Genomic DNA, 142055 nt, shown 5'->3' on the forward strand with positions numbered 1-142055 from the left:
TCTTTCCAAAAAGTTTTTTGTTGTTGTTGCATATTTCAAATATATGCATCTTTGGCCAATTTTTGGTATGGGTTATTTAGGAAAAATCACTTAGTATGACATAAAGCACAGTTGATGTTATTGTAATGATTTGTGTAAACAACTATTTCTCCGTTCTCATTGATGTTGCTGACTAATAAATTAAAGCTCTATATTTTATAAAAACAGAAATCATTTTTATATTCATATGGTGCATGGATAACTATACTGAACAAAAATATAAATGCAACGTGCGACAATTTCAAAGATTTTACTGAGTTACCGTTCATTTCAGGAAATCAGTCAATTGAAATAAATTCATTAGGCCCTAATCTATGAATTTCACATGACTGGGAATACAGATATCCATCTGTTGCTCATAGATTTAAAAAAAATTAAAAGCTTCACAATGGGCCTCAAGATCTCGCCACGGCATCTCTGTGCATTCAAATTACCATCGATAAATCCAATTGTGTTCGTTGTCCGTAGTTTATGCCTGCACATAACCCCACCACCACCATGGGGAGCACTCTTCATAATGTTGACATGCGCAAACCACATGCCCACACGATGCCATACACGTAGTCTGCGGTTGTGAGGCCAGTTGGACGTACTGCAAAATTCTCTAAAACGACGTTGGAGGCGGATTTTTGGTAGAGAAATGAACATTAAATTATCTGGCACAGCTCTGCTGGACATTCCTGCAGTCACCATGTCAATTGCACGCTCCCTCAAAATTTGAGACATCTGTGGCACTGTGTTGTGTGACAAAACTGCACATTCTAGAGTGGCCTTTTTTTGTTCCCAGCACAAGGTACACCTGTGTAAGGATCATACTGTTTAATCATCTTCTTGATATGCTACAGCTGCCAGGTGGGTGGATATCTTGGCAAAGGAGAAATGCTCACTAACAGGGATGTCAACAAATTTGTGCACAAAATTTGAGAGAAATAAACTTTTTGTGCATACAGAATATTTCTGGGATCTTTTATTTCAGCTCATGAAACATGGGACCAACACTTTACATGTTGCATTCATATTTGTGTTCAGTGTATATACTGTACAGTAAGGTCACATAGACAGGTTTCGGGTCTCGTGCACTGGCCTCAACCCTTTATTGCATCAACTGATCCTAATTTGTTTAGTGGTTCTTATAATTTATGAAAGCTGAGTGCTGGAGTTGTCCTTCTTCCATCTCTCAGAGGACACACTGTGGATTAGGTTTTGTTACCATCTTCAGATTGAGGTCAATGAGATCTGTCAGGTGAAACTAAAGCCCTGTAAGTACCTTTGAGATCACACCCCTCAGTCTAGCGTTGGGTAGGTTACTTTCTAAATGTAATCCATTACAGTTACTAGTTACCTGTCAAATTGTAATCAGTCATGTAACTTTTGGATTACCCAAACTCAGTAAAGTAATCTGATTACATTCAGTAATTTTTATATCACTTTCCTTTGAAGAGGATTTAGAAGAAGACAAACATCTATTGCAGGATAAATCAATGTTAAAGTTTACATAGCTGGCCATATATGGATGTTACATTTACTTTATGGGTTGGTTATGTAGGTTTCTTCAAACCCATCGCTTTCTATTACATATAATAATACGATTCAATTATATATTTACATTAAAAACCAAAGTCTATCAAAATTCCAGTCATTCTAATAAATGTTATACCCCTTGATCTTCAAGAATAGGACTTGGAAATATGGAAGTATAGATTAGCCAAATTGTTTTACCTAAAAACAACCCCAAAAGTAAGGACTTATTAGCCAGCCCTACTCTGTTGATTCTGATTTTGTTGTCATGGAGAACTGATTGGGCTCATTGATTCGAGTTGGAAAATAAATGCTGCGGTCATGGAATGGCATGCTTTGAGCACTACTGAAAAGGGCTATTTATATGTGAAAAAATAATGCCATATGCTGCATTTGCTACAGGCCTATTGTTAAAAAAAATTTGGTGACACTTTGATATCTTGATAATATGCAGCTGTTTAAAGGGCAAATCCACAGATGAAACAATAACAAAACGGTTGCCCCGCCTCTGTTTTGGTAAAAAGCGGAGGGATGGGCCTGGAGAAATGTAACCACTCTCAGATTAATAGACAGAGCTGTGGATGCAAGGACTGACCTTCATCATATCAAAATGATTGTTTTAACCATGTTATGAGGCTATACAGTCTTTGTTTACATTTGCCATGTTTACAAACATTGGAGAAGAAGAAGATATATATATATATATACATACAGTGGGGCAAAAAAGTATTTAGTCAGCCACCAATTGTGCAAGTTCTCCCACTTAAAAAGATGAGAGAGGCCCCCTATAATTTTCATCATAGGTACACTTCAACTATGACAGACAAAATGAGAAAGAAAAATCCAGAAAATCACATTGTAGGATTTTTAATGAATTTATTTGCAAATTATGGTGGAAAATAAGAATTTGGTCACCTACAAACAAGCAAGATTTCTGGCTCTCACAGACCTGTAACTTCTTCTTTAAGAGGCTCCTCTGTCCTCCACTCGTTACCTGTATTAATGGCACCTGTTTGAACTTGTTATCAGTATAAAAGACACCTGTCCACAACCTCAAACAGTCACACTCCAAACTCCACTATGGCCAAGACCAAAGAGCTGTCAAAGGACACCAGAAACAAAATTGTGGACCTGCACCAGGCTGGGAAGACTGAATCTGCAATAGGTAAGCAGCTTGGTTTGAAGAAATCAACTGTGGGAGCAATTATTAGGAAATGGAAGACATACAAGACCACTGATAATCTCCCTCGATCTGGGGCTCCACGCAAGATCTCACCCCGTGGGATCAAAATGACCACAAGACCGATGAGCAAAAATCCCAGAACCACACAGGGGGACCTAGTGAATGACCTGCAGAGAGCTGGGACCAAAGTAACAAAGCCTACTATCAGTAACACACTACGCCGCCAGGGACTCAAATCCTGCAGTGCCAGACGTGTCCCCCTGCCTAAGCCAGTACATGTCCAGGCCCGTCTGAAGTTTGCTAGAGAGAATTTGGATGATGCAGAAGAAGAATGGGAGAATGTCAGATGAAACCAAAATATAACTTTTTGGTAAAAACTCAACTCGTCGTGTTTGGAGGACAAAGAATGCTGAGTTGCATCCAAAGAACACCATACCTACTATGAAGCATGGGAGTGGAAACATCATGCTTTGGGACTGTTTTTCAGCAAAGGGACCAGGACGACTGGAATGAATGGGGCCATGTATCGTGAAATTTTGAGTGAAAACCTCTTTCCATCAGCAAGGGCATTGAAGATGAAACGTGGCTGGGTCTTTCAGCATGACAATGATCCCAAACACACCGCCCGGGCAATGAAGGAGTGGCTTCGTAAGAAGCATTTCAAGGTCCTGGAGTGGCCTAGCCAGTCTCCAGATCTCAACCCCATAGAAAATCTTTCGAGGGAGTTGAAAGTCCGTGTTGCCCAGCAACAGCCCCAAAACATCACTGCTCTTTCTGAAGGCTAACAGAAAACGTTTGACCTCTGTCATTGCCAACAAAGGGTATATAACAAAGTTTTGAGATAAACTTTTGTTATTGACCAAATACTTATTTGTCCACCATAATTTGCAAATAAATTCATTAAAAATCCTACAATGTGATTTTCTGGATTTTTTTTCTCATTTTGTCTGTCATAGTTGACGTGTACCTATGATGAAGATTACAGGCCTCTCTCATCTTTTTAAGTAGGAGAACTTGCACTATTGGTGGCTGACTAAATACTTTTTTGCCCCACTGTATTTTTTTGAGCAGTGTATATATATAATCAATGGGTATATATATATATATATATATATATATATATATATATACACTGCTCAAAAAAATAAAGGGAACACTAAAATAACACATCCTAGATCTGAATGAATGAAATGTTCTTATTAAATACTTTTTTCTTTACATAGTTGAATGTGCTCACAACAAAATCACACACAAAAATTATCAATGGAAATCAAATGTATCAACCCCATGGAGCTCTGGATTTGGAGTCACACTCAAAATTAAAGTGGAAAACCACACTACAGGCTGATCCAACTTTAATGTAATGTCCTTAAAACAAGTCAAAATGGGGCTCAGTAGTGTGTGTGGCCTCCACGTGCCTGTATGACCTCCCTACAATGCCTGGGCATGCACCTGATGAGGTGGTGGATGGTCTCCTGAGGGATCTCCTCCCAGACCTGGACTAAAGCATCAGCCAACTCCTGGACAGTCTGTGGTGCAATGTGGCGTTGGTGGATGGAGCGAGACATGACATGCTCAATTGGATTCAGGTCTGGGGAACGGGAGGGCCAGTCCATAGCATCAATGCCTTCCTCTTGCAGGAACTGCTGACACACTCCAGCCACATGAGATCTAGCATTGTCTTGCATTAGGAGGAACCCAGGGCCAACCGCACCAGCATATGGTCTCACAAGGGGTCTGAGGATCTCATCTCGGTACCTAATGGCAGTCAGGCTACCTCTTGTGAGCACATGGAGGGCTGTGCGGCCCCCCAATGAAATGCCACCCCACACCATGACTGACCCACCGCCAAACCGGTCATGCTGGAGGATGTTGCAGGCAGAAGAACGTTCTCCACGGTGTCTCCAGACTGTCACTTCTGTCACATGTGCTCAGTGTGAACCTGCTTTCATCTGTGAAGAGCACAGGGCACCAGTGGCGAATTTTCCAATCTTGGTGTCCTCTGACAAATGCCAAACGTCCTGCACGGTGTTGGGCCCTCATAAAACCCTCATGGACTCTGTTTCTGACCGTTTGAGCAGACACATGCACATTTGTGGCCTGCTGGAGGTCATTTTGCAGGGCGCTGGCAGTGCTCCTCCTGCTCCTCCTTGCACAAAGGCGGAGGTAGCGGTCCTGCTGCTCGGTTGTTGCCCTCCTACGGCCTCCTCCACGTCTCCTGATGTACTGGCCTGTCTCCTGGTAGCGCCTCCATGCTCTGGACACTACGCTGACAGACACAGCAAACCTTCTTGCCACAGCTCGCATTGATGTGCCATCCTGGATGAGCTGCACTACCTGAGCCACTTGTGTGGGTTGTAGACTCCGTCTCATGCTACCACTAGAGTGAAAGCACCGCCAGCATTCAAAAGTGACCAAAACATCAGCCAGGAAGCATAGGAACTGAGAAGTCGTCTGTGGTTATCACCTACAGAACCACTCCTTTATTGGGGGTGTCTTGCTAATTGCCTATAATTTCCACCTGTTGTCTATTCCATTTGCACAACAGCATGTGATATTTATTGTCAATCAGTGTTGCTTCCTAAGTGGACAGTTTGATTTCGCAGAAGTGTGATTGACTTGGAGTTACATTGTGTTGTTTAAGTGTTCCCTTTATTTTTTTGAGCATACATACATACAGTGCCAGTCAATACTTTGGACACACCTACTCATTCCAGGGTCTTTCTTTATTTTTTACTATTTGCTACATTGTAGAGTAACAGTGGTAAAATACCACTATTATTCTACATTAAGAAGGAAATCAATTCCACAAATTAACTTTTAACAAGGCACACCTGTTAATTGAAATGCATTCCCAGTGACAACCTCACGAAGCTGGTTGAGAGAATGCCAAGACTGTGCAAAGCTGTTATCAATGCAAAGGGTGGCTACTTGGAAGAATTTCAAGTGTAAAATATATTTTGATTTGTTTAACACTTGGTTACTATATGATTCCATATGCGTTATTTAATAGTTTTGATGTCTTCACTATTATTCTACAATGTAGAAAATAGTCAAAATAAAGAAAAACCCAAACTTCTGACTGGTACTGTATATATAATGTATATATAAGTCCAGAAATGGATGTAGCAACTACAGATTGCCCTTTTAAGTCTATCAAAGGTGTGAGAGTTTGAGCATGTGTCCATTAGGCCAATGGATTTGTATTTTTATCAGCATGAATTAGATTGGAATAAATGTGGGGCTTTTATTGCTCATATGCTGGGATCTGCACTATGCAGCTGTTGCAAGAGCACATTTTTCACTGGCTGTCCACGGGTTTCAAAAACAATGATTGATAGGCAGCTTAAATGTATTGAATTCAACCATTATTGGGTTCAAATACACATTTAGATTTGTGAACAGCCATCCACAACAACCACAATCCGTAAACTACACCACTGCTGTCATCCTTACACCACTGCTGTCATCCTTAGCGTTTATTCAAGTTGGATAATCTTTGAATGCCGACAGCAGTTGCACCATTGGAAGACATAGTATGGACTGTAACCTACAAAAGCCTATTCCTGCGCCTTTCCCGTGATCCATCAAACACATTTGGTGTGTCATCATAGTGGTCTCTGACTTGTGGTCAGACTCACTCAGGTGAACAAACTTAAAACTTGTGTCAAATATTTGTTTGCGCAAACATCCTTTCTGGATTTAAAAGTAGTCCTCAAAGTAATCATCTAGTTTTTCAAAAGTATCTGTAATCTGATTACAATATTTTTGCCGGTAACATAGCGGATTACAGTTACCGTTTTTTAAAAACCCCTTACATGTAACAGATTCCTGGCTGTCCACTGGTTTCAAAAACAACCCTGAGAACTCCACAACCAAATCAAATTAAATGTATTTATATAGCCCTTCTTACATCAGCTGATATCTCAAAGTGCTGTACAGAAACCCAGCCTAAAACCTCAAACAGCAAGCAATGCAGGTGTAGAAGCACAGTGGCTAGGAAAAACTCCCTAGAAAGGCAAAAACCTAGGAAGAATCCTAGAGAGGAACCAGGCTATGAGGGGTGGCCAGTCCTCTTCTGGCTGGGCCGGGTGGAGATTATAACAGAACATGGCCAAGATGTTCAAATGTTAATAAATGACCAGCATGGTCAAATAATATTAATCACAGTAGTTGTCGAGGGTGCAACAGGTCAGCACCTCAGGCGTAAATGTCAGTTGGCTTTTCATAGCCTCATTGAGAGTATCTCTACCGCTCCTGCTGTCTCTAGAGAGTTGAAAACAGCAGGTCTGGGACAGGTAGCACGTTCGGTGAACAGGTCAGTGTTAAATAGCCGCAGGCAAAACAGTTGAAACTGGAGCAGCAGCACGGCCAGGTGGACTCGGGACAGCAAGGAGTCATCATGCCAGGTAGTCCTGAGGCATGGTCCTAGGGCTCAGGTCCTCCGAGAGAGAGAGAGAAAGAAAGAAAGAAAGAAAGAGGGAATTAGAGAGAGCATGCTGAAATTCACACAGGACACCGGATAAGACAGGATAAAAACTCTAGATATAACAGACTGACCCTAGCCCCCTGACACATAATCTACTGCAGCATAAATACTGGAGGCTGAGACAGGAGGGGTCAGGAGACACTGTGGCCCCACACGATGATACCCCCGGACAGGGCCAAACAGGCAGGATATAACCCCACCCACTTTTCCAAAGCACAGCCCCCACACCACTAGAGGAATATCTTTAACCACCAACTTACCATCCTGAGACAAGGCCGAGTATAGCCCACAAAGATCTCCACCACGGCACAACCCAATGGGGGGGCACCAACCCAGACAGAAAGACTACGTCAGTAACTCAACCCACTCAAGTTATGCACCCCTCCTAGAGACAGCAAGGATGGTTCATTGCTCCAGTGCCTTTCCGTTCACCTTCACACTCCTCAATCATAGGACCTACTGAAGAGATGAGTCTTCAATAAAGACTTAAAGGTTGAGACCGAGTCTGCATCTCTCACATGGGTAGGCAGACCATTCCATAAAAATGGAGCTCTATAGGAGAAAGCCCTGCCTCCAGCTGTTTGCTTAGAAATTCTAGGGACAATTAGGAGGCCTGCGTCTTGTGACCGTAGCGTACGTGTAGGTATGTACGGTAGGACCAAATCGGAAAGATAGGTAGGAGCAAGCCCATGTAATGCTTTGTAGGTTAGCAGTAAAAACCTTGAAATCAGCCCTTGCCTTAACAGGAAGCCAGTGTAGGGAGGCTAGCACTGGAGTAATATGATAAATTGTTTTGGTTCTAGTCAGGATTCTAGCAGCCTTATTTAGCACTAACGGAAGTTTATTTAGTGCTTTATCTGGGTAGCCGGAAAGTAGAGTATTGCAGTAGTCTAACCTAGAAGTGAGAAAAGCATGGATTAATTTTTCTGCATCATTTTTGGACAGAAAATTTCAGATTTTTGCAATGTGACGTAGATGGAAAAAGCTGTCTTTGAAACAGTCTTGATATGTTCATCAAAAGAGAGATCAGGGTCCAGAGTAACGCCGAGGTCCTTCACAGTTTTATTTGAGACGACTGTACAACCATCAAGATTAATTGTCAGATTCAACAGAAGATCTCTTTGTTTCTTTGGACCTAGAATATCCTTGAGTATACAGTATCCTCAGTGTGTTCCACAAGTGTGAACTGAGTAATGTACTGTCCCCAACATTTATTCTAAAATTATTTTTTTAAATTATCCTAAGCAATCTACGCATAAAGACTAAGAGAAAAAATATATATATATATATTGAAAATTAAACCAGAAAAACCTTATATACATAAGTATTGAGACCCTTTGCTATTAGACTCGAAATTGAGCTCAGGTGCATTTCCATTAATCATCCTTGAGCTGTTTCTACAACTTGGAGTCCACCTGTGGTAAACTGTATTGATTTGGAAGAACATCTCAGAGCATAAACCACACTGAGAAATCGGGGCAGAAGGGTCTTGGTCAGGGAGGTGACCAAAAACCCAATGGTCACTCTGACAGAGCTCTAGAGTTCCTCTGTGGAGATGGGAGAACCTTCCAGAAGGACAACCATCTCTGCAGCACTCCACCAATCAGGCCTTTATGGTAGAGTGGCCAGAAGGAAGTACATGACATGACAGTACTTAAAGACTCTCAGACCATGAGAAACAAGATTCTCTGGTCTGATGAAATCAAGATTGAACGCTTTGGCCTGAATGCCAAGCATCACGTCTGAAGGAAACCTGGCACCATCCCTACGGTGAAGAATGGTGGTGGCAGCATCATGCCATAGGGATGTTTTTCAGTGGCAGGGACTGGGAGACTAGTGAGGATCGAGGGAAAGATGAACGGAGAAAAGTACGGAGAGATCCTTGATGAAAACCTGCTCCAGAGTGCTCAGGACTTCAGACTGGAGCAATGGTTCACCTTCCAACAGGACAACGAGCATAAGCACACAGCCAAGACAACTCAGGAGTGGCTTCGGGACAAGTCTCTGAATGTCCTTGGGTGGCCCAGCCAGAGTCCAGACATGAACCCGATCGAACATCTCAGGAGAGACCTGAAAATAGCTGTGCAGCAATGCTCCCCATCCAACCTGACAAAGCTTGAGAGGATCTGCAGAGAAGAATGGGAGAAACTCCCCAAATACAGCTGTGCCAAGCTTGTAGCATCATACCCAAGAAGACTCGAGGCTGTAATAGCTGCCAAGGGTTATTCAACAAAGTACTGAGTAGAGGGTCTGAATACTTATGTAAATGTGATATTTCTGTTTTTTTATTATTATTAGCAAACATTTCTAAAACTTTGAATACTTTCCGAAGGCACTGTATGTTGTAGTCTGTGTAATCTTTTTCATTATAAGGTGACATCAGCTTTGCCATGAGAGGCACACTTCAAATAGAGTGAGTCTCTAAGAGTTAGACAATGAAGTCCACAGCAGTAACTACCTTTGCCCTGCTGTAGACCAGTGTTCTTTAGAACAACGGGAACTATAGGTGAGCTTCTCATTAACAAGCATGATTCATTATACACTGATCAACTGTACATCATGTTTCCTCTTTGTGTGAGAGCTCTCACCCTTAACCTCTTTCTACCTCACTTACTTACTAAGGTATTTTACTCCTCATGGAACATAGGCCAGTGGATGAAGATGAAGATGTCTTTCTACCTCCCTCACTCTTATCAAGGCAGCTGAGGCCAGATAAGTACTTGAGCCGATGTGCATCTTCCGCTGAGCACAGCAAAGTCCTCCTAAACCTCAACCTAAAAAAGGTTAGGTCACTCATACACCATGTACCCCTGCATCTCGTTCCCCCTGCCCCAGGAGTCTTCTGTCCTTGTGCCCTATTGGCCATCCCTGATCAGGTGGACAGAGGATGCCTAAAATCTTCTCTAAGACTTGAAAACACTCAATCATTTGCCTCTCCGGTGTTCGTTAAAAGCAGTTGACGTGGCATCTGCGTAGTTGACGACACCAGTCGGCCCTCTAGGTGATCAGCTAGGACGGTTTTCCCCTTTTATTTGGTTTTGAGCTGAAGCCGGGGTGTGAGCATGGGGGCCGGAGCGAGCGCAGAGGACAAGCACTCCAAAGAACTTGAGAAGAAACTCAAGGAGGACGCAGAGAAGGACGCCAGGACAGTCAAGCTGCTGCTTCTGGGTAATGTCTGCCTGTCTGGCCCTCTGGTCCTCTGGTCCTCTGCTCTGGGGAAGGGCCTGTGTGGAGGGTGGTCTATAGGGTGCCTCATCATAACCTGGTATCCAGACTATGCACTAAATGAGTCATAGGGCCTTAGAGCCTATATGACTGTCCAGTGATTGAGTCTTATCTGGTCAAAGGTCTGTTGCTCGGGATGGCTTCCTTAGTATTTAAAAGAACGTGAAAAGGTTTCTTTCTTAAAAGCAACCTTTTGACAGTAAGTGTGGAATCCCATGTTTATATTGCTGAGTAGACTCTACTATACTCTTAGAAAAAAAGGGTTCCAAAAGGGTTCTTCGGTTGTCCCCACAGGATACCCTTTTAGGTTCTAGATCACACCTTTTATCCTAAGAGGGATAGGGATAGAGATAGTTCTGTCCTCTGTCATTTAACCTTGAGAGAGATGTGAAGATCATGTCCATAGTAGTCTCCTGTGGTGTTGAATAATGCAGGTGTGTAGACAGAGACAATGTTATCTTGTCTATTCGTATTATATTGTTAATCATGCAGTTGCCCTAAACCAAATTGGATTGTAATTTAGACTTTACCAGCCTTGCAAACTCATTATTTTGTAATGATTTTGTCTTTATTGGGGATCAATCAAGGTAAATGTCAAAGCTAATAGAATTACTATGCCAAATACATTTACCCTCTTGTCGACATATGCTAAATTGACTGAAAATGCTGATATTCAGAGTCACTACATTTTGCATTAGCAACAACGGTGAAGCTAAGCATACTTGGTCACTCTGCAGGAGCCCGAGGCTGTAGCTTATCCCCCCTGGCTTTCACACTATTGTTCTGAACACTTTGGTAATTACTCAGCTCAAGCCCCTGGTAATCCTCAAACAACAATTGTTGCAGTACAGAAGTCTTAACCCCACACTACTGCACACACACACAAACCGAATTACCCCAATGCAAACCTATTATAGCTCCACTGACCCCAACATCCACGATTAACCAAACACCCTGCACCAATACTTCATGAACTAAGTCTTAGCAAGTATCTAGGGGACGAGCGAGAGAGAGAGTGCGAGAGAGAGAGAGAGAGAGAGAGACAGACAGACAGACAGACAGACAGACAGACAGACAGACAGACAGACAGACAGACAGACAGACAGACAGACAGACAGACAGACAGACAGACAGACAGACAGACAGACAGACAGACAGACAGACAGACAGACAGACAGACAGACAGACAGACAGACAGACAGACAGACAGACAGACAGACAGACAGACAGACAGACAGACAGACAGACAGACAGACAGACAGACAGACAGACAGGAGGGAGAGACAGACAGACAGACAGACAGGGAGGGAGGACAGTGGGAGGGAGGGAGGGAGCACTTTCATGTCATCATAAACTTGATTAGGACCACAACATTGATTGTAGATTCCTGAGTTGTAATAGCCATGTAGTGAACACATGGAACACATGCAGATTGAGGTGGTTCTGTTGACAGAAGAACATTCAGCACAGCACTCTGTTGACACTGTCCCTGAGGGGCCTCAATACCTCATAGACACTCTATTAGAGACTGAGCTAGTGTGTGTCTCTCCCTGACATCGATCAATCAATCAAATTCATTATATAAAGTCCTTTTTACATAAGCAGTTACCCGGGCAACTAATAACCATGATGACTGTAGAGGGGCAGCAGGGTCAACTAATAACCATGATGGCTGTAGAGGGGCAGCAGGGTCAACTAATAACCATGATGGCTGTAGAGGGGCAGCAGGATCAACTAATAACCATGATGGCTGTAGAGGGGCAGCAGGTTCAACTAATAACCATGATGGATATAGAAGGGCAGCAGGGTCAACTAATAACCATGATGGATATAGAGGGGCAGCAGGGTCAACTAATAACCATGATGGCTGTAGAGGGAAGCAGGGTCAATAATAACCATGATGGATGTAGAAGGGCAGCAGGGTCAACAAATAACCATGATGGATATAGAGGGGCAGCAGGGTCAACTAATAACCATGATGGATATAGTTGGGAAGCAGGAGAGAATAATAACCATGATGGCTGTCGAGGGTCAGCAGATTCAACTAATAACCATCATGTCTGTAGAGGGGCAGCAGGGTCAACTAATAACCATGATGGCTATAGAGGGGCAGCAGGGTCAACTAATAACCATGATGGCTGAAGAGGGGCAACAGGGTCAACTAACAACCATCATGTCTGTAGAGGGGCAGCAGGAGAGAATAATAACCATGATGGCTGTCGAGGGTCAGCAGGGTCAACTAATAACCATGATGGCTGAAGAGGGGCAGCAGGGCCAGCTAATAACCATGATGGCTGAAGAGGGGCAGCAGGGCCAACTAATAACCATGATGGCTGAAGAGGGGCAGCAGGGCCAACTAATAACCATGATGGATATAGAGGGCAGCAGGGTCAACTAATAACCATGATGGAGTTGGGAAGGGGCAGATGGCAGGGTCAGCAGATCAACTAATAACCATGATGGATGTAGAGGGGCAGCAGGGTCAACTAATAACCATGATGGATATAGAGGGCAGCAGGGTCAATTAATAACCATGATGGCTGTAGAGGGGCAGCAGGTTCAACTAATAACCATGATGGATATAGAGGGGCAGCAGGGCCAGCTAATAACCATGATGGCTGATGGAGAGGGGCAGCAGGGTCAACTAATAACCATGATGACTGTAGAGGGGCAGCAGGGTCAACTAATAACCATGATGGCTATAGAGGGGCAGCAGGGTCAACTAATAACCATGATGGCTATAGAGGGGCAGCAGGAGAGAATAATAACCATGATGGCTATAGAGGGGCAGCAGGGTCAACTAATAACCATGATGGCTATAGAGGGGCAGCAGGAGAGAATAATAACCATGATGGCTGTAGAGGGGCAGCAGGGTTAACTAATAACCATGATGGTATAGAGGGCTAGCAGGGTCAACTAATAACCATGATGGCTGTAGAGGGGCAGCAGGGTCAACTAATAACCATGATGGCTATAGAGGGGCAGCAGGGTCAACTAATAACCATGATGGCTGAAGAGGGGCAGCAGGGCCAACTAATAACCATGATGGATATAGATGGGAAGCAGGACAGAATAATAACCATGATGGATATAGTTGGGAAGCAGGAGAGAATAATAACCATGATGGATATAGATGGGAAGCAGGAGAGAATAATAACCATGATGGATATAGATGGGAAGCAGGAGAGAATAATAACCATGATGGATATAGATGGGAAGCAGGGTCAACTAATAACCATGATGGATATAGTTGGGAAGCAGGAGAATAATAACCAATGGATATAGATGGGAAGCAGGAGAGAATAATAACCATGATGGATATAGATGGGAAGCAGGAGAGAATAATAACCATGATGGATATAGATGGGAAGCAGTAGAGAATAATAACCATGATGGATATAGATGGGAAGCAAGAGAATAATAACCATGATGGATATAGTTGGGAAGCAGGAGAATAATAACCATGATGGATATAGATGGGAAGCAGGAGAGAATAATAACCATGATGGATATAGATGGGAAGCAGGAGAGAATAATAACCATGATGGATATAGATGGGAAGCAGGAGAGAATAATAACCATGATGGATATAGATGGGAAGCAGGGTCAACTAATAACCATGATGGATATAGATGGGAAGCAGGATCAACTAATAACCATGATGGATATAGATGGGAAGCAGGAGAGAATAATAACCATGATGGATATAGTTGGGAAGCAGGGTCAACTAATAACCATGATGGATATAGATGGGAAGCAGGATCAACTAATAACCATGATGGATATAGATGGGAAGCAGGAGAGAATAATAACCATGATGGATATAGTTGGGAAGCAGGAGAGAATAATAACCATGATGGATATAGTTGGGAAGCAGGAGAGAATAATAACCATGATGGATATAGATGGGAAGCAGGAGAGAATAATAACCATGATGGATATAGATGGGAAGCAGGAGAGAATAATAACCATGATGGATATAGATGGGAAGCAGGAGAGAATAATAACCATGATGGATATAGTTGGGAAGCAGGAGAGAATAATAACCATGATGGATATAGATGGGAAGCAGGATCAACTAATAACCATGATGGATATAGATGGGAAGCAGGAGAGAATAATAACCATGATGGATATAGTTGGGAAGCAGGAGAGAATAATAACATGATGGATATAGATGGGAAGCAGGATCAACTAATAACCATGATGGATATAGATGGGAAGCAGGATCAACTAATAACCATGATGGATATAGATGGGAAGCAGGAGAGAATAATAACCATGATGGATATAGATGGGAAGCAGGAGAGAATAATAACCATGACAGCTGTAGAGGGTGCAGCAGCAAAGTGAGTCATACTGCATCTCTGTGACAATATAGGTCAGGGATAGAGAAAGTTCTTCCTGACATCAGCTTTGAAGGGGCTTAGGACAGGAGTAATGAGCTTGGTGCCCTTGTGTGGCTCCTCTGTGGGCCAATGTACACACCAACTCAACAGGGAGTACCATAACAAGTCAGGAAAGAAAATGGTGGGAATAGTAGCAGAGGAATGTTAAAGAAAAGTGAAATAGAATAAGGGAGTACACTTTGTGACCTTGTTTGCCCCTAGTTTTTGTAATCCAGGTCTAAGATAGTTTAACACTGCAGCCAAGTGGTCATGTTTGGTACTTTAAATGTGATGCCTACTTCTATAGAGACTGATCTACACCCTCCCAAGACCTTGCCATGCCCAGATAATGGTCTCCTACCACTGGCTGTCATTTATATATACAGTACCTGAGATCTAAATAAGTGTACTGTTTTCCTCACTTTTGTGCATATAGGTGCTGGAGAATCAGGAAAGAGCACAATCGTGAAACAGATGAAGTGAGTCTAGTAACTCTATTGTACCAATTTAAATGTCATAAAAGGATCAGTGTCTCAACAATCAAATTAATTTGTGGAATCTTGTTTTCTCACAACAGAATTATCCATCAAGATGGTTACTCTCTTGAGGAGTCTATGGAGTTTGTCACCATCATCTACAGCAATACCCTTCAGTCCATCATGGCTATTGTAAAGGGTATGACTCAACTCAACATTGGCTATGGTGACTCCGCTCAGCAGGTAGTTACTGACTGTCTACTGCAGGGTTCCCAAACTCGATCCTGGAGCACGTTTTGGTTTTTGCCCTAGCACTACACAGCTGACTAAAATATCCAACTCGTTATCATGCTTTGATTATTTGAATCCGCTGTGTAGTGCTAGGGCAAAACCCAAACCGTGCACCCAGAACCAAGTTTGGGAAACGTTGTTCTAGAGAACACTATTCCGACAGATGGTTACATAACATAACCAAGCCAGGCATCATATTATTTGGGATATGATGTTCCTTTGTCAGACTGGGTATAGTACGCAATCTAAGTGTGGAGGTATGATTTTGTACTTGCTTGTGTCTGCGTGTGTTGGTTTGTAGGACGACTCCAGGAAGCTCATGCATCTAGCAGACACCATTGAGGAGGGCTCCATGCCCAAGGAGCTGTCTGACATCATCATCCGGCTGTGGAAGGACACTGGCATCCAGGCATGCTACGACAGGGCCTCTGAGTACCAGCTTAACGACTCTGCTGGATAGTAGGTTTACTCTCCTGGACTGGACCAACCCCATCCCCGTTCCCTTTTCACCATGACAGCACACCATCATATCTACAAAGGGCTTGTTTCCCAGACACATATTAAGTTAAATCCTGGACTAAAATGCTCTTTGAATGTAGGATCTCCATTGTGAATGCTTTTTAGTCCAGGACCAGGGTATGTGTCTGGGAAACTAGCACCCAAGAGCTTTGTTCTCTCTTACTAGTCTGTTGATGAACCAGATTAAGGTAGGTTGTTTTTCATAACCACTCTCTCCGTGTCCCAGCTAACTATCTGAGGCTGGATATAACCTCACTATGTCCCACCTAGCTTTCTGAATGACTTGGAGTCGCTGGTCCAGCCTGGATATATCCCCACTGAGTAGGAAGTAACCACTCTCTCTCTCGGTGTCCCACCTAGCTATCTGAATGACTTGGAGAGGCTGGTCCAGCCTGGATATATCCCCACTGAGTAGGAAGTAACCACTCTCTCTCTCGGTGTCCCACCTAGCTATCTGAATGACTTGGAGAGGCTGGTCCAGCCTGGATATATCCCCACTGAGTAGGAAGTAACCACTCTCTCTCTCGGTGTCCCACCTAGCTATCTGAATGACTTGGAGAGGCTGGTCCAGCCTGGATATATCCCCACTGAGTAGGAAGTAACCACTCTCTCTCTCGGTGTCCCACCTAGCTATCTGAATGACTTGGAGAGGCTGGTCCAGCCTGGATATATCCCCACTGAACAGGACATGTTGCGATCCAGGGTAAAGACCACTGGTATCATAGAGACCCAGTTCGGCTTAAAAGATCTCAACTTCAGGTGAGGCTACAAACACAACACAAGACAATTATACCCGCATTAATCCCCATGGATCAGAATCACAAAAACATTGAAAAGCAACAATTATCTTTAAGAAATCGAATGAGCATAGATGACCATTATAATAATATAGTAATAACATTGGCGATCAACATTGACATCTGTCTCTCTCTCGCTTTCCTGCAGGATGTTTGACGTGGGCGGCCAGCGCTCAGAGAGGAAGAAATGGATCCACTGTTTTGAGGGAGTGACCTGTATTATCTTCATCGCTGCTCTGAGCGCCTACGACATGGTGCTGGTGGAGGATGACGAAGTGGTGAGATACATTATCGTCACATTGTAGACACTAGATTGAAGGAGTCGCTGTAGGATGAAGTGGTGAGATATCATCATCATAGACACTAGATTGAAGGAGTCGCTGTAGGACAAAGTGGTGAGATATCAGCATCATAGACACTAGATTGAAGGAGTCGCTGTAGGACGAAGTGGTGAGATATCATCATCATAGACACTATATTGAAGGAGTCACTGTAGGACGAAGTGGTGAGATATCATCATCATAGACACTAGATTGAAGGAGTCACTGTAGGACGAAGTGGTGAGATATCATCATCAGACACTAGATTGAAGGAGTCGCTGTAGGACGAAGTGGTGAGATATCATCATCATAGACACTAGATTGAAGGAGTCACTGTAGGACGAAGTGGTGAGATATCAGCATCATCATCATAGACACTAGATTGAAGGAGTCGCTGTAGGACGAAGTGGTGAGATATCATCATCATAGACACTAGATTGAAGGAGTCACTGTAGGACGAAGTGGTGAGATATCAGCATCATCATCATAGACACTAGATTGAAGGAGTCGCTGTAGGACGAAGTGGTGAGATATCATCATCATAGACACTAGATTGAAGGAGTCACTGTAGGACGAAGTGGTGAGATATCAGCATCATCATCATAGACACTAGATTGAAGGAGTCGCTGTAGGACGAAGTGGTGAGATATCAGCATCATAGACACTAGATTGAGGTAGTCACTGTAGGATGAAGTGGTGAGATATCATCATCATAGACACTAGATTGAGGTAGTCACTGCATTGTCTCACGTCAGAAAGCACAGCGGCCGTCTGCACTGATGGCTCCTGGAGATGCTTGTCACGTTAGAATGATGCCATCTGACGGAAGACAATGGTAGTCACCATGGAACTGTATGGACAGAGTAGTGGTCAGACTAGCTGCTTTGTGATCTCATGGAGAGATTAATTGTAGAATAATCAGTTTCATTAGCTTGTTTCATGCATGTTATCCATCTGTGTGATTCTCTCCTCATGAAGAACCGAATGCACGAGAGTCTCCACCTGTTCAACAGTATCTGCAACCACCGCTACTTTATAGCCACCTCCATCGTACTCTTCCTCAACAAGAAAGATGTCTTCACCGAGAAGATCAAGAAGGCTCACCTGAGCATGTGCTTCCCCGACTATGACGGTGGGCTCACAACAGCAGATCTGCCACTGGTCTATTCTCCTTGGAACACTCTGTGTTTTCTCAATGTTCTTTTGATGTTAGACCAATGTCAGCTCTTAACGATTGCATATTGTGTTTGTCCATAGCATAAGCCAGCTTTGATTTCAGCTCTTGTTGACTCTTTTGACAGTATTGTAAGTATTATTTCCCTAAATGTTGTTGGATTCCCTGTAGGCCCCAACACCTATGAGGATGCTGGTAACTACATCAAACTCCAGTTCCTGGACCTGAACTTGCGGCGAGATATCAAGGAGGTCTACTCACACATGACCTGTGCCACAGACACAGAGAACGTCAAGTTTGTGTTTGACGCGGTAACTGACATCATCATCAAAGAAAACCTAAAAAGCTGTGGTCTCTTCTAAGAGCCACGCCGTATAGCCATATAGGTGAGTGGAACTCTTCTGGTCTAGACTATACTAGGATACTGAGAGATTGTCTGCCTCTGCCCATTGAATACCAAAGCCCCATAGTAAACTATAGTTTACCTGAAAGGCGCCACACACAACTCACTATGAATCAGCACATAATTTCTCTGTCACCCACCCAATGGCAGACACGTTGTTATCTCCTCTAAACACTCCTCTGTTACAGGCCTAACTCCTATCTCCTCCCCCTTTCAAACTGCGGGCAACAATCTCAAGACCGGACCAAGATGAGAAACTGTCCCTACGAGCTGCCATTCTCCAATAGATTACTACACACACATACACAGACATTCATTCATACAGTCCAACGCAGTATCATAACCAAAGACAATTCAGTTAATTTGAGACCTTGATGAGCCCTAAGAGAGGTGTAATGTCAGATGATCTATCCTGTACATATGTTATAAGTCAATCATAATCAAGCTGTCATACTTTCTTAGGAACTGTAGTTGAATCATCGACCCTTCAGCAGAAAGTGCTTCTTCTCCCAGACAGTAAATGTGAATAGGTGTAAGGCAATGCATCATCTCTACGCTCCAGTAACTGGCATATAAAGCCAAAAGAGATGGAAACGAGACGGAAACAAGATGGCCTCCACCTGCACACGCACTTCAACTTGTGTTATAATAAGTTACAAAACCCAATCATTAGCAAAAATGGGTTTTAAGTGTAGATAAGGCATACTAGAACAAAGATTGAGCTGTTAAGTATAGTGGGCACAGTATGAAAGACCTCAAGCTACTGGAGAGGACCAATGTCACATGAAATCGGACCAGTTCATTTTTATATGTCAAACATCAAAGAATTGCAAAGGTAAGGGTAACTTGTATCTAGATCTCTAACTGATGAGCATCTGTAGTAAAAATGCAGTATTTTTAAGTTTGTCGCTTGGTCACAAACCAATTTGAATGCCTTGTAGGTCTTTGGGCCACACATTCTGTACAGAAAAGACAAAGGATGTTACTGTGAAATGTGAATCAGATGATGAGTTATTAAAGCTTCTGTAGAAAACTAACCTCTCTGTGAAATACTTATTGAATAAAGTATATTAATACTTATTGAATAAATTCCTCTCAGTATCGTCACGTTCTGTACTTACTGCATTTATTTCACATACAATATTTGTATAGATTTTTCTGACATTAAGAGAAAATCATTCTTACAGCATTGTCTGAACAGTATTGTAGAGGTCAAAAGCCCACTTAGTTAAAACTCAAGATGACCTGAGAGAAGAAAGTTAAGTCCTGATTTGATTATCTAAGACAAAAAAATTGAGAACTCACAAGACAGAGGCAAAACAAGATGTCAATCACAAAAAATATGTTCCTCCCCACATACTGGTACTTGACATAGTCTGTTAGCACCATTAAGTCAAGGGAAGGTTGCACAAGGTCATCCACATACACATACTGTACTGCTGTGTACTAACTCTTTGGATATACAGCAAAATTAACATGAACATACAAAGCAGCACAACCGGTGTTTAGACGCATGAATAGCCCTTCCTTGAATATTAATACTTGGAATAGAAATTCAGAATTGTTCAATAGAGACATGATACTCTTACACAACCTTAAACATTACACACTTTATGGCTTTGTTTAAACCCACAGGAAGTGTCAAAAATATTGTACTAAAGAGGAATGATTTCCACCTTCTATACCGGTCACAGAATGGAAGTTATTCACTTTTTTCACTTTATCACAACCATCTTGGCTTTTATGTTAAGTCACGTCTGCATTAATAAGGTGTCAAATCTGCATTAATAAGGTGTCAAGTCTGCATTAATCAGGTGTCAAGTCTGCATTAATCAGGTGTCAAGTCTGCATTAATCAGGTGTCACGTCTGCATTAATCAGGTGTCACGTCTGCATTAATCAGGTGTCACGTCTGCATTAATCAGGTGTCACGTCTGCATTAATCAGGTGTCAAGTCTGCATTAATCAGGTGTCAAGTCTGCATTAATCAGGTGTCAAGTCTGCATTAATCAGGTGTCAAGTCTGCATTAATCAGGTGTCAAGTCTGCATTAATCAGGTGTCAAGTCTGCATTAATCAGGTGTCAAGTCTGCATTAATCAGGTGTCAAGTCTGCATTAATCAGGTGTCAAGTCTGCATTAATCAGGTGTCAAGTCTGCATTAATAAGGTGTCAAGTCTGCATTAATCAGGTGTTAAGTCTGCATTAATCAGGTGTCAAGTCTGCATTAATCAGGTGTCAAGTCTGCATTAATAAGGTGTCAAGTCTGCATTAATCAGGTGTCAAGTCTGCATTAATAAGGTGTCAAGTCTGCATTAATCAGGTGTCAAGTCTGCATTAATCAGGTGTCAAGTCTGCATTAATCAGGTGTCAAGTCTGCATTAATCAGGTGTCAAGTCTGCATTAATCAGGTGTCAAGTCTGCATTAATCAGGTGTCAAGTCTGCATTAATCAGGTGTCAAGTCTGCATTAATCAGGTATCACATCTGCATTAATCAGGTGTCACGTCTGCATTAATAAGGTGTCAAGTCTGCATTAATCAGGTGTCAAGTCTGCATTAATCAGGTGTCAAGTCTGCATTAATCAGGTGTCACGTCTGCATTAATCAGGTGTCACGTCTGCATTAATCAGGTGTCACGTCTGCATTAATCAGGTGTCACGTCTGCATTAATCAGGTGTCACGTCTGCATTAATCAGGTGTCACGTCTGCATTAATCAGGTGTGTTACGGTTTTCTAGTGGTGATGAAGGAGAGTCGGACCAAACTGCAGCGTGTCGATTGCGATCCATGTTTAATACAACAAAGAAACACGAACACTACACAAAACAATAAACGTAATCGAAACCGAAACAGCCTATCTAGTGCAAACTAACCGAGAGTACACATAGGACACTAAGGACAATCACCCACGACAAACTCAAAGAATATGGCTGCCTAAATATGGTTCCCAATCAGAGACAACGATAAGCACCTGCCTCTGATTGAGAACCATTCCAGACAGCCATAGACTTTGCTAGATAACCCACTAAGCTACAATCCCAATCCCAATACCACCACCAAAACCCCAAGACAAACACACCACAATTACAAAAACCCCATGCCACACCCTGGCCTGACCAAATACATAAAGATAAACACAAAATACTTTGACCAGGGCGTGACAAGGTGTCACGTCTGCATTAATCAGGTGTCAAGTATGCACTAATAAGGTGTCACGTCTGCACTAATAAGGTGTCACGTCTGCACTAATAAGGTGTCACGTCTGCACTAATAAGGTGTCACGTCTGCACTAATAAGGTGTCACGTCTGCACTAATAAGGTGTCACGTCTGCACTAATAAGGTGTCACGTCTGCACTAATAAGGTGTCACGTCTGCACTAATAAGGTGTCACGTCTGCACTAATAAGGTGTCACGTCTGCACTAATAAGGTGTCACGTCTGCACTAATAAGGTGTCACGTCTGCACTAATCAGGTGTCACGTCTGCACTAATCAGGTGTCACGTCTGCACTAATCAGGTGTCACGTCTGCACTAATCAGGTGTCACGTCTGCACTAATCAGGTGTCACGTCTGCACTAATCAGGTGTCACGTCTGCACTAATCAGGTGTCACGTCTGCACTAATCAGGTGTCAAGTCTGCATTAATCAGGTGTCACGTCTGCACTAATCAGGTGTCACGTCTGCACTAATCAGGTGTCACGTCTGCACTAATCAGGTGTCACGTCTGCACTAATCAGGTGTCACGTCTGCACTAATCAGGTGTCACGTCTGCACTAATCAGGTGTCACGTCTGCACTAATCAGGTGTCACGTCTGCACTAATCAGGTGTCACGTCTGCACTAATCAGGTGTCACGTCTGCACTAATCAGGTGTCACGTCTGCACTAATCAGGTGTCACGTCTGCACTAATCAGGTGTCAAGTCTGCACTAATCAGGTGTCAAGTCTGCATTAATCAGGTGTCAAGTCTGCATTAATCAGGTGTCACATCTGCATTAATACCAAGTCTGTATAAATAATGTGTCACGTCTGCATTAATAAGGGGTCACGTCAGCATTGACAATCCTAGTGAGGCACTAGTCACCCTGTATATCTATTTTTTTGCGCAATGCACTTAAAATGATGCTGTGGACATTAAACAGGTATCTGGATGGCACTGTTCCCTCAACCCAATAACAGTTCACAGATCAGCAGTATGTTCAGAACACCTAGCTACACACCCAAACCAAAGCTCGAACAGTAAAGCCCTCATCACTGCTTCATTCATTCCTCAACCAAAACATCCCAGTTATAATGACACCAAACAACACTCAATGAGTCACATTTAAAATGCTGTGGAACAGGAATCCAGCAAACCTTTTACTGAAAAAAAAAAAAAAGGTTTGTCCTTTACAAAATAAACTGATGCATATTATAAAACAATTGAAATGCTATTTTAAAAAAGGAGAGTATTGTCCACCTTGGTCCTGAGCAGCAGAGCGGTAGAGCAGGGTGAGGTAAGACCCCTCTGTCCTCTTCACACAACAAGCTATGCCTGAGTTAGTGAGTCTACAAACTGAGGACACAGACACAGCAGTGATCTCTCCTCAGAACAGTCCCACCATGTGATCGATCTATCTCATGTACACACTCTTCAAAGGCAGGGAGTACCTCCGCTCCTCAGAGACCCTGTCACACTGAAGAAAGGAAGCAGAGGAGATGATGATGATGATTTGTACGAAAAATATAACTTTATTTTTTATTTTTTAACCTTTATTTTACTAGGCAAGTCAGTTAAGAACAAATTCTTATTTTCAATGACGGCCTAGGAACAGTGGGTTAACTGCCTGTTCAGGGGCAGAACGACAGATTTGTACCTTGTCAGCTTGGGGATTTGAACTTGCAACCTTTCGGTTACTAGTCCAACGCTCTAACCACTAGGCTACCCTGACCTAACTCTGCATATTTCAAATATGTTTGTGCTTATTTAGCAGACAGAAATGCACGTCATTCATTACTGTATATTTTAAGCTGCAGTATTTGATAATGCAGGCAGTGTCAGGGTAATATATATTTATATATCAGAGGTCATTACATTGATATTGTTGATAGAAAATGACCCGTTGGAGGTCTCCTGGTCTGTCACCACTCTCTCCTCACAGGGGAACAGGTCATTCCACTGCTTCTCCCGGAAGCGCGCATCAATAGGTGCATGGCCCTCTGTGGTGAAGATGTACTTGTTCTCTGATTTGTGCAAGGGGTTGTCATCATCAAACAGCTGGAAGGAGAATGTCCCAGGTTTAAGGAGAATGTCCCAGGATTAACTAGAATGACAGGTTCTATTAGCGCAGAAAAGCCTGTTCCAGTTTCTGACCAACATACAGTACAGGTACATACCATGTAAAGGTATTTTCAGACAGTACAGTACAAGTACTAAACAGCTCAGCCTAATGTTCCTATTGATCCAGTAAGGCCAGAAGGCTAGTTTATTTTTATTGGCATGTAACTGATATGAATGTTGTATTGTCAATTTGTTTTCTACTGTATTTAATTGGCAATTTAAAACATGTATATGATACTGCAACAATTTCCCCATGGGGACAATAAAGTCAGTAAAGTACATACCAGGTAAAGGTATTTGCAGGTCTCGCTGAGAAAAAAGCTCTCCATGCGATCCTCTTTGGACTTGTCCACCATGTGGTGAAGAGTGGCATACCCACACCTGTCATATCCACACATCAGTTTAGGGAACAGTAGCAACAGACTTCCTCTCTAAAAGTAATAGCATTTTCAACGACCCGACTTATACCAGACTTTGGCATTTTTTTCCAGGCTCTCAAGGATGTCCAGTCCTACGTGCAAATACAAAGGATGTTTGGTTGCCTGTGAGGGGAAATGAAATAGCTCAACTCAAAGCAGCTCAAAACAAATAAAACTAACATTCTGTATCAAATGTTGTCTCCAATGCATGTGCAGCACTGGTACCTGGTAGAGGAGATAGGTGGACTCCACCAGTTCTGGCCTCAGGGTGTAGAAGAGAACGTCAGGCGCCTGTAGCTGCCAGTTGTACCTCTCCGGCAGGGCCCCGAAGCGCTTCCAGGTGGCGTAGTAGAAGGCATGCATGCAAATGGCCTCCTCAACACCACCATTCAACACCTGAGGTGGTCAGGCACGGGGTCAGAGCACAGACACGGGGTCAGAGCACAGACACGGGGTCAGAGCACAGACACGGGGTCAGAGCACAGACACGGGGTCAGAGCACAGACATGGGGTCAGAGCACAGACATGGGGTCAGAGCACAGACACGGGGAAAACATCATAAACAGTAGTAACGCTGTCAGGTTGAACATACACCAAGGTATTCTACTGAACAACATTTATTGGGACATTGTAGGTTGAGGACATATGCAGGGTTTGTACTGCTCCCCATTCCCAGAGAGAGAGAGGTGTCTACCAGGAGGCCAGGGAAGAAGGCTTGCAGGGAGTCAATCCAGGTGTTCATGATCTGGCCGTTGAACATGTTCACATTGACGTAGAGTGGAGGGTCCCCTTCTCCCTCATTACATGACTCCCTCCTGCAGGTCAACATCAACACACACATTACCTTTACAGAATGTAGATCAACACTAAATAACATGCCGCCACATTACTAATATAACCTCAAATATGGTCAATCATTCAACACACAACCATTAGAACACTATGTATCCACACAAACACACCCTCATCAAGTCAACTGAAGCACAGGACTGAGCCCATTCTCAGGTGGTTCTGGATGCTCTCATAAGAAGCTTGGAACATCCGCTAGTCCTCTCTCTCTCCAAACAGGACGTAAGACTTAAGCAGGTACTCGTAGAACGAGTCCATCCCTGCTCCCAGGCCACTCTGCATGCCAACCCACTGTCCCGTTTGGATGTTCACCACGTTCCCTGAGAGTTGAAGAGAAGAGGTAACCATGTGCGATACAACAAGAGAGAAAGATGCAGGTACACATGAGCAAACATCTACATACAAACTACAAAGATGATCTCTACTCACCTAGCAAGCCTGTCTCGTTGCTCCTCAGGTTCCACAGGGCTCGGACAGCCCATCTTGCCACCCACTCAAACGTGGAGTCTCCAATCAGACGGCTCAGAATGCCAAACTCCACCATCAGGGAGCCAGCCCCAGATGTGCAAGTCTCATTGATGCTGTCTGGAGAGACACCACTCTTCAGGTTCACCTGAGGAAATGAAGTAACAGGGTAATCAGTCACTGAAGAACATTACAGTTATTTCAGTACGGCATAGTTGTGCTCATTATATATACACACATTGTGTAAACAACAGGTGAAGTAAATGTCAAGACTGATAGTGGACCTCTGTTGTTGTTTAATGGTCTTAGATCTATCTCCACCTGTCGGCAAAGCCAGGCCTGTCAAATCGTTATGAACCCAGGACAGACCAGGCCATTAACCATGCAGCTCTCCTCTCACCCTGGGGTGGGGCATGCCTGTGCTGGTGTTCTCGAAGGATGGCAGCAAGCGGACTGCCAGGTCGTGGGCCAGGTGTAGGAGGTCATTGTCATAATCGTCCATGCCCACGTCACCGAAGGGATGCTTGGGGTCAGTCAGGAGGATGTGAGCAGAGATCAGACTACCCAGGATCCTGGAGGCACAAAGAATGAACGAATGAGACAACCATCAAGAGAAGTTAGAAGGCAGTCCTTGTTTAAACATTAAGGTGGCTAGGATTCAGAGATAGATGCATTGAACTCTGCTCCTACCACTAGATTAGAGCTACCATTACCCTACTTTAAACAATATAAACACCCTTCCCTCCCTCCACCACCACAGCACCTGCAATTTTTTGTTTTCTTTGCAGCTTGGAAAGATTACGAAATGGTACTTGTGGTTTACTGAAATGTGAGCTGCAACTCCACCGTGGTTGTAAAGCTGTTTGCTACATCTTTACATCTGGAACTTGAACCTGAGCTAACAAAAAAAGTTCTAGTCAATACGGATATTACATTTATACCTGATGTTAGTCTCAAACACTTGCACAGTGTCAAAAGATACCGTGTCTATCACCAACTTCACAGCTCTATGGAACTCTGACACATTCCCCAGCACCTTGAGCGAGAAACATTACCAGGATTATTGAAAAACGTCCTAAACCGTTTGAATACCAATATCCTAAAAGCTGACACAAATGAAAGAGGAATAGAAAATACAGCTGCTTACCAGTAGTGTGTCTAGGGTGTCAATGAATAGTTTCCCAAGACATCATTGATGTTGCTGTTTCACTACTGTTGTTTCAGGTCAAACATGTCAAAAAGAGCCTTGACAATAATTGAGGGTATGCACATGTAGGCAATAATGCAAACACCATGGTGGGAATTGTGGGACCACATTCAACTTGATCACAAGCTGAACAAGTTAAATGGATTGACCCTGTTTCAGCTTGAGAGAAATTACGTTTCATTCAGCTGTGCATTTTCTTTGTGCCTTTTGTTATCAGATTCAAAAGAATGTATTTCAAAGTAGATAGAGCGGACAAACAAGTATAATACCAGTCTTACAGTAACTGTATTTGGTTAGCTATTTACATCAACTTAACCAGATTTGATAACAAGTCCTGCATGACAGACAGGTGCAAATTACAATAACCGCACAGTTAACATCATCCGTCACAATGTAAATAATGAATGGACACTGGACACACTTCAGCTAGTTGGACAGGGCAGTCTACCAACCAAATAATCAATTGCACGTGTTACCAGATTGGTTCTAGGCCTATACTCACGGGTTGAGAACGCCAGGACCTCTTCCTTGACAGTCAATGGGATTGAGCTCATCTTCGGGAAAGGCATATTTCATGTAGTTGTCGTATCCAAAGTACAACATGTCTTTGGCCATGCCTTTCATCTTTAACTTGTGTGTCCGAGAAGGAGCTATATCTCCTGTCATTACTCATCCCTGTTCCCTTCAAAGAGGCTAAGGTAAGACTTCTTCTTAGGTGAATCTTCTTCACCAAGTTTGGCACAAGAGGTCCTGCTTTGTGCTTCTCCATTTAAATTTAGGGGGAAGTTGAACCCCCAGCTAGGTCCCAGTCCAAACGCTAGCTATAGTAGACTACTGAAAGTCAGTCTGAGTACGACGAGACCAACCAGTATCGACTTCCATTGCATCTTTGTTCTGGATCGGTCTTAAAATACATAATTCAAATCGACAATCTTTGATGAATAAATGGCTGAATTGTCTTCCGTGTATTGCTTCCAGGCCACCTTGGCTAAACTGTCTGAAAAAGTCGATAGCGTGCCACACTTTGTCAACAAACCCAGCCCATCGGTTGTCACTAGTTGCCACAATGTAAAATGTCTATATGGTACTAATTCATGATTTCGTTAAGATATGTTCTCTTAATTGAAGGTTAGGCATAAGATTAGCAGTGTGGTTAAGGTTAAAATCTCATTTTAAAATATATGAAAGAAACAGGCGGGGTTTATAATTATGACTTTGAAACATTCCCGGTTTTAAGGTGTGATTGGAGCTCCAGGTATGTCGTCAAGAAAGAGGGGGCAGGCGCGTTTCAGCAATTGGCTACCATGCATGTCAGTCTTGCCATGTGTCAAGCAATATCACCTTTACACCAATAGAAAACATCCACAAGCATTAAAAAGTAGAGGCTCAGACAGGTGAAGAGTCAGAAAATACCCATGTCAAAACCAATCTGGAGGTATGAAAATCTTATTTTTTTCACTTTCCGACATTTGTTTGCGAATCTGATGTTTTCGAGTTAAAATCATAGTTCGAGACTATTGGTAGTAGGCTATGATTATTGATACAAGTATTAGTCCAATGAGTGTAGTCAAATGTTGTCCTTCATTTTAATGACAAAGTTCATCTTTAAGCATAGTTTACGTTTTTTATCCACCCAGACAACATAATTACTAAATAATTCCAAAGTATTGACACCATAAATATATATTTCAAAAATGCGCCACAGAAAATATCGCAACTGAGGGTGAACAACGATAACAGTACAATGTCTAAATTAACAAGAATGCCTTTAGATTTCTTGAATATATATATATATATGAGTGGTGTTTTCCCTTTGCTCAGGAAGGCACCCTTTGCATGCTGTTTGCTTCAGAGATGAGATATTGCACAAGGCACTTTGAATTCTGCCACCCTCTCCCTCTTGACCGCAGTAGACATAATTTCACTGAGGCAAATTACAAACAAGGCTGATAACCACACAACCAACCCACTATCTTGACCATCAGTACATTAATATAAAATATCCATATGCGCTCACATAAGTAAAAATCTTAACAGTTTGATATTTGTACATACCTAGCTACTGAACTATTTACATAATTCATTGCTAAAAAATTTGATTTGGCAAAAAAAAGGCAAAGGCCATAAAGCAGTTAATCTCACAGTAGAACATGACAGAGACAAGAAGGGAAACCAGAAAGTCCATTTACTTTCCTAGTGACATATTAACATACACTATATATACAAGCGTATGTGGACACCCCCTTCAAATTAGTGGATTTGTCTATTTCAGCCACACCCGCTTCTGACGGGTGTATAAAATAAAGCACACCGCCATGCAATCTCCATAGACAAACATTGGCAGTGGAATGGCACGTACTGAAGAGCTCAGTCACTTTCAACATGGCACCGTCATAGGATGCCATCTTTCCAACAAGTCAGTTAGTCAAATTTCTCCCCTGGTCAACTAAGTGCTGTTATTGTGAAGTGGAAACTTCTTTGCGCAACAACGGCTCAGTGGTAAGCCACAAGCTCACAGAACGGGACTGCCATCTGTACTCAGTTGCAACACTCACTACCGAGTTCCAAACTGCCTCTGGAAGCAACATCGGCACAATAACTGTTCGTCAGGAGCTTCATGAAATGGGTTTCCCATGGCCCGAGCAGCCGCACACAAGCCTAAGATCACCATGCACAATGCCAAGCGTCAGCTGGAGTGGTGTAAAGCTCGCCACTATTGGACAATGAAGCAGTGGAAACGCGCTCTCTAGAGTGATGAATCACGCTTCATCATCTGGCAGTCCGACGGACAAATCTGGGTTTGGCGGATGCCAGGAAAGCGCTACCTGCCCGAATGCATAATGCCAACTGTAAAGTTTGGTGAAGGACTAATGGTCTGGTGTTGTTTTTCATGGTTCAAGCTAGGCCCCTTAGTTCCAGTGAAGGGAAATCTTAACGCTACAACATACAATGACATTCTAGATAATTCTGTGCTTCCAACTTTGTGGCAACAGTTTTGGGAAGGCCCTTCCCTGTTTTAGCATGACAATGCCCCCGTGCACAAAGTGAGGTCCATACAGAAATGGTTTGTCGAGATCGGCGTGGAAGAACTTGACTGGCTTGCACAGAGCCCTGACCTCAACCCCATCAAACACCTTTTTTGATGAAATGGACAGCCGACTGTGAGCCAGGCCTAGGAGGGACCAACTCCATATTAATGCCCATGATTTTGGAATTAATGTTCGACGAGCAGGTGTCCACATACTTTTGGTCATGTAGTGTATGTCTTATTTTCCCTATAGCTTCTCACAGGACTGTCTGGAGAACATGTATAATGATGAGGCCCCAGTCAGTGGCTAAACAACCCATCCTGAGGGTGTAGGATCGCTACACTAGTGTTATAATCAGTTGGACTTACAGGTGTGGGAAACGCCTGTCGTTCAGCCCATAGAATGAAAAAGGCTGACAGACTAAACCTCTCTCTGTTCAAGAGACTGAAGTAGCACCTCATGGCAGAGGAGTAATGCCCATTCTGTGACTCATGGGATGTGGTATTTGGCATTGACCAGGGGCTACCATCTTTTGGTAGTGCAGAGGTATGGGGGTTTGTGGGGGAGAATCATTGGATAAAATTAGAACAGGGAGGAACGGGCAGGGGGCACAGTGCAGCATCTGAGTTGGAGGGAACACTGTAGATATGTGAACAGAGAGTGAACAGGGTGTGGCATGAGGGTAACATGGAAGATGGAGCTGGGAGGACAGAGTTCCTGTACTTTCAGCTTCTCCCAGATTTTGATTGTTGGATGAGCCACTGCAGTGTGATATCTGGAAGGCAGGAGACGCATGGGGGTCAGTGTGAGACAGGAGAGACAGCAGGTGAAACACGAGACGCCTACAGTGGTGGGTAAGTATGATTCGGAATACACAAGTTTATATATGTAGCCACTTTGGGTGCACCATGTTATTGTTCATTTGTTTCCTCTCCTCCAGCCTTCCACTCAGACAAGCAAACCGTTCCACCATCTTACTCACCTATGTTGTCTCTCTCTTTGCAGGAAATGGAGTAGCAGCAAATCTCTCTGTCTTGAATAGCTGCCAAGTTCCTGTAGAAAGAAAGCGGTAAAGAAAACAACCTGCCATCAACTGTGATGTTGGTGTTAATATTAACTGGCCAACAGAGGGAGCTGTTTCCTTTTGAAAACCTGTATCATTTCTAAAAGCAGTAGAGTACTAGCAAGGAGTTTCTAAACCCAGAGGTGCAAAATCACAAGACTTCTGGGAAATCTTGCGAAGCAGACCAGGCTGGGGTTTGAGAAGTGGAACATTCTTCCTTAGTTCATTTTCTCGAAATGTAAAGGCACAACATTCGAGCCAAGGACTTAAGTAGTTAGTGCTGAGCGACTAGTGCTTTTGAGATCGGTTCGGTTTTGATTAGATTCTTTTTTTAAATCCCGGTTTATGTGATTATGTGGGTTGAATGCTGTAAAACAGAATAAAACAATCAATAAAAGTCCCATGATGGTAGTGACTGCCCATTACTGCTTATCAATAATAACCATTGATTCACATTACTATACTTTAATAAAATATTTCAGTTGTGTATATTACATTTGTTTTATTTTATTACTTAATTCCAAGTCATCTCTATAGAGCTGCTGCCTATGCTGTCTGACAAAATGAGTATTTTGGTAGTTCTTCAAAGTAAATAGCGCTTACTTCTGAATACCAACTATCAATCACTTAGATCACATGTACTTTCAGGTAAAGATACCTAGCGAAGCAACTGCTCTTTCTCCCTCTCTCCTAACGTAGCAGGCATAAAAGGAACACACAGACCAGACAAGAAGGCGCGCAATGGATTATGGTAATTGTAGTTAAAGGAGTGCCTTTGATTTGATGGCCTGCAAATGTGCAGTTTGGCACAAGACAACCTTCAAACCCGACGAAGTGTTTGTGTGTTTCTAGTGTTTCTAGCCAACGTCGCCTACAAGCGTGATCAGGGATTTCTACTGGAGAAGCCGTTTCTGCCCATCTTCATACTGTACTGTATTTGGTACAAGTGACAGAATAATGCAATGTTTCTCAATGAAAAAGGAAAACAAAGCTTATAAAAAAGGCATGCCTAGAAAGTCATAAATCATAACTTCTCTTCTAAAATAAAACCATTAGGTCTTTGCTGATGTGAGATTAGTAAAAGGATAGCAGTGTTCAAAACTCCAGCAAAGTACTTCAAGAATGGTAACTAATCTTCCAAGGTAGTTATGGTCATAAGAAGAAAAAAAAAAAAAAATGTGACTACAATATCTAACTTCTTGGCGACCTGACCAAATTCACATAGAAATGTCAGTTATAGATCTTTCATTCTCATTGAAAGCGAGTCAAAGCGGTAGATCTGTTCTATGTGCGCTATTTCAATGCTTTCCGTTTTTTAAGTTTAGTTTTTGTACACCAGCTTCAAACATCCAAAACAACATTTTTATTTATTGCAAAGGTATTTCACAGCGGTTTAGATGGTGCAATGATTCTCTACACAATGGACTGCTTGTTTTGTCACAAACTCAAATTATGGCAAATTATTAGAATTGTAGAAACCAGGAAATGGTGGAACGATTTCTGCATAGTGCATCCTTTAAAAAGTAATTGTGTGTGATGAATGTCTTTGTACTGCTACTATATTAGTGTATCCATCTTGAAGTGGATAAGCACAGCCAAGGACACAGCATGGAAGGAAACTGAAAAGCTGTTTAAAAGTTTATAGACGAAACAATTGTGACATCAGTGATGCCATCACCATTTCATAAGTACCCTGTTAAACCTGAAATATTATGAGAAGCACATGATCAGAATATAGAAAGGCCCTAACTCACAATGTTCAATATCCATCTCCAGACTTTTCAAATCGGGAATGGGGGGGCAGTGTGTATACATGTGTTGGCAATAAAAATAAATCAAGGCACAATAAGAGAGGGACTCCTCCTCCGTCATTTAGTTAGAATGAGTATACTCAACTTTAAAAAAGGGGGTGTAGAGTTGATTCACACTACCTCAGCTAAGATGTTGTGTGATTACTTCTGTGGGTTTACTACTAGGAAACACCTCATCTTTTCTCTTCATACTCACATGTTTTCAATGAGCTGCTTCTCATCTAGAGCACTGGGGATATCTCTTTTGTTGCCAAGAACCAAAATCTAAAAAGCCAAACCACAGTTTAGCTCATGTGGCAGAAATGCTTGCTGATCATATTAAGAAACTCTGTCATTTACATGAATTCATTCAATTCAGCAGTTTCGGAAGTGTAGGCTTACTTACAGGAATTCCTTGCAACTGAGGCTTGTCTAACAAATTGTGCAGCTCATTCCTGGAAGCCTCCACCTTCTCACGGTCAGCTGCATCCACCATGTATCTAAAGAAATCAAATATTTAAAAGACATGGCACAAGTTGACAAACGCATAAAAAATAATGTTATGTATACTTTAAAGAATTGGACGTGCTCAAAACATACCCAACTCAATGTTCGAACATTGACTGGTATTCACTGAACGTGTCTCTTAAGACAAACAGAACAATCAACAGTCCTGTACTCTTCCTGAATATAAATTGTACCCATGCAGACTGACAAATGGACAAACTCAGATACTCACACAATTGCGTTAACTCCCCGACAGTAACGTTCCCACATGCTCCTGAACCTCGGCTGCCCTCCTATATCCCAGATCTGGAAAAGCAGAGGTCACACGTTTTTTTCAATCATGCAGTAGGTATAGATTGCCACTCTGAAACATTACAGTAGCCTACATACTGTAGTGACTGAAGACCTACCTTGATGTTAACGTTGCCTTTTGTGATCTTCCTCATGTTGAATCCAACTGTAGGGATCATGTCTTCACTAAAATGCCCAGACTGAACAAGAAGAGAAAAGACCATTGATCACTTTTGAGTGATTGTACAAGCTGAGCTGACATGGAACTGACATGGAACAAGCTGAGCTGACATGGAATAAACATGGAAAAGCTAGGTCAAAGTGTTCCTAATTCTAACATGTCCTCTGGAATTGCCACCTGTATACAAGGCCTAACTAAAATGGTATACCAGAGACATAAACCTAATTGTCGTGGCTGGGCTGCATTTGTAAATTCACACTGGCTATCTACTCAGATTTGACAGCACTCGCCTGAATGTGCCAGAGTGCGAAATAAATGATGAATTTACGAATGCCCAACACCCGATGAATAAGACCGATTCAACGTCTGCAAAAAAAAGTTATTCAATTGTTGCCAGCAGCAGTTAGGTCACCAACGGTCTAGATAACCAGCTCTGCTAGGGTGAGTAAAATGGTCAGAGTGAGGTGTTCTCTCATTTGTGTCTGCAAGTAGCTAGCGAACTCGGCCAGAGCGTCCAGTGTGCTCTGAACGCTGTGAGAGCGAAACACTCTGAATTTACTAACAGACAATCTGACAACGCTCAGAATTTACGAATGACCTGGAGCGCACTCTGGAACACACCCCATATTTTGCACAATTCCTGTTGTAAAAAAAAAACTGCTCACCTGCTAAAAGTTTAGTGGTATTTGCACAAGTGCCTCCCTTATGTACATTTTTTTGACAGAAATTCTTTCAAAATAATGTGAATTTATTCATTTCTAAGGCTTGTAAGGGGTCACAACCTCTAGAGGAAATATGTTTGGAATGCAGACAAGTTTCAGATTTTAAAGGAGACAATTTGTCCGTTTGTCACTAAAGCCCCATATACCACCCACCACCGCAACCTGTATGCTCTCATCGACTGGCCCTCGCTACATATTCGTCGCCAGACCCACTGGCTCCAGGTCATCTATAAGTCTTTGCTAGGTAAAGCTCCGCGTAAAGCTCACTGGTCACCATAACAACACCCACCCGTAGCACGCACTCCAGCAGGTATATCTCACTGGTCATCCCCAAAGCCAACACCCACTTTGGCCACCTTTCCATCCAGTTCTCTGCTGCCAATGACTGGAACTAATTGCAAAAATCAATGAAGTTGGAGACTTATATCTCCCTCACTAACTTTAAGCATCAGCTATCTGAGCAGCTTACCGATCGCTGCAGCTGTACACAGCCCATCTGTAAATAGCCCACCCAACTACCTACCTTATCCCCATATTGTTTTAATTTACATTTTTGCTCTTTTGCACACCAGTATTTCTACTTGCACATCACCATCATCTGCACTTCAGTGCTAATTTGCTAAATTGTAATTACTTCGCTACTATGTCCTATTTATTGCCTTACCTCCTTACTCCATTTGGACACACTCTATATTGATTGTTCTATTGTGTTATTGACTGTACTTTTGTTTATCCTATGTGTAACTCTGTGTTGTTTTGTCACGCTGCTTTGCTTTATCTTGGCCAGGCCGCAGTTGTAAATGAGAACTTGTTCTCAACTGGTCTAGCTGGTTAAATAAAGGTCTATCGCCTAAGAACCCTGTCTTATGAGAAGAATAGGTGCAGGGAGGCAGAGGGAATTTAAAGGTCCAATGCAGACATTTTTAACACATTACATAATTTCTGGGTAACAATTAAGTACTTTACTTGTGATTGAATTTTTTTTTTTTTTTAATAGCTTTTTAGCAATTTCTCAAGCAAGAATTGTGCTAGGACTGACCAGGAGTGGTCTAAGTGGGAAGGGGAAAACTGAAAAATAGCTGTTATTGGCAAATCAACTTTGTATTTGTCACATACATCTTAAACAACAGGTGTAGCCTAACAGTAACATTTTTACTTACGGGTCCTTTTCCAACAATGCAGAATTAAAGATAAAAAATAAAATCTAGAAATAGTGACATGAGGAATACACACAGTGAGTAACCAATAACAATTACAAGAGGTTTGGCAGAGAGGTTTGGAAGTCTTATTGGTCTATTAACCAAAACTCCATCCCACCAAAACAGGCTGACATTTCAGGTGGTCTTTCAAACAGCTCTTACACTAAAAACGGCATTTTCATAATTTTCACAATATTATTCCAACCGCCGTGTGGAAATATAAAACACAGAAATATCACGTTTTTGAATGCACTGGGCCTTTAAAAGAGCAATGCGAATGGTGTCTTTTTAGCCAACCCTAAATCCTAGGCCTACACTCTCGATGACAGGACAGTTAAACAATTGAAGTCATTCTGCAGTCAACTGTCTTTGTTTGGGTTCAAGTAAAGGGCAGTCTCTGAGCAAGACATATGCTTTGTCTGCCGCACATTAGTAACCACATGACTTGATTAGTCACCTGACCAGGCCAAAGTAGAAGTGAGTGTAGTGGTCTCGTGAGTGAAGCCTGGCTGGAAACACCACCACCCTAACATATTACAACTAGCCACATGGGCACTTCCCCATCAACGGCATGCATCTCATTCACTACAACACTGACTGACTCAGAATAAGTCCGTAGTGTTACTCTCTCTACATCCTATAAGAAATACCTGGAATTATAGGCTACCTGGAAAAGTTTAGGTATCAAATCGTGAACAATTTCTCATTCATCTTTATTATGTTGTTAGATACAGTAGAAACAATGACTGGGTGTTTTGAGGCAAGAATGCTGCTGAAGGGAATCAGAGCACAGAATGGAGTGATAAATCATGTGTTTATGTGTTTGATACCACTCTATTCCAGCCATTATTGTGAGCCGTCCTCCCCTCAGCAGCCTCCACTGCTTAGGTCTTCAAGTTCATCTCATTCTGTTCTGTTGGAACTGTTCTGGTCAGCTAGTGTCTTTCTGTCTTTGATCTTGCACATCCAAACCACTGTGATGTCAAGAGGAAAGGATCACGATTTCCAAGGCCTAATAATCAGCTTTTGAGAAACCCTAGTTGTAACACTAATGACAAAATGATTGTATAAGAGACCCTGGCCTGTTTGTTTAGCCAACGCAACTAGCTGAAAATCAAATTTATTGGTTGGGTATACAGTTTAGTGGGTGTTAGCTGTGAGTCATTGAGAGTGAAGACTGTGGGAGAATCTGAACTGCATTCTCCTCGGCACCTTCTCAAAACCCATTGGAGGAGAAAGCCAAAGGTTCCTCCCCTCTGACCTTTTCCAATAGGTTTTGAGAAGGTGATGAGCGAGGACGTGAGCAGTAGGGCTGTGACGGTACCAGCATAACAATGTTTTTTCCATGCCAAAAATTAAAACACAAGGCAGACCAAACTCTTTGGTCCTTTGAAAACCTGCTATATGCTAAATATTGTGTGCTATAGCTTGGAAAATAAAATGTGACTCTGGATGACAACATAATGATGCTTGAGAATGCCAAGAGTGTGAAAAGCTGTCATTAAGGCAAAGGGTGGCTACTTTGAAGAAACTAAAACATGTTTAAAACTTTTTTAGTTACTACATGATTCCATGTGTTATTTCAGAGTGTTGATGTCGTCACTATTATTCTACAATGTAGAAAATAGTAAAAATATAAAACCCTTGAATGAGTAGGTTTGTGTGTGTGTGTGTATATATATATATATATATATATACATACATACATATACATACATACATACATATACATACATACATACATACATACATACATACATACATACATACATACATACATACATACATACATACATACATACATACATACATACGTACATACATACATACATACATACATACACATACAGTACCAGTCAAAAGTTTGGTCACACCTACTCATTCAAGGGTTTTTCTTTATTAGGTTGGAATAATACTGTGAAATTGTGAATATTATGATAATGCCCTTTTAGTGTAAGAGATGTTTGAAGACAGCCGGAAATGTCAGCCTGTTTTAGTAGGAGGGAGTTTTAGCCTTCCATGGTGACATCATCATGCGGTAAATGAGTTAATAAACCAATAAAAGAGTTCCAAACCTCTCTGCCAATAACATCACATTTTCAGTTTTCCTCTCCCCACTCAAACCAATCCCAGATAGTCCTTGCAAACTTCTTGCTGGAGAAATAGCTTTTTTCAATAACAGTTTTTTTTTATAGCCCAGCCTAAATGTCCACCAGAGGGCATTATTCCTGATGTTTGGCTCTTCATAAAACATCCTCCAATTAAGCTGCAAAGGCGTCAGTTTCTTCCTTAAACCGATCAAATTGGCACTCCTCCCCAAAAAAGGACAAATGTGCAAATTCTTAATAAAAACAATTTTCCACCACCATGCTAGAGTGGCTAATACTACTTCTGGAATAAATTACCAAACTATAAAACTAGATAACGGGCGGCAGGGTAGCCTAGGGGATGTCAGACGGCATCCCCAGCCGCGCCCTCAGAGCATGCGCAGACCAGCTGGCCGGTGTGTTTACGGACATATTCAATCAATCCCTATACCAGTCTGCTGTTCCCACATGCTTCAAGAGGGCCACCATTGTTCCTGTTCCCAAGAAAGCTAAGGTAACTGAGCTAAACGACTACCGCCCTGTAGCACTCACTTCCGTCATCATGAAGTGCTTTGAGAGACTAGTCAAGGACCATATCACCTCCACCCTACCTGACACCCTAGACCCACTCCAATTTGCTTACCGCCCAAATAGGTCCACAGACGATGCAATCTCAACCACACTGCACACTGCCCTAACCCATCTGGACAAGAGGAATACCTATGTGAGAATGCTGTTCATCGACTACAGCTCGGCATTCAACACCATAGTACCCTCCAAGCTCGTCATCAAGCTCGAGACCCTGGGTCTCGACCCCGCCCTGTGCAACTGGGTACTGGACTTCCTGACGGGCCACCCCCAGGTGGTGAGGGTAGGCAACAACATCTCCTCCCCGCTGATCCTCAACACTGGGGCCCCACAAGGGTGCGTTCTGAGCCCTCTCCTGTACTCCCTGTTCACCCACGACTGCGTGGCCACGCACGCCTCCAACTCAATCATCAAGTTTGCGGACGACACCAGTGGTAGGCTTGATTACCAACAACGACGAGACGGCCTACAGGGAGGAGGTGAGGGCCCTCGGAGTGTGGTGTCAGGAAAATAACCTCACACTCAACGTCAACAAAACTGAGGAGATGATTGTGGACTTCAGGAAACAGCAGAGGGAACACCCCCCTATCCACATCGATGGAACAGTAGTGGAGAGGGTAGCAAGTTTTAAGTTCCTCGGCATACACATCACAGACAAACTGAATTGGTCCACTCACACAGACAGCATCATGAAGAAGGCGCAGCAGCGCCTCTTCAACCTCAGGAGGCTGAAGAAATTCGGCTTGTCACCAAAAGCACTCACAAACTTCTACAGATGCACAATCGAGAGCATCCTGGCGGGCTGTATCACCGCCTGGTACAGCAACTGCTCCGCCCTCAACCGTAAGGCTCTCCAGAGGGTAGTGAGGTCTGCACAACGCATCACCGGGGGCAAACTACCTGCCCTCCAGGACACCTACACCACCCGATGTTACAGGAAGGCCATAAAGATCATCAAGGACATCAACCACCCGAGCCACTGCCTGTTCACCCCGCTATCATCCAGAAGGCGAGGTCAGTACAGGTGCATCAAAGCTGGGACCGAGAGACTGAAAAACAGCTTCTATCTCAAGGCCATCAGACTGTTAAACAGCCACCACTAACATTGAGTGGCTGCTGCCAACACACTGACACAACTCCAGCCACTTTAATAATGGGAATTGATGGGAAATGATGTAAATATATCACTAGCCACTTTAAACAATGCTACCTTATATAATGTTACTTACCCTACATTATTCATCTCATATGCATACGTATATACTGTACTCTATATCATCGACTGCATCCTTATGTAATACATGTATCACTAGCCACTTTAACTATGCCACTTTGTTTACATACTCATCTCATATGTATATACTGTACTCGATAACATCTACTGTATCTTGCCTATGCTGCTCTGTACCATCACTCATTCATATATCCTTATGTACATATTCTTTATCCCCTTACACTGTGTATAAGACAGTAGTTTTGGAATTGTTAGTTAGATTACTTGTTGGTTATTACTGCATTGTCGGAACTAGAAGCACAAGCATTTCGCTACACTCGCATTAACATCTGCTAACCATGTGTATGTGACAAATAAAATTTGATTTGATTTTTAGTGGTTAGAGCGTTTGACTAGTAACCGAAAGGTTGCAAGTTCTAATCCCCGAGCTGACAAGGTACAAATCTGTCGTTCTGCCCCTGAACAGGCAGTTAACCCACTGTTCCTAGGCCGTCATTAAAAATAATTTGTTCTTAACTGACTTGCCTAGTAAAATAAAGGTAAAATTTAAATAACCAGCTATGGGTAACTGTAGCTAGCTACATGACAGGAGTGCTAACTAGATACATTAGCTTACTATGTATATTAATAGCTTTAGGTTGGTTGTTTTTAAGGTCAACATCAAGATTTCCACCAAGGTCGTTACCTCTCTTATCATCCCTCTTCCTCACTTTGGAAAGGCACATTTAAGGTACACTCGGACGTGACGATGCAAAACGTCATTCTAGGGCCGAGGGTTGTCTACTTTGGCTGCGTTTCAAACTCATAGAAGACACACTCTCGTCCACTTACCCTCGCCTTATGCCCTTGGGGGAATCCCCGCAGCCATATTGGTCGTCGGTCCAAATGATTAGCCAAGCAAGGGAAGTTTGCAACACAAGCCCTTGTTTTTAATGGAGTTTGCGAGTGTACAATTACGTTCACTACTGGGCTTGAAACGCACAGTAATTCAATTCGCGATGATTGTACATCCGCCAAAACATAAAACCTCAACGTCAATATAGAGTCAACATACAAGTACGTGTAAGTAAAAAACAAATGTAAATAAGTTAGAAATTGTGCTACTAATGCACATGACGGTAATTATGTTTTTGTTCGGTTAGCTTTTGGGAATTGTAGAAATAAAACATCCTTCAGAAGTTCCAGGTAGGCAGGCTAACATTATTTAGATAATTAATTTGCTAGCTATCATACAGTAGGCATATATTAATAATTATATTTAATGTAAGTAGACATACAATCATAATTGACTATCGCATTTAAGGCACCCACAAGCTACCGGTGGCTGAAAAGACAATCGCGGGATGAACAAGTGACGAATTCCGGGCAAGGGAAGTCCATTTAAAAATCATTCCTTCCTCCCTATTTTTTTTAAATTATTAACAACAAATCAATACAGAAAGTACATGAGGGAACACAGGTATATATAGATTATATACAATGGACAATCGAGCTAGGGGGTACAATATCACATAATTACACAAGGACCTTAAGGGAAATACATAAAGTTACAATTCTAACAGCTTTTTTGTTAGTAGAATATTTAAAATACAGTTCAATTTATTTTTGTAGGGTAAGAAAATTTGTTTTTTTGTTTGTAAATTTACATTTGTGTATACGAAATTTGGCCAAAAGAATAATGAAATTAATTACATAAAAATGTTTCAGCTTATTTCTATCATATGTAAAGAATTCAAGCAGTACATCTCTCCACAATAGTGTAAAATCTTCATAAATGTGTTCAATTATAAATCTACTGATGTCTTGCCACAGTTTTCTTACATGAATACAATGCCAAAAAAGATGACCACCCAGAAACAGTGTTGTGTCACAAAAGGAGCTATTTGAGTTGATGTTTTCCTTAAACTTCTTCATATAGTGGTTGGCAGGATAATATTTATGAATAATTTTAAAGGAAACTTCCTTAATTTTGTTAACAAGTGTGTGTGGCAACATCCAAACTTTTTTCCAACAGATATTATCAATAAATCCATTCCAATAAGGCATGACATAAATAGATACAACATCCTGCTGAAACAAGATTTGTATCGCTCTGTTGTTGAATGGACCAAAAGAGAAACAAATCTTTCCTACTGATGAGTCAACAGGGTCAATAGAAGGTAGGCTCTGAGGGTCAGGTCTTGACATGTTCCTGAATAACAGAGCAACACCTGAGGGAATGGCATCTAAAACAATTGCAAAATCTTCAGGTGTTACAGGGACCTTGTAAAGTGATAAGAATTCCTTATAACTGAGTAAAAGACCCTCTGCATTTACCAGTTGGCTCACCAATAGGATATTATTTCGGAATCAATATTCTAAAAACAAAGAAGTATTTTTATACAATATATCCCGATTATTCCATGTATAATATCTGTGTGGAGAAAATTTGTGTTTATAAATTAAGGACCATGACAAGAAAACCTGCCAATGAAAAGCTGAAAGTTTCACTGGAATTTTGTCAATATTATAATTGCAAAAAAACATGAAGTTAAGGTCACCAAAATTAGAGAAGACATGATGAGGAATAAAATTCTAGATAGAAGTGAGTCTTCTTAGGAATTGTTTTATCCAATTGATCTTAAAAGTATTATTTAAAGTAGTAAAGTCGAGAAAATTCAGTCCACCATTCTCATAAGTGTTCATCACAACAGTTTTCCTAATGTAATGGGTACGGTTTCTCCAAAGAAAGTTGAAAAGCATCTGGTCTATCTCCTTGCTTATTTTACTGTCAAGATATAAAGATAGAGCGCCATATGTTAGTCTAGAGATACCTTTAGCCTTGGTTATTAGGACTCTACCTTTTAAAGATAAGTCCCTCTGTAGCCATTGATTTAGCTTCTTCTGGGTATTTTTAATAGGAGGGTTAAAATGTAGTAAGCCTCTAGACTTTTGATCCTTTGTAATGGTTATGCCTAAATATGTAAGTTCTTCTTTTACTGGAATACCATAATGTGAAGGGGTCACACAATCTTTGACAGCTATGAGTTCATATTTATTAATGTTAAGATATAGACCAGATGCTTTGGAAAAGGATTGTATCACATTGATCGATATGGGAATTTGGTTAGCGTATTTCAGAAAAAGTGTAGTACCATCAGCCAGCTGGCTTATAATAATTTCTTTACCAGCTATGGAAATACCTTACAGGACTATTATTTAAAGAATTTGCAAGAAGTTGGGTGATTAATAAAAACAGATACGGGGAGATAGGAATTAGGCAAGGTTGTCCTCTCTTTAACTCAAATCTAGGTGAGGTGCCATATTTCAATTTGATAGAGCTGTTACCATTTGCATAGTCTTAATAGCCTTACAGAAAAAATCCCCAAAGCCAAGTCTCTCAAGGGAGTGGAAGAGAAACTGATGCTCTACTGTGTCAAATGATTTATAAAAATCTAAAAATAATATGAAGCTATCCTCGGTTATTAGGTCTGAGTAGTCAAGTATGTCTAATACTAGTCTGACATTGTTAGAAATATGTATGTTCCTCATTAAGCCAGACTGTGTTTCATCAATGATTGCATCCAGGACTTCTTTAATTATTTTTGCAAGTAGTAAAGGCGAATATCTTATAGTCATTATTAAGCAGACAAATTGGACACCAGTTATCGATGAGCAGCACTTCTTTATTAGTAGGTATCAGTGTTATTAACCCCTGACTCATTGTAGGAGGGAGAACATTGTTTTTAATACTCTCTAAAAAAATACTTCAAATAGGAAGGGAGCTACTTATTCAGAAAATAATTTGTAAAATGATGATGTAATTCCATCAACACTTGGTGATGTATTGTTCTTTAGATGTTTGATAGACTCTAATCTCTTCAACTTTGATGGGTTCATCACAATGTTTAGAATCTATATCACTGAGAGTGAACATTATTCAGTGAGTTAAAAAAAACATATCTGTGGATTCCTGACAGTACGTAGAGCTATACAATTTTCTGTAAAAATTGCTACAGTATTTAGCGATGAATTTTTGGTCATCTGTAATAACACCATCAATGTTAAATTTATGGATAGTGTTATTTTTAGAGTGAAATTTCCCAAGTCTGAAGAATAGGATGAATTCTGTTCTCCCTCCTCAATCCATTTTTTTCCTAGATCTAATAAAGGTTCCTTCTGTTTTTAATCTATATATATTATCCAGTTTATTTTGTAACTCAATTAGTTCCATCTTCCCCTCCCGCGAGAGGGCGGCTGGGGACCACTGAGAAAGGGAAGTTATCTTAATGATCACCTTTTCCTCCTCAGCTCTTCTGGTCTTAGTAAGATTACTACCATATTTTCTAAGGTATTTGGACACCTCAAATTTAAAGAGCTCCCAGTTCTTGCAATAAGATCTTTCTTCACAAGCCCTTTCCCAAAAGTGTGAGAGCAGATCTTTAACCTCAAATTTAACTATATCATTATTTAATAATGAGCTATTTAGCTTCCAGTAGGATGCTCTGCCAAGGTTAGTATCAGGGGTAAATATTTTGATATCAATGTAAATAGCCCTATGGTCTGTGAGGGGAGTAGTACAAATATTTGTAGTAACACACTCGCCATCAATACATTTGGATATAAGCCAAAAATCTATTCTAAGGTCCTTGTGTAATTGTAATGTGATATTGTACCCCCTAGCTCGATTGTCCATTGTTTGTAATCTATGTATGCTTGTGTTCCCTCATGTGCTTTATGTATTGATTTGTTAAAAAAAAATAAAAAAATAAAAAAACAAGTAAAAGATATGTGAACATGCCAGGTATAGCTATCTAATAAAGAGATACGTTAAGAATTATCCTGTAGTACTGCATTTCATTATTTTGTACAAAGTGTACAAAACAACTTGTATGTTGACTTCTCCATTGCTGACGTTTTTTTTAGCGGATGTACAATCGTCGCGAATTGAATTATGGGGAGTTTCAGGCCCCGGAGTGAACATAATTATTCACTCGCAAAACCCAATGAAAACGAGGGCCTTACATTGCAGACTTCCCTTGCTTGGCTAATCATTTGGACCGGATTCCCCCAAAGGCATGTGGCAGAGGGTGTCTTTTAAGTGTTTGGAAAGCAGCCACGGTGGAAAAGTTTATTTACCACGTTTTTTTTTTTTTTTTTTTAAGTCAGCACGGCATTATTTTATGAACGAGCTGGTCACTGGGGGGCACGAGTGTATCACCAGCTGGGTAGATGACATTTGGACGTCAAAAGACATGACTACATTAATAATATCGCCCTATTGTGGGCATTAAGGCTGTTGCTTGGCCTGTTGTAGCTAGTAAAAAGGGAAATTGGCTAATTAGCTAGTTAATCCAGATGTTTTAGGAATAAACCTTGACTAGCGAGCAAAATAATATTTAACCAAATTCCCAAAAAGTGGGTGAACAGTCTGATTATATTGCCATCAAACCACAAATAAAGACCTCTAACTAGCAGTAGACAGCTAGTTTGGAAGGTTAGCCGCGAAGTATGACTTGTGCTATTGTACGTTAACGTAGCTGGCTGACTTTGCAGAAGACAATTGTCGGATAGGCTAGTCAATCAATAATATAGATAGCAGAGGGACGATACTAAATCGATATTGCTGAAGTCGCCAACTTAGCTAGTTAGTGCTTACGTAACTAGAAAGCTACTATAACTAGCTGCTAACATTAGCTAACAGCAAAATAAAAACTTACAGCTATAACGTTAACAAATGTGGTTTTCCCCGAGTGTTGAAGTCCAACCAGAGTCAACTCCATCTCCTCTTTCCAAAAGAGGGACTTGAACCAGTCCAAAAGCCGGTTTATGAGTGCCAGCATCTTGAAATTGATATTACCACTCAACTTCGACAGAAAACGACCAGTGTTGTGGCGTTCGCACAAGTGTAGAGGAAATGCTTAGTGTTGTCATATGACTTGTGACCGCGCACAATGGACGCTTCAAGAAACGAATACTCTCTTCCTTTCTTTTGTCCCTTCATATGCGGTCACTGGGCGAATCTCAATTGTATTCTCGTTGCGTCCTCAGTATTCCCTCCTTCTCAAAACCCATTGGATGAGAAAGCCAGAAGTCCCACCTTTCTGACATTATCCTCCAATGGGTTTAGGGGGCAAGGAGAGGATGCAAGGAAGAAATTGAGATTCTCCCACTGTTCTACTTCTGTCCAGTGTCCACTCTTCCTTCCTTGCGCCCTTTACTATGCTCAATTTTGATAGTTTCTTTCTGTCCTTTGACATTGATTGCATTGATTTCACTTGTTCAAATCTTGTTAAAAAAAATAAAGTAATATGAGGAATTAGATGCCTCTACATGTTTTTGTCATAGCTGAGAGAACAGTTAATGTTCTTATCAGTAATTTACATGAGTATTATTATTACTCTTAAGAATTAGAAAAGGAAAAAAAACAGTATTAATTGTTCAAAAAAAGTAAGAAAAGCTGTAGAAATAATAATTACTATTGATGAAAGACTGCACAAATGAAGGAAGCAAGCGATAAACAAGATGACAAAATACAGGGGAATTATAGGTGGCTTAATTAACGTTGTTTCTGTAGAAGACTTCAATTTGTTCACTTGGGACTAGCTGCCATGCTATCTCTGAAATAAAAGCATTCCTGCAACACATGTCAGATCATACAGTGGAGATGCTCTCCATTGACAGCAGACTCTGGCTGGCATGGTCCTTGGTTTAAGCCTGCTGGATGAGCAGGCCACCACTCCTCCTTTAACAGTGGACAGACACATATCTGAGGAAGCGATGGAAATACTTGTAGCAGGGCAGTTCACTGAGGGAGAAAGGGTTGTGAAAAGGTTGTTTTGAACACGTCACTATTTGAACTTGAACTTTACATCTGAATACTGTAATTAATTTGAGAATACAATGTTGCCTATGCTTTATGTTCCAAAGAATTTCAAAATGACAGACACACAGTGTCAAAGATGTGTTAACCTATTCTGTGGTAGGCTACTCACTGGCTTTAGGCTTCTTGTGTCTGATTATCCTGATGCAGGCTTGAGTGAGGAACACCAGGAGTGTGACAGTAAAGAAGAAGGAGCCAATGGCCAGAATCAGCTGAATGGAACACCCGTCCTCTTTGCTTCCTGTCGCTGATGAACAGTCAAACAATTCGATCTACCCAAATACACTACATGGCCAAAAGTGTGGACACCCCTTCAAATGAGTGGTTTTCGGATATTTCAGCCACACCCATTGCTGACAGGTATATAAAATTAAGCACACAGCCATGCAATCTCCACAGACAAACATTGGCAGTAGAATGGCCCATACTGAAGAGTTCAGTGACTTTCAACGTGGCACCGTCATAGGATGCCACCTTACCAACAAGTCAGTTTGTCAAATGTCTGCCCTGCTAGAGCTGTCTCTGTCAAATGTAAGTGTTTTTATTGTGAGAAAAACTTCTAGGAGCAACAACGCTGCAAATTGGTAGGCACACAAGCTCACAGAACGGGACTGCCGAGTACTGAAGTGCGTACAGCGTAAAAATCATCTGTCCTCAGTTGCAACACTCACTACCGAGTTCCAAACTGCCTCTGGAAGCAACATCAGCACACAAACTGTTCATTGGGAGCTTCATGAAATGGGTTTCATTGGCCGAGCAGCCACACACAAGTCTAAGATCAGCATGCGCAATGCCAAGTGTCGGCTGGAGTGGTGTAAAGCTCGCCGCTATTGGACTCTGGAGCAGTGGAAATGCATTCTCTGGAGTGATGAATCATGCTTCATCATCTGGCAGTCAGACGGACAAATCTGGGTTTGGCGGATGCCAGGAGAACGCTACCTGCCCAACTGGATAGTGCCAACTATACATTTTGGTGGAGGACAAATAATGGTCTGGGGCTGTTTTTCATGGTTCGGGCTAGGTTCTTAGTTCCAGTGAAGGGAAATCTTAACGCTACAGCATACAATGACATTCTAGACGATTCCATACAGAAAGGGTTTGTCGAGATCGTGGTGGAAGAACTTCACTGGCCTGCACAGAGACATGACTTCAACCCAATTGAACACCTTTGGAATGAATTGGAACGCCGACTGCGAGCCACATCTAATCGGCCAACATCAGTGCCCGACCTCACTAATGCTCGTGGCTGAAAGGAAGCATGTCCCCGCAGCAATGTTTCAACATATAGTGGAACGCTTTCCCAGAAGAGTGGAGGCTTTTATAGCAGCAAAGGGGGGACGAACTTCATATTAATAGCTATGATTTTGGAATTAGATTTTCGACAAGCAGGTGTCCATATACTTAGTATACATTGGAAATTACTTTGGATTGTGATTTGTTTGACTAATTGCCAACATACCATGTATGCCACATTTAGAGTAATGGGTCTTGTTCCCAGGGAAGATCACATCAAGTCCATGTGCACCACACCTGTTGGTGACAAGGTATTACAAGTTATTTTGGAGCCACTAGAAACATTTCACATGATAGAGGAGCTCTGCTTAAAAGTGATATCTGGCTATTTTTCAAAATAGTGTTCTTACTATGTTAGCAGTTTGCAGTGACCATGTTCAGTGTCAGAGTATGTGTTATTAGGACATGGGACACATTTCCAAGTGTACTCCCTGGAACCTGTAGATGGAAAACATTCTTCAGGTTAGCAGTGGTATGGACATGCCTGTTGACCACTTCCCAGCATTAAGATGATGTTGTTTTTTGCTGCATTTGTATACGGAGTCAGTGACATGTAGTATTGGAAGGAAAACATATGACCTGTCCTTTTCAGTTCCTCCCCCTTGCCGCATTTATTTTCCTTTTCACATTTTGAGAAGATGTGGTCTGAGCATAGGAAACCAGAGCCACACGAACAGTTTGCATTTGGGGTTGAGGTGCACACTCTTGTGTAGACTGCCCAGAAAAGCAACAAGAGAAAGAAGACTACCAGGTGAGTCTAGTAATTCAGTGGAGACATTTACAAACCATTACATGAATGAACAGTGTGAGCCTCTCTCTGTGCCTGCCCCAACAGCCACTGCTTTCCTGTTATTAGTTACTTTGACCATTGAGGGTCGATCAACAATCTAAGGGTAGGACGCTAATGATTTTTAAGAGCTAGGCCAATAAAATGTTTTGTTTATGTCACCTGTCATCCACAGGAGGTTGGTGGCACCTTAACTGGGGAGGACGGGCTTGTGGTAATGGCTAGAGCTTAATAAGTAAACAAAAGGCACTCGCACATCTGAGCAATCTAATTTGCAGGTGCATGGCAACGATTGAACAAGATGAAGGAAAAAGGAAACCGCACACTGCTCTTGATAGTATCACCGATCTTTAATAAGCTTACGTATTTATAAGTTTACGGCCTTCTTCAGAGCTTTTGGGATTTTTTGAAAGTTGCACAATTATGTGGACCTAGCCCCTCCCACATCCGTTCTACACATCGAAGGGGGTTGGAGGCAAAGGAAAAATAAATAAGTGCTACCAAATATAACAATATGCATTTCATAAATATTACAAAAGTGTATAAATAAGGTGTATTAAACACGTCTGTAAAATCTCAATAAGGACATAGCAAGTTTTCATTAATCATAGGGTACATCATACGAAAAACGTCAGAATAATCTACAAGAGACACATATTTCATGTTCAAATTCACAACATAACATACATAGGCATTTCATCATTAAGTCCTTTAGAAAATAATGTCTGGGGGGTGAAAACTCATAACATTCTCTTTTACTCAGAGTATTATTAATATCTCCTCCCCTATCTGATATCTTAACTTTCTCTATGCCACAAAATCTAAAGGTAGAAATGTCATGCTTCAGGTCATTGAAATGTACAGCGACTGGATAATCCCTGTCATTTCTCTTGATTGAATTTTTATGTTCACTAATTCTCTGTTTGAGAGACCGGGTGGTTTTACCGACATAACAGAGCCCACATGGACATTTAATAATGAAAATAACATGGGTGGTGGCACACGTAATAATGTCATTTATTTGGAACCGTTTTCCTGTGTGTGGGTGGCAGAAATATTATCACTTTATCATATTGTTGCACTGTGCGCATCCTCTGCATTTATAGCTACCATTTGGTAGAGGGCGTAAAAGAGTTTGACTCATTTTATTGTGTGGCTGGCAGTTGGCATGAACCAATTTATCGCGTAAATTGCGACCTCTCTTATACACAATACGTAGTGGATATTTAAATTCAGCCGGCAAAACTGGATCCGATGATAAAATATGCCAGTGTTTCTTGACCACACCTCCCACTTTTCGTGAGTTCAAAGTATATGTAGTTGTGAACATTACGGAGTGTTCTTTGGCTTTAGCGGGTCTTTTTTGTAGCAGTTCATCTCGTGTGTTTTCCAATGCCAAATTATGAGCTTCATCCACACATTGTGAGGAATAGCCTCTTCTTAGAAACCTCATGCACATCTCCGCTGCTTCTTCTAGATAATCCTCTGTGGAGTGGCATATACGGCGCAGTCTAAAAAACGGGCTTCTTGGAAGTCCTCTTTTTAATGGCTCAGGGTGGAAGCTGTCACTCTGTAATATAGTATTTCTGTCCGTTTCTTTTCTGTACAGAGCTGTAAATAGGGTTCCATTTGATTTCTCAATCCACATCTCGAGATAATGAACACGTTGAGTGTCACGTTCAATAGTGGATTTGAGATTAGGGTCAATGTCATTGAGTAGTGCCATAAAATCTGACAAATCTTCTTGAGTTCCTTTCCATATACAAAAAATGTCGTCAATATATCGATACCACTTCAAGACTTTATTCAAAAATGGATTCTCGTTTACAATATAAACAAAACGTTCTTCAAACCTCGGAGCGAATTTAGAGCCCATCGATGTTCCATTCGTTTGGAGGTAGTATTCATCATCTGAAATAGTTATACGTCAAAACATATTCAGCCAATTCTAAAATGAAGTTTGTTTGGTGGATATTCGTTAGTATCTCTGTCTCCCAAATAGTGTGCTAGTGATAGTTGCCTTGATAGTTGCCTTGTTGTGTTTTAGGTTTGTGTAATTTCGGTCAAATGTATAAGCATGGATGTATGGCACATTTGCAGCAAAGATATTCATATTCAGGTTTTGAGATCAGGTTGTTTAATAGGGCTCCAGATTCGAGCATATTTTTCGTATGATGTACCCTATGATTAATGAGAACTTGCTATGTCCTTATTGAGATTTTACAGATGTGTTTAATACACCTTATTTATACACTTTTGTAATATTTATGAAATGCATATTGTTATATTTGGTAGCACTTATTAATTTTTCCGTTGCCTCCAACCCCCTTCGATGTGTAGAACAGATGTGGGAGGGGCTAGGTCCACATAATGGTGCAACTTTCAAAAAATCCCCAAAACTCTGACGAAGGCCGTGTGGCCGACACATAAGCTTATTAAAGACCGGTGATACTATCAAGAGCAGTGTGCGGTTTCCTTTTTACTTCAGAGCGTAATAAGTGGAATGGTATCAAACACATGGTTTCTATTCTATTTGCTCCATTCTGGTCATTATTGTGAGCCGTCCTCCTCTCAGCAGCCTCTTGTGCTGTCATCATAACCCTTACCTTGTTGGCATTTGAGGCGTGGTCGACAGTCCTCAAAGAGGTCATTGGTCTCAGAGTAGAAGCCCAATGGGCAGTCACCACAGTCAGTTTTGGTGCTTGCTGTGCATCACTTCTTCACAAATGTACCTATGAGCCAGCCAGTCAGAGATCAACTAAATATTAGTTCAGTTATATTCTTACATGCTTCTAACAGGCAAGTCTTACCTGGTGGACAAAGTTCACAACATTTGCCATCTTTCTCATACGAATCATTGCATTGTAGATCAGCTGCTAAAGCCATAGTCCAAAAATACAGAAGACAGATGACTGTCATATGGATGTACTGAATGTCCATTATGTTTAACACATTCTCCTTTCTCCCCCAATTATTTTGTGTACTGTATGCAGTGATGTCAGGTATCTCTCTCTGTCTGGGAGCGTGAGTGTGTGGTAAGCAATCTAGGAAGCAAGTGTTTCTGTGATGTTTATCTAGCTGAAGCAATCTCTGATGTGTACAGTATGAATGGTGTGAGTTTGACAGTAGACCTAGGTACATAAGCTGAATGTGTGAGCATCTCTCTCTTTCTCCCAATGTGCTAACTTCTTTTTCTTATAAAAAATGTATTTGGTATCAGCGTTGCTGGGTTCATTAAAAACTCTGATGGATTTTGGATGTCCTTGGTCTTATTTATTTTTTAGAGGGCCTATACATGAGGACAACTTTACCATATTATCCTGGAGGCAAACTTACACCGTCTCATTACTTTGCATGAATGATATTGCTGAACTTTAAGCAATGCAAAATCATTTGTTTAGCTTCTTTCTATTCTGTGGATGAAAGAGCTAGCATGAGCTGAAATCTATGTCCACCTTAAGGTATAAAACTGCCCACTGGGAGAAATGGGGGGGGACGGGGGGACGACGACATGTGTGTTGCCCTTACCAGTAAAGACGTGCTCTTTGGCGACTAAGAAAATATTTTGTTAACACTAGAACTGCTGGGCCTTGATCCCCCCCTGCCAATTTTCAGTCTAACAGTGTAATTAACACATACATGCTATCTCAATAAATAATCATTTGGTTGTGTTTATGAAAACACACACACACACCTTCTAAACATTTTTTTAGATAGCCTCCTTTCTTGTCTCTGTCACTCTTTCATTCCTAACCCACTGATGTTGACTGCATCAGTTTTGAGACACAGGAACACATCACAACTGTCACAACGCCTCTTCACAGTGACGTCAGCTGCAGATCAGGACCACAGGGAACAAGGTAGGTGGTTGTGTGGGGCCCTAAATGTCACAATACTATCGTAGGCTACATACACAGCTATAGTTCCCCTTATTGAGTCCTCTTCTCAGTCGACAGAGCCATGGCACACACCACTCACTGCTGCCTACAACTAGGATCACACGTCACCTGGTCAACTCTATCCTTTAGTGGTGGAGACCCACTTTTATTTATTTTATAAATGTTTTATTTAACCTTTATTTAACTAGGCAAGTCAGTTAAGAACAAATTCTTATTTACGACGACAGCCTACTGGGGAACAGTGGGTTAACTGCCTTGTTCAGGGGCAGAACGACAGATTTTTACCTTGTCAGCTCGGGGATTCGATCCAGCAACCTTTTGGTTACTGGACCAACGCTCGAACCACTAGGCCCAAAATTATTAAACTGTCTGGTTTAATTAACTTTTGATGTGCTCAGGTATTTTGTTACATATGTAACGGATGTGAAACGGCTAGCTTAGTTAGCGGTGCGCGCTAAATAGCGTTTCAATCGGCGACGTCACTTGCTCTGAGACCTTGAAGTAGTGGTTCCCCTTGCTCTGCAAGGGCTGCGGCTTTTGTGGAGCGATGGGTAACGATGCTTCAAGGGTGACTGTTGTTGATGTGTGCAGAGGGTCCCTGGTTCGCACCCAGGTATCGGCGAGGGGACCGTCTAAAGTTATACTGTTCACATTCTGAAATAGCATTTTTGTCTCCCCCAGTTTTATCATCGGAATGTGAAACAAAATGAGGTAACGGTGTGCTTTAGGACCATGAGGATGCCTCTGAGTGGTCAGGTAGGCTGTTTGGACTGTTTATACAACTGGATCAAAATTATTAATAATGTGTTGTCCCCCCCATGTGTAAAACCAAAGTTGCGCCCCTGTATTTTTTATAAACTCAGGTGTAGTGTTGCAAATACAACAGGTTGATTATGCTGATCAAAATGGAATGAGTTACAAAAGCTTTTTACAGGAGTTACACAACATATGTCTGGTCCATGTTTACTGCTCACAGGATATATTTTTATGAAGCCAGTGATGCAACATTTTAACCAGCCTTTGTCAAATTGCTTATGTTTCTATCATTTTGGCCTGTTAAAGTGATTATGAATTTTGACACATTTCTGTAAATTTTGGTTTTGGTAGAAGCACATGCAGAAACAGAGCCATCATCAGTGTTGCAAAGATTACAAATTATAGAGAGATCCTGATAAATTGTTATAGGGCCTATGTCATAATCCCTCAAAATTCCATAAAGGTATGATAATTCTAATTCCTAATTCTATGGGTGAAATTCTAACTACTACTGGAAGGTGTGGGCCACCAGGGGGCATTAGTCCTTTGGTGAGCTCACAAACAGTCCAGTCCAGTAATGGGATCCTGTGCTATTAAAAATGTTCCATCTATTAGATGAGGCTAAAAATCATGACCCTGAGGCTGAATGCATTTAGTAAAAAGGTTAAGGCTAACATGTCATTTTTTCGGTATCCTCAAGCCCAAATCAGTCTTAGTGGCTGATGTAGATTGAAATGTTTTTGACCACCCATCACTCATTTTCCATCCTATTATGCACACAATATCCCTTCATTTTGTAAAACTACATATCTACTACAACCACAGTAATAAACATTGCTGAGATATGTGAAAAGTGATGATAAAAAAAGATAAAGTGGAACCTATCAGAACATGAAAAGTGATCAACAACATAAGATCTCGCTCACGATGGCAGCCTCTGTCTTTGACTTGATGGTTTCGATTGAAAACGTGAGTGGAAGTCATACAGACTGGGTGGAAGTATCTCTCTCATTGAAAATAAGTAACAGACCTATAGCCTATCCACAGGGGGAAGACCCTACCCAGTATCAGTGTCTGTAGTGTACTGATTCTTCTCCCTATACATCCTGATACTTCTGTTCTTGCTGGGTCTTAGTTTATGTAAATGTCTCAACTCCTAAGAATGTGCATATGGACATTAGGATCATGCAAAATGTGAAAAAGTTTATTTGCAAAGACATAAACAACCACAACATTTAACACAATACACATTTTACAAAATGTTGCCACATTATTTTGCCACCATAGCATTGTTTTCACATAATCTCCCCTGTAAATCTAACCAGACACCTGAAGGAACAGGAAGTAGTATTTATCATTATTTTGTCAGATGCCCATTTGTGAAAATAAAATAATATCTAGATCCCCCAGCTCAGCCAAGAATAATGCTATTGTTGACAAATAGATTGAAAACAAAGTAATGTCTAAAATGCTTTTCCATAATAACAGAATACATGATAAACAAATATTGACAATATTTTAACATTTTCGAAAACTGTTTCTGGTTTAAAGGAGTAGTATTGAGAATAACAGCAACATTTTGACAATATGAATTATTTGACAGACAGAGAGCCAGGTATCTCTATCATGGCTCCCCCAAACTTGGTTGTTTTACCAGGGAAGAGAAACTGCTGTCTCCACTTTCTTCAACTGGCCTCCGGCACATTGAGTCCTGAGCTAGGGTAGAACAATAGAGTCAGAATATACAAACAAAACAACACACAGATGACATTTCAGATTCAAGAGCCCATCAAGCTCTCAAATAACTACAATGTACATAATAGCTAAAGAAACTAACGTAACACTTCTCATAACGATTGTGTGACTTATAGTTTCCCTAACAGTTGCACATACATTTTCTGACAGCTGGTTTCTTGTGGTTCTTGATGCAAGGAATGGTGATCAGTTTGCAGGTCACAGTGGTCAGTAGAAAAGTAAGCAGCAGGACAATTCCCACGAGTGTCATTACTGGAAGACAGAAATAAGGCGTTATTCATATAAAGCTATACAATGATCAACTGTAACACAAAGTTATACATGAATGTATGTCATGGACGAGAGTCAAGAACAGCATTTACCTTGGCCAAAGTCTGCCGTTGAGAACTTGGGACTTTTGGTCACCTTGATAGTGGGGGCTGGTGTTAAGGTGGGGACATCAGGATGAGGGGATGACCTTTGGCTCTGGATCAATGACTTAGAAAAGGTCTGGATGGAGCCAGATGGGGAAGTGGTGTGTGTGGAGGAGAGGGCCTTCCCCTCTGGCTCTGAATTCTCATTACAGGTCACATCTGATGTCACACTGCCCAGAATCCTCACTCCACTCCTACACCTGAGACACAAGCAGACACACAGCCATGAGTCAGACTGCCATAAAAAGGCTTTGAAATCAATTGCAGAGGATGACAAAAAGTCCAACATTATATTGTAAATGTAAGGAGATTGCTTGATACTTTAGTAAATAGCAAAAATTGGACAAATGCTAGTTAATTTACATACTCTCGCCATTTCACACATTTAGAGTCCATTTTGGTGGAAAAGGATCCCTCCTTACATTCACGGCATATTAATCCTGAGGTGAGAAATTATATAATGCCAGTTATTTACATTTACTAATCAATCCATTCAAAATCATCAGTATTACATGCTCCAGCTTTACCTGATGTATCCAGCCCAGACCCCTTGGCACACTTGCATAACGAAGACTCATCGTTCCTTCTAATGAATCCTGTACGACACTGACATATAGCATTGGAAGTCTTCGTGCACTCTGATATCAATTCACTGTCTGAATAAAAAACAACATTTTTATAGTTTATTGATACAAACAAACAAACGTATCTGTGGGTTACACTGGCATATTGTATGGCTATTATTTGTATTCAAATCTAATTTATTTATAAAGCCCTTCTTACATCAGCTGATATCTCAAAGTGCTGTACAGAAACTCAGCCTAAACCCCCAAACAGCATAGCAATGCAGGTGTAGAAGCACCTGTGGCTAGGAAAAACTCCCTAGAAAGGCCAGAACCTAGGAAGAAACCTAGAGAAGAACCAGGCTATGAGGGGTGGCCAGTCCTCTTCTGGCTGTGCCGGGTGGAGATTATAACAGAACATGGCCAGATGTTCAAATGTTCATAGTATTCAACTCAAGATTTGGTGTGGGATCATTATACAGACACTATTTTCTGTCAACAGGTCATTTGTTTACATCATCTGTTAATACTGATTGTAACTTCTTACAACATGATTATAACTTACTCTCAAGGCAGTCGGTGCAGGGTTCACATCGCTGAGAGCGATTTGGTCCTGCCTGGTATTGCCTTTCAGGGCATGGGTCACAAAATCTTCCTTTCCGTCTACTTATCATCTCACCTTGATAATATCATTCACATTATTGTCCTTGTACTGTAATTGTTGTTAACATTGGACTAATTTCACATTAGAAGTAACTTTAATAGTATCAATGGTAAAGAAAAAGTATTCACGATATATCTACATTCATTGCACATTAGAGTATAACTCACACAATAGCACCTAATAATTAATAACTCATACTTTACCTTTTTTGCATTCGAAAGTTGCCTCCACTGCATTTAAAAATCCTTTACAAGTGAATACACATAAATAGATGAGCACCCAAAATCCAGACAGGATCATCATATAACTTTCGCTATAGAAAAGAGCACGGCTGTCTGTGAACCTGTACAGGGGGGGATTTAATACTATATGAAAACCACTATAATGTGGTGTAGTTCAGCTGTGCCATGTGCACGTTTAAGATAGTGTGATGAATCATATGATTTCCTGCTCCTCTTTAGTTATCCCCGCCCCAAGAGTGGTAAATAAATTATAATCCTCATTCTTTTCAACTGAAAATACTCTGTCCTTCAAGGTTTATTATATTTCCTTGACATAACACCCAAATAAACAGATCACATCCACTCATATTAATGCTGTTTTCTTTTATGTTTCTGAGAGGTACAGTAGGTAGGACATGCTATGTGTACTAAACCCCAGCGTAACTCCCACCTTCTCCTTTTTATTTATTTATTTTATTTCACCTTTATTTAACCAGGTAGGCTAGTTGAGAACAAGTTCTCATTTACAACTGTGACCTGGCCAACATAAAGCAAAGCAGTTGGACACATACAACAACACAGAGTTACACATGGAGTAAACAAACATACAGTCAATAATACAGTAGAAAAATAAGTATCTATACAATGTGTTCAAATGAGGTGAGATAAGGGAGGTAAAGGCAATAAAGAGGCCATGGTGGCGAAGTAAATACAATATAGCAATTAAACACTGGAATGGTAGATGTGCAGTAGATTTAGCTTCTCATTAGGTCCACTAAAAGTGAAACTTATATATTGTTTTGTGATGACTCAATGTTGTTCACTATTCTATATCATATGTGCTATAGTTGACATTTTGGCATGAAAAACAACCAGAAACATTGCATTATCAGAAATCTATTTTACATAATTCCTTTCCTACCCTCTGCAAAACACTCCATGACGATTCAACTGCGTGGTGATGTAGTCATTGAGTAGGATTACTATCTGCATGGGGTTCCTATGTTTTCTATACCACATCTAACAGACTCACGGAGAGACAAATCGTTTTTTTCACACAGAAGTGCTGTGGTACCATCATCATGTTAAAGTAATGGGCTGATCAAAGAGATACGTCTTGAGTGCCGATAATACAATGTTATCTGGTATGACTAGAAGGGAGAGACGTTCACATTATTTTAACATTGTTGCATGGTGATATAGTTAAGCAAAAAGGCATGAGGGGGTGTGATATATGGCCAATATACCACGGTTAAGGGCTGTTCTTACGCACGACGCAACTCGGAGTGCCTGGATACAGCCCTTAGCTGTGCTATATTGGCCATATACCACAAATGCCCGAGGTTCCTTATTGCTATTATAAACTGGTTACCCATGTAACTAGACCAGTAAAAATGAACATTTTGTCATACCTGTGGTATATGGTCTGATATACCTCGGCTGTCAGCCAATCAGCATTCAGGCTCGACCACCCAGTTTATAAGGCTCTTTATGATGAGGCTCTCAAGTAAAAAATATATACAGTATGTCTCCGGAGAGGAGGAGTAGCGTATGTCAGAAAGTTATCATTATTATTACCAAAGTATTTGGAAAGAGTTATTACAAGGGGTTAAATTGGGAACTCAGAGGTGGGAGAGCCCAATTAGGGTAAAGGCTAAGCCAAGAATTAACATAAAGACATAGTAAAGGTTATGCCAAGATTAGTGTTGTGGCTAGGGTTAGGGTTCAACCTGGGTGTGGACATGGATCTAGAGTTAGGGTTATGGCTAAGGTTGGGTTACTGCTGTATGTAAAATGTAGTAGAATTTTAGGGTTAGGGTTAGTACTTTTAGCCTACTTTCTATCTCTTCAAATGCGTAATGTGCTCCGCCTGGCTCTCTCTTTGACACATTTCATCACCATGTGACACCTTTGCAGGCCCTTTTTTTGAAAGTTTTTCCTTAATTCTTGAATTCATTTATTTATTTTATGAACAAAAAGTAGATACAGAGGTGTGGGCCTATACAGTATATCTTTGTGATTCAAATGTTTTCAAAAATGTTAAAATGAACAAAAAGTAGATACAGAGGTGTGGGCCTATACAGTATATCTTTGTGATTCAAATGTTTTCAAAAATGTTAAAATGAACAAAAAAATGTAGATACAGAGGTGTGGGCCTATACAGTATATCTTTGTGATTCAAATGTTTTCAAAAATGTTAAAATGAACAAAAAGTAGATACAGAGGTGTGGGCCTATACAGTATATCTTTGTGATTCAAATGTTTTCAAAAATGTTAAAATGAACAAAAAGTAGATACAGAGGTGTGGGCCTATACAGTATATCTTTGTGATTCAAATGTTTTCAAAAATGTTAAAATGAACAAAAAGTAGATACAGAGGTGTGGGCCTATACAGTATATCTTTGTGATTCAAATGTTTTCAAAAATGTTAAAATGAACAAAAAGTAGATACAGAGGTGTGGGCCTATACAGTATATCTTTGTGATTCAAATGTTTTCAAAAATGTTAAAATGAACAAAAAGTAGATACAGAGGTGTGGGCCTATACAGTATATCTTTGTGATTCAAATGTTTTCAAAAATGTTAAAATGAACAAAAAGTAGATACAGAGGTGTGGGCCTATACAGTATATCTTTGTGATTCAAATGTTTTCAAAAATGTTAAAATGAACAAAAAGTAGATACAGAGGTGTGGGCCTATACAGTATATCTTTGTGATTCAAATGTTTTCGAGGTAGGCCTTGTGTATTTTTGCTTTGATAGTTTTGCATAAGGTGATACAATTGTTCCTGAGGCAATAGAGAATATGTCATAAGAATGTACTTTTATGTGCACTGCTGTCATTTGTTTGATTGAAGGTCAATTTTTTTTATTGTTAATAATTGTCATTATTATTTATTTATGCTTTTTCTAGTTGTTTATTAGATCAAGTGTTTTTTATTTAAAATGTGCCTATTTGATTGTGAGAACACAGCTCCTGGAATATGCAATGAAAAACTGAGTTGCATTCAGTTCGCTGATGCTTTTCTATGTTGCAGAATGGTTTGTAGGCCTACTGAAAGACACGTGTTGCAGAATGGTTTGTAGGCCTACTGAAAGACATGTGTTGCAGAATGGTTTGTAGGCCTACTGAAAGACATGTGTTGCAGAATGGTTTGTAGGCCTACTGAAAGACACGTGTTGCAGAATGGTTTGTAGGCCTACTGAAAGACATGTTTCCCCAATCCATCCACAGTTTTACATGACTAACCATATGACCATATATACAATGCCTTCGTAAAGTATTCAGACCCCTTTAATTTTTGCAGATTTTATTACTTTACATCCTTAATAAAAGTGGATTAAATAAATAAAATCCTCAGCAATCTACACACAATACCCTGTAATGACAGGTTTTTAGACATTTTTACAAATATATTCAAATAAAAAAACAGAAATACCTTATTTACATAAGTATTCAGACCCTTTACTATGAGACTCGAAATTGAGCTCAGGTGCATCCTGTTTCCATTGATGATCCTTGAGATGTTTCTACAACTTAATTGGAGTCCACCTGTGGTAAATTCAATTGATTGAAAATTATTTGGATAGGCACACATCTGTCTATATAAGGTCCCACAGTTGACAGTGCATATCAGAACAACAACCAAGTCAAAAACCGCCTGGCCAAACTGAGCAATCGGGGGAGAAGGGCCTTGGTCAGGGAGGTGACCAAGAACCCGATGGTCACTCTGACAGAGCTCTAGAGTTCCTCTGTGGAGATGGGAGAACCTTCCAGAAGGACAACCATCTCTACAGCACTCCACCAGTCAGGACTTTATGGTAGAGTGGCCAGACGGAAGACACTCCTCAGTAAAAATAACTTGACAGCCCTCTTGGAGTTTGCGAAAAGGCACAGTAAGACTCAGACCATGAGAAACAGGATTGGTCTGATGAAACCAGATTGAACTCTTTGGCCTGAATGCCAAGTGTCACGTCTGGAGGAAACCTGGCACCATCCCTATGGTGAAGCATGGTGGTGGGAGCATCATGCTGTGGGGATGTTTTTCATCTGCAGGGACTGGGAGACTAGTCAGGATTGAGGCAAAGATGATCGGAGCAAAGTACAAAGAGATCCTTGATGAAAACTGCTGCAGAGCTCTCAGGATTTCAAACTGGGGCAAAGGTTCACCTTCCAACAGGACAACGACCCTAAGCACACAGCCAAGACAATGCAGGAGTGGCTTCGGGACAAGTCTGTGAATGTCCTTGACTGGCCCGGACTTGAACCCGATCGAATATCACTGGAGAGACCTGAAAATAGCTGTGCAGCAACGCTCCCCATCCAACCTGACAGAGCTTGAGAGAATCTGCAGAGAAATCACATTTTATTAGTCACATGTGTAACAGTATAACTTTAGACCGTCCCCTCCGACCAAAAAAAGCCGATACCGATTAATCGGACGATTTTTATATATATTTGTAATAATGACAATTACAACAATACTGAATGAACAATAAACCATTATATTTTAACTTAATATAATACATAAATAAAATCTATTCTCTCTCAAATAAATAATGAAACATGTTCAATTTGGTTTAAATAATGCAAAAACCCAGTGTTGGAGAAGAAGGTAAAAGTGCAATATGTGCCATGTAAAAAAGCTAAAGTTGAAGTTCCTAGCTCAGAACATGAGAACATATGAAAGCTGGTGGTTCAATATTCCCAGTTCTTCAATATTCCCAGTTAAGAAGTTTTAGGTTGTAGTTATTATCTCTCTATACCATTTGTATTTCATATACCTTTGACTATTTGATGTTCTTTTAGGCCCTTTAGTATTGCCAGCCTAATCTCGGGAGTTGATATGCTTGAAGTCATAAACAGTGCTGTGCCTCAAGCATTGCTAAGAGCTGCCCGCAAACGCAGTAATGTTCTGTTTGAATGAATACTTACGAGCCTGCTACTGCCTACCACCGCTCAGTCAGACTGCTCTATCAAATATCAAATCATAGACTTCATTATAATAAACACAAAGATATACTGATATATCTGTTAAGGTGGTATGCAAATTGGAGTGGGTCTAGGGTTTCTGGGATAATGGTGTTGATTTGAGCCATGACCAGCCTTTCAAAGCAATTAATGGCTACAGATGTGAGTGCCACAGGTCAGTAGTAATTTAGGAAGGTTACCTTAGTGTTCTTGGGCACAGGGACTATGGTGGTCTGCTTAAAACATGTTGGTATTACAGATTCAGACAGGGAGAGGTTGAAAATGTCAGTGAAGACACTTGCCAGTTGGTCAGCACATGCTCGCAGCACACGTCCTTATAATCTGTCTGGCCCTGCGTCCTTGTGAATGTTGAGCTGTTTAAAGGTCTTACTCACATTGGCTGCGGAGAGCGTGATCACAGAGTCGTCCGGATCAGCTGGTGCTCTCATGCATGTTTCAGTGTTATTTGCCTCAAAGCGAGCATAGAAGCAGTTTAGCTCATCTGGTAGGTTCCTATCACTGGGCAGCTCTTGGCTGTGCTTCCCTTTGTAGTTAGTCTGTAATGGTTTGCAAGCTCTGCCACATCCGACGAGCATCGGAGCCGGTTTAGTACGATTCAATCTTAGTCCTGTATTGACACTTTGCCTGTTTGATGGTTCGTCGGAGGACATAGCAGGATTTCTTATAAGCTTCCGGGTTAGAGTCCTGCTCCTTGAAAGCTGCAGCTCTAGCCTTTAGCTCAGTGTGGATGTTACCTGTAATCCATGGCTTCTGGTCCGGGTATGTACGTACGGTCACTGTGGGGACTACGTCATTGATGCACTTATTGATGAAGCCAATGACTGATGTGATGTACTGCTCAATACCATAGGAAGAATCCCAGACATATTCCAGTCTGTGCTAGCAAAACAGTCCTGTAGCTTAGCATCTGTTTCAGCTGACCACTTTTTTATTGACCGCTGGTGCTTCAAGCTTGAATTTTTTTGCTTTTATGCGAGATTCAGGAAGATAGAATTATGGTCAGATTTACCAAATGGAGGGCGAGGGAGAGCTTCGTACACATCTCTGTGTGTGAAGCAAAGGTGGTCTAGAGTTTTTATCCCACTGGTTGCACATTTAACATGCTGATAGAAATTTGGTAAAACAGATTTAAATTTCCCTGCATTAAAGTCCCCGGCCACTAGGAGTGCAGCGTCTGGATGAGCGTTTTCCTGTTTGCTTATGGAGGAATACAGCTCATTGAGTGTGGGCTTAGTGCCAGCATCGGCATTAAGTGCACTGAAATCTTGATGCACCTTTACAATATGGGTCTAATTCTGGTGACATGATGATTGATGCTTGACTACAGAAATATTCTCCATAATAATCTCATTATTATAATCTCAGTCTACCTGCCCAGCCTACCCACACTGTATCTGCGAGCCATTGGCTAGAGTGCATATGCCAAAACCAGAGTAGGTACATTTACTATTTAACGCAACAGTTTTTGTGACAAAACAAATGGTAGAGTTGAAAAGGAGATGGAGACACATTGAATTTAGATTTTTACTCGATACATGAAAACTTAAGTGAAAATGTACGTTTGGTGGAAACACACCACCGGTGGGAAAATGTGCATATTTTAGAATATTCGCATGAAAATCTGTCGCCAATTGATGGAAACCTAGCTATTGGGTGGGAAAATGCACATATTTTCTTTATGATGATTTGAGCTACTAACCAGGTTTCCATCCAACTTTTTTTATGTGTGTAAAGTACATGTCCAAATGTCACAAAACAAAATACGCTAGACAAGGTGGGAGCTTTTAGTGTCTGTAAAATTAATTCTGCTAGAAATGTAGGTGGTAACGTTTTTATGCTCAAATATTGATATAATAACCATCATATTGATGTAAACTTGGAGACACTATGATATTGTGTGTGTTCCTCTCACTGCATCTCCTCGGGAAAGCATGAGGTTTACTGGGCAACATATAAAATAAATGATGATGAACTTCACAGGGCAGTAAAAGTGCAAGGTGATGAGCTTGATGCTCCTTTCCAGTAAATATCAGGGGTCATATTCTGGTGACATGATGATCGTTGCATGACTGCCATTTGACAAATACAAATAATCTCACTCTTTTGTCCATAATAATCTCGTCGTGCAGGTAGGTCATACCTGGTAGGCTATACCTGCATCACAGGAGGATGGTGGCACCTTAATTGGGGAGAACAGGCTCATGGTAATGGCTGGAGCGGAATTGTGGAATGGTATCAAATACATCAAACACATGATTTGATGTATTTGCTCTTTTCCAGCCATTATCATGAGCCGTCCTCCCCTCAGCAGCTCTACTGCCCTGCACTGTATCTGCAAGCTGTTGGCTAGAGCGCAAAAACAGTTGTGAGAAAACCATCAATAGAGTTGAAAATGCAATGGAACCAATCAAACTTTGTATTTTTTATTAGGTACATGGGAATTTAATCACAAAGGGTATTTTTATGTGCACTACGTCATCACGCACAGCCTTTTTATCCGCAACAAGTACATTTCATAAACACATCTCATTTAATTTTTATGTGGATTTTAGAATATCGGCATGAAAATCTGTCACCAATTGAATGGAACCCTTACCTAATGACTGTAAAAAGTGTTTCTCCCGTTTGGTGGGTGTGACTTGAAGTTACGTATTTAAAGAGCAATTGAACGTTCCAGAACTTAAAAGCGTAATACACGCAGCCCTGGTTCAGGATACATAAAATAACCAGAGTGCCTATTTAGTAGTATTTGAGGAGACGAAACGTCATTCATTTATCTACGTAGCTAGCGCCCGTGAATATTTCATGTTAGATGATCTTTATTGAGTTTTTCTGAAACAGAAGTTTGTGCGCTCACAACGATACTGAAATTAGCTAACGTTGCTAGTTAGTACGCTAACGTTAGCTAGCTAGTAGTAGTGTCAACAAACTGAGAGTGACTTTACGTTAACGGGTTCAAGTAACTGCACAAAAGCGCGATGCTGGTAACCGTTTTCTGCTGCCCCAATGACCATTCGGAAATCACATTTGCACTCGATGTCTCTCCAGAGCTTGAACTCAGAGATTTTGTTGCTCTGTGTGAATTAGAATCAGGAATCCCTGCTGGTGAAATTCAGGTGAACTACTAGCTAGTTAGCTTAGCCTAAACGTGTTAGCAGCTAAGTTAGCTAGCTACATCTCATTGTTTATATCAGCTAATTCATTAAAAGAAGATATAGATATTGTCCTACTTGACAGAACTAGCTAAACCTACTGAATTAACAGTCAGTTAACTTTGTCATTGGTCGCTAGCTAGGGAACGTTAGTTGATGTAACTACTGTCTAATTAGCTAGTTACGCGAGCCATCTTGCTAACTAGTAAGTTGAGCTAACATAGCATATGTCAACAGTCAGAACAGAACAACAACAACTTCTACTGACTCATGTAACGTTACCTAGCTAGCTGTCCATTGGTTTGATTGCCACGTTTTGATTAACCACGTAGTTAATAAATTAAGTTGATTTGGCCACCAGGCAGCATTTTAATTTGTCCTCTTACTTTTCTTCAAATGTGAAAAGGGAATACTTCTTATTTTGAATCATTGTTTTTCCTCCTGTGGCCCTTCCCCCTCTTCAGATCATATATGCAGAGCAGCCCCTAAAAGATCTGACCTGTGCTTTAGGGACTTATGGTCTGAAGGATGGAGATGTGGTGGTGCTCAGACAGGTAGAAAGACGGCAACCGCCAGCACAACCAGTCTTCCCAGGTAAAGTTACTGCCAGTGGGCAAGACAGAACAAGTGAGAAATCTACAGTCTGGCTGCTCTAGTAAGAGTTCAGTCGTAACCCTTCACTAAAGCGCTTCATTCTGTTGGTTCTATTGTTCCTCAGTCAGTAATGGCTTTCCATTTTAATAGCTCATCCCAAATGTCTACCTGGCATGATGTCACTCAACCCACAGTCATGCTTACTCTCTCTCCTACCCTCCCTGTCTCCCCTTTCTCCTCCAGGTCTGCCCCGTATTGACTTCAGTTCCATCGCAGTCCCTGGCACCTCTTCTGGTTCCAGTCAACGGTCCACCCGTAGACAGCAGCAACAGGCCCCGACCCCACAGCAGCAGTGCCCTCCACCCCCTGCTGCACCCCCATCCCTATTGGGCTCCACCTCCTCTCCTCCGGGTCTGGATGACCCCGCCTTACTGCAGCAGATGCTCTTGGCCAATCCACACGAACTGTCGCTGCTCAAGGAGCGCAATCCGCCATTGGCTGAGGCCCTGTTGAGTGGAGACCTGGGTGAGTAGAAGTGGTGTTAGCGGGATAGCATCAACCCCTATCTCTGAGTTGAATATCTTGTCATTACAACGGCTTATGGGTCTTAAGTGTTCAACTGGGAGCTCTAACCATGTTTCTGACTGCCTCCCGTAGAGCGTTTCACCAAAGTGCTGTTGGAGCAGCAGCAGGATCGAGCTCGCAGAGAGCAAGAGAGGATCCGGCTTCTGACTGCCGACCCATTTGACATGGAGGCCCAGGCCAAGATAGAAGAGGACATCAGGTACACACATCTAATGTCACACATCCAAGAGGGGAAAGGAAAGGGGTTGGGTTGGAGTCAAAGACTGCTTTAGTCAGGGTCTCTTCTGAAATCAATTAAAAACGTGCTAGTTTACATATTGACTTATGCCCCCTGTCTGAACTATTTGAGAGTATTAAGTGTACATGTGCTTCAATACATAATCACACACAATTTATACTACAGGCAGCACAATGTTGAGGAAAACATGACCATTGCGATGGAGGAGGCCCCAGAGAGCTTTGGCCAGGTGGTTATGCTCTACATCGACTGTATAGTGAACGGATACCATGTGAAAGCTTTTGTTGACTCAGGTATTGTATCCTATAATGTTCTCCCTCAGTGCAAAAGCATAAGCATTTTTGACTAGGGCAGTAGGAGACTCTTCAGTTCAGGGTTTGTCTGTTTTGTGGTGTCCAGTATAGTGTGTCTTGGCTAGTTTTGACATGGCTTTGCTCTCATGATGGTATATCCACTAGTATTCAGTGTGTCTTGGCTAGCTTTTTACTTCGCTTTCCACCTTCATTTATTCTCTCTACAACACTTCTGACATCTCTTGATTTTAAAAAAGTCTTCCAACTTGCTTGCCCGTACCTCATACATCCTCCCCATCTGTTCTTCCCTTCCCTACTTTTCCTCTCCTGTCCTGTCTCTATCCCCCCTTCATTGTCTTTATTCTGCTCCTCTCACCCTCTCTCCCATTGCCTGCTTCCCCTCTTCCAGGGGCGCAGATGACCATCATGAGTCAGGCGTGTGCTAAGCGCTGTAACATCATGCGCCTGGTGGACCGACGCTGGGCCGGCATCGCCAAGGGAGTGGGCACCCAGAAGATCATTGGCAGAGTCCACTTGGGTGTGCATCAATCATGTCTCAGAGAACCGCTTTCTTAAGGATGCACAACATTGTGTTCCTGTAGACTAGATGCTCATGAGATGTTTTCCGTGTCTTATAAAATTTTGAAAGCAAAGATATCTAAACCTGAAAGCAAGTGTTGGTGGTATCATCTATGTGTTTTTCCCTACCCAGCTCAGGTCCAGATAGAAGGGGACTTCCTGCCTTGCTCCTTTTCCATCTTGGAGGACCAGCCTATGGACATGCTGCTTGGACTGGACATGCTCAAGAGACATCAGGTCAGATACCACCTGTCCCTCCAAATCCATGCACACTAACTACCACACAATGACATCCTTTGGAAAAGTAGGTCTTTAAAAATATCCCTGTGTGTAAATGGCTGTTCTCTCTATATCCTGCTACTTCAGTGTTCTATTGACTTGAAGAAGAACACGCTACTGATCGGGACGACGGGCACTGAGACCCGCTTTCTGCCCGAGGCGGAGCTGCCAGAGTGTGCCCGACTGGCGTACGGGCCGGAGGGCCCAGAGGACGCCCAGCCAGACGAGATCGCAGACAGAGAGCTGGCGGAGGCACTTCAGAGATCTGTTCAGGAGAGCGGTAAGGAACACGGTCTGGGAGAGAGGGCTATGGGGATTCCTCAGCTCTTTGTCTGCATACTAAAGCAGTGGACATTTTGGACATGACCCAGAAGCACTTTTGCATGGGTCTTTTTTTAGCTGCTTTAATCCTGAGCCCTGTTTCTGTACTCATCTGCCTTCTCAGTCACATGATCACTGATTTCATCACCTCAGTAAATGAAAAATAAGCTTTATAATCTGCAGGGTTCTTGCCGTCATGAAAGTCCTTAGTCTTAGAGTTTTAAAATGGTGTTTTCCAGGCCCCAAATAGTTTCATGGTAATTTATTTAAACATTTCTATTTTATGTCATTTATTTAGGCACAGTTCTTAAATATTTTATCAATCAAATACATATCAGCCAGGATTGTCTGTGTTTGCGCGCATCACCTGCATATTTATTTAACCAGGTAAGCTAGTTAAGAACAAGTTCTCATTTACAACTGTGACCTGGCCAAGATAAAGCAAAGCAGTTGGACACAGTTAAGGGGGGGAAGGCAATAAATAGGCCATGGTGGCGAAGTAATTACAATATACCAATTAAACACTGGAGTGATAGATGTGCAGAAGATGAATGTGCAAGTAGAGATACTGGAGTGCAAAATAAATAAATACCGTATGTGGATGAGGTAGTTGGATGGGCTGTTTACATATGTGCGAGATGAGTGGGCCGTTGCTCAAGGAGAGGGAGACTGTCGGACATTGTAGCAGCAGGTATGCCTATGTAGTCTATCATATGATAGAGAACAGACGAATAACTAGGTGGCCAATTCAAAACATATCTTGTACCCTCAAGTTAATTGTTTAGCTACACTGAACAAAAATATATATGCAACAATTTTGTGCCCAGCACAACGACAGGTGATGGTACATGGGATCAGTGAGCAGTCTCCCAGTGTCCACATTACATGTTTGGGTTTTTTTGTTGTTGATGTACGCTGCCAATTGTTGGTCATGGAAATCTGGTTTGAATTCATGGAGAAGTTATGAAATTCCGTCTGTCGAAATGTGTATGAACCCTGAATTTGACTAGATATGAAAATAGGCTAAGGCCCAATTTTGGGTTTATATTAAGTCTAGTTACAGTAGTGTTTTAAAAGTATTGGGAGGTTGCAGCAACGAGACAATTGGATATCACAAAATTGTGGAGAAAAGGGGGGTTAAAAATAAAATAAATACAAATTTTAAAAAACATCTTGGAAGTTCGGTTCTGTAAATGTATTTGGTTTAATAGTTCTCTAAGTTCAAAATACACAAGTCACTGCGGCCCGATCTGGAGTCATAGGTGAAATAAAGTTGTCTTGGCTGACACACTTCACCACTAGGTGAGCAGTCTGACAGTGTGGCGCATGCTTTGTGTGTGAGTGCTAATGCTCTGCGTCCCTTTGCATGATGTGTGGTGTGTGGCCTAACCATGAGCAGGACAGCACTGATGCATTTGGAGAGACAGCTGGAGTCAACCCTTCCAACCAGGTACTGCAAACTTACAGAGAATCAATGCCAAGGTCATCACCCATATTCTTTTTGGGGATTTTGTAACAAAATCAGTTTTGCTTGTTGAAAAACCAATGATAAAGATTAGCATGATAATATAAGAAAACATTTTTGATATGTACACTGCTCAAAAAAATAAAGGGAATACTAAAATAACACATCCTAGATCTGAATGAATGAAATATTCTTATTAAATACTTTTTTTCTTTACATAGTTGAATGTGCTGACAACAAAATCACACAGAAATTATCAATGGAAATCAAATTTATCAACCCATGGAGGTCTGGATTTGGAATCACACTCAAAATTAAAGTGGAAAACCACACTACAGGCTGATCCAACTTTGATGTAATGTCCTTAAAACAAGTCAAAATGAGGCTCAGTAATGTGTGTGGCCTCCACGTGCCTGTATGACCTCCCTAAAATGCCTGGGCATGCTCCTGATGAGGTGGCGGATGGTCTCCTGAGGGATCTCCTCCCATCCGCCAACTCCTGGACAGTCTGTGGTGCAACGTGGCGTTGGTGGATGGAGCGAGACATGATGTCCCAGATGTGCTCAATTGGATTCAGGTCTGGGGAACGGGCGGGCCAGTCCATAGCATCAATGCCTTCCTCTTGCAGGAACTGCTGACACACACTCCAGCCACATGAGGTCTAGCATTGTCTTGCATTAGGAGGAACCCAGGGCCAACCACACAAGCATATGGTCTCACAAGGGGTCTGAGGATCTCATCTCGGTACCTAATGGCGGTCAGGCTACCTCTGGCGAGCACATGGAGGGCTGTGCGGCCCCCCCAAAGAAATGCCACCCCCACACCATGACTGACACACCGCCAAACCGGTCATGCTGGAGGATGTTGCAGGCAGAAGAACGTTCTCCACGGCGTCTCCAGACTGTCACGTGCTCAGTGTGAACCTGCTTTCATCTGTGAAGAGCACAGGGCGCGAGTTGCGAATTTGCCAATCTTGGTGTTTTCTGGCAAATGCCAAACGTCCTGCACGGAGTTGGGCTGTAAGCACAACCCCCACCTGTGGACGTCGGGCCCTCATACCACCCTCATGGAGTCTGTTTCTGACCGTTTGAGCAGACACATGCACATTTGTGGCCTGCTGGAGGTCATTTTGCAGGGCTCTGGCAGTGCTCCTCCTGCTCCTCCTTGCACAAAGGCGGAGGTAGCGGGCCTGCTGCTGGGTTGTTGCCCTCCTATAGCCTCCTCCACGTCTCCTGATGTACTGGCCTGTCTCCTGGTAGCGCCTCCATGCTCTGGACACTACGCTGACAGACACAGCAAACCTTCTTGCCACATCTCGCATTGATGTGCCATCCTGGATGAGCTGCACTACCTGAGCCAGTTGTGTGGGTTGTAGACTCCGTCTCATGCTACCACTAGAGTGAAAGCACCGCCAGCATTCAAAAGTGAGTGAAAGCACCGCCAGCATTCAAAAGTGACCAAAACATCAGCCAGGAAGCATAGGAACTGAGAAGTGGTCTGTGGTCCCCACCTGCAGAACCACTCCTTTATTGGGGGTATCTTGCTAAATGCCTATAATTTCCACCTGTTGTCTATTCCATTTGCACAACAGCATGTGACATTTATTGTCAATCAGTGTTGCTTCCTAAGTGGACAGTTTGATTTCACAGTAGTGTGATTGACTTGGAGTTACATTGTGTTGTTTAAGTGTTCCCTTTATTTTTTTGAGCAGTGTATATAGTCAATTGTATTACCATGTTTTCCCACTTATTTTAAAAAGTAGAGGATGCAATCACGAAGGTCTCTGCATTTCATGTTTAATTTCAGAGGCTGGCATGGACAAAAACGATGCATGTTGTGTGCATGAGTGTTTTGGTCCGTAGCATGTTTCAATTGTTGAATAGTACTGTTTAACTCTCGAACTGATCTCTACCATCAGACACTGCAGATGGACAAACTACCTCACCGGAATCCCCACCATTCCCAATGCCCAAACCCCTGAACAACATGCCCCTGTCCCCTTCCCCCGGCCATCCCCAGAGCCTTTTCCTGGACCGCTCCCAGTCTGCTCCAGCCTACATGCGCCAGGCTGGGGCCCCAACACCAGGACCGAGCCAGAGCCAAACAGATCCTGGCTTCCAGGGTCTCCCCATCCCGGGACCCTCATCCCAGGTCCAGAACACAGCACCTACAGCCCAACAGTCTCCTCTCTCAAGCCCCAGCCCTACCAACCCCACCCAGCCCCTCCTTTCCACCATCACCACTCCCCCGGCTCTGTCCACATGCTCCCTTCCTGCAGACAAGATGGTGACTGGGACTCCCACCTTGGGAGATTCAGCCAGTCAGATCCCTTCAGCCACAGAGATCGGGTGTGCCTCTGAGAAGGCAGGGAACAGCTCAGTGTTCCCCCACCCAAAGGAAAGCCTTACCACTCAGCCCATGGAGCAGGAGGAGGACATGTCAGACACCATTACAGATCACTGGACCTGTCTGAGTACCCCACATCAGCAGAGTGAAGGGGGTTCCCGATATCCCCACCAGCCCGTCTCTAATCCCTCATCACTCACACTAGAACCCTGTCCTTTTGGATCCACCTCTACAGAGATCAAGTCTCCCCCTGCCTCCCAGAACACTGTGCCATCAGAGAGGGACCAGCCAGAGGGGAAGCGCTGTTCCTACTCAGACCAGATCCCATCACTAGCTCAGGCCCTGCTGGAGCTCCATGAGCTGCTGGTGTCTAACAGCCGTAGCCTCTCCCCTCAGGACCGCAGTGCCTCCTGCTCCCCCTCACACAGACAGAACGCTGACGGACTGGACGACAACCACAACCCCACTGTAGAGCCCCTCACACCTGAAAACAGCACCCAACCCTCCCCCTCTACTGCCATTACAGCTGGTGCAGAACCATGTGATGCCAAAGCCAACCACCCTGCTGCTGTGTCTAACAGAGGACCTCCTCCTGACTGTGTCCTGCCAGGCTCCTCTGAACAGAGCCTGGAGACAAGGACCGAGGCTGAACCAGGAGAGGGACACGGGGAACCAGAACCACAGTGTCCGAACAGCTCCTGGTGGGAAAGGAGGGCAGATGGGTATGGGCTAGATAACAGTAAAAGCAAAGGGACTGTGTCTGAAGCCAAAGGCCCCTCTTCACTTCAAGCAGACCTGGTGTTCAGGGAGCCCCCTGAGGGGCAGCAGGGGAGGGGTGTGGCAGATGGGAGAGCCTCTGGCAATGACAACCCTAACACACTCAACCTCCAACCTGACACAACACAGCAGAGCCCCCTGTCCATGGCTGCTGGCTTACCTGGGGAGGAGTCTGGCGTTTCGCCCCGCGCTTCACCTCTTCCTCAGGCCCCGGACCACCCCTCCTCAGCCCCTCTCATGTCTGCTCCACGTCTCTTTACTGATGATCACATCCAAAGGATCCAGGCAGCTGGCTTCTCTGCCCGGGAGGCTGCGGAGGCACTGGAACAGGCCCAGGGCAGTGTGGAGCTGGCTCTGCTGGCACTACTGGCCCGCAAGATCACTGTGCCCACCTAGACACTCACAACATTGCAATCATGTAAGAGTCCTAGCCTCTGTCAACATGGGTTTGATTTGTGCTCTTGTCTTATTGTTGATGGTGACATCTGAATTCCCTGGCCTCACAGCTACTTCATGCTGAAGGGGAAATGCTGTCAGTCTCTTGGTTTCTCACAGACCATACAACCAACTGTTATTTGTTCTGGATTTAGCTGATATGATCTGAGGTGTGTTTGATTTGGTGCCTCAGAAGAAACATGTTTTTATGTATTTTATAGATGGGCTTTAGTAGATTGATTTCGTTTACCCCCCCCCCCAACTCCGTATATACATATTTCATTATAAACACTATTGAATTGCCCCAATGATTTAGGTAAATGTTTACAGTTGTGTGAAATAGCATTTTATAAAGGGCTGAAGATGAGTTAAATTGTCAGGTTTGTGAAGAGTATTATTGATGAGCCAAACAATTAATTGGTTTTAAATACATGTTAGATTTTTTTTTAAATTCAGATTCTGCTAATAAAACACACCAGACCGTCAACTTATTGCACTGGAAATAGCTCAATTTAAGAAGCATTGCTAACGGGTGATCTTTGCCTTCTTCTGCCAATGTTATCATGTTGTAATATGACATTCAGTCAAGTAATTATTGCCAATCCTGAGGAACTTGATGGTGGTTTTAATTTTTAAACGTCTTGCACGAAGAAGAAAAAAATCAGGAAGCACTATTTTTCAAATGACCCTTTTATTTTTCTCATTCCTTTGATTTATAGAGGAACGTCAAAATAGATGACATATGGGGCAAAGTTGTAAACCACACGTTGAATTTTTCTGAAAAATGTCAGTGTGTGATTGTGAAGGATAAAGAGGTCTTCAAATATAACAGCACGTGTAATGGGGATGTCTGGAAATGTGGTCTAAGTTATAAAAGGGTTTTGGAGTTTCCTGTTCAGTATACCTTGGTTTGTTTCAGATATCTATCATGCATTAGAATTACTCCCTCCCCCATCAACTGGTAATCTCTCCCACAGTCCAAGTCTACCCTATCCAGCCGACTGATTTATTTGCTCAGTCATTCATGAATCCATTGTATATTTTTTAAGTTGTATTATTTGGGACATATTCATATACCAACAACATTGAGGCAGGTTAAATGATTTAGTTATCTTGTACTCCATTTTAAACTCTAAGGTAAAACTGGTTCTTTGTATTGTATGTGTGGGGTTTGGGATATTTCTAGGGAATGGGTGTTAAGGATTGTAATAAAAGCCATGTTTTTCTAATCTGTCTTCTGTTATTCCTTGCGCTTATAGTTCCTTTTGCATATTATGCAAACATATTTGTATGTATATATTAGTGGAGTAAAAGAACATGTTTTATGGCAGCGCTATCCTTAAGGCCCATTTCTGCTTGCTCCGACAATGCGATCCAGAGGCCAAATTGACCGCCATACTGCATTGACGTGCCCCTGCCAAATGTTGTAACAATAAGGAGGGTGCCGTATAGTTCTGCATAGACATGCTTGTTTGATGGTAGGTGGGGGTGGGAGATCCTGTTTAAACACTCACTTCCTTGACAACAGCTCTGCTCCTTGAAGCGCAACAAGTATGAATACCCTGACTGTGGCAGAAGCCGTATCACAGTAAATTCTGTATGGCAACTGCAGACGTGGCTTGACCATTTAAGGGTAAACTGATTATTAATGTCCAGAAGTGTCATGAACAGGGAAATGAAGTGGGGACAGACGGAATCACATGTAGACTTTGATTTGATAGACTGTGTTTACACAGGCACCCCAATTTGGATCTTTTGCCCAATTATGGGCAAAAGATATGATTGGCCAAAAGACTAATTAGGGGGAAAATATCAGAATTGGGCTGCCTGTGTAAATGCTGCCTTAAGAGGCATGGGCACAGTAGACACAGGATAGTAGATATGAAAGTGCTGCTGACCTAACTTTCATTGCAGCACAGAATAATTTATTTTGTCATCTATCCCTGAATTGCACTGATGTAGCCTCATTTAATGACATAGTGTTCTATCCTTTTGTCCAATTAATGGCAAAATATCTGATCTGATGGGTCAAAAGACCAATCAAGTGGCCAAAGATCAGAATAAAGCTGTCTCTGTAAATGTAGCCGTAGTGACACAATTGTCTGTAGCAAGCAATTCAATGGTGGCAGAAGCGCAGTCAGGCATTTATTCATACTAGCAATAATAACCCACATAATGCACACCTGTAACTAGTTGCTTTGGGATTGTTAGGGTGATAATGCCCAGCTGAAACCAATAAACTGGAACATCCTGTGTTGAAGTATGTTCATGGTAGGCTTAGACTACCTTTAAACATTTGTGATTGTACCTTGATTTGTTTTCACCCCCCAACTCAAACCGTTACCACTGCATGGTATGACTCTGTACAGGTGTTTTTGAGTCCAACAATACACTAACTATCAGAATCTGTCCACCGATTGATTACTAGAGTACAATGGCTCAGCTGCCAGACTTGGTAGTTCACTTAAGTGAGTCATTTCACCACACATATCCCCGTGTGGGGATTTTGGATCACCTTGAGAATAATCTTACGGAACAGATGCCATCATCGGTAGAGTGCTCAGACCAACCTGGCGGGATTGAGGAGAGCAACATGTCAGAGATGAGTGGAAACACTGTAGGTGGTGTGACAGAAGATCAGAACCAGCTGGAGGATCTCTTTGGGTATGTGACTATTTTACACTGGTGTCAAAAGTACTTGATTGTCATACTTAAGTAAATGCTATAATAAGATTCCTTATTAATTCAACCAGACCGCAAGATGTATTTATTTACCGACAGCCAGGGGCACACAGACATTTACAAATACTGTATTTGTGTTTTAGTGCGTCAGCCAGATCAGAGGTGGTAGGGTTAACAATGCTTTATATTGGTAGAAATGTGAATTGGACTATACTGCTGTCCTACCTGTGCATTTGAAATGTGACGATTCCTTTTGGGTATCAGGGTAAATGTATGGGAGTAAAGTACATTTTCTTAAGGAATGTAGTGGAGTAAAGTACATATACCCCCCCCTCCCCCAAACAAAAAGATACTAAAGTACTGTACCCCACTGTTAAGTTCTTATTCTTCAAACCATGACTGTCCTGTGTAACTAATAATGCCTTCTATTTTTCCTTAGTTCTGGAGGCATAGCAGAAACTCTGTCTGTGGCCACTTTACACACATGGGGTCTTGGAGGCCAGGTGCAGCGATCTGTGCCCAAGTTACTTTCTGTTCTAGGGCAGGATGACCGGGAGGCTACAGCCTCTCCATTATCACTCCATAAGGATGATGACAACAAAGGGTGAGCGTGCAGAGGCTTTAATTGATTTTCTTTTGCAGGTTTTGTATTCTAGATTAAAAGTCCCTGTTTTGTTCCTGTAGGGCAGCAGATGCCAATAAAGAGGAAACTCAAGACTTCACTTTGAAGGAGTTGTTTGAGTCAAAGTACACTCATGTTTGTAAGTTTCTCTCAATTGTCTACTTTTTTGGGGGTAATTGAACCCACATATTTAGTCTCAATCACTAGTCGTCTAAGTGCATTGCTAAAGTGTAATATTTGCCTCCTTTCTCCAGTTCCTCTGTATCAGTACTACTGCCTGCAATCTGTAAAAGCTGACCTAAACAGGATAAACAACAGTCTGTCTGAGCTGGTGACCGCCCAGTGTCTACCTGGCCTACAGTCCCCACCTGTCCTCCGCATGGCCAGATATGTGGTCACCTCTCCCCCACCACTGTCTCCTCTCACAGTAAACCCATGCAGCTTTTGGCAGGACTTGTCTGAGGTGAAGGAGAGTGGCCTACTTCAAACACTCTCCCTCAGCGAGATCCGTCTACAGGAGGTGGGTGGGTAGTAGAAAGAATGTATTCTGCTGATGCTGTGTTTGTCATTTTATTTTTTATTTTACCTTTTTATTTTACTAGGCAAGTCAGTTAAGAACAAATTCTTATTTTCAATGACAACCTTCTGTTCCTAGGCTAACTGCCTGTTCAGGGGCAGAACGACAGATTTTGTACCTTGTCAGCTCGGATTTGAACTTGCAACTTTCCGGTTACTAGTCCAATGCTCTAACCACTAGGCTACCCTTTCATCCCATACAATAGTGAACATCTCTGGTATGACTTGAAGTGTAGTGGGGAATAGAGATTAAGTCATCTGTTTTTGCTCTGAAGGCTATGTTTGAGATGATTGGTTCTGAGGCCTCCTACCTGAGAAGCCTGGGGGTAGCTGTGAATCACTTCTTTGCTTCGAAGACACTGAAACAGACCCTCCATCGCATGGAGCATCACATTCTGTTTTCCAACCTGCGCAGTGTGATGGCAGCCAGTGAGGGGTAAGGACTGCCAATGTACTAGTCTTTACATGACTGACCAGACTGGCATACAATTTTTTTTGTCATATAGGTGCAGTGAAATGTGGTATTTTACAGGGTCAGTCATAGTCTGGCTCCCCTGGAGCAAATTAGGGTTAAGTGCCTTGGACATTGACATATTTGTCAGCTTGGGTATTCCAACAGTGACGTTTTCAGTCACTGGCCAAACAATCTAACGGCTAGGCTACTACCTGCTGCCCTTGGAGTGTGTCTTTGGGTCACTTTTGTTGAATTAGTCGTGCTAAAAGGACCGGACTAAAATCCTCAGTCTACATTTTTGTTTATTTGACATGCCATACCAACTTGTGTGTTAGGAGGCTTTAGGCTGTGACTGCTCTGATACCTACAGTTTTCTGCTGGACCTGGAGGTGCGTCTGGGGGAGAGTGTGGTGATCTCTCAGGTTGGCGACATTGTGCTGCGTCACTGCCTCACGTTCCGATCGCTCTACGTGCCATATGTGACCAACATGATGTACCAGGAGGCCCTGGTCACGCTACTGCTGTGGGTTTTCCCCTCTCATTACAGTTCCGTTAATGTCTTGTCTTCATTTTTACCTCAGTCTTGCTCTTTCCCCTATTCCCAGGCAGGAGAACAGAGAGTTTCTGTTAGCAGTGAAGAAACTGGAGAGTGATCCAATATGTCGGCGACAGACCCTGAAATACTTCCTAGTCCTCCCCTTCCAGAGGATCACACGTCTGAAGATCATCATGGAGGTAGGCAGGCCTCAGATGTGAGTCTACAGGGGAAGAGCAGTATTGGGTGGTGCCCCTTACTCGACTGATTAGGGTTCGGTATACAGGATTCCATGCAACAGAATTCATGCTTATGGAGGTAAATGCTGAGACTTTCTATGGTCATTGCAGAGCATCCTGAAGCTGACTGGGCAAGACTCTAAATCGATCCCTTGTCTGAAACAGGCCATTGAAGCCATACACAAGGTAGAGGTCACTATTTACACAATTGAATAAAGCTTTGGTTTTGGGTTCAACTGTTGACTGGTTAGGCTACAACACTGTTATTTGTATCTCCTCCAATGAGACCAGATAGTGATGGAGTGTGATGGGGGGGTTCTGCGGATGAAGCAGATTGAGAAACTGGTGTACCTGGACAAGCGCATGGATTTTGTCAATGTTAAGGTCTGACATCATTGCCGTTTCGTTATTTCATTGACACTTGTGTTAGTTACTACATCGTTGTATCCCTTCTATTTTAACAAGGTCATAATCACAACAGCCTGCTTGTTCTCCCTGTTTAACCTATAGGTGGCAGTGGTGCATCAGCATTGCAATTCACAATTTTCCTCATTGTTTCTCTCCAGGCCATTCCTCTGATCACAAGTGTCCGCTTTCTGGTGCATGAAGGCCCCTTGAGACAGCTCACTCCAGAGGGCTATGTGCCAGGATCCAGGATTTCCTACATGGATGTTTACCTGCACCTTTTCAATGACCTGTTGCTCATCTCATTGAAAAAGTATGCTTCCACATCTTCATACATGCATCTATGAACAATATTTCCAAGCACTGTGCTTGTTAAAAACAAAGGACCATTTTCTCTTTGTATTCCTGTCCTTTAACTTCCCTTTGGTCTTCTCAGAGAGATGCGTTTCAGAGTGCTGGATCATGCGGTGTTCCCCACCCACGTGCACACTGAGCAGCTGAAAACAGAGGCCCTTGGTCTGCCCCTAGAGTCCTTTGTGCTGCGCCTCTCCCAGAACCACACTGGGCATGCCACTGCTTTCATACTCGCCCCACATACCACTACCAGGTAAGAATTGTTAGAAATTCCTTTGTCCCCTCGCATCTAATTCACACTGACTCCATACGCATGTGTTTCCAGGTCAGACAAAGAAGCCTGGATGAAAGCTCTGTCCTCTGTCAGTGGGGACATGTATGAAGGACCTGTGAAGTACTGTACTGTGTAGAGTTTCTGATGTGTTATTAGTTGATGGTTCTCTGGAAGAGCAGCAGTTTTAGTTGTCTGTCAGTGTTACTGCATTGGAAAAAGTGTTTACATTTTTAAATTATTTTTTAGAGACATTTGAGCTTCTGATATTGTGCAATTTGATGCGACAGTCTGAATCTGTTACTGGATTGCATGTACTTGCATCTTATTCACTTTGTGTATATTTGGCACCAAATTTTCCTATTTGCACTTTTTGGGGGTTTGTATAGCACTAAATTGGTTATTTTCGATGGCCCACAGCTCTTGTTCGTACATGGATGACTTGGACAGATTAGTTACCAGCTCACAATTAGTTTAGTAAACATCAGTTTGACATTTTTGTCAATTTTATGCATAAATAAAGTGTCATATTTTAAAATGTCCTTGTTGAACCCTTTTCCTGCTGAAATCGCCTGTACGTTTCTATAGTTACATTTTGAGCAGCATGGTTTAAACTATAACGCCCTCAGTACAGAATAAATGTCAGTTAGTGTGGCAATGCCTGAATTAGCAGGTAGCTAATGTGGACATTACAATTAGTGCATGCTAGCTAACCCACTCTTACAGCAATAAAATACAAAAGCTCATTCCAGGTTTCCCAGGTACATTTGAAGTCTGACGTTTACATACACTTAGAATTGGAGTCATTAACTCGTTTTTCTACCAAGCTACAAATTTCTTCACAAACGATGTTTTTGGGAAGTCGGTACGATATCTACTTTGCATGACAAGTAATTTTCCAACAATTGTTTAGACGGTGTATTAAAAGTGAAATTCTTTATCACAATTCCAGTGTGTCAGAAGTTTACATACAGTAAGTTGACTGCATTTAAACAGCTTGGAAAATTCCAGAACATGATATCAAGGCTTTAGACTCGTCTGATTCAAATTGTCAATTAGCCTATTGGTGGTGTGAATGGATTTCAAGGCCTACCTTCAAACTCTGTGCCTTTTTTGCTTGACATGGGGAAATCAAAAGACCTCTGAAAAAAATAGTAGACCTCCACAAATCTGGTTCATCCTTGGTACTGGTGCACTTCACAAAATAGATGTGGATATATTGAAGCAACATCAGTCACAGTTGAAGCTTGGTGGCAAATGGATCTTCCAGATGGACAATGACCCCAAGCATACTTCCAAAGTTGTGGCAAAATGGCTTAAGGACAACAAAGTCAATGTATTGGAGTGGCCATCACAAAGCCCTGACCTCAATCCTATAGAAAATGTGTGGGCAGAACTGGAAAAGCGTGTTTGAGCAAGGAGGCCTACAAACCTGACTCTGTTACATCAGCTCTGTCAGGAGGAATGGGCCAAAATTCACCCAACTTATTATGGAAGGCTACCCAAAACGTTTGACCCAAGTTCAAAAATGTGAAGGTAATGCTACCAAATACTAATTGACTGTAAGTAAACTTCTGACCCACTGGGAATGAAATAAATAAATGCTGAAATCAATCTCCTATTCTGACATTTCACATTCTTAGAATAAAGTGGTGATTCTTACTGACCTAAGACAGGGAATTTTTACTCTGATTAAATGTCAGGAATTGTGAAACTGAGTTTAAATGTATTTGGCTATGGTATATGTAAACTTCAGCTGTATGTACACAAATGCACATCAGGACATGTAAACTGAGCAAAAATCTAAATGCAACAATTTCAAAGATGTTCCTGAGTTACTATCAGGAAATCGGTCAATTTAAATTAATTTGGTCAATCTATGGATTTCACATGACTGGGCAGAGGTGCAGCAATGGCCTCAACCTTCCATTGATCTCACTGTACAATCATACAAGGACAGAGTAGAACGTCTATGTGGAGGAGCAACGCATTCATATCTGTGCAAAGATAACATTTAATTATTTCGTCACCCTGCCCTCCCCATCTGATCATGCACGTGAAGAAGCCGGATGTGGAGGTCCTGGGCTGGTGTGGTCTGCGGTTGTGAGGCCGGTTGGACGTACTGCCAAATTCTCTAAAATGACGGAGGCAGCTTATGGTAGATAAATTAACAAATTCTCTGGCAACAGCTCTGGTGGACATTCCTGCAGTCAGCATTGCAATTGCATGCTCCCTTAACTTGAGACATCTGGCATTGTGTTATGACACAACTGCACATTTTAGTGGCCTTATATTGTCCCCAGCACAAGGTGCACCTGTGTAATGATCATGCTGTTTAATCAGCTTGATATGCCACACCTGTCAAGTGGTTGGATTATCTTGACAAAGGATAAATGCTCACTAACAGGAATGTAAACAAATTTGTGCACATTGTGAGAGAAGCTTTTTGTTTTTTATTTCAGCTTTTGAAACATGGAACTAACACATTACATGTTGCGTTTATATTTTTATTCAGTATAGATGTGTCAATATTACATTTAGAGACATTGTAATTACTGTCCTACTCAAAATTGCAAGTGAACAATTAATTGAAGAGGAACAGCGAGAATGAATTTAGTAGGGGCTCAGTAACAGATGATACATATGTGATGAAGTACAGTAGAGATGGAAGATTCCAGACTGCAATGGTAGTCACTAACTGACATCGAAGCTGACTGTGCTTATCGCCAACTGGAGGGTGGTTGTCAAGGAAATACCCCCAAAAAATGTTTATTTCAATCAAACATTTTTTTCTTGCCTGTATTTTTTATCAAATCGAAATGCTTTATGTGCGGAAATGCTTGTTTCTAGCTCCTTAACAATGCAAAAAGTCAAACAAGCACACAAATAATAATCAGAAACAAGAAATCATAAATATCAGAACCAATCCAGTGAACCCAAACGACATTGTATTAGTAATCCTAATGCAATCTATGCATATTTATACAAAATATATATACCTAGAATGATATGTACAGCAGTAGATATTACAGTGAGCTATGTTAAGAATCCAGTGAATAAATAGTATAACTACAATGTACAGCAGTTGATATTATTTTCTGCTATGTTTCCTTTCTGCTACAAGAAAACAATGATTTTATAGAAACAGAACTATATTTCTAAAAACGTGCCAGAGCAGTGTCATTAATTTAAAAAATACAATAAATATAAAATAAATATTAAATAATAATGGAAGAACCACTAAGAGTAGATGGAGATGAACTATAAACTAAAGAAAAATACTATTTCAAAATGTATGAGAGAAAAGTATATGAGGTGGATTGCAGACAGGATGGAACCTACAAAATCAAAAAGAAAGAAAAAGTATTTGATTTCTTGACCTGACTGGAATAATTCAGAAGACCAATAAACTTGTCATTTGAGTAGATTGGCATTCTCATCTATCTGTTACGTCAAAGCCTCAAACCTTTATGAAAGTCCAGAAGTGACTAGAGGAATAAGTGAGTGCTTGAGGAGGAGGTAGACCCAGTCCTGGAGTGCCTTAGCTTGAATGTCTTTTGTTTTCCAGACTTCCAGTTGAGAAAAAAGGTCTCAGGTCTCATACAGCTTCATCCAAAGCCTGTCGTTTCCTATCTGACATATTTCCATACTTGATAATATAAAAAGTGATTTATATATGATGCATTACTTCTCCTTTAACCACATCTCTCAGGGTCTCTTGTTATGGAGGACTGACATGTAATGGTTTTACATGCCCGTCTTTCCTGAGTGGCTGGCAGGCAAGGTCCTCTTCAGTCATGCCACTGACCAGTCTAAAGCAGCGTAGCTCAGCCATTATTACTACATGTTCAACCCAACTTGTTCCATTTCCCTATTCAATGTGACAGTGGAATAAGGTGGTCAGTGCAGTCCTATTTTGGGGAATCTCAAATTGGGGGTCTCACACTGCAAACACTGTACTGCAAACACTGAGTGAGCTGGTCTGGTCTTTAAGTCCAACGATGCTATAGGCGATTCTCTTCATGTGACCTGGTAACCGCACGCCAATGTTCCTGATGTCCCTGAGAGAGAAGAAAGATAGAGATAGGAGCTGTTAGGAAAATGTTTCACATTCAAACCAATAGGTAGCACATGATAAAATATGATTGCATTTGAAACTTCCTACTCGGACATGATGCAGCCAGTGGTGCTATATAGGGTGGGGCAGTGAGGAATGGTATGAGGGAGGGGCATTTGATGAATATGAGTGTTGCATTCCATAGATGAGAGTGTGGCATACCAGACAACAAATGCTTAACAAAGATCTGAATACTCTCACTGTATTTTTCAAATGTGGCAGTGTCCCTACTAAGCTCATGTAATGTGGTGAGGCTGGTGCATGGTTACTGTATGTGTGTAGTACTTACTCATGCCTCATGGATAGCACCTGATCCATGGTTGTGATTCCAGCGCAGGCAAAGCTCTCAGTGTACTGGCTCATCTTGATGGACTCCAGCCATTCCGGCACAGACCTGAAGGGGGAGCCATCACAGCCACTGGTGCTGGGGAGGCGGATGGACACACTGTATGGAAAAAAACGGGGAAATAGATTGGTAAGGAAATGCTATATTCACAGTATGTGATTGAAAAAAATCAACTGTCAAGTCCAGGGGAAATCAGCTTCATTCATTCGTATCTTACCGGGGATCAAAGTAAGCAATGGTTTTCAGAGATTCTGGGCTCCGGAGAAGTTTGTCCAGGATGTTGACGATGTCTGGGAAGCGAGGTCGTTTGGAGCGGTCCTGCAGCCAACACTGCAGCATCAGCTGGTAAACGGTGGATGGACAGTCCATGGGTGCAGGCAGCCGGAAGGCCTCGTTAATGGCCTTCATCACCTGAGGAAGAAGCGGGGTTTAGACCATGTCTCACAGAGCTAGTGTTTATGATCTAGACCAACAGACTGTAAGATTATGTGTTGTGTTAATGCATGTGGGCACTAACAGTTTTATGTGAAGAGGACTGTGGGAACTATTTTGACTTAGAGGCCCTTAGTGGGTTGTTTTAAACACTCCACCCAGGATAAATACCCAGAGATGATGCATCACAGAGGCCTTGTGTTTACCCAGACCTACAGCGCTCTGTTATTTCCATAAAACAGGGAAGGGAGTGAAGGAAATGTAACAGATGAAGTGTAAGGTCTATATCCCAGTAGGGTCTACCTCATGGTTGCTCATGTCCCAGTAGGGTCTACCTCATGGCTGCTCATGTCCCAGTAGGGTCTACCTCATGGTTGCTCATGTCCCAGTAGGGTCTACCTCATGGTTTCTCATGTCCCAGTAGGGTCTACCTCATGGCTGCTCATGTCCCAGTAGGGTCTACCTCATGGCTGCTCATGTCCCAGTAGGGTCTACCTCATGGTTGCTCATGTCCCAGTAGGGTCTACCTCATGGCTGCTCATGTCCCAGTAGGGTCTACCTCATGGTTTCTCATGTCCCAGTAGGGTCTACCTCATGGTTTCTCATGTCCCAGTAGGGTCTACCTCATGGTTGCTCATGTCCCAGTAGGGTCTACCTCATGGTTGCTCATGTCCCAGTAGGGTCTACCTCATGGTTTCTCATGTCCCAGTAGGGTCTACCTCATGGTTTCTCATGTCCCAGTAGGGCTACCTCATGGTTGCTCCTGTTCCAGTAGGGTCTACCTCATGGTTGCTCATGCCCCAGTAGGGTCTACCTCGTGGTTGCTCATGCCCCAGTAGGGTCTACCTCATGGTTTCTCATGTCCCAGTAGGGTCTACCTCATGGTTTCTCATGTCCCAGTAGGGTCTACCTCATGGTTGCTCATGTCCCAGTAGGGCCTACCTCATGGTTTCTCATGTCCCAGTAGGGTCTACCTCATGGTTGCTCATGTCCCAGTAGGGCCTACCTCATGGTTGCTCATGTCCCAGTAGGGTCTACCTCATGGTTTCTCATGTCCCAGTAGGGCTACCTCATGGTTGCTCCTGTTCCAGTAGGGCCTACCTCATGGTTGCTCATGTCCCAGTAGGACTACCTCATGGTTGCTCCTGTCCCAGTAGGGTCTACCTCATGGTTGCTCATGTCCCAGTAGGGTCTACCTCATGGTTGCTCATGTCCCAGTAGGGTCTACCTCATGGTTGCTCATGTCCCAGTAGGGTCTACCTCATGTTTTCTCATGTCCCAGTAGGGTCTACCTCATGGTTGGTCATGTCCCAGTAGGGTCTACCTCATGGTTTCTCATGTCCCAGTAGGGTCTACCTCATGGTTTCTCATGTCCCAGTAGGTTCTACCTCATGGTTGCTCCTGTCCCAGTAGGGTCTACCTCATGGTTGCTCCTGTCCCAGTAGGGTCTACCTCATGGTTGCTCATGTCCCACTAGGGTCTACCTCATTATTGCTCATGTCCCAGTAGGGTCTACCTCATGGTTTCTCATGTCCCAGTAGGGTCTACCTCATGGTTGCTCCTGTCCCAGTAGGGTCTACCTCATGGTTGCTCATGTCCCACTAGGGTCTACCTCATTATTGCTCATGTCCCAATAGGGCCTACCTCATGGTTGCTCATGTCCCAGTAGGGTCGTTCTCCGAAGGCCATGACTTCCCACATGACTATGCCGAAGCTCCACACGTCGCTGGCCGAGGTGAACTTCCTGTAGGCGATAGCCTCTGGGGCGGTCCAGCGGATGGGGATCTTCCCTCCCTGAAGGAATAGCAACAACTAATCATAAGAATGAGACTGAAGGGAATGTATTCACTAGAGGCATGGCTATTACTAATGTAAAGGTTTAGGAGGCGGAGTGAGTGCCTGTCAACATCACCAGTCATTTGTAACCAATTATAAGTAAAGACATAGGAAGGCTACTAAGTGCATACTAATACCCCCACTGTTTCCATACATTAATATCAGTACAATGGATGTTTGACTCACGCTGGTGGTGTAGGTGCCCTCAGGATCGTCTTCCAGCACGCGGGACAGGCCGAAGTCAGACACCTTGCACTCCAGGTTGCTGTTGACCAGAACGTTGCGGGCAGCCAGGTCTCGGTGAACATAGCTCATGTCAGAGAGGTACTTCATGCCGGCCGCGATGCCACGCAGCATGCCCACCAGCTGGTACGAGGAAATCTCCCCATCATGGTCCTTTAGATAGTTGTCAAGTGCTCCATTCTCCATGTATTCTGTCACAATCATGGCATGCTTGACTGCTTGAAGAAAATTATAAAAAGTTACAAATGTAGTACTTCATGTCAACAAAAGAGGCACAGTATGGTGGAGATGGGAAATAGGGGATGTTACTAGATAAAGTAAATAACTTAATAATAACTAATAAATGTCACGACTTCGGCCGAAGTCGGCTCCTCTCCTTGTTCTGTCGACGTTACCGGCTTTCTAGCCATCGCTGTTCCATTTTTAATGTATCCATTTGTTTTGTCTTGTACACCTGGTTTTCATTCCCCAATCACACTGCATGTATTTATTCCTCTGTTCCCCCTCATGTCTTTGTGTGAAATTGTTTGTGTTACGTGTTAATTGTTGACGCGCCAGGTTTGCTTATACCGTGTTGTTGACGAAGATGTTTATTGTTAAACATAAATTGTGACTGTTTTGCACGTTTTGCACTTTTGCCTATGGGCTGGAGGTTTTGACGCAGTTGTGTCCTTCTGTTGGTTTCTCCTGACTCAAAGTGTGTGCCTGTTCACAACTCTCTGCACCTGACTTTGCTACCAGTACGCACACACCTGACAATAAATGACTATTCAGTGAATCAGTAGAGGCTGTCATTTGAGACACAGTGTCTGAGAGCAGGAACTCACACTTGGTGATGACTCCCTCCAGGCGGATGATGTTCTGGTGGGAGAACTGGCCCATGATGCTGGCTTCACTAAGGAAATCCTGCTTCTGCTTCTCTGTGTAGCCTGGCTTCAATGTCTTGATGGCTACCGCTACCTCTCCTCTCCTCGGAGCCTTCATCACACCACGGTACACTTCCCCAAACTCTCCTGTGAAACAGAAACACACAGAGAATAATATGAATTCATAGCATTCTTCTTGGGGGAGGGGATCGATGAGATTTGTTCAAAATATTACTGTAAACTAGTTTGACATTTACCTGCTCCGATGGCTTTTTGCTTAGTAACAAGACTGGGATGAATCTCGCTGGCAAACTTCAGGATAGCAGTGTTGGGGTCCTCGTACATGTGTGGGTCAACGTAGGTCTTCAGGGGCTTCAGTTGATCTGAGGAGGAGATTGAAGATGGGAGATAATCTCTTTGGTAATGCACATCGCTGTTCCAATAGAGGGAATTTGACTATGTATACAAAAGTAGGTGGACACCTACTAGTGGATTTTGCTATTTCAGCCACACTCATTGCTGACAGGTGCATAAAATCGAGCACGCAGCAATTCAATGTCCATAGACAAACATTGGCAGTAGAATGGCCTTACTGAAGATCTCAGTGACTTTCAACGTGGCACCGTCATAGGATGCCACCTTTCTAACAAGTCAGTTAGTCAAATTTCTCCGCCGCCATTGGACTCTGGAGCAGTGGAAACTCGTTCTCTGGAGTGATGAATCATCTGGCAGTCCGACGGACGAATCTGCGTTTAGCGGATGCCAGGAGAATGCTACCTGCCCCAATGCAAAGTGCCAACTGTAAAGTTTGGTGGAGGAGGAATAATGGCCTGGGGCTATTTTTCATGGTTCAGACTAGTCCACTTAATTCCAGTGAAGGGAAATTTTAACGCTACAGCATACATTCTAGACGATTCTGTGCTTCCAACTTGGGGAAAGCCCTTTCCTCTTTCAGCATGACAATGCCCCCGTGCACAAAGCGAGGTCCATACAGAAATGGTTTGTTGAGATCGGTGTGAAACTTGACTGGCCTGCTCAAAGCCCTGACCTCAACCCCAGCGAACACCTTTCGGATGAATTGGAACGCCGACTGCGAGCCAGGCCTAATCGCCCAACATCAGTGCCCAAACTCAATAATGCTCTTCTGGCAGATTGGAAGCAAGTCCCAGCAGCAATGTTCCAACATCTAGTATAAAGCCTTCCCAGAAGAGTATAGGCTGTAATAGCAGAAAAGGGGGGACCAACTCCATATTAATGCCCATGATTTTGGAATGAGATGTTCGACGAGCCTGTGTCCACATACTTTTGGTCATGTAGTGCATTTCTTGGATGCTGTGATTCCTACCTGTGCTGAAGAAGTAGGGGTCCTCTGATCCCTGTCTATGACGGTAGTTCATTCTCCTGTTAGGAAGCAAAGTCACTATTATGATTGGCCAGACAATATGCAATGTTAAGACATTCTTATTATGTAAGGTATCATTAAACTGCCCAGTGAACATCTCACTTTTAAACGTTCATATTCTGTTAACTCATATCCAGATAATGTTGTTGACTCGTCCTATACTCGTATATACAGACAGGCTGTCATATCAGTAAGGGCAGGGTCATCTTCAGCCACAGACCCAGTAGGCTACAGTTACAGTTTTTAACAGCTACTCTGGCTGTTACTGATAAAAACCCTCTTAGAGATGACATAGCATTACATTCTCAATCAGCTTATTAAGAAAAACACTTACTCACTATGACTGAGATACAGTATGTGGTTGTCCCACATAGTTATCTTAAGATGAATGCACTAACTGTAAGTCACTTTGGATAAGAGCATCTGCTAAATTACTGAAATGGAAATGTAATGAAATACCAAATGTGAACTACATTTTAGGACAGAGGGATATGATAGGATTAGTGTGTTCTAACCGTTTGTGCAGCAGTAGAAGGACTACAACGACGAGCAGCATGATTCCTCCTCCTACTACAGCTCCCATAACCCCTGTGTAGTTCTGGACCTGAGACTCTGCTGAAACACAACCACAGAAAACACAGTGAGATCACAATACACTCAATACACTTGCCTGGATTTTAGAGACAAACAGTGTGGTGTCTCTAGGGCCACACTTACCACTGGGCAAGGTTTTGAACACATGCTTCATGCTGTATCCCCCTGGGTTTCCCTCAGGGCTGAGAGCCTGGACTCTGAACACGTAGGCCGTGTCAGGGGAGAGGTCACTGATCTGCACCGTACTCTTGTCCAAAACCAGGACTGTGTATGTGGTGACATCACGCTCACTGTCGTCCTCCTGCATGGGACAGGGAGAGAGAGGAGCACTGAGAGGGGATTCACTATAGAGATATACTAATACTATTATATATATGTTGTGTTTAATGTGTGACTGACATGGAGAGAACAGAGAGGGAGGAGTGTAGTTGTCTGTCTTACCTTCCTGCGGTACATGAGTTCGTAGCGGTGGGTGATATGGGATGGTGCTCGGCTGGACAGAGCCCAGGACAGAGACAGGCTGGTGGGGCTCCGCTCCTCCAGACGGATGGACGTCACCTTGGGGGGATCAGTGAAGTGCAGAGCGGTGGTGATGGTGCTACTGGGTCTCTGGCTGCTGTACTGAGACACTCCGCTGCGGGCCTCTACAGTGAACGTGTAGTTGAGGTGGGGCTCCAACTGGCTAACAGTCACCACGGTGTCCTGGAGGTCCGTGGGGTCGGGCTGGAAGCGGACCTTCTCCCCACAGGGCACACACAGGGCCCCGGTGCAGCGCTCACACACCACGCTGTAGCAGATGTCCCGGCGGCCTCCTGTCACCAGTGGGGGGCTCCAGGACAGCTGCAGCCTGCCGTCCGCTGACAGAGTGGTGGAGGCCAGGTCACGAGGGGCGCTGGGTGGGGCTAAAGGAGGAGGCAGAAAGTAGACGAGTTATTGTGAGACATTCCAAATGTTAATACACCAGATGAAGAACGCTCAGATCCCTCTACCAACAATGATGATGACATAAAGACAGTATAGCCTATGAGGACACAGGATAAAATAAGGAATGGCTGTAGAATTGGCTAATCCTTTGTTAGTGATAGGCCTGGCTGTAGCTGACTATCTGGCCATTGTTCTTACCAGAGCAGGCTGACATAAGAGGGTCTGATGGGGAGCGGTAGAATCCCTCCATACATGGACACAGGAGGGCGCCGGCTGTGGATGGCTCAGTATTCTCAGGACAAACCTCACAGGACTCACTGGACACAGAGTCTTTAAAGGAGCCTGGTGTACACGCTGAAAGAAACAGGGGGATGCTTATTAGTTATAGTATTATTAGTATCCACACGTACACAAGGGAAAGAGTGTGTGATTGAGTTACAATACATTAAAAAAATATCTCTGTCAGTCCCCTGGGGCTTGACAGGAAACTCAGGCTGTGGTTAAACTGTAATCACTGTGGCTTTGTATTTTAACAGAATGGAATGGGATTTTCCGGACGATTTGCCTCCACTTGTCCTTTGCGCCTCAAGTTCCATTCTCAAGTTGCACTGACAGTCAACCGGATGCCACGGAAACACTCAACATAGCAGATGTTCACTCTGTACAACCTTTCCCTTTGAACTCCAAAATCAGCACTGTGAATGCTGGTGTGGGTATTGTCTGAGGAGCCTAACGGAAACAGCAAAATGGGTACTGCTGAAGATATTCAACTGACCTGGAGGATATGAAGAAAAAATGTACCTTCCATTCCGGAACTTGTGAGGGTAGTGTGTGTGTGTGTGTGTGTGTGTGTGTGTGTGTGTGTGTGTGTGTGTGTGTGTGTGTGTGTGTGTGTGTGTGTGTGTGTGTGTGTGTGTGTGTGTGTGTGTTTGTATTGGACAGAAACCAGGATGCAAGGATTGCAAGTCTGAAACTGTACTTCCTTCCTTCCTCCGGTGACAAATGACAACATGCAAGGATGGAGCAAGGGAGAGGAAGTCTGGAGGAAGTAGAACTGCTAAAGGGGAGATGTTGTTGACCGACCGTGTTGTTGGAGCCTAAATCAATACACATTTTTTAGGAGAATTGATGTGAATGTTTACTTTAAGAAGCGATCTCCTCTCTCTCACCCTTTATTCTAATGTCTCCCCAGGGGATAAGTCTTTCATCAGGCCTCTATAGTGAAGAGGGTGACCTGTGATGGACAAGAGGGCTCTGCCAGTGACTTAACCACCATGGCAGAAGGACCGCTGCGTAACATCCAGCCCCACAATAGAACAATGGAGATGAGTTTTGAGTTTGAGTAGGGGGGATTGAGAAGAATAGATGGATGGGGGATGGGTTAGGGTCGCAAGTACCAACAGAAGTTCTCTCTGGGGAAGCACTCTGGGAGTGTAGGGGTGTATAGTGCTACGAACGCATAAGAAAAGGGGGCTAGCCTGTTTCATCTGGAGAAGGAGCAGCAGGACTCCTGCCAAGTATCAAAGCACCCCTACCCCTATTCATCTATTGTGACTGGGATTGGACTGAGTGGTTCCATAAATATGTTGTGTTTATTCATTAGAGCCCTAAAATGGTGGCATGTGCGCTGCATATATCAGTGACAGCACTCTTTCAAGATCACTCTGAGAATGTTTGAATCTCAGTGAGTGAAACTTTACAAGACTAAAAAATGAATTTGACAGAATTATTACACATTCATGTGGTTTTTTGTTATTGATGAATTGCATTTTCTTACAAACTAAGGAAATTTAAAAAAATATCTGACTGAAAGTGGGACCTGAAATAATGGCTCACATTGTCCTGGTCAGTCCCTTTGGATACGGCGGTGCTCTTTATGAATGGAGTGGTGGAGGCAGTAATGTATCTGTTAATCTCATCTATGTTTTGATCTCTGTGTCAGCCCATTGTTCTAATGAGTGGGAACAAGGAGCTCATTGCATGTGGCATATCATTTGCAAACAGCTGTCCTTTTGCTCCACACTAATCCTCTTGACAACATTTTTTAAACCTTTATTTAACTAGGCAAGTCAGTTAAGAACAAATTTTATTTACAATGACGGCCTAGGAACAGCGGGTTAAGTTAACTGCCTTGTTCAGGGGTAGAACACCAGATTTTTACCTTGGGGATTTGATCTTGCAACCTTTCAGTTACTAGTCCAACGCTCTAACCACTAGGCTACCTGCCGCCCCTTGCCTAAATGAACTATGTTCCTGGCAGTTCCACACATCTAACTGACCAACCTCTCATGCGCCCGCCAACTGTCCACTAACCACCAACTACCCTCCCTAATGACTTCATACTGAGTCACGAACAACCATCTTATTTGAGTCATCCTGGCCCAACCTTCCCCTTTACTTCCTCGTTCCCAGAACATATTCTCTGGACCTTTAGAGACATAAATCCCTTGCCATTGACAGGAATGTGTTTCTGCTTGACTGCACAGAGAATTAGGATATGACTCAGTATTATAAATTAGTATAATAATGAACTGAACAAGTTTGTCATGTCAAGCCTGTTTGGGTCTTTTCTGTCTGTCCTCTTTTAATATATATATATATCTCTACAGTTGAAGTTGGAAGTTTACATACACTTAGGTTGAAGTCATTAAAACTAGTTTTTCAACCACTCCACAAACATCTTGTTAACAAACTATAGTTTTGGCAAGTCGGTTAGGACATCTACTTTGTTTTTTCCAACAATTGTTTATTTCACTGTATCACAATTCCAGTGGGTCAGAAGTTTACATACACTAAGTTGACTGTGCCTTTTAACAGCTTGGAAAATTCCAGAAAATGATGTCATGGCTTTAGAAGCTTCTGATGACCTAATTGACATCATTTGAGTCAATTGGAGGTGTACCTGTGGATGTATTTCAAGGCCTACCTTCAAACTCAGTGCCTTTTTGCTTGACATCATGGAAAAATCAAAAGATTATAGACCTCCACAAGTCCGGTTCATCTTTGGGAGCAATTTCCAAATGCCTGAAGGTACCAGGTTCATCTGTACAAACAATAGTACGCAAGTATAAACACCATGGGACCACGAAGCCGTCATACCACTCAGAAGGAGACGTGTCCTGTCTCCTAGAGATGAATGTACTTTGGTGCGAAAAGTGCAAATTAATCCCAGAACAACAGCAAAGGACCTTGTGAAGATGCTGGAGGAAACAGGTACAAAAGCATCCATATCCACAGTAAAAACGAGTCCTAAATCGACATAACCTGAAAGGCTGCTCAGCAAGGAAGAAGCCACTGCTCCAAAACTGCCATAAAAAAGCCAGACTATGGTTTGCATCTGCAAATGGAGACAAAGATCGTACTTTTTGGAAAAATGTCCTCTGGTCTGATGAAACAAAAATAGAACTGTTTGGCCATAATGACCATCGTTATGTTTGGAGGAAAAAGGGGGAGGCTTGCAAGCCGAAGAACACCATCCCAACCGTGAAGCACAGGGGTGGCAGCATCATGTTGTGGGGGTGCTTTGCTGCAGGAGGGACTGGTGCACTTCACAAAATAGATGGCTTCACGAGGAGGGAAATGTGGATTTATTGAAGCATCATCTCAATACATCCGTCCCAAAGTTAAAGCTTGGTCACAAATGGGTCTTCCTAATGGACAATGACGCCAAGCATACTTCCAAAGTTGTGGCAAAATGGCTTAAGGACAACAAAGTCAAGGTATTGGAGTGGCCATCACAAAGCCCTGACCTCAATCCTCCCCATAGAAAATGTGTGAGCAGAACTGAAAAAGCGTGTGCGAGCAAGGAGGCCTACAAATCTGGCTCAATTACACCAGCTCTGTCAGGAGGAATGAGCCAAAATTCACCAAACTTATTGTGGGAAGCTTGTGGAAGGCTACCTGAAACGTTTGACCCAAGTTAAACAATTTAAAGGCAATGCTACCAAATACTAATTGAGTGTATGTAAACTTCTGACCCACTGGGAATGTGATAATTCTCTCTACTATTATTCTGACATTTCACATTCTTAAAATGAAGTGGTGATCCTAACTGACCTAAGACAGGGAATTTTTGCTAGGATTAATTGTCAGGAATTGTGAAAAACTGAGTTTAAATGGCTAAGGTGTATGTAAACTTCCGAATTCAACAGTGAAAATATTTTTTAAAGATCCCGAACAGTCATTCCCATGTAAAATGGCCTTTTGAGTGACTAAAATATCACCCATAATATTTTTGGGGGGTAGAAATGCTGAAATATTTGAGGTAAAAAGGCATTTCTCTCTCATGGCTGTGGTGGAGAGCTTATATTCATGAGCTCACCTTGACTGACAGCTCTTTGAAACTCCTATGTCAAGAAGCTTGGATGCAGTGAGCAGTGTTGCAGTAAAATCATCTCAAGCAAATGTGATGATACACAAAGAAACTCAAACAACATTGAAATTGCATCAATAATGTATTTTTTAAATACATCTTATGTTTGGCATGTCTCTTGTAATGCGATTCACAGCAGCACTGACAGCGTCCTGGACATGGAACATTCCTGAGCTTGGCCTTCCCCTTCGCCTGGAACTATCAGACCCTTCAGGTTACCCTTCCTCAGGCTTGGAGCTATGGTATGGTGGAATACTTTCTCAATGTTAAGATAAATGTAAATGTCTCTTTAATGTAGTACGGTAACAACATAACAATCTATGACAGGGTTCCCTAACTGGTGGCCTGCGGGCCGGGTTTGGCCCCCAGTTTTTAGATATTTTAGAAATGTTTTTGAAAATGAAATACATAAATGTCTCATTTACATAAGTATTCACACCCCTGAGTCAATACATTGTAGAAGCACCTTTGTCGGCGATTACAGCTTTGAGTCGTCTTGGGTATGTCTGTATCCACAAGAGACACATCTGGATTTGGGGATTTAAAGCTCTCATAAGTTAGATGGGGAGCGGCGGTAAGCCCTAATCTTCAAGTCTTTCCACAGATTTTCAATTCTAGTCTGGGCTTTGGCTGGGCCACAAAGGGACTTTCACATTCTTGTTCTGAAACCATTTCAGCATAACATTGGCTGTATGCTTGGGGTCATTAAATTCTCTAAAACGACGTTGGAGGCGGCTTATGGTAGAGAAATGAGCATTAAATTCTCTGGCAACAGCTCTGGTGGACATTCCTGTACTCAGTATGCCAAATTCACACTCCCTCAAAACTTGAGACATATATGGCATTGTGTTGTGTGACAAAACTGCACATTTTAGGGTGTCCTTTTATTGTCCCCAGTACAAGGTGCACCTGTGTATTGATCTTGCTGTTTAATCAGCTTCTTGATATGCCACACCTGTCAGGTGGATGGATTATCTTGGCAAAGGAGAAATGCTCACTAACAGGGATGTTAACAAATTTGCGCACAATATTTTTGAGAAATTAGCTTTTTGTGCGTATAGAAAAATGTCTGGGATCTTTTATTTCAGTTCATGAAACATGGGACAAACACTTTACATGTTACGTTTATATTTTGTTCAGTTAGTTGATGATCCCTGATCTATGAGCTAACCTGGTTGCCTAGCCTATTGGCCATATTTTACTGTAATAGGGAGTCAAAGGGATACAATCCAAGTAATTATACCACCCAAGGTGACCGGGATCTCTGGCTTCAACAAGGGAGCCTCTTGTCCCGTCATAAACCACAGACTGACTCAGTATAACCTTCCTGACTGAGATGGGCGTGACGGCACAGTCCCTGTAATCTGTGGTTCACCTCAGCCATGGCTATGGACGCACACAAATAGCTGTGTGGAGAAGACACACTGCTCAGGTACTCTTCAGCTGGCACATCAAGTCACATGGCTCTCCTTAGCCAATCAGTACGGGAGGGGACGTGAGGGTGAACAAATTCCTTTCAGAAATCCCCAGCTCACTGAGCATAAAGTAATGTAATGTTCCTCCCTCCCTCCTCCCCTCCTTTCCAGTTTCCTCCTGATAGCTCATCACACCACACCCCAGAATACCAAAGACATGGCAACTTTCATACAAACAATCATTTACATTTCAATTCATTACTGCAATGTGTTCCATCTAGAAGTACTCTCAGTGTTTCTCAACTACAACATTAAAACACCAAATGCCTCTCTACCAGTCCCCTTGCCTCAAACAAACAGATGTATCCGGATTATATGCATTTGAACATTCTTAAACAACATTCCTACTTAAACTACAAACTTTTACGCCTCATGCCCCTATAGTCTACAACAGATTTCCCTCGTACAATTTTCATTGTCCATAAAACAGTATCCTCCTCACCCCACCCCATTTCTAAGTCCTGAGAGATAAACACAGTGGAAAGAAAATGTTGGCCAGGTAGAATGATTCATGACCAGGAGTGATCTTTACAGCAGTCAAAACTTCCCCAAAATTCCCTTTTGCCTTGTACCTCTGCCACATTCTCCCACATGCAGTCCCTCTCCCATATCATGTTTGGAAATAGTGTTACAATCCTAAACATCTCTTGGCATTGCTGTCAAAACAAACAAAAACATGTCCAAATACCTTACACTGTTTTGTCTACATTCATTCCTGTAAATAATTCTACACCTGACCTGCTTTTATTTTTGTTTGTGAGGTGTTTGAAATCCCAATTAACATTCATGTCTGTGAGGTGTTTGAAATCCCAATTAACATTCATGTCTGTGAGGTGTTTGAAATTCCAATTAACATTCATGTCTGTGAGGTGTTTGAAATCCCAATTAACATTCATGTCTGTGAGGTGTTTGAAATTCCAATTAACATTCATGTCTGTGAGGTGTTTGAAATTCCAATTAACATTCATGTCTGTGAGGTGTTTGAAATCCCAATTAACATTCATGTCTATGAGGTGTTTGAAATTCCAATTAACATTCATGTCTGTGAGGTGTTTGAAATTCCAATTAACATTCATGTCTGTGAGGTGTTTGAAATTCCAATTAACATTCATGTCTGTGAGGTGTTTGAAATCCCAATTAACATTCATGTCTGTGAGGTGTTTGAAATCCCAATTAACATTCATGTCTGTGAGGTGTTTGAAATCCCAATTAACATTCATGTCTGTGAGGTGTTTGAAATCCCAATTAACATTCATGTCTGTGAGGTGTTTGAAATCCCAATTAACATTCATGTCTGTGAGGTGTTTGAAATCCCAATTAACATTCATGTCTGTGAGGTGTTTGAAATTCCAATTAACATTCATGTCTGTGAGGTGTTTGAAATTCCAATTAACATTCATGTCTGTGAGGTGTTTGAAATCCCAATTAACATTCATGTCTGTGAGGTGTTTGAAATCCCAATTAACATTCATGTCTGTGAGGTGTTTGAAATCCCAATTAACATTCATGTCTGTGAGGTGTTTGAAATTCCAATTAACATTCATGTCTGTGAGGTGTTTGAAATCCCAATTAACATTCATGTCTCTGTGATGTTTTAAATCCAAATTAACATTCATGTCTGTGAGGTGTTTGAAATCCCAATTAACATTCATGTCTGTGAGATGTTTTAAATCCAAATTAACATTCATGTCTGTGAGATGTTTTAAATCCAAATTAACATTCATGTCTGTGAGATGTTTTAAATCCCAATTAACATTCTTGTGCACAGTGTGCAGTCATTTCTAAAAACCCAGCCAGGGTGGTGGTTAGTCCTTGCACTTCTGTCAATACAGCTGCTGTTGAAAACTAACACCCAACATTACAACAGGTAGGGGGTTGGGGTGTGCAGGGAGATGCATTACGTGAAGCCTGGCTGTAGTCTTACCTTGGCAGGAGTCTCCAACAACTTCATAGCCTCCGCGGCATTGGCACTGTCCCACGGGCACCACCCACTCTCCCTCAGCGGTGCAGTAGATGCGTGGGGTGGCCTGGCTCACGGCGTTCTGCACACATGTTCCCTCCACCTCCCTCAGGGCATCTGTTACCGTCTCTGGGAAGGCGGCCAGGCTCTGCACGGTGGACGGACAAGTCTTGTAGTACACCCTCACAGAGAGCAGTGCCACACACGCTCCCATGTCCTGGAAGGCCAAGTAGAAGCCCTTCCTGGATAGAGGGCCCATTGTCCGTGTCTCCACGTTTACTTTCAGCACACCGCGGCCCCGCGTGATTTCGTCCGACGCGATGGTGGCCACTTTGCGGAACTGGCCCTTATGGAAGCTGGTGCCCACGTCGGCATCGGCCTCGAACATGTGCAGGTTGAAGGTCTCTTTGCAGGCGAGCGAGGTGCCGTCGAAGGTGTTGCAGTCCCGCACAACGAAGTGCAGCTCAACAGAGACGCGGGTGGTCCCTGGGCGCCCCTGGATGAAGGTGGTTCGGAGCCAGTTGTCCTGCTCACCCGCGTCGATGTTACACACACTGTAAGTGTAGAGGAGGGAGCCATTCACCACTGTCTGGACTATCTCCCACTGAAACAGAGAGAGAACAGAGGTTTAGTTTAACACAATGTACAGGGCAAGACACAACAAGTGAAGGAAGGAGAGAGAGGGTTTTAAGAGAATGAGCATAAGATTAAGGGGATTATGTTCTCGTCAAGGATCAGTTGCTGTTTTATTGATGAAACAACTGTCTGACTGCTGAGAAGCCTATAAACTACTCAAGCTTTCCTGCTACTTTTCTTCCACACGCCAGGGAAGGATTTGGTCTGGACGCGTGGATTGCTCACTACATGTGTGGTTTCCACGAACTGACGTGGGTGCCTGTGTGACACAGACATGACACTAAAACAAATACTTTTGTGGAATACCAAGCATTATGGCAGTTAAAGTTTTTTTTATAAGTTCATGGAAAAGACATGGCAGCAATATAGGCTGTGATTAAGTCTGTTTTAAGAGAGGTAAAATAAGGAAATGCTTGCCTGGTAGCAGGATTTAAGGAATCCATTAATTAAGCACAGGGCTTTAAAATAATAACCATCATGAAATCATTTAACCCCTCAGATGGCTTCCATAAAGGCATATTTCATTGGACCATGCACAGTGAGTGCTTTATTCCAAGTGTGAGAAGGAAGAGTGTGAGAATGAAGAGACGATAGATATAGATCAAGAACAAAGTGCATTATTAAAACATCCCCTCCAAAGTCAAATGTAAATGTGTTTCATAAGTTTGAGGAAGTTTGATGAGAATAGACCAAACATCATAAAATAGGGGGGAATGCTACCCAATACGTAGAGAATGCAATGCATCTGTAAACTTCATGGTAACAAAAGAACAGCAGTTAGCGCACTGACGCTGACCACGTCCTGTTGCTTTTTTAAGACCGTCAACCACACTACTATAGATAGAGGAATATCTCTCTCCACCTCCAACCAGTCTCCCTTCCTTTCTCCTTCCATCAGTCTTGTGTTCCAGTTTGTCTGACAGGAACCTCCCAAATTTATATTACCACAGCAACAACAACAAAACGTTTTTGAGGGAATATTGTTGGAGTGATGACAACCTGTTGGCTATTTTCAGTTAGAAAATGTACTTTTGTCCTGTAAATTCAGATGCAGCTCTAACGCTGACATTTTATGACATTCATAGTTGTATTATGAAAGGGTTGCTCTAAAACCAGTGTAGGCTAGCTTTGCCAAAACTTTGCGAGCTGCTACTCATTCCATCTTTCACAGAAAACTGTTCTGAAGGAATGAGAGCGGAGAGAATGTCTTGCATGTGACCTTTCAAAAATGTGCAATTCAAAATGTGGCTTGGAATCTACCTTGTGTGACATCTAGCCTACTTTTCACACCATCTGGTGTATCATGTGTAGACCATCCATCTGGTTAGACTACTGCAATCCTTATATTTTCTCACTATATGGTATGGTAACTACTCACCCCTTCTTCATATGGCCAGGTCAACCATCCCAACTCGCCTCCTGAAGCTTTCATATCCAGCAGCACCTCTACAGAGATCATTTTAAAGCACTATTAGTAAACATTCTTAATTCATTTGAGGAGCTGTTTCATTAGAAAATAATAGGCATAAGTTCTTATGTGTTATAAGAAATTGAACAAGTGTAATAAGCATGTACTCTACAAGTAAACTGGATTATAAAAGTTACTTTGTTTCTCTGAGCCAACAATTATTAAAGTAGCCTGCTAGAAATTGCCAGGCCTAGATTCACCAAATAGGTCCAATATAACGTCATCCACGGCTTTCAAGAGGACATGCCCTGGCATGACCAATCTGATGAAATAAGCCATGTCCATTTCAGTAAACTAGGAATTACTATGTCCTTCAACCCCCGTGTTTGCATGAAAAAGGCAGAGGAAAATATGGGAAGTTAAATAATAGCATGATAAAGGGAGTGAAAATTGTTGGGAACATCTCTAAGAACCCATGCAAGTCAATCACAGCCTACACTCCCATCCCTTCTCCCTTCAGTACAAGACCCTGTCCACTCCGATACTGAAACTAAAAACTTTGAATGAACAATGGCATCACCTAGCAACTCTCATCTGAAGGAATTTCAGTGTCAAGTCCTCTTTGTGAAGTAAAATTCCTTCCTTTAAATCATGATCAAATACCACCATTACCAAGTTGTATAAATTAAGAACAATGAAAAGTATCATTATTGCATGTTTAAAGTAGCAAAGTTAGCCAACAATATCATAGAAAAAGCAATACATTGAACAGAAAATATAAATATTGGAGGAAAAAGACTGTTAAAAAAGACTGTATAACACTGTAATATAGACAATATTGCAAGAATATTACAAAACATAAGAATACCATGTCACAGCCCAATCCCCAAACTCATAAAACACAAAGCAAGGCTCTTTACAATCGCATTTTAGAACGAAAAATAGAGTACGTACGTTCTTTCGCGTGAAGAGTAATACATATATGGTTAATAAATACATACAAAAACAAAGAATAAAAAGTAACTCGACGGAAATCCATTTAAAAAAAAACTTTTAACGGCAATTCCTCTCTGATCTGATCTCGTAATATCGCCGAACTTCTGTGAGCACTACCGGTGTCAACCGCCCTTCGTTTCAGCCGAAAGTTCCATAGAAAAACAGGTGGCATGATGAGCTCCGCCTTTGGAATGTGGGCACAATCCATATATGGTATGCGGTAGAGGTGGGGTCAAGTCATAAGATTATACTACCTGTGCAGTGAGGATGTACATTCAGTGAAACGACTGTAGGCTATCCCCCTAGTATTTAGCTTTTAGAAAAAATGTGCAATATTGTACTATGTCTATTTGTACATTTCTTTCACAACACCACACATACGTGAGCACGTGCATACATACACACGCTCACACATACACACACACCATATCCCCTGCCCCAGAATAGTTAATTGAATATGGATTATATCTGTATTATATTCTTATATCCTTATCAATATTAATAACATGATTTATAATGTGACATTTTTTCTTCTCACCTACTACTAGTACTACTTCGGTAAGAGAGAAAATGATAGTGAAGAAACCAGTGGTTGTTACTTGTGGTCATCTTGAGGTGTTAAGATTCTGAAAAATGAGCAAGCTAGAGTCTTTATCTTGTTGGACAGTCTTACAAGTAGCTGGAAGCATCTTCCACAAACCATCTTATTTAAAACAGGTCTTTCCCACCCTAGGAAAGGGAGGGGTCAAGTGGAGGGGTGGGCTGGTATGAATATGTGACTACTAATGAGATGGCCTTCATAAAGAACTTTAGAATTTGGGTATGAATATGGGGACACAAAAAAGGCATGAACAATGGCATCACCTAGCAACTCTCATCTGAAGGAATTTCAGTGTCAAGTCCTCTTTGTGAGGCATCGTGTACTTGGACAGGAGAGCCCCTTGAGCTGAGAGCCAAACATAGACAGCCGTCCTCACAAAGACACAGAAAAATCTAGTGAAGAAGACAGACATTGTCTGGTAATTGACATTACCATACATGGACAATAATCATACAACAGACAGAAGGAACGTTGTTGGTTAAAAATGTGTTAACAAGTAAAGTACACTTTGGACTATACAGTGCATACGGAAAGTATTCAGACCCGTTTCCTTTTTCAAAATGTTGTTACGTTACAGCCTTATTCTAAAATGGATCAAATTAAAATGTTCCTTCATCAATCTACACACAATACCCCATAATGACAAAGCAAAAACAGGTTTTTAGATTGTTTTATGCAAATGAAAAAAGAAACATTACATTTACATAAGTATTCAGACCCTTTACTCAGTACTTTGTTGAATCACCTTTGGCAGCGATTACAGCCTCGAGTCTTCTTGGGTATGACACCACAAGCTTGGCACACCTGTATTTGGGGAGTTTCTCCCATTCTTCTCTGCAGATCCTCTCAAGCAAGTTGTACAAACATCTGAAGGATGATCAATGGAAACAGGATGCACCTGAGCTCAATTTCGACTCTCATAGCAAAGGGTTTGAATACTTATTCTAAAATGGATTTAAAAAATATTAATCTGCATCAATCTACACACAATACCCCATAATGACAAAGCAAAACCAGATTTTAAGAAATTTTTGCAAATGTATAAAACAAAAAACAAATACCTTATTTGCATAAGGCTGTAACGTAACAAAATCTGGGGAAATGGAAGGGGTGTAAATAGTTTCCGAAAACACTGTAATTGTGCCTTTTGGACTCTGCTTGAAGAATGCAGACTTTCAGTCAATACACCAGAATGCATTTCTAACATGATTCATTCTCTGTCACAACGCACCAAAAAATGATTAAGACAACGTGCATAGTCAGAAGGATGGCTAAGTATCTACTGGGAAAAACTCTCAGACAAAGAAACCAAGCATCAATGTGGAGTCAGGTGAACTAATGTGCTGTTCTGTGGTCTGGGGGAAGCATCAGAAAGTGAGATAAGGAGGCTGCAGATCGCACAGCAAGCAGCAAGAATTGTTCTAAGCTGGAGATATGATTATTCTGTTGTAGTCATGGACAATGTTCTTGGGTGGTCAGCAATTGATAAGATACAGTGGGGCAAAAAAGTATTTAGTCAGCCACCAATTGTGCAAGTTCTCCCACTTAAAAAGATGAGAGAGGCCTGTAATTTTCATCATCAACTTCAACTATGACAGACAAAATGAGAAAAAAAATCCAGAAAATCACATTGTAGGATTTTTAATGAATTTATTTGCAAATTAAGTAAGTGGAAAATAAGGAAACAGCTGGCCCTTAACCACTGCGCCACCCGGGAGGCCTATGAAGTGAGAAACAGTGTGTATGTCAATGGCATGTTTTAAAAAATCTGTATGCACTTTTTTCTTTCAAAGAAGTGTAATTTCATATGGGATGTTTCAATGAGAGGCTTCAAAATAATTTGGAAAAAATGAAGATATTGATTAACTTGAAAATGTGGACATTCAATGCACATGGAGAACATTGCATCTGAGTATTCATAAAAAGGCTTCTAGTTATTTACACTCTTCTGTCTGCAAGATCTGCTTCATGTATTGAAAGGTTCCGGTGTTGAGTGAGATGGTTTCTGTTGTCAGTTTGTCAGTGGTGCTAGAGAGGTGTCAAAGGTTAACGCCCTCGGGAGGTATGCAAATGATGTATCATAATAAAGTATTCTTAATCTTCCTATGGAGCATGCGTCCTGCTAGAGAAGAGTGTTGAACCCCTCCCCCTCCCCCGGCTGGTATTCTCCCACCCCCTCTCTGCTGGTTCCCTGCTACTTTGGGATCTGCCAACACAAAGACACTTCACACTGGGGGCTGTGCCTGCATTTCGAGGGTCAGCGAACAGCGGCAGCATCAACGCCATGTCATTCAGGCTCTCCCACACCCAGACCCACAGCTTTTCTTGCACCTCTCGTGCTTTGAGCAAACAGAGAGGTGGAGCACTATTGTGAAGGCCGGGGAGTTTTTGTATAATGCTCACATGAAATGTGCCTACTGTTTTGGACAGTTCTCACGGTTAGGTTGCCCAGACACATAGTTAGTCAATGATGAACTTTTGCCAGTTTGATGAAACGTAAAATTTAAGCCACCGCCTCTGTCAGTGATTTCTATTGAGTTTGTTCTGGTTGCTGAATCCTCTATCAGTCATTGTTAATCACTTAAATAATCCTTGAAACAGATTGTGTGTGTTTGGGCGAAAGTTGAAGGACCAAACTACACACAAAGCGTATAAAGGACTAGTTAACAGAAAATCTTCTTCGCAAGTCACTTGCTCCAGTAAAACAAATGGGGGCTAGGTCCATGGCTAAGTACCTCTAGATTTCCATCTATATTATAGAGTGGTGTTGCACACCTGTCAACAAGGACCCCATGTATTCTCTAAGAATGAGAGGGCGCTTTGTTTGTCTTACAATGTCCTCTTAAGTTTATCACACTGAAACCCAAATCTTTTCAGCACCTCTCACAACTGGAATTTGGGCGGCGTCTGTGTGTGTTTTAAAAGGGACTTTTTTTTAAGGGTGGTGTTCAGAAGCATAGAAAAGAGCCTGTTCGGACATGTTTCCACTCTATGGATGCAAGAAATGTGAGTATGCAGTTGAAACACACAAACAATTACTCACACAAGGGAGAAGTTTAACTATGACTTCACTCTTTGAACAGTCACCATCACTGCCAGCATCTGCATCACTGCAGCATATTACCTATCAGGGCTGACTGGTGGTTGGCAGAATGAAAGACTTCTAGAATGAGTTAATGGAACTGTTTAGACAAAGCACCATGCTTTGGGGTGGCAGGGTAGCCTAGTGGTTAGAGCGTTGGACTAGTAACCGGAAGGTTGCAAGTTCAAACCCCTGAGCTGACAAGGTACAAAACTGTCGTTCTGCCCCTGAACAGGCAGTTAACCCACTGTTCCTAGGCTGTCATTGAAAATAAGAATTTGTTCTTAACTGACTTGCCTAGTTAAATAAAATTAAAAATCAAGTTTAAGAGTCAGTCCAGGGTAACATGTTAAAATCCCCTCCTGTAGTGTGTTGCCAAATACATATGCAATGATGAAATAAATGAAATAACAGTGAATCCAAAGGAGAGTGTTTTGAAGGGGCAGTTGTTTTATTTGAGATCACAAAAACTGTAATTACATTTTACACTAAACTTTACAAAGAAAGTTTATATCAAATTGAATGAGACTTCTTTTTCTTATCTTGCAATTGTCCTTTGTATCAGTACATTTCCACAGCCACCCCCATGTAAAGATGAGTAGCAGTTTGTGCTTTTAGGTTCCGTCCCTGCTCCCAGATCTTGTGTGGAACGTAGAAGGGGAGTAAGAGGACAAACGAAAGTGAAATGTAATTTGGTTAATAGCCGTAGTAAATGTGATGTGTGTTGGCCGAGGGGGCCTGATGAAGATGAGAGCAGACATTCATATGCGTTCGTTTGTGTGCTCAGCTTGACGACGTCTGCCCTGAAGTCTGAACAAAGGGAAGGAAGGTAGCTAGAGGCTGGGTAGAAGGCCTGTGGGGAGGAGGAGATAGAATACAGTGGCCCTCCAGCTTGTGTCTTGCGGAGCTTGTGCTGCCTCTCAAGTCTTGGGTTATGGCAGGGACAGCTGGGCTAGCAAACTCTGTATGGGCCCATTCTCTCTCTCTCTCTCTCTCTCTCTCTCTCTCTCTCTCTCTCTCACACACACACACACACACACACACACACACACACACACACACACACACACACACACACACACACACACACACACACACACACACACACACACACACACACACACACACACACACACACTCAGGAAGCACTGTTTACATTTCACAGTGGAAGGCTACTTGGGAGGGCTCTGGGGTATGGCCACTGGACCTAAAGCTGTGTGTGTGTGTGGTGTGTGTATTGGCATGATTTAATATAGTGTTATAAGTAGCTTTTGTGTAGTTGAAGGTCAATGTGGTGTTTTCAGGGAACATTGCATGACCTTATCTGGTAGTTTTTGTGCAGGGAGGTTGATTTAAGATGACTTCAGTCTAAATCTGTCATGTGGTAAAGACTGCAAGTATTGAAAAAAGACCAAAAGAGCTCTTGGTTTTACCTGTTCTTGGTTCCATAGGCACTGAATGATGGCATGAGACGGCTGATCAGCTGATGCAGTACGAACAAATGTTTCAGGATACAAAACCAAATATGTAATTTATTTTAATATCTTATAAGAGTCATTATCTAGTTAAAGAAAATATGTGGTGGTAAATGTTTATTTGTTTGTTGTATCATTCTTGTTCTGGTGCATAGCCAAAACTAGTTCCTAAAGAATATTGAATTTACTGTATGGCAATTTTGAGTTAGTTTCTCAATATTTACCAATAATATTGATGTAATGTAGGCCAGGCAATTTTACCATATTTTGTAATCTTGTTATTTTATTTTATATTTATTGTATATATTATTCTATAACAAAAGAAAAAGGCAGGGGGGTAGAGTGTTTCCAAAGTGACTCTACAAAGTACAGTACTGTTATGGGTGTAAAATGGCACTCGTCATTCAACATTCAAACAAGTACCTCAGTTGGAAATTCTAAATAACTGTAGTACACCAGTAGAGGGCAGTCATGTTTAGGAGATGGAGAGATGGAAGCCCCGAAGACAAGGGGAGGACGCGCTCATAGTAATGGCTGGAATGGACTAGTATCAAACACTTCAAACATATAGTTTCCATGTGTTTAATACCATTCCATTAACTCCATTCCATAATTTATTATGAGCCGTCCTCCTTTCACCAGCCTCCTGTGGTATGAACTAAACTGGGATTTTAAATAAATGGGATAATATAGATTAGAGGGTCAACATTTGTCATGATTTGTTTGATTTTTAAACAGTGTTATTGAATAATTGACTAGTATTGTAGCATATGATATGAATTCCATTAACCTATTTCACATTCAAATGCCGAAAGCATGTTATGTTGATTGTCAGAGAGACTGCATTAGCAAGACGATGTCAGTTCAGCCGCATGCAGTGAAATAGCCTAGGCGACAGGCTACTGCCATGCTCGGCTTTCGTTTTCTTTTTCAATTCCCAAAAACTGTCAGCCTTAACTTTTTATGTGTAGTTACAGGTGAACAACTGCACTCTTTTTTTTCTTGTAAAATTTTCCTAAAAATCTAAAGCAATACAAATAAAATGCATTTGCATCTGACCTAATGGTTTAATGCAGGATTCCAATGTAACTGACTGAACAATTACGCCTCTGGTGAAATGTACGGGCTATTTGGTATGCTCATATATCTGTGAAACGCATAATTTATTCAAGCGCTCAGATGTCACGTGACTGCTCTAGGAAGTGTCTTTTGACATAAATATCGATGGATGCGATCTTTCATCGAACTCGACTGTCGAGGGAGAAGGTAAACTTAATTTCCATATAATATATATATATATATTATAGAGTTGAGTTGTATATATATATATTATTTTATTTTTTTCAGACTAGGTTAGTTTGAATAGTTTGAGTGAGATGGATTAATTTATTATTTTTTATGTTCAGACTAGGTTAGTTTGAATAGTTTGAGTGAGATGGATTAGCTATACAAAATAATTTTATTGTGATTGTAAATGGACAGAAACGCTGTTGTTGGGTAACATTGTATCCATCTACTGCATAGCTGAAATCAGACAGCTAGCAGGTGTAACTGTCCTGTTAAGAACTCTTTTTTTACATTTTATTTTTTATATTTATTGACTTTCAATAGATAGATTGTGATGGCAGGGCCATAGGTGAGAGGACACTATTCATGACAAATACATCATATTTTAGCCTGGGTTATTTAGTTCCTTTTTGTATTTCAGTCAGAAATTAATAGTAGGCGAAAATAGTATCCAAAAGCATGCTATTATTAATAATTTTTCAAAGTTTAACATATAATTTGGATGTAAATGTGATAAACACACTAGGCAGAAGGTGGATGTTAAACCATTTGGTTCTGTTTTTTAGTTGAGTGAAGGCTTCAAGGCTCAATACATTTGCACTGGGTGTGTTATGAGTTTCTACAAAGTTCCATATTTATTGAGTGTAGGCTACTGTATAATTTCAGGATGGTACATTTTTGACTTTCCAATATCCAGCCTTTCTGATCATCTGGAGGACTGTGTTGCAATTCTCTAATATCCTCATAGGCAGACTGGGTTAACAATGTGAGCCCTGTTGTTATTTGTCAGGCTGCTATGGGCTATCTAGTTTTCCCCCACAATAGAACTTTTGAGAAGTTATTAGGTCAATGGTTTGTTAGTTCTGCACTTATCATGAGTTAATATATAATCGGTACTCAAAATATGTATTCATAGTATTTTGTACACTATTTGCTGGGACTGAGTTGATCCCTCATAATCATAAATGAGTCGTTCTGTATAAAAATGGGACAACTATGTATCCATGTAATTTTTTATTTCCCTGAAAGGTCAAAGACATTTTCTCAGGAGGATTGGGATTTAGACACATGGGATAGGTATCTAAAATGATTATTGAGATGGCTCCTATATCTTTGCCACTATGGTTCCTATATCTTTGCCACTAGCCTAACTTACAATGTATATACAGTACAGAGCAAGTCTTTATGTCACTGTCACTGAAATCATTATACAATGTGTGGTCTTACGTGTGGTAAAGGAGGTTTTGGTTACCCAAAGTTTCAAGAACTTAATGCCATGGATATTTGTTCACACTGAATGACCTGGCCTATGTTCATCTTTACTCCTCTTGTTTATTGATCAACATCCTGCAGTCAGAGCTGTGATCTGGGTTGTTTGGATAGGACCACTCCTTAATCTTGACTTATTGTCAGCTAAAAATGTAAATGTTTTAATAAGTTTCCATCCATTCCAAAAGTATTTGATTCCCAGAGGAAATCAGTGGCCTTGACTTTTGTTGTTTGCTGTGTAAACTTCAATACTAGACTATGATTTCAGACGTTACAGTAAAGTTACGCAAGCTGTTTACAGTAGATGCCTCGTCTGTTAATCTTGTAAATGTTGACTTAGCCACACTCTTTTCAATGGGCTCAGTCTAGAAACCATTGTCTCTCTCTGCAATTTGAGCAGTCCGGTTGTCTCTAACTTTCCACCCCAAAACGTAGGCCTCGGGGTTCAACCACTCGAATACAATCAATGTGGAAAATGTGAAAAACATTTACCACAGGATTGACACGTTATCTACTGACAGAGTAGTTCCCTCAATTTGACACATACTTTTACCTACAGATGAACCTATAACAGAGACATGTAAGAATATTATGTTGGGGGGTGATGTTGTAGTTCATGGAATAGCTAAGAGCCGACACTTTCCACCCACAAACCAAATATGCCACATTATTAAGAGTAGGCTAGGCTGCCTCACAGAATTCCTGCTTGCATTGGCGGAAAACCAATCCACGACTGTAATCAATGTGTGTTTTAAGTGGGTAATTCAGCCACTGTGATTATGGGTTAATAACTTGGAAATACTTAGCAATCCACAAACGGTCTGTAAATCACCTTTTTGAAATTCTCTGATTCTTCTTGCTCTGTCTCTCTCCTGTAGGTGCTGATCTGTGTTGGACCAGAGAATGTGGAAGGTTGTGTGGGCAGCACTGCTGCTTCTGGCCACTGTGTGTGTCCAGAGAGGCTATACCAAGGAGGCCAAGGGAGCACAGAGCCTAGGTCATGTGTCAGTGGTCATAGTGGGAGGTACAGGTGACTTGGCTAAGAAGTACCTGTGGCAGGGCTTCTTCCATCTGTACACTAACCAGGTCAGTAGCGGCTACAGCTTCTCCTTTTATGGCGGAGGCCTGTCGCCCAACGATAAGGCCACTCCGATCCTGTTTGAAGTGCTGAAGGGAGTGGTCTGTCCTCGGGAGTTGTCTGTGGAGCGCTGTGCCCTGGTGAAGGAGCAGTTCCTGAGGCTGGCTGAGTATCGGCAGTTGAATACTTCAGAGGACTACCAGGCCCTGGGCAAACACCTGACAGAGCAGCTGAGGCAGGAGGGCTTAGTGGAGGCCGGCAGGCTGTTCTACCTGTCAGTGCCAGCCTTCGCTTATGCGGACATTGCAGAAAAGATCAACAACAACTGCAGGCCGACTGACGGGGCGTGGTTGAGGGTGGTGCTGGAGAAGCCATTTGGCCATGATCTCAGTAGCGCCCAACTCCTGTCCACTCAACTGGGTGCCTCCCTCAAAGACAACGAGATGTACAGGATCGACCACTATTTAGGGAAGCAGGTGATGTAGGCCTCTTGATCAGTCCATACATAGTAGGTTACACTTTAACACAATACTTCACATTTGAAGCAGGTCTTTGGTTTAATTAAGCTGACCGTCCTGAAATCGGGCACTAGAATTACTTTTTAAAGAATTATGTTGACAGTACTTATTTTATTGATTTCCCACCGTTTTATAAGTCAGAAGAGCCAGAGCTTCCTCGGACTATGTAAACATCTTCTAGGGGGTGGTCCTTAGAAAAACATTTATTCAGCTTGACTGCTTCATGGCACACACATATAGCAAAGCAATCACTGAATTTGTCTCGAGGAGGTGGATCTAAATACATAACTTTCATGGCTCTACACTTCCTTAAACCTAAAAGAAGTCATTTGTGTGGAAGTCAAAAATGTGTTTTACATCAGAGGCAGACACATTGCATATGCTCAGAACAACAAAATCGATCCCTTTACATAGCCCTTCTCCCTTTGTCTATAGGAGGAACACACGCTGTTTAAATATTTCAACTTTATTTAACCAGGTAGGCTAGTTGAGAACAAGTTCTCATTTGCAACTGCAATCCGGCCAAATTAAAGCAAAGCAGTGTGACACAGACAACAACACAGAGTTACACATGGAGTAAACAATAAACAAGCCAATAACACAATAAACAAATCAATGACACAGTAGAAAAAAGAAAGTCTATATACAGTGTGTGCAAAAGGCATGAGGAGGTAGGCAATAAATAGGCCATAGGAGCGAATAGTTACAATTGAGCAGATTAACACTGGAGTGATAAATGAGCAGATGATGATGTGCAAGTAGAGATACTGGTGTGCAAAAGAGCAGAAAAGTAAATAAAATAAAAACAGTATGGGGATGAGGTAGGTAAATTGGTTGGGCTATTTACAGATGGACTATGTACAGCTGCAGCGATCGGTTAGCTGCTCAGATAGTTGATGTTTAAAGTTGGTGAGGGAAATAAAAGTCTCCAACTTCAGCGATTTTTGCAATTCGTTCCAGTCACTGGCAGTAGAGAACTGGAAGGAAAGGCAGCCAAATGAGGTGTTGGCTTTGGGGATGATCAGTGAGATATACCTGCTGGAACGTATGCTACGGGTGGGTGTTGTTATCGTGACCAGTGAACTGAGATAAGGCGGAGCTTTATAGACTTATAGATGACCTGGAGCCTGTGGGTCTGGCGACGAATATGTAGCGAGGGACAGCCGACTAGAGCATACAGGTCGCAGTGGTGGGTGGTATAAGGTGATTTGGTAACAAAATGGATGGCACTATGATAGACTGCATCCAGATTGCTGAGTAGAGTGTTGGAAGCTATTTTGTAGATGACATCGCCGAAGTCGAGGATTGGTAGGATAGTCAGTTTTACAAGGGTAAGTTTGGCGGCGTGAGTGAAGGAGGCTTTGTTGTGAAATAGAAAGCCGATTTGATTTTTGATTGGAGATGTTTAATATGAGTCTGGAAGGAGAGTTTACAGTCTAGCCAGACACCTAGTTATTTATATTTGTCCACATATTCTAGGTCGGAACCGTCCAGGGTGGTGATGCTAGTCGGGCAGGTAGGTACGGGCAGCAAACGGTTGAAAAGCATGCATTTGGTTTTACTAGCGTTTAAGAGCAGTTGGAGGCCACGGAAGGACTGTTGTATGGCATTGAAGCTCGTTTGAGGTTAGTTAGCATAGTGTCCAAGGAAGGGCCAGAAGTATACAGAATGGTGTCGTCTGCGTAGAGGTGGATCAGGGAATCGCCCGCAGCAAGAGCGACATCATTGATATATACAGAGAAAAGAGTCGGCCCGAGAATTGAACCCTGTGGTACCCCCATAGAGACTGCCAGAGGTCCGGACAACATGCCCTCCGATTTGACACGCTGAACTCTGTCTGCAAAGTAGTTGGTGAACCAGGCGAGGCAGTCATTAGAAAAACCAAGGCTATTGAGTCTGCCGATAAGAATACGGTGATTGACAGAGTACTGTCTTTCATCGATGGCGGTTATGATATCGTTTAGTACCTTGAGCGTGGCTGAGGTGCACCCGCGACCGGCTCGGAAGCCGGATTGCACAGTGTAGAAGGTACGGTGGGATTCGAAATGGTCAGTGATCTGTTTATTAACTTGGCTTTCGAAGACTTTAGATAGGCAGGGCAGGATGGATATAGGTCTGTAACAGTTTGGGTCTAGGGTGTCACCCCTTTTGAAGAGGGGGATGACCGTGGCAGCTTTCCAATCTTTAGGGATGGGGGTGATTTAGACAGTCCAAAATCTGTTAAATTTGTGAACATCACTAACTATATGTTTGGTAAAGTAATAAAGAAGGTGAAATATTTTGGTTAGATAGTTAGAAACAGATTCTAACTTTATACTGTATGGACATTATAAGATATGAAAAGGCTTCATTGAGATAATTTTGTCTTTTTATCATATTATATTTGTAAATGTTTTATTATACTTATATTGCCTACTAGATAATATGGGTTGAAACATTGTTTTTTTTCTCAGACATAAATAAACAATTAGAGGTGAAAGCCAAGGTCATAGGGGGAGACACTACTACATTGATACAATTCTGCCCTTTTGCAAGATTGATGACTAAAACCTTAGCGAAGCAGTGCAAAACAACTGTCAACTCAACTGGTTTTAATTCTAATGTTTGTTTCTTATTCTCAAAAGGTTGTCTCTAAGATTTTGCCATTCAGAAGGGAGAACAGCAAGCATCTGGATCTTATCTGGAACAAGCACCACATTGAGAGAGTTGAGATTGTACTGAAGGAGACCCTGGATGCCAAAGGTACTGTATAGTTAAAGTGTATTAACCCCCTCTATAAAATATGTGATGGGGATAGTAACATCACCTGTCAGGGAGTTTTTGGTTGTTTGATTTATTCTTCCTTTGTCACAGGTCGCATCTCCTTCTATGAACAGTATGGCGTGATCAGGGACGTGATACAGAACCATCTGACTGAGGTCATGACCCTTCTGACCATGGAGCTCCCATCCAACCTGAGCAACACTAAGGAAGTCCTCAAGAACAAGTTGAAGATCTTCAGTGCCTTGCAGCGCCTGGACAGGAACTGTGCTGCCATTGGTCAGTACCAGGCCTACAATGCAGAGGTACAGGAAGAACTGAGCAAAACAAGGGAACACTTCAGCCTCACCCCCACCTTCGCTGGTAAGTGTCATGAGAATGTTTGTCTGTAGGAGTTCTTCTATTCAGCCTGTGCATTAAAGGCTTATTAAAGGAGAAATGTTTTGTCATATAGTAATAACATATGATTAGGGCCATGTGTTTTGGGCAATCATGTTACATGATCTGGTTGTTAACCTTTTATTTAAAGCTTTTTCATCAAACTATCCCCCTTTCTTTTTATGTCAGATGTTCCAGCACCATCCTCAGACAAATGCTTTCATCTTTGGTGTAATTCTGATTTCTTGAAAAGGCTTAAAATGAAGGTTAAAATCTCAGTCATGTGACACGATAGTCCAAATCACAGGGCCCTACATGTGATACATAGGTTATTATTATTATTATTATTTTATTTTATTATTTTATAACAGTTTTTTTCTATTTCAGGTATAATGGTGCACATTGACCTAGCCCAGTACGAGGGCATGCCAGTCATTCTGACCTCAGGGAAGATGCTGGATGAGCGTGTAGGCTACGCTCGCATTCTGTTCAAGAATGACATCTTCTGTATCCAGAGCCACAGCAGCGTCCACTGCAAGCCCAAGCAGATTGTGTTCTCCTTTGGCCACGGCACTCTGCAGTACCCAGCCATTCTCGTGAGTAAGAACCTGTTCAAGCCAGACCTGATGGACACTGAGTGGAAGGAGGTAACAGAACACAAAGATGTCAGTGTATTAGGTTTGCCCATCTCAGACTACTACGTGCTGACGCCAACGGTGGAGAGGGAGTCTTACGCAGAACTCATTTTGCACATCTTCCAAGGCCGGAAGGACAGCTTTATCAGTGCTGAGAACCTGCTGGCCTCCTGGAGTTTCTGGACACCTCTCCTGCAGAGCCTGGCCGACACCTTTCCCCGCCTGTATCCCGGGGGAGCGGACAATGGCAACATGCTGGATTTCAAACTGTTGGGACGGAAGGTGACCTTCGCCAATGAGGCACTGGTCATGGTCACCCAGGACCACATGGGCGGGTCTGGGAGGGAGAGCTTCCAGGTGATGCAGGGGAAGTACCGCAGCGCTGACATGGTGTCTGCCTGGCCCGAGGAGCTCATCGTGCGGCTGGCCGGAGACCTGCAGGTTGCAGCGGAGAACGCGGTAAGGGAGGGCGGACGCTTCCACCTCGCCCTCTCCGGGGGCTCCAGTCCCCTAGCTCTGTTTCAGAGGCTGGCCCGTCACCACTACTCCTTCCCCTGGAGGGACACCCACGTGTGGATGGTGGACGAGCGATGCGTGCCTCTCACAGAGTTGGACTCCAACTTCCGCACCCTGCACGACCACCTGCTTCAACACGTGAAGATGTCCTACTTCAACATCCACCCCATGCCGGTGCAGATGAACCAGCGGCTGTGTGTGGAGGAGGATAGTGGAGCGCTGCTCTATGAGAGCGACATCACCCAGTTGGTTAATGCTTCCAGCTTCCACTTTGTCCTGCTGGGAGTGGGCTACGACGGCCACACTGCCTCTCTGTTCCCAGGCAGCAAACTAGATGCAAGTGGGAACAGTCTAGTAGCCTTCACCGAGAGCCCAGCCAAGCCTCACCAGCGTATGAGCCTCACCCTCAAGGCTATCAACCAGGCCCAGAAAGTAGGTGTGCTGGTGATGGGTAAGAGCAAACATGAGCTGGTCACTCAGCTCAGTCGAGTCAAGGACAACCCAAAACATTGGCCCATCACTGGGATCCGGCCGACCAGTGGCAGGCTAGTATGGTACATAGACTATGATGCTCTTTTAGGATAGGGGATACTGTAGCAATGAAATTATGTGGATTAAATTAATGATTTGGATTAAATTAATGATTTGCTGTAGTTTTACTCTTTTGCTGTATTTTGACCAAGAATGTAAAGTAATGATAAAGTTCTGTTGATTCCGTGCACCTTACTTAAAGTTGAAGGTAGATGTGGTATATATTTTCTTTTTCAATATACAAGATGTAGGGTTAACGTGGTGTGTGTGTGATGCACTCATGTATTTTAAAGAAGTATGATTTTTTTTTATCTCAGGAAAGCAAAGTGGATATGGAAGTTTGTTGTTCAGATAATTAATAATTATTAAAAGACTAACTATATTTTATATAGTTGTAAAAACAGTACATTTTCTCATAAAGATACCTGTTCTCCACTGAACCAGCATAGAATAGGATTGTTAAAAGGGGATTTTGAACTGTGAAGGCCAATAATTTAGGTAAAAATGAGTGATCAACAGATAATGTAGGCTATAGCCATGTATTATTGTATTTGTGCCTCAATGACTAAAGAAATCAAACTGCATAATCAAATCAAATCAAATGTATTTATATAGCCCTTCTTACATCAGCTGATATCTCAAAGTGCTGTACAGAAACCCAGCCTAAAACCCCAAACAGCAAGCAATGCAGGTGTAGAAGCACGGTGGCTAGGAAAAACTCCCTAGAAAGGCCAAAACCTGTACTGTCCAGTACATTAAATTACCACAAAGCACATTCTGATCCATTGCTGCTTTTGTTTTAATCAGTGCTCATGAATTCAAATGTATTACTTGGTATCTATGTAAAATGTCCACAGCCTTTGACCCGAATGGGTGCAATTTTCCCTATAAGCCAGCACAGTAGTTCCTAATACTTCCTCTTTTAATGTGACAAAGTGAAATGGTGCTTGTATGTGGTTTTAGAAAATGTGACCTTCCAAATACTTTTTAAAATAGATTTAAAACAGGTTGAAGAAGGTTGGTCGAACCTCTTCACTACGTTACCCTTAATTAAGGTCTGGAAGCTCCACGTATACATTTAAGGTCATTTCCGATTGAGCTGACATATGTAGCATTCACCGTGAATGCAGTCTCAGTGATCCCGGGAACTTTGCCTTTTTATCATTTCTATTGAGTTATAATGCAGATCTTCTGTGATACAGATGGAATCCAGCCCTAATTATACAAAGAGGTGTATGTTTAATATACTTATGGTGCTTGTGAAAATGATTCAATTAGGTTTCAATTTGATGTTTGTAGATACAAGGTTCTATCTGACATTTTGGTTAAAAAAAAAATGTTAGTCACATATAATTGATCTTTAGATGGTTCTTCATGTGCCTGTGAAGTTCGATTTTTTAAGTTAAAATTGTTTTTATATATATATATACAGTACCAGTCAGAAGTTTGGACATTCCAGGTTTTGTATTTATTTGTACTATTTTCTACATTGTAGAATAATAGTGAAGACGTCAAAACTATGAAATAACACATATGGAATCATGTTGTAACCAAAAAAGTATTAAACAAAGCTTCTTCAAAGTAGCCAGCCACCCTTTGCCTTGATGACAGCTTTGCACACCCTTGGCATTCTCTCAACCAGCTTCATGAGGTAGTCATCTGGAATGCATTTCAGTTAACAGGTGTGCCTTGTTAAAAATGTATTTGTGGAATTTCTTTCCTTCTTAATGCGTTTGAGCCAATCAGTTGTGTTGTGACAAGGTAGGGGTGGAATACAGAAGATAGCCCTATTTGGTAAAATTCCATATTATGGCAAGAATAGCTCAAATAAGCAAAGAGAAATGACAGTCCATCATTACTTTCAGACATGAAGGTCAGTCTATCTGGAAAATTTCAAGAACTTTGAAAGTTTCTTGAAGTGCAGTCGCAAAAACCATCAAGCGCTGTGATGAAACTGGCTCTCATGAGGACCGCCACAGGAAAGGAAGACCCAGAATTACCTCTGCTGCAGAGGATAAGTTCATTAGAGTTACCAGCCTCAGAAATTGTAGCGCAAATAAATGCTTCACAGAGTTCAAGTAACAGACACATCTCAACATCAACTGTTCAGAGGAGACTGTGTGAATCAGGCCTTCATGGTCATATTTATGTAAAACAAAACACTACTAAAGGACCCCAATAATAAGAAGAGACTTGTTTGGGCCAAGAAACATGAGCAATGGACATTAGACCAGTGGAAATCTGTCCTTTGGTCTCATCAATCTTAATTTGAGATTTTTGTTTCCAACCGCTGTGTCTTTCTGAGACACAGAGTAGGTGCACGGATGATCTCTGCATGTGTGGTTCCCACCATGAAGCATGGAGGAGGAGGTGTGATGGTGTGGGGGTGCTTTGCTGGTGACACAGTCAGTGATTTATTTAGAATTCAAGCCACACTTATCCAGCATGGCTACCACAGCATTCAGCAGCGATATGCCATCCCATCTGAATTGCGCTTAGTGAGACTATCATTTGCTTTTCAACAGGACACTGAGCCAAAACACAGAGACAAACACATCTCCGGGCTGTGTAAGGGCTATTTGACCAAGAAGGAGAGTGATGGAGTGCTGCATCAAATGACCTGGCCTCCACAATCACCCGACCTCAACCCAATTGAGATGGTTTGTGATGAGTTGGACCGCAGAGTGAAGGAAAAGCAGCCAACAAGTGATCAGCATATGTAGGAACTCCTTCAAGACTGTTGGAAAGGCATTCCAGGTAAAGCTGGTGGAGAGAATGCCAAGACTGTGCAAGCTGTCATCAAGGCAAAGGGTGGCTACTTTGAAGAATCTAAAATCTAAAATATATTTTGATTTGTTTAACACTTTTTTGGTTACGACATGATTCCATATGTGTTATTTCATATTTTTGATGTCTTCACTAGTATGTAGAAAATAGTAAAAATATAGAAAAACCCTTGAAGGAGTAGGTGTGTCCACACTTTTGACTGGTACTGTACATATAAGTTCTATCTGCATAAACCCATTTGAACGTGGCACTATAAGGTTCTTTCTGCAATCCAATCACAAACCTGAACAAATACAGACAGACCAATCAGAACACGTCTTTGACATTTCCCTCTAAGTATGGTCTAGCCAGCAATAACGGCACGGCAGCAAAAAATAAACCTGTCAGTAATCATTAAGTCATTTATCTCATCATAATACCTGTCATAATGTATTTGGTGATGTCTTCTGAGTCTATTATTTACGTATTCAAATAGCTACAGTTAGAACCTTATAGTCCCATTGTCTCGAAATGTTGTAGCACTTAATCATTCTCAATGTTGTAAGTTAGTCGTCACCAACCGGTCAATCGCTTTCTCCAAGCGGATCTCCAAGGCATTCCTAGTTGACCACTAAACACTTTTGTGAGGTGCTGCGTAGAATTTTTGTCTGACAAGTATTTTTCATGCTCATACAGGAGTAATAATTTGTTGGGGGAAAAAAATCTTATCAGGGGGTACTGCAGCATCCTCAGCACCCGTACTTCCCGTTGCTATGTATAGACCTACCACTGGCCAATCAGATAGCTCAGATCACCATGTCTGCACAGCTTCCTCAAGCCTAGACTGTAAAAAGAAGCCTTGAAAGCACAGCAAAGTTGATACTGAGATTTCAAAAACTATGACTAGAGAGAGACTCAATGAATACACCAAAAAGCTTCTGATTTTACAAGTAAGTTCGTGTTTAAGTTGTTATTCAGCCCTGTCAACACTTTGTTCAACACTTTTATAAGCCATAAAATGTGCATTCTCCCTAGTTCCACTCACGCTACATCAGCACTGCAGCTGGAATGAATGAGTAGCAAAGTGTTTCGATAAACATCCGTTGTTATTATTAGTGGCTTGTCTTTTTTAATATCGAGAAATATTTCACTTTCTCTGGACAATGTCATAGGAGTAACAACATGAATTGGTGCATGAGGCAGAAATAATGAAGAGCTACTTGAGTTTCGCCATCGGCTGGAAGGCTGTCTCCTTTTCTCAGCGGAGGGAGGGAGAGTGGAGGGGTGGTTGGTCAGGTGAGGCAGCCTACCTGCTGCTCCATCCCGCCCCTCAGACTGACCATCAGTCCAGTAAAAAAAGCAAATTATTATGCTCCATCGTCTGTGCCTCACAAGTAATACAACAAATGATCTATTACTAGTGTGATCATATACTATTTTTTCAATATTATTTCAAAATGGTCTGAGAAGAACAACATTGGCAGGGCAAATTCAAGCAGAGCCAATATGCAGTGATAATGTATTGGGCCTATAGCCTACTGCACAAACCTCATTGCTGCATAACTTTTTAAAATTGGTTAATGTTGATCTCGGCTTGCATTTTGACTCAGAAAGTGATCTTGACTCAGAAAAGGTTGGTGACCACTGTTGTAAGTGAAAGTGTGGTTTGATCCGTATCACTTGAGGTTCAAAAAGGCTATGAATGAAGGATTTGCTAATGTTATTTTTTTTACATCTGGGGACCGAACACCACTTTTCTACATACTGTACATAAATGGAATTACTGTAACACGTAGTCACTATTTAAACACAAGGAAATAAACTACAGCTTTCACAGCCCTTTCTGCACAGATTCTTTATTTTTAACTGTGTGATTTCAAACTAAGGAATATTTGAGCATAAATGTTGGGTGCTTGAAAAATCTATATGCCCCTTCATAGTTAATTCAATACTCACAGTCAGATGAATTTAATGTTTATAAACAGATATGAACACCAATTGCTTTCGTAGTATACCAAATTAAGGAAAGGGGATATTTAAAGTCACTACATACTACACCAGTCACCATACTGTGCAACAGTATTGCTTGCTAGTGATATCCTAGAAACCGCATCAATTATGGAAGGATGACTCTGTGGAGCATGTATCTAATTGCAGCCTGGAGCAGCTGCAAGCTTAAATAAATATGTATTGCGAAAACGTTTCTTGCCTGTCTATTTATGGGTAACAGGATTTACATTTTATTAACAGGGTTGGCCTTAAAATGTGGGACAGATGTAAATAATACACTAATCACATGAAATAAATAATACTCTTCTGAAATTACTTTGTCAAAGCAACAAAATAATTAGGGCTTTACATTGATGGTGAAACTTGGAGAAATTTCGGGATTAAGGGGGTTAAAATCTTCCTAGAAGTGATAGAACATGTCAAAATGCTGAATTTTGGCATTTTAGCAAGCCTTTATTCAAATTAAGAATCTGATTTATTGAATTCTCAATGTGGTCTATATTAAAGGGCCTTCATTTAATATAAACAGCTTTTAAAATTCAATATTGGTGCACAATTTCTACTTAAAATATCAAAGGGAATCAAAAAGCACTCTTTTCGTGGAAAGACCCACGTACTTTAAATGTACATTTATATTGTTGCAACGAATGCAATGACCCAATCTGATTGAACTATGAGGAGGGTCGGAATGACCAAAGCTTGTCTCTACTGCCATCTCTCTTTCATCATAATCAAATCAATTTATTATGAACTTGGCTAAAATAAAATTAAACATTGCTTTTGCCAAAAGCCAAACAATTGTGAGGAGCACACCTCATTAAAACTACAAGACACAGCTATCAAAAATATGTTTACAAAGCAGGATGTAGCCATGAAGGATGAGACAATGAAGGCAGTGAGATTGTTCAGAAGAGGCTGCTGGCAATATCGAGAGGACTTAGGCCTGAGGGATTTATACTCTCAATCAGAAACTTGACATGGTACACACTTCAAATTAAAACTTTTCGTTGTAAATTTGAATTTACTTACCTGGTTAACACATACAATTGAGGGATGAGAACGAGTGCCACAAAGATTGTATTAATTATCTGACTGCAAATAAAAGGTTTCTAAGACCAGAATTAGATTAATGTTCATTTAGAATAAGTTACTAATTGAAAACATGTCATCAATAGTACAAAGAAAAGTAAAGAAATCGCCATCAGATTATTTTTCACAACACAAGAAGCCACCAACTAGTTATTGTTCATTGTCATCATAGAAATGATACCCAGACCCAATCTGTGAATAGACCTTAACACCTCCAACACTTACAATGTATCATTTGATCCCTTGGTATGATATTCCGGGTATACTGTGCTAATGCGTAATGTAGCATTGTGCCCATTCATTTTGAATAAATTCTGCCAAAGAAGTGAGAGGTGATAGGCCTTGATGACACATCCTTCCCAGTTCTAAGTACTGTGAAAATTATCATCCAACCAGGCTTTTCATCATACTCTGGTGTGCGTCCATGTGAATGAAACTGTATAACATGTATTCTAGTCACCTTTCACATTGTTGGAAAGAGAGACACTAAAGAATGTGCACATATGTTTGATGCATTATAGCCTACTCTATTTCGAGACGCCTATCTCAAATGTTATTTCCTCATATAATTGTGCAAAAAGTCATGTTCCGCCCTCCACCAGGCTACTCCTCTACTCTATTGTCCAACTAAGCAACCAACTACGAGAGGTAAACCAAACCTCCGCCCTATATTAACACACCATGGGACATCCTAGAGACTTTAAATCTCTTCGTTCTAACAACTGCTGTCTATTGAAGGTTTGAGACGGCCACACAAGTATCCACCATGCCTACCGACTACAGTGGCACATGGGACATGACTAGTAATGAAAACTTTGAAAGTTACATGGTTGCTCTTGGTAAGTTCTCTTTTTACATTTTCTTATGTTTTTAGGCTTTAAGTGACTTTGATTACAATAATATTGACTATTTATTGATTAATTAATTAGGGTGAGTATTGGTAAAGTGGGACACGTTATGAAAATGTGTATTCCGAACACCTTACCAAATCATCCCATTGTCTTAACCCCCAACATGATATTCTAAACAGCTTAAGAAAGAAATATTAAACACAGGATGGATGGCTCTTTTCTACAAAGACAAATTGTGCTGAGGACACATTTTTTAAGTCAATGCTGGCAAATTGGGACACCTTGATTGACAAAGTGGGACACTTCATTCTTTATTGTAAAGAAGGATAAATTAGAGTATATGAGTATTTTCAATATTTTTATGATAAACTTCAATACAAAATGAAATGTATAGAAACATGCTTTATGTATTTTTGTGGAACATTAAGAATGATCATTTATAATTATTACTATCATCATCATCATTCTTGATATTAATTCTATGATGTAGCCTATATGTAATTGTATAGCCTATAAATAAAATGAACTTCATCTAGATCTATCAGCTCAACATTCTCAACATTTACACTCTAATGGACATTTTGTAGAATGAAACCAGAAAGACCTTACCCCTCAACAATTTCATTGACTGTTTTATTGTCAAATACAGCTAAATACACTTTTTTAGTCATCACCTGTAAGGTTATGAATATAGCTAGCTAGGATTTTTTATGTTGGTTAGGTAATATCTTTCTAAGTAAAATGCAGCTGTGCTAGCTTTTTATAGCAAGCTAGGTGATAGCAGATTTGAGGAAAATGAAATGCAACATGTGATCCTATTTAGAAAATGGATTTCTATTAAGAAAACATGTATTTCATAATCCCCTGAAATATATTTTTTGCATTAAAATGGCCTAGAGGAGTGTCCCATTCTGACAGTAGGCGATTGGCATACTGGGACACTGTCAAAATGCCAATATTCTAAAAAGGTGGGAGTAGTAAGAAAACAATTTACAGTCATTTTGATTTACAATGACATCCCATTACAAAATAGGTCGTCATTAGACACTGAATATCCTTTCTTAGTTTTTTATAACCTTAACATTTGGCATCTAGAGTCAGGTGTCATTACACGGAATGCCACGCCCACAATGATTATCATCACATACGTCCTCACTAACACACAGGCGCAATGTTAATGTACACATTTAAAGATATCCATTACAAAGCTTAAGTGTCACACTTTGCCAGGTGTCCCACTTAACCAATACTCACTCTATCTGTTGGTAATTAATTAATGCAGACATTAGGTAGGGTAGTGTACTGTTTTATTCAACTGAAATGGATTATCTTTGATTTTTTTCACTTTTATTGATTAATTAGATAGGCCTATATCTTCAAATCAATAAGTTTTCATAATTCTCATTTCTCTTTTCTGTCAGTAATTCAAAACAATAATAACATGTATGTGATTGTTATTGTCTGAACTCTATGCGTGTGTTTATTTTTTCTTTAGTATGTGGTGCATATGGGGGCATCTGCAGGGTTAGGGTTACATTCTAAATGTAATATGTTACAGTGACTAGTTACCTGTCCAAAAGTGTAATCAGTAACATAAATTTTGTATTAGCCTACCCCAAAATCTGTAACATAATCGGATTACTTAGCCTGGCTGCAGCACTTGAGACCAAGAGGAGTGCAACCAATTCATTACCTCCAAAAACAAGCAATCCTGTCAAAACAACAACATTAATCTGGGAGGGACAGAAAAGGCCCAAACATCCTCCTACGAAGCCAGAAACTGGACACCTAGCCATGGCCCGGGACTGGAAGATGCTTATCAATATTGGCCAGCAACTCATTTTCCCACCTGAGATTGCTTCTACCAACCTTAGGCCAGACATGGTACTCTGGTCCCCTTCACAAAAGGCTGTGTACATCATAGAGCTCACAGTCCCGTGGGAAAACTCTGTTGAAGAGGCCTACGAGCGTAAGAAACTGCGTTACACATAGTTGGCAGCAGACGCAACTCAGCGTGGCTGGAATGCAAAAGTCTGGCCAGTTGAAGTGGGATGCAGAGGATTCGTGGCTTCTTCCACCATCAGGTTGCTGAAAGAACTTGGAATCCATGGACAGGCTCTGCGGCAGACCGTCAGAGCAGTTTCTCAAGCAGCTGAAAGAGGCAGCCAGTGGATCTGGATCAAACGGAAGGAGCCTTGCTGGGCTATAACTTCATGACCCCCCACCCCCACCTGAGAACCCAATTCAGATGCCTCCGACTTGAGGAGGGCATATGAGGTATGCGGTCAGCTGTAGGGCTGGCTCAGGGAAGAGGACGCCCCTGCCTTGCATAGTCCCGTGGGAAATCTTAATTGGGCATGGGACACAAGCTAAGGCTTGATCACCCTAAAGCTGGCTACCTTTGATGAGGGTGTTTAATGATTAAAGGCCGAAACACCCACTGATTCGAAGGCACACTACTGAGGATGTGTCACAAAATTGACATCTTAACCCAGTCTAAGAAATAAACTCCCAAGCCACTCTGTCAACATCATGGCAAATCTCATGTGAGTGCATACCATCTATTGGCACAATGGACAGTTTTTAACATCTCGTCCTGTGTTTTATGATTCTTCAGTTACTTTTGGATTACTTTCCCCGTCAAAGGCATTAGAAGAAGACAAAAAGGATTCATCAAACGCATTTGGTGTCCTCATAGTGGTCTGTGACTTGTGGTCAGACTTGCTCAGGTGGAACAAACTTAAAGTTTTAATGCTAAATTATAATATATATTATTATAATATACATTGAGAGTACAAAACATTAAGAACACCTTCCTAATATTGAATTGCAATGTCTATCTTCTTTCTTTTGCTCAACATGCTCACCAGTAGAATTATAACTCCATATAATATGAATCTTAACTTCTTTCGAAATACATTCTGAAGAATTCAAATGTGTAACTTTGGAATTATGATTCATAGCCTAGCTCACCAGTTTCTTACTGAGAATGGATTGGAAATGTTCAGTCTCTTAGGATATATTTGTAACACATGCAGGATTTCTTTCATTACAGGCATTGATTTTGCAACACGCAAGATTGCAAACATGTTGAAACCTCAGAAAGTGATTGAGCAAGACGGGGATTCTTTCACCATCAAAACATTCACTACCTTCAAAAACTACACAGTCTCATTCAAGATTGGGGAAGAGTTTGAGGAGGTGACCAAAGCCATGGATAACAGAAAAGTCCAGGTAGAAACTTGCAATTTACAGTTCCTATGGGCGCCGGCACTTTCTCATTTACGTCATATCATTATCATGATGAATAGAACCCTTTTTGTTATTTTGCTCCTTATTGCTTATTGAACTGTGGTCATTAATATGGCAACATTGAGGACAATATGTAACAGAGCTGTCTATAAGCCAATTTAAAGCAAGCTGGCGCTGTCCCAGGTGTTTTAAAGTTATGGTCCACACAACCCATTATGATAAGTACTCTTGTTAATTACAGACGGTGGTCAACTGGGACAATGATAAACTGGTGTGTGTTCAGAAGGGAGAGAAGAAGAACAGAGGGTGGACACACTGGATAGAAGGAGATGAGCTCTATCTGGCATGTAGCATGTACTCATATCTTTTAACTACATTGATGGCATTTGTATTAGTAGGTCTAACTGTTATGCATTTTTCCTCTCTCTTATAGGAAATCACCTGTGGGGATAAAGTCTGCAAGCAGATTTATAAAAGGAGTGCTTGATACTTCTTTCACCATAAAGTTTGCACAATATTTCTTCAAACTTACATTTGCTAAATATTCTTTATAAATGTATCACTAATATGACATGCTCATGGTATGTTTTGAGTATGCAAAATAATTAAAATAAAATAGTCAACATTTTAACAACATGAATAAAAACAACATGATATACATTTGAGGATTTCGTGATTATGTACAATACATTTAATCTACTAAAAAACATGAATAAAGCACTGGACCATGAATGCATTGTTTTGTAATACTCCAGCCCAGCAGGTGGTGCTATAGGCCTAGTATTGGTTCAATTGGATGACACCATCCGCCTTTCTAAGCGCGCAATTTTTCAAGTTTAGCGGAATTTGATTAGTCGTAAAGATTATTCCATGCCCATTAGCTAGCTACTCTAGAAACGATTGTACATATTGTTTCGTTTTCTGTTTTGAATATCATCTGGTGAAAAAGTGTATGAGTAAACCAGTGTGGTAGGCTATGTATGCTATCCACTACTAGCTGCCGAGCTAACGTGAACTTTCGGGAGAAAATGGCAACAGCAATGGACGAGGAGGAAAGAAAACTTCAGGTGCAACTTTTACCTTTGATTTATTAATTCACAATTATATATGTGTCTTGGAAGCACGTGTTGTCAGTTAGGTGAAGATGGACAAGGCTAGTATTTACTCATGTTTCCACTAAACCCGTAGAGACTGAAAGCAGCAGTCCACTACACAGTGGGAAGACTGTGTCAAAGCATTGGTGAGGATCATCAGAAGGAATTCAGTCGACAGGTTATAGCAGCAATAGCTGAAACGACGTTCAGGCAATGTGGTGAGTATTATAATAACAAACATCAACAAATAATGTCTTTAGGGAAGGGGAGATTGCTGTGCATGACTGGTAACAAGAGGACCCTGATGAGTTCGTTATGAACATCTTTGTGCACGGTCTCCACCTTGGGTTTGCTCTGTCCAAGCACCAGTCAAATTCACATGTTATTCTGTCCCAGTCCAGAAACTGCCCCTACGTGGGATGGATTTGATTGGTAAACATGGTAATACTGGAGTTCCAACTTGCCAAATGACAGGCTTGGTATTCTTGTCAACATATTATTTACATATTTGGGTCTTGGGGGGTTTACTGGCTATTAAAAAATAGTCAGGCAGCCTAGCGGAGGTTGCGACTAGATGGAGTGCAGCTAGGATCGGAAGTGACTTTTCGTAGCAGATTAGGAGAGCATTTTAGCTGATCCTAACACTTTTCCTAACCATAACCTAATTCCCCTAACCTGCTATGTTAATACTCCTTACCTGCTACGAAAAAATAACTTCCGGTCGTAGCTGTATACCACGTAGTCAAAATCCCTAGCGGTTATAGAGTTGGGCCAGTAACCGAAGCGTCACTGGTTCGAATACCCAAGCCGATAAGGTGAAAAATATAGCTCTGGAAAAGCGTCCCCTGCAAAATAATCAGTTTCTCTGGTTTTACTGTTTATAAGTATGTGTTTGGGTAAAATTCAAATTTTTGTTTTATTCTATAAACTACTGACAACATTTCTCCCAAATAAAAATATTGTCATTTAGAGCATTTATTTGCGGAAAATGACAATTGGTCAAAATAACACAATATTCGGTGTTGTCAGACCTTGAATAATGCAAAGAAAATAAGTTCATATTAATTTTTAAACAACACCATACTAATGTTTTAATTTAGGAAGAGTTCAGAAATCAATATTTGGTGGAATAACCCTGATTTTCAATCACAGCTTTCATGCTCTCTACCAGTCTTTCACATTGATGTTGGGTGACTTTATGTCACTCCTGGCACAAAAATTCAAGCAGCTCGGTTTTGTTTGATGGCTTGTGACCATCCATCTTCCTCTTGATCACATTCCAGAGGTTTTCAATGGGGTTCAGGTCTGGAGATGGGGCTGGTCATGATCTGGTGGTCCTCCATCCACACCTTGATTGACTTGGCTGTGTGGTATAGAGCATTGTCCTGCTGGAAAAACCAATCCTCAGAGTTGTAGAACATTGTCATAGAAGGAAGAAAGTTTTCTTCCAGGACAACCTTGTACTTGGCTTGATTAATGCGTTCTTCACAAAGACTCATCTGCCCGATTCCAGCCTTGCTGAAGCACCCCCAGATCATCATGGGTGCGAGACCTAGAGGCCTACAAGCCAGTGTCTCGCACCCCCTGTGAAATTTGGTGGAGGATCGGTGATCTGGGGGCCACTTTACATTATTTTCTGCTTGTATGTTTCAGATGATTGACAGCATTTCTTTTTTTCCTTTTTAGATATTTTTGCAAAGGACTTGGAGGCCTTTGCAAGGTAAAGTCTTCACACAGCTTGTATTGATGTTATGAAATCCATGTTTATTCAGACTGACAATCCTGCTGTCACAAATGATTTCCAGTCCCTCATTTATGCAATGTTCAGTTAGGTGGGGTGATTGGCATCAAATGCTCTGCAGGGTCCATTGGAAACAGAATAAAAGGTTCCTTCAAGTATAAGGCAAGACCATGAAGTTTAATAATTTGTTTCTGTTTCATAATAAATTGTAGGCATGCCAAAAGAAGCACAGTATCAGTAGAGGATGTGAAGCTTACAGCTCGTCGAAGTACAGCACTGGTGGGTATTGGCTAATTTTAACATTAAGTCACAGGTTTGATTAACAGTCAGTTCTTGAAGCTTTATTGTTTTATGATGGACCCAACCTGACAACTTATGGTACCAGTCATATTTGGACCCTTATTAGGGAGTTTTCCACAGCAACATAGGTATTTGAAATGGTATTGTCTCCTACGTTTGAAATAACGAACACTCTCTTTTGTAGTCTAACTTCATACAAAGGAAGAGTGAAGAGATTGCCAGCGCCAACCAGGAGCAGAGAGACACAAGGAAGAAGATTGCAGGGAAGAGGAAGAATACAGAGATGGTGTAGGGAGGGAAAACATGCTACCCTAGTACTAAGTGAATGGGTTCGATTATACAGACAGTTAATAGCATGTGAACTTTTACTAATACGGCATAAACTGCTCGACCAAACTTGCAGAAAATATTTATTGATTACAATTCCAAGTGGTACAGCAATATTATCTTCATTGGCTGAAATGTAAGCACTGTTCCAATGTCTTCTCCAAATGTATTTACAGATCTACACATTAACATCAGTTCAATACAATTTTGAAGTGCAACAGGTGTTCCCATTCACCATTGAGATGTGCTGTAATATCCTGTGTACACAATCTGAAATATCAACCTGTTCATTGTCTTGTCCCAAAGAATAGATTAGTTCTACCCAATGCTGCAATGTTATTTTAAAATAGCCAAATAAACAATACTTGTCATCAGGTCTGATTAGAAATGTATCCAAACTTACTACCCCATTCTGACTCCTTTTAGGTTACCATAAATATAAGAGACCCCATTTCAAGCCTGTGAGGACTTCAGTCTTCATCCTTCAGGACACTGACTCCAGTCCGGGTTCAGATGGAAACCTCGGTCAGCAGTGTCCAAGGTCCCTAGATATGTGAATTAAATTAGATTTCGACAACTCAAATGTCACAAAAGTACCCAGTATTCATATAAGCATATCTATTCAAAAACAAAGTTTTATTAGAGAACTCTTATTTGACATGTCTAAAACACCTTTGAAACACACTGAATCACACTGGGAAATATGACAACCACACCACTCCATGCTCTCACACCAACACTCACGTCCCCAGTGTCCTCGGCAGGTGTCATCCACATCAAGTTCACACTTACAGAGCATCAATAACAAGGAAAGAAACCACACACACCATACAGCATTCAGGTCAGGTAGGTTATATAAGCAAGACAAATATTCAGCACAACATTCCACACTACATTTGTGTACTACTTCTGCACTTGATCAATAAGGGTAGGAAAAATTGCTACAATAAAAGATCTTGAAGTACTACTAAATGAAAGTCCATTTTAGGGGGAAGGAGCTTGTAGCATCTGCAGCTTCCATTCACTCTCACAAAAGCAGTCAAATTGGGCTCTTTCATCGCACAACCAGTCCGTTTCACGCTTTCTTTTTCTCTCTCCGTTCGCTCACTCATCGATTCACTCTTCGCCACAAGCCATCCTCAGTCGCACTCATGAGTTCTTAAAATGTCAGCTGCGCAGTTCTTTCCATTAAAAAGTGGATAAAAAATGAAACACCCACCGTCTCTTAGAACATGCGGAGTGAAGCCGTTGTTTGATGGCAAAGCATTTACAGATGGGAAGAGGGAGAGTGATACTGACATCACCCAAAGAATGCTGCCAAAGAGGAGCTTCTTCCCGGGAAAATGGAAGAGAAGTGAACTGCAGAAGAGATTGTAGTGAAGGTTTTTCCATTGAACTTGACTGCAAATAAAGTTGCACTTAAACATTTCAGTTTCAACCAGATTCTTTCCAATGCAAGATTGTTGTCATATATATATATATATATGGATGATTTCTCATGCATTTTCAGAAACATCACAACTCACAATACATGCCTTTAAGAATCCAGTTGAAAATAAGTCAGGACAAACTTAAAGTAGCACTTAAACTGAACACTCTGGTAAATAATAATTCACCTCAAACACTTTCTAAATTAAATCTTGAGATTTTCCAAATTTACAAAACATTTGACAAAAGCGTTTAGCTATCAGATACGCGTAACACCAGAAATAGATTTGGAAAAAGACATCTCACAATACTTACCATACAAACTATTACTTACATACCCCACCCTGAAGACTTGGACTCCATACTGGAGCCAAATCCTCCTGAGCTAAACCCACCGCCACTGGTTGTTGAATTAGAACCGGTACCCCAACCTAGACTGGCTGAGCTGGCGCCGTAGTTACTGTTGCCTGTGCTGTAGGCCTGGCTCTGATCCCTGGTGGAGCTAGTCTGCCCAGTAGAGGTGGTGCCTGAGGTGGCAGTCTGCCCTTGTTGGCTAGCCAACATACCCATCATTCCCCAACTGCTCTGCAGGGCAGCTTGAGCAGCAGCCATCATGGCAGGGTTCAGACTAAAGTTGCCAAAATTAGCCATATTACTCCCGGCACTGCTCCCTAACCCTGTGCGGTTACTACCAAAGCCCTGAGCCCCAAACCCATTTCCAAACCGCCCTGCTCGCTCCATCATCTGCCTACTGCCGTGCTTTGGCTCAGCGTTTGAGATGTGCACGCTGACCCCCTTAATAATCAGGTCCTCTCCACATAGGGAACTGGCAACCTGGACAGAAAAAAAAAAAATATGCCAGTGACATTAAAGGGGTAATTCAGCAGATGGCAAAAAAAACAATGCCTTTCAATTTGCAGTGGCACCAACCTGGTCATCGGCAAAGCTGACGAAGGCAAAGGCACGAAAGGGCTTGGGGATGAAGACATCAGTGACCTCGCCATACTGCATGAAGAACTGGCGCAGCTCATCAGCGGAAATGTCTTCAGTGCAACGGCCTACAAACACTTTCCTGCTCCTCATGGGCTCATCTGGACCTTGCTGTTTTACAAAAGGTAGAAAAAAAGTCTTGCACATTAATATATATGGCATTAGGGGGAGGTGGTGGGACTGTGTGGTCTGAAATAAGCACTTGCCATTAATGATCCATGTTACTACATGCCAAACAGATACAAACACCTACCTTGGAGTTGGGGAGTTTGCAGTCACACCATCTTCCATCAATCATGTGGCGTTGAGAGATCACTTTATCTTGAGTTTCATACTCAGTAAACCTCACAAAGCCAAATCCCTTTGAGTTTCCAGTCTTCACATCTCGTTTCACCTGTAAGTAGGAGCATGGGGTTAGAACCTACATTTCCCCTTTAAACATTTTGGGTTAATCTACAGTTGCTACATTCATTTTGGGACATAAATGATATGTACCCATTGATTCATGAAGAATATAACTAAGAACTGCATTATGAGCTTAGTTAAAGTTACATACCGCATCACAACCCAAAATAAGCTTTACTCCAATGTTTGTTAAAGAGAAACACTATACCATCAAAACATAGTTAAAACTATGATGTTGATATCATTGATGGTCAGTCCTTGCATCCATTGCTCAGTCTATGAATTTGAGCGTGGCTATGTTTCTCCAGATCCAATCCGTAGCAAAATGGGAGAGAACGCTTTGTCATTGTTTAAACTGCTCACTGCCGCTTTAAAATGTCTCAAATGTTAGTTTAGTAGGAACCACAGATATAGCAAGGCCTTGCACATTAGAGCTGTGTAAAAGGGAAAAAAAATGGATCCACAGCACTCAAGTGACCAGCATGAATGAAATTGCTAATCGGATACTTTACCTGTACCATGATGACTTCCCCAAAGGTGCTGAAGTAATCTTTCAGGTCCTGTTCAGATGTCTTCCATGGCAACCCCAGTACAATCAGGTCTGAAGTCTTCATGTCACCCCTCTTCATCTTTACAGCCGAGGAGGCATCAATCTCGTCCATTTTCCTTTTGTTGTCTGAAATAGTGTGGTACAGCTCATTCAATCGCTGTTGGAACACTACAGACATTTGCCTAGCTAGATACTCATTCCATGTGATGCATATAACTAGGGAACAGTTGACGCTTGAATAATTTATTATACATGTATTATAATGCATTTGTCCACCAGTTGGTGGCTAATAAAATAACACGTAAAAAGTCCGTCACCATACCTTTGGGATAATTGACGACATAGACCAAATTGCCCCAGCCGTTTTCAGGTGCATGAAGAATCCCTTCCACCAAACGGACCCCTCGCATGCACTGCGAAACTGGACTCCTGAATCGTAGGCCGCAGGCCCCTGGAAACTGAGCTGCCACAGTAGAAAGCAACACCGTGCCATCATCCTCGGATGGGATCTCCATGGGCTCCTCATTCTCTTCTTCGGCCACGCGAATGTACACCTCTGCCATTTTTACGCACAACGACTTTTCTTAGCCCAAAACACAGCACTGGCAAGCTTACGTTAGATAGTCAAGTGTTTAGAGGGCTATGCCCGACGACACGAACCGATTGGTACAAAACAGTCGTGAAAAAACAGGTTTTGCAACAAACAAAAAAATAGTTTAGATGTTGAAATGGACGCTATTTATCTTGATTAAACCAAATTGTATTTAAACGACATAGAGTTTGAGATATTCTCGCAAACGAGGCTACCACGGTCCCACTCCCAGTGTTCCTTTGTTAGGTTGGCTAGCTAACGTTAGCTAGCTGTGTCATCGACACCGGACGACGACCTCGCTATAGCAATGTGGCTATGAATGCGCTAACGGCGTCTATCGCACTGTTGGTCCTACAAATTGAAATGTGGTCTAAGAAAACTGAAATCGAGCAATCATATAATTAACGTGAAGTCTTAACTCCGTTTTCTTATCTAACATGCACGTATCACTGCAGATGTAAAGCAAATATTTACGCTCAAAAGCATCTGCGACAACATGAAACACCGCTGTACTTTCAGATCAAAATGGCATTATGTCAGTCATGGAGGAAGTACGTCATGTCAGATCATCTCATTGTAAACGGAGGGAGGGTGTTGTGCATCTAGTAAATAACAGAAAATGATAAATAATTATTTCAAGGTAACTACACAATTTTTACTGTGATCTCTTAAAACATTTGTATTTTCCTAAAAAAATGTAACCTTGGGTAAACTGATTATACCCACCTGAGATCCATACTCGATGACAACTGGGACGTCCCCCCCTATGTAAAGATTGGATGAACCCATTTTCTTCCCTCCATGACTTCCTGTGACAACTGGGGACCAATGAACGTTTCGTCTATAAGGGATACAGCTTTTGTCAAATTCAATTTTCGTGACAGCAGGTTAGGAGAATTCGGAGAAAGGGTAAAGGTTAGCCATAATACCCCAAAATTATAATTGAAGTCAATTTCACAAAAGCTGTATCCCATCTAGACAAGATCAGGGAACAAGCGTCACCAACATTCCGGATAGGAATTCCAGGCTGCTGGCCCGCTCTCCATGTTGTTGTTAGCCATAGCAACATGCATCACGGGAGGGAAGAAAGCACCTCAAATGGCTCGTTTGTTGAAATGATACTGTACACACTTTGGGCGCTAGTAATGTCTACAAGCCACCCCTGGACGTCCCACTTCTGACACCCCAATCCACTGTAGCGAACAGCGGGAGCATTGCACCAACAGGAATTAGAACCAAGGTTGCCCGACCACAATGCGCAAGCCACAACCCCAAGACATGTTTATAATGGGCTTAAACGGCTGGGGTCGCGTAACATGAATGCAAAACAAACACAGGAGGCAACTATTCATTAAAACCCCTATCTGCCAAGACAAAAACAACCAACCATTAGGGTCACGTACAAACACTTTAAGTAGCCTATTGCGCTTTTACTTTGCATTGTTGGAATGTGAATGTTGTTTGGTGAGGGTTCCTTTCATTATTTTCACTAACAGGCAATATAGTTAATCTACATATAAACTAGAAAACATTTGACAAGTGGCATGAGAATAGGTTAAGAACAAGACATCTCAAACGGCTTTTTATTACATTTTCAATAACAGTACATTTTAGTACAGTATCTTGATCCAGCTCACTGTGGAACACCAAGGCTGTTTACACAGGCAGACCAATTGTTCTTTTTTTTCACTATTTGGACTTTTGACCAATCAGATCAGCACGTGTCAATAATTGGGCTGCCTGTGTAAACGCAGGACAAAATATTGAAATAAAATACAAAAAAATGTGTAAAGGGTGCAGAGCTCCATCTTATCAATGGAAGGAGAAAAGGAAACCCATCTCAATTGAATTGCAATTCATTTTTACTTGTGGCCACACACAAATAGATCACATGTAATTGTACATCACAGAAAAAGTGAAAAATGTCAACTATTAAAGAAAGTGCTTCTGTACAGTTGAGAATTGTTTTCTTCTGCCATTCAGATGCTATGACTTAAGACCAAGAAAAGAAATTACAAAATTAGTAAGGGCATAAATCAGAGAACATGTTTTTGTTCCATTGGGTGTGAACATTTAAAGGAGGTTAATCAAAAAAGGTTCACTATGAATTATATATAAAAAAAAATTGGCATCATTAGAACTGGTATATTTCACATGGAGTCTGCAGTCAATAGGAAATCCATTCTTCACTTTCAATTACTCTGGTGCATAGCTTTGCCAGTGTAAGTACATATGCAGTGTTTAGCCAAAATAAAATAGTTAACCGGTTACAATTTATGAACAAGACAGATGACTTGGATCTTTGCATCGTGGAAAGCAATTCTACAGCATGCATGCTTAAATTAACCCATGGCAGACAAAACAACATGTAAAATTTCAGAGAATTATTTTCAGACATTGATTTGTACATTTCATTCACAGAATAGCAATAACTGCTGTTTCAAGCACAGGAAAGGTGTCTGTCAGGTGGTCTTTCACTAAGTGGACACTAACAAAAATCCCCATCCATTAAACTAAATCCAGCCCCAACAATCACAAAACCCACCCTAAACCCCTATTCCCTACTCCACCCAATTAAGACAGAGTTAAGGGGTTAACTGAAATTAAGTTACTCATGAACTACTTCTGTATTGAAATTAGCATTCATCACAATTTATAGCATGTGCTTAGTTAAGTGTTAGTTCAAGCACATTTTATTTTTGTACAAAAAAAAGCCGTGATGAAACAAAAATAGCTGGCAAATAAATACATCATTGACGTTTTCTGAACGCAGCTCCTGTAATCTGGTCAATATTTTGCTTTCATGCTTTCTGCATGTTTTATTTTGTCTCAGCTTTCTTACATGATTAAACTGGATTAACATGACAAGCTTTATTTGAAAAGAACCTGACAAACGAAAGCAACCGAATAAAACAAACCATCAGAGAAAAGAATTCTTTAAAAAAAGAAAGTTAAATAATTTGTACAATTACGCTCAAACATTTGCTTTCAAGACATACATTTGCATGGGATGATAGTGTTTCGTCATTCAAGGTAACATAAAAGGGTCCAAGAAGGAATGCACAAGTTTTTGATTTGATACCACAGGAACTCTTCTTTTTAACTAGTTGACAAACAATTGTGCTCTTCTTGTGTAGGAAAGGCATTGGTTTCCCTTAGTTTGTGGTGTCCAAGTCAGTTTAAAACGGTGTTGAAGAAGATGCTATGAAATTTAACATTCTCAAGTTGTTGTAATGGTCTTCCAGTCAACTTTGGAGTTCAAAATGACACCTGAACAAGAAAAGTAAGAATGAGTCAGGGTTAACTTATACTGAACACACTGTACACAGCTGTTGTTCCATAAGTAGCTAAAAAGGCGTAGCTTTACAGCAATACAAAAAGGGCAAAGCACCTTCAGGTTTCAATTCCAGATCTTGAGAAAACTGTCCCAGGATCCTGTTGCAACTGCCATGCCATCGTCGGTGACTCCCAAGCAGCTAACACGGTTGTCATGTCCAGCCAACACACCTAAAACAGAACCACGATATTAGTCTCAGGAAGGTGCTGGGAATGATGGATTTAATTTAGCTGACTTTATAAATAAGTTAAAATGAGCTTGAAACATTTGTTGGGAGTTATTTTGAATTTCACATTTCCAGGACAGGTTGCATTTGACGTGTACAATATAAAACATGCTTGGTGTGCATTAGTGTTGTCACAATACTAGAATTGTGAATTTAATACCGATAGCTTCCAGGTTTAGCATTACGACACTCAATACCAAGACAAAAAAAAAGGCACATTAGCCAAAGTCACAGGATGGCACTTGATGCAGACAAACACAGCTACTGCTCTGTTCAATTGTTGGACATATTTAACTAGGCAAGTCAGTTAAGAACATATTCTTATTTACAAAGACGGCCTATTCCTTCCATTGGGGAATTGAACCCCGGTCTCCCACGTGAAAAGCAGGGACACACACCACTATACTAAAGAGAAGGTGTCTTGAGATCAACAATCAATTAGACATTTTGTTTGTCAATATTTTTTCAGGGACAGCTATGTATGCACTAATGAATGTATCAATTGTACAATCAATTTGACTTTGTTTTTACCAGTAACTACATAACGGTAGTCATTTATTTGAATGGTAAATCTCCATTGATAAACTTGGTAAATCAAGATGTAGCCTAGACATTCACAATACAGGTGAATGCATTTTCAATAGGAGTGTGTATGTGCATTGAGTTAACATTTTGCGTGTAAGGGGCAGTATTTTAGTTTTTGGCAAAAAAAACATACCCATTTGAAACTGCCTATTTCTCAGCCCCAGAAACTAGAATATGCATATAAAAGAAAAAAAAAGTAAAAAAGTATTTAGTCAGCCACCAATTGTGCAAGTTCTCCCACTTAAAAAGATGAAAGAGGCCTGTAATTTTCATCATAGGTACACTTCAACTATGACAGACAAAATGAGGAAAAAAAATCCAGAAAATCACATTGTAGGATTTTTTATGAATTTCTTTGCAAATTATGGTGGAAAATAAGTATTTGGTCACCTACAAACAATCAAGATTTCTGGCTCTCACAGACCTGTAACAACTTCTTTAAGAGGCTCCTCTGTCCACTCGTTAACTGTATTAATGGCACCTGTTTGAACTTGTTATCAGTATAAAAGACAACCTCAAACAGTCACACTCCAAACTCCACTATGGCCAAGACCAAAGAGCTGTCAAAGGACACCAGAAACAAAATTGTAGACCTGCACCAGGCTGGGAAGACTGAATATGCAATAGGTAAGCAGCTTGGTTCGAAAAAAATCAACTGTGGGAGCAATTATTAGGAAATGAAAGACATACAAGACCACTGATAATCTCCCTCGATCTGGGGCTCCACGCAAGATCTCACCCCGTGGGGTCAAAATGATCACAAGAACGGTGAGCAAAAATCCCAGAACCACACGGGGGGGACCTAGTGAATGACCTGCAGAGAGCTGGGACCAAAGTAACAAAGCCTACCATCAGTAACACACTAGGCCGCCAGGGACTCAAATCCTGCAGTGCCAGACATGTCCCCCTGCTTAAGCCAGTACATGTCCAGGCCCGTGTGAAGTTTGCTAGAGAGCATTTGGATGATCCAGAAGAAGATTGGGAGAATGTCATATGGTCAGATGAAACCAAAATAACTTTTTGGTAAAAACTCAACTCGTCATGTTTGGAGGACAAAAAATACTGAGTTGCATCCAAACACCACCATACCTACTGTGAAGCATGGGGGTGGAAACATCATGCTTTGGGGCTGTTTTTCTGCAAAGGGACCAGGACGACTGATCCGTGTAAAGGAAAGAATGAATGGGGCCATGTATCGTGAGATTGAGTGAAAACCTCCTTCCATCAGCAAGGGCATTGAAGATGAAACGTGGCTGGGTCTTTCAGCATGACAATGATCCCAAACACACCGCCCGGGCAACGAAGGAGTGGCTTCGTAAGAAGCATTTCAAGGTCCTGGAGTGGCCTAGCCAGTCTCCAGATCTCAACCCCATAGAAAATCTTTGGAAGGAGTTGAAAGTCTGTGTTGCCCAGCAACAGCCCCAAAACATCACTGCTCTAGAGGATATCTACATGGAGGAATGGGCCAAAATACCAGCAACAGTGTGTGAAAACCTTGTGAAGACTTACAGAAAACGTTTGACCTCTCATTGCCAACAAAGTGTATATAACAAAGTATTGAGAGAAACTTTTGTTGTTGACCAAATACTTATTTTCCACCATAATTTGCAAATAAATTCATTAAAAAAATCCTAATGTGATTTTCTGGATTTTTCCCCCTCATTTTGTCTGTCATAGTTGAAGTGTACCTGTGATGAAAATTACAGGCCTCTCATCTTTTTAAGCGGGAGAACTTGCAATTGGTGGCTGACTAAATACTTTTTTGCCCCACTGTAATTGTCAGATTAAGATAGGAAACCCTCTAAAGTTTCCAAAACTGTAAAAATATTGTCTGAGTATAACAGAACTGATATTGCAGGCGAAAACCTGAGGAAAATCCAATCAGGAAGTGCCTCTTATTTTGAAACCTCTGTTCCTATGCATGCCTTATCCTCCATTTAAAGTGATATCCTTTTTCTATGACTTCCCTAAGGTGTCAGTCTTTAGACAGTTTCAGGATTTTATTTTGAAAAATGAGCATGAAAGATCACATTGCGTAAGTGGATAGGTGGGGGCTCTCAGTGAGTTTTGCGCTACAGAGTAAAGCGGCCATTGTTTCTCCCGGTGTTATTGAAAAACCTACACAACCGGTTGATATATTATCGAATATATATTTTAAAAACAACCTGAGGATTGATTATAAAAACATTTGACATGTTTCTGTGGACATTATGAATATTATTTGGAATTTGTCTGCGTTGTCGTGACCGCTCTTTCCTGTGGATTTCTGAAGATAACGCAACGCAACAAACAGAGGTATTTTGGGTATAAAAATAATCTTTATGGAACAAAAGGAAAATTTGTTGTGTAACTAGGAGTGAGTGGGGAGCTGGCATGATGCAGCCTAGACTCCCAGTGCAGCATGAGTGGGGAGCTAACATGATGCAGCCCAGACTCCCAAAGCAGCATGAGTGGAGAGCTGACATGATGCAGCCCAGACTCCCAGACAGTGGAGTGGTTCCTCAGGACAGGCTAGATAGCATTGAGTAAAGCTAGGCATACGTTAGACAACAAAAATATTGACATTGTGGGACAACTCATTATGCAAATGGCCTGGATAATCTTTTCATCCTGTAGTCTGCTCACATTGAGATTTATCTTGACCCCGCCCGGTCCTGTGAATTCTATATATGTTGTGGCGCCATGGCCAAGAATGAGCGAGCAAAGGAGGACGAGTTGCACAAGTCCGAATTCTGGCATGTAAGAAAAATACAACCGGGACAGAAGATGCAGCTCAGGAGAGTGCAAGACTTATAAATCGCACTTCTTTCACCCGCTCACATTATGTGACCTACAACATCTTGAGTGGAGCATACAAATGACCTGCGATCCCAGAAATATGGCATAGATCCGAAATCGTTACAAAATCGCAGTTTAAGCTTCCCGAGTGACGCTGTGCCACTAGAGATTCTGGGTTCGAGTCCAGGCTCTGTCGCAGCCGACCGCGACCGGGAGACCCATGGGGCGGCACACAATTGGCCCAGTGTCGTCCAGGTTCGGGGAGGGTTAGGCCGGCAGGGATGTCCTTGTCCCATCGTGCACTAGCGACTCCTGTGGCGGACCAGACTTGGTGCACGCTGACACAGTCGCCAAGTGTACGGTGTTTCCTCCGACACATTGGCTTCTGGGTTAAGTGGGCATTGTGTCAAGAAGCAGGCTTGGTTGGGTTTCGGGGGATGCACAGCTCTCAACCTTCGCCTCTCCCAAGTCCGTACAGGAGTTGCAGTGATGAGACAAGACGAACTACCAATGGGAAACAACAAAATTGGGGAGAATTGGTTTTATTGCGGTTTAAAATGGTGTAATGTATGGTCAGCTTGACTGGACCAGGCAAGAGGCTCATTGGCTGATAGACAGACTTGATCCTGTCATGCAGTACGCGACATTAAGAACCAAAAATATAAAAACTTATACCGAACCGTTTTCATGTTGTAGTATCGAAAAAGGACCGAAGTTTTGTTATAGCGTGTGACGAGACATCTCTGGGGTGTTATCAGTGACTCACCAGCACGGTCAGCCTTCAGTGTGTCCCACACATTGCAGTTGAAGTCGTCATATCCAGCTAGGAGGAGACGGCCACTCTTGGAGAAAGCAACAGAGGTGATGCCACAAATGATGTTGTCATGCGAGTAGCACATCAGCTCCTGGTCGGCACGAAGATCGAAGAGTCTGCAGGTGGCGTCGTCAGAGCCCGTACAAAAGGCATTGCCATTGGGGAAGAACTGCAAAGCACAGATCATACAGTAATTACTTACTGAGCAAATAACTGACTATATTTTAATTAAAATGTGCATCTCAAAAACATTTTTTTTTTCAATCAAAGAACTGAAATGTATAAATTGAGATTATATTTCATGATTTGAGGACCACATTGGAAATAAGTGTTTTTACGGTTTGATGGGTCATCCTTTGGGTTTCTTGTACTTTTAAATATTGTTCTTAAAATGTACAAATTGTTTAACCTAAAATAAAGATGGATCAATGTAAAATGCCCTAATAGGCAATACGTGTGCATAGATATCTTTAAATATGCCCTTACACATATGGCATTGATGTCAGACTCATGCCCAGTGAAGGTCTGTCTGCACATGCCCTCTCTGACGTCCCAGAGTTTAGCCGAGGCATCACAAGCACCTGAGACAAATAGCCTAGTGTCAGGGGCCAATGAGAGGCTCATGACATCACCACTGTGACCAGCAAATGTGGTTGTCTGCTGGCCAGTCTCAATATCCCAAAGGGCACTGTAAAAACAACATCTGGTTAAAACAAGAGGCATGAGTTTCTATACAAATTCAATTCAAATTTAAGACATTTTAGGAAAATTAACAATGTTGTATTGGAAATAGACTGAGCAGCATCCTTACAGGACACAGAGTAATTCCTTTACTTACCAGGTGGTGTCTCCAGAGCTTGTAATAATCTGGTTGTCATCAACGAAGCGACAGCAGGACAGATAACCTGGAAATTAGATTTAATTTGTGCATTACTAACCCAGAAATGTTCTCATAGTGTGTTTTAAGTAGCAGAAAATGAGAAGGATTTCATAACAAATAACATGCCAAACAGAAAATGTAGTCTCTCTACCCGTGTGTCCAGCGAGCTCCCGGCTCACACGTACATTCCCCTCACGTGTCTTCAGGTTGTAAATAGAGCAGATGTTGTCCAGGCCTCCACATGCCACGTAGTTTCCTGAAGGTGCATATGAGCAGGTCATGACCCAGGAAGAACGCAAAGGAATGGCATGGACCTGCAAGGAGGTGGTGGATAAAAAACATGAAACCTTTGCACACCTGAAGTAATGAGCTCTTATTACAGGTGTGTAGGTGAATAAAACAACTAAAGTAGAATGTTTGAAGGGACAAAACGCAATGCCTATAATTGCAATGGAAACGTTGTAGTCGTCCTCTAAACAGAGCTACGGAAGTTGAGCTACTGAAGTCTGACCTTGTTAGTGGTATAGCTGTCCCAAATGATGAGTTTGCCATCTTGGGAAGCACTGACCAAGAGCCTGTGAGAAAGAGCAGAAACATAAGGTCATGGAATTACAGTTCCGTTTAAGAAATAAGCAATTTAAAAAAATCAAACTATAACTAGCTAAAATTCTATATGGAATAGAAAAGCAAACTAAAAGTAATTTATTAAGACTGTTTTGAATTGTAACTTGGGGCCAAATCTAAGCAATGACAATCATAGCAACAATGCATGCTTAGTCATAATAACACCTTCTTACATTTCCCACTATATCATGTGGAATAATACACTGCTCAAAAAAATAAAGGGAACACTTAATCACAATGTAACACCAAGTCAATCACAATTCTGTGAAATCAAACTGTCCACTTAGGAAGCAACACTGATTGACAATAAATTTCACATGCTGTTGTGCAAATGGAATAGACAACAGGTGGAAATTATAGGCATTTAGCAAGACACCCCCAATAAAGGAGTGGTTCTGCAGGTGGGGACCACAGACCACTTCTCAGTTCCTATGCTTCCTGGCTGATGTTTTGGTCACTTTTGAATGCTGCCGGTGCTTTCACTCACTCATGAGACGGAGTCTAC

At 41.7% G+C, this 142055-nt stretch overlaps 11 protein-coding genes and 1 pseudogene across 16 annotated transcripts in view; 6 read left to right on the plus strand and 6 right to left on the minus strand.

The window, feature by feature from the left end:
- The first annotated feature begins 10108 nt into the window (after positions 1-10108).
- On the plus strand, positions 10109-19859 carry LOC112220908 (guanine nucleotide-binding protein G(t) subunit alpha-1). The gene is made up of 9 exons (XM_024382878.2): positions 10109-10397; positions 15279-15321; positions 15420-15561; positions 15911-16068; positions 16759-16887; positions 17074-17203; positions 18224-18377; positions 18591-18805; positions 19011-19859. Exons 1-8 carry the CDS (start codon positions 10292-10294, stop codon positions 18779-18781), a joined length of 1053 nt encoding a protein of 350 aa, XP_024238646.1. The 5' UTR covers positions 10109-10291; the 3' UTR covers positions 18782-18805; positions 19011-19859.
- A 2025-nt stretch (positions 19860-21884) lies between these two features.
- Positions 21885-29404, minus strand: LOC112220899 (annotated as a pseudogene).
- An 818-nt stretch (positions 29405-30222) lies between these two features.
- LOC112220889 (ADP-ribosylation factor-like protein 8B-A) lies at positions 30223-45709 on the minus strand. 3 transcript variants are annotated; one of them, XM_024382853.2, is made up of 7 exons: positions 45468-45707; positions 33877-33957; positions 33699-33772; positions 33366-33459; positions 33177-33244; positions 31089-31159; positions 30223-30881 (listed from the first exon to the last, which is right to left on the minus strand). In XM_024382853.2, the coding sequence occupies exons 1-7, from the start codon at positions 45588-45590 to the stop codon at positions 30832-30834; spliced, it is 561 nt and encodes a 186-aa protein (XP_024238621.1). In that variant the 5' UTR covers positions 45591-45707; the 3' UTR covers positions 30223-30831. The 3 variants fall into 3 exon arrangements, with proteins under 3 accessions (XP_024238621.1, XP_024238615.1, XP_042186980.1); XM_024382847.2 differs by lacking the exon at positions 33177-33244 and having other exon boundaries at positions 45468-45709; XM_042331046.1 differs by lacking the exons at positions 33177-33244; positions 45468-45707 and adding an exon at positions 40600-41152.
- Positions 45710-54548: 8839 nt separating this feature from the next.
- Positions 54549-57176, minus strand: LOC112262623 (tumor necrosis factor receptor superfamily member 10C-like). Of its 2 annotated transcripts, XM_024438273.2 has the most exons (7): positions 56964-57176; positions 56662-56775; positions 56061-56189; positions 55901-55973; positions 55483-55733; positions 55259-55372; positions 54549-55081 (listed from the first exon to the last, which is right to left on the minus strand). In XM_024438273.2, the coding sequence occupies exons 1-7, from the start codon at positions 57061-57063 to the stop codon at positions 54990-54992; spliced, it is 873 nt and encodes a 290-aa protein (XP_024294041.1). In that variant the 5' UTR covers positions 57064-57176; the 3' UTR covers positions 54549-54989. The 2 variants fall into 2 exon arrangements, with proteins under 2 accessions (XP_024294041.1, XP_024294048.1); XM_024438280.2 differs by lacking the exon at positions 56662-56775.
- Positions 57177-64633: 7457 nt separating this feature from the next.
- On the plus strand, positions 64634-74265 carry LOC112220877 (protein DDI1 homolog 2-like). Of its 2 annotated transcripts, XM_024382820.2 has the most exons (10): positions 64635-65088; positions 65589-65718; positions 65962-66243; positions 66376-66502; positions 66707-66834; positions 67244-67372; positions 67547-67650; positions 67780-67972; positions 69413-69463; positions 71397-71494. In XM_024382820.2, the coding sequence occupies exons 1-9, from the start codon at positions 64951-64953 to the stop codon at positions 69421-69423; spliced, it is 1242 nt and encodes a 413-aa protein (XP_024238588.1). In that variant the 5' UTR covers positions 64635-64950; the 3' UTR covers positions 69424-69463; positions 71397-71494. The 2 variants fall into 2 exon arrangements, with proteins under 2 accessions (XP_024238580.1, XP_024238588.1); XM_024382812.2 differs by lacking the exon at positions 69413-69463 and having other exon boundaries at positions 64634-65088; positions 71397-74265.
- Positions 74266-75263: 998 nt separating this feature from the next.
- si:ch73-15b2.5 (rho guanine nucleotide exchange factor 19) lies at positions 75264-79712 on the plus strand. The gene is made up of 12 exons (XM_024382832.2): positions 75264-75700; positions 76158-76322; positions 76403-76479; positions 76595-76860; positions 77192-77352; positions 77741-77893; positions 77976-78105; positions 78256-78330; positions 78436-78528; positions 78711-78862; positions 78986-79156; positions 79229-79712. Exons 1-12 carry the CDS (start codon positions 75471-75473, stop codon positions 79311-79313), a joined length of 1758 nt encoding a protein of 585 aa, XP_024238600.1. The 5' UTR covers positions 75264-75470; the 3' UTR covers positions 79314-79712.
- Positions 79713-81665: 1953 nt separating this feature from the next.
- LOC112247061 (ephrin type-A receptor 2-like) lies at positions 81666-100929 on the minus strand. 2 transcript variants are annotated; one of them, XM_042331086.1, is made up of 15 exons: positions 100740-100929; positions 99756-99823; positions 97706-98345; positions 90133-90288; positions 89452-89912; positions 89134-89311; positions 88932-89028; positions 88360-88415; positions 87272-87397; positions 86976-87161; positions 86092-86363; positions 85714-85863; positions 83855-84048; positions 83581-83736; positions 81666-83235 (listed from the first exon to the last, which is right to left on the minus strand). In XM_042331086.1, exons 1-15 carry the CDS (start codon positions 100822-100824, stop codon positions 83115-83117), a joined length of 2946 nt encoding a protein of 981 aa, XP_042187020.1. In that variant the 5' UTR covers positions 100825-100929; the 3' UTR covers positions 81666-83114. The 2 variants fall into 2 exon arrangements, with proteins under 2 accessions (XP_042187020.1, XP_024271482.1); XM_024415714.2 differs by having other exon boundaries at positions 88932-89031; positions 100740-100928.
- Positions 100930-107143: 6214 nt separating this feature from the next.
- LOC112247063 (GDH/6PGL endoplasmic bifunctional protein-like) lies at positions 107144-115298 on the plus strand. The gene is made up of 5 exons (XM_024415716.1): positions 107144-107205; positions 109374-110049; positions 112716-112833; positions 112945-113214; positions 113617-115298. Exons 2-5 carry the CDS (start codon positions 109399-109401, stop codon positions 114963-114965), a joined length of 2388 nt encoding a protein of 795 aa, XP_024271484.1. The 5' UTR covers positions 107144-107205; positions 109374-109398; the 3' UTR covers positions 114966-115298.
- Positions 115299-121457: 6159 nt separating this feature from the next.
- On the plus strand, positions 121458-125539 carry LOC112247073 (retinoid-binding protein 7-like). Its single transcript, XM_024415731.2, has 4 exons — positions 121458-121615; positions 124683-124861; positions 125121-125222; positions 125313-125539. The coding sequence occupies exons 1-4, from the start codon at positions 121543-121545 to the stop codon at positions 125364-125366; spliced, it is 408 nt and encodes a 135-aa protein (XP_024271499.1). The 5' UTR covers positions 121458-121542; the 3' UTR covers positions 125367-125539.
- Positions 125540-125635: 96 nt separating this feature from the next.
- cenps (centromere protein S) lies at positions 125636-128715 on the plus strand. The gene is made up of 5 exons (XM_024415730.2): positions 125636-125946; positions 126068-126191; positions 127660-127693; positions 127927-127993; positions 128199-128715. The coding sequence occupies exons 1-5, from the start codon at positions 125860-125862 to the stop codon at positions 128304-128306; spliced, it is 420 nt and encodes a 139-aa protein (XP_024271498.1). The 5' UTR covers positions 125636-125859; the 3' UTR covers positions 128307-128715.
- Positions 128716-128958: 243 nt separating this feature from the next.
- On the minus strand, positions 128959-132853 carry tardbpb (TAR DNA binding protein b). The gene is made up of 5 exons (XM_024415728.2): positions 132037-132853; positions 131677-131840; positions 131013-131153; positions 130700-130870; positions 128959-130603 (listed from the first exon to the last, which is right to left on the minus strand). Exons 1-5 carry the CDS (start codon positions 132275-132277, stop codon positions 130100-130102), a joined length of 1221 nt encoding a protein of 406 aa, XP_024271496.1. The 5' UTR covers positions 132278-132853; the 3' UTR covers positions 128959-130099.
- Positions 132854-133857: 1004 nt separating this feature from the next.
- The window catches only part of LOC112247052 (guanine nucleotide-binding protein G(I)/G(S)/G(T) subunit beta-1-like), a 25725-nt gene continuing 17527 nt past the window's right edge, over positions 133858-142055 (minus strand). Inside the window, exons 5-11 of the mRNA XM_024415697.2 lie at positions 141438-141501; positions 141078-141240; positions 140885-140951; positions 140533-140734; positions 139999-140215; positions 135698-135813; positions 133858-135576 (exon numbers count right to left, since the gene is read on the minus strand). Coding sequence (XP_024271465.1) covers positions 135707-135813; positions 139999-140215; positions 140533-140734; positions 140885-140951; positions 141078-141240; positions 141438-141501 — 820 coding nt within the window. The 3' untranslated portion in view covers positions 133858-135576; positions 135698-135706. The remainder of the gene's footprint in view (positions 135577-135697; positions 135814-139998; positions 140216-140532; positions 140735-140884; positions 140952-141077; positions 141241-141437; positions 141502-142055) is intronic.

This window comes from Oncorhynchus tshawytscha, linkage group LG02, assembly GCF_018296145.1.
Source record: "Oncorhynchus tshawytscha isolate Ot180627B linkage group LG02, Otsh_v2.0, whole genome shotgun sequence".
Taxonomy (NCBI): Eukaryota; Metazoa; Chordata; class Actinopteri; order Salmoniformes; family Salmonidae; genus Oncorhynchus; species Oncorhynchus tshawytscha.

Coding starts and splice junctions, on each gene's coding strand:
- LOC112247061 (XM_024415714.2), bottom strand. CDS start 100,824: ATGGATTTCCGTCGAGTTACTTTTTATTCTTTGTTTTTGTATGTATTT. Junction 89,913..90,132: donor TCTTATGTCAGCCTGCTCTG/GTAAGAACAATG, acceptor CTCCTCCTTTAG/CCCCACCCAGCGCCCCTCGT. Junction 87,398..88,359: donor CCCCTACTTCTTCAGCACAG/GTAGGAATCACA, acceptor TCTCCTCCTCAG/ATCAACTGAAGCCCCTGAAG.
- cenps (XM_024415730.2), top strand. CDS start 125,860: ATGCTATCCACTACTAGCTGCCGAGCTAACGTGAACTTTCGGGAGAAA. Junction 125,947..126,067: donor AGGAGGAAAGAAAACTTCAG/GTGCAACTTTTA, acceptor CTAAACCCGTAG/AGACTGAAAGCAGCAGTCCA. Junction 127,994..128,198: donor CTCGTCGAAGTACAGCACTG/GTGGGTATTGGC, acceptor TCTCTTTTGTAG/TCTAACTTCATACAAAGGAA.
- LOC112220877 (XM_024382812.2), top strand. CDS start 64,951: ATGCTGGTAACCGTTTTCTGCTGCCCCAATGACCATTCGGAAATCACA. Junction 65,719..65,961: donor AGCACAACCAGTCTTCCCAG/GTAAAGTTACTG, acceptor TTTCTCCTCCAG/GTCTGCCCCGTATTGACTTC. Junction 66,835..67,243: donor GAAAGCTTTTGTTGACTCAG/GTATTGTATCCT, acceptor CCCCTCTTCCAG/GGGCGCAGATGACCATCATG.
- LOC112247063 (XM_024415716.1), top strand. CDS start 109,399: ATGTGGAAGGTTGTGTGGGCAGCACTGCTGCTTCTGGCCACTGTGTGT. Junction 112,834..112,944: donor GGAGACCCTGGATGCCAAAG/GTACTGTATAGT, acceptor CCTTTGTCACAG/GTCGCATCTCCTTCTATGAA. Junction 113,215..113,616: donor CCTCACCCCCACCTTCGCTG/GTAAGTGTCATG, acceptor TTTCTATTTCAG/GTATAATGGTGCACATTGAC.
- LOC112262623 (XM_024438273.2), bottom strand. CDS start 57,063: ATGATGATCCTGTCTGGATTTTGGGTGCTCATCTATTTATGTGTATTC. Junction 56,190..56,661: donor CTGCACCGACTGCCTTGAGA/GTAAGTTATAAT, acceptor TTTTTTATTCAG/ACAGTGAATTGATATCAGAG. Junction 55,082..55,258: donor GAAACCAGCTGTCAGAAAAT/GTATGTGCAACT, acceptor GTTCTACCCTAG/CTCAGGACTCAATGTGCCGG.
- si:ch73-15b2.5 (XM_024382832.2), top strand. CDS start 75,471: ATGGCTCAGCTGCCAGACTTGGTAGTTCACTTAAGTGAGTCATTTCAC. Junction 78,529..78,710: donor TGGATTTTGTCAATGTTAAG/GTCTGACATCAT, acceptor GTTTCTCTCCAG/GCCATTCCTCTGATCACAAG. Junction 78,863..78,985: donor TTGCTCATCTCATTGAAAAA/GTATGCTTCCAC, acceptor TGGTCTTCTCAG/AGAGATGCGTTTCAGAGTGC.
- LOC112247073 (XM_024415731.2), top strand. CDS start 121,543: ATGCCTACCGACTACAGTGGCACATGGGACATGACTAGTAATGAAAAC. Junction 121,616..124,682: donor AAGTTACATGGTTGCTCTTG/GTAAGTTCTCTT, acceptor CTTTCATTACAG/GCATTGATTTTGCAACACGC. Junction 125,223..125,312: donor AAGGAGATGAGCTCTATCTG/GCATGTAGCATG, acceptor TCTCTCTTATAG/GAAATCACCTGTGGGGATAA.
- LOC112220889 (XM_024382847.2), bottom strand. CDS start 45,590: ATGCTGGCACTCATAAACCGGCTTTTGGACTGGTTCAAGTCCCTCTTT. Junction 33,958..45,467: donor CATTTGTTAACGTTATAGCT/GTAAGTTTTTAT, acceptor CTTCTTGTTCAG/TCTGGGCATTTTAGTGAAGA. Junction 31,160..33,365: donor CTCAGTTGCAAGGAATTCCT/GTAAGTAAGCCT, acceptor TTCTTTCTACAG/GAACTTGGCAGCTATTCAAG.
- LOC112220908 (XM_024382878.2), top strand. CDS start 10,292: ATGGGGGCCGGAGCGAGCGCAGAGGACAAGCACTCCAAAGAACTTGAG. Junction 15,322..15,419: donor ACAATCGTGAAACAGATGAA/GTGAGTCTAGTA, acceptor TTCTCACAACAG/AATTATCCATCAAGATGGTT. Junction 15,562..15,910: donor ATGGTGACTCCGCTCAGCAG/GTAGTTACTGAC, acceptor GTTGGTTTGTAG/GACGACTCCAGGAAGCTCAT.
- tardbpb (XM_024415728.2), bottom strand. CDS start 132,277: ATGGCAGAGGTGTACATTCGCGTGGCCGAAGAAGAGAATGAGGAGCCC. Junction 131,841..132,036: donor TGTCGTCAATTATCCCAAAG/GTATGGTGACGG, acceptor ACACTATTTCAG/ACAACAAAAGGAAAATGGAC. Junction 130,871..131,012: donor GCAAACTCCCCAACTCCAAG/GTAGGTGTTTGT, acceptor TTTGTAAAACAG/CAAGGTCCAGATGAGCCCAT.